We start from the raw sequence: 138,528 nt of genomic DNA, 5'->3' as shown, positions 1-138,528 counted from the left end.
TGCTATGAAAATACATTGTGTTGTTTAGAGAATAATAGTATGGAAGAAAAATATAGTATAAATGAAATTTAAAAAATCTTGTCTGAGCAAACTCCTTACAGCCTGCCACATACCTGACTCCAAACCATAAATTCTCCTTTTCTATCTGATTCCTTTGGATACTGGCTAGGTCTTGCATATACTTTTTCTGATACGTTGGACTTCCTTATTTTTTCTCTAAAGCGCCCCTCCTGGCCATGTGACTGTCTACCAAGTCCTTAATTTCCAACCTAGCTTAACTCAACTCTTTTTGTTTGTTTGTTTGTTTGTTTTTTCAAGGCAGAGTTTCTCTATGTAGCCCTAGCTGTCCTGGAACTCACTCTGTAGACCAGGCTGGCCTCGCACTCAGAAATCTGCCTGCCTCTGCCTCCCAGAGTGCTGGGATTACAGGCGTGCGCCACCACTGCCTGGCTCCCATTCTGTCTTACAAACTGAGAAAGTTATTGCAGTGTTCACCTATAACTATGGATTCATGTTTTGTTCTTCCTACTCTGCTAGATTTATGTTTCAGGTGTTTTGAAGCTCTCATTGAATACATTCTTTTTAAAAAAGATTTATTTTTATGTATATGAGTACACTGTTGCTGTCTTCAGACACACTAGAAGAGGGCATCAGATCTCATTACAGATTGTTGTGAGCCACCATGTGGTTGTTGGGAATTGAACTCAGGATCTCTGGAAGAATAGCCAGTGTTCTTAACCACTGAGCCATCTCTCCAGCCCCAGAATACATTTATTCTGAATTTACCTTTTTATTGTTATAAAGTACCCTTCTGTCCCTAGTAACATCTCTTCAGAAGTTGGCTTTATCTGGCATTAATATAACTATAGGATATTGTTTTTCTTTCCTTTGTGTGTATGCAAAGGGTGTTGACATAGAAGTAGGTTGTGTACCCCAGGCTGACCTTGAACTCCAAGAATTCCTCCTCTACTTCCTGGGCATGAGCTGTTTTGTAGCCAAGGATGACCTTGAACTCCTTCCTGATCCTTCGACTCTCAAGAGCTTGGATTAGTAGAGAATGTCACCAAACCTGGCCAGGATATTACCTCTTGGACTTCGGGCACTGGATAACAATATGAATAAGATGTAAGGTGTTTATTCCTCCAACAACAAAAGGAAGAGATAGAGATAGTATTTGCAGAGGCACTAGTTGAGAATTCCCCCCAAACATATCAAAACCACAGATTACAACAAGCAAAATAAGTATGAGAACCACACTTAGTCACATCACAGTTTTAACTACCTAAAGTCAAAAGGAACTATTTAAAGTACCTGGAAGGAAAGAATCTAATGTTTCAAGAGAAATAATGAAAGGTAATAGACTCTTTAAACGTGCTGGAAAACTGCCAACCTAGATTTCTAGACCCAGTAAAATACCCTTTAAAAATTAATTAAAGCAAACAGCCGGGCAGTGGTGGTGCACGCCTGTAATCCCAGCACTTGGGAGGCAGAGGCAGGCAGATTTCTGAGTTCGAGGCCAGCCTGGTCTACAGAGTGAGTTCCAGGACAGCCAGGACTACACAGAGAAACCCTGTCTTGAAAAAAGCAAATCCAAAAAAAAAAAAAATTAAAGCAAACATATAGTGGTGCATAATCATAATCTTGGCATTACAGAGGCTGAAGCAGAAAGATCAGGAGTTCAAGGTCAGCCTCCATTGTAGCTGGCCTTTGCTACTTTGTGGGTTCTTCTTTTTCCCCCACCCTTTATCTCCCCCTATTTCACCCTCTATCACTAGATAGGAGAGAAAGAAGAATAGAGATAGTGGGGGGAGAGAGATCTCTGAATCTAATTTCTTTCCTTTTGTTTCTCCTTTGAGCATGACTACTAATAAACTGCAACCAACTCCCACCAAATGACCCACAACCACCAACCCTGCCTATGGGCCCCTAGCATTTATATACCCTCTGCAAAATTCCCAGAATTCCAAATGTCACACAATTACAGAAACTATCTGCAGCTGACAAAACCATGCCCCTGCTAGAGCAGGAGACAAATCATAGTCACTGCAGACAGTCCAAAGCAGCCCCACATTCCACACCTGGGATTAAAGCAAACACACATTCCTATTTCTGTGTTTTTTAAAGAAACCAAAATTCCAGAATTATCACTACAAAGGATCATGTCCCCAAACTAATCTTTGTCCTGCCCATCTGAGATGTTAAACTCCATTTGGTTTACTCTCCTTCAAGACAAGTCTAACCCCAGTCAAAGCAGCACATCAAATCAAACCTGTGCCCCTTAGTTTTTCAGTTGAATTGTTTATCCCTAGGGTTTAGGTTTGGTTGTTTGTTTAAGACAGGGTTGGCCAAAGCTGGCCTCAAACACTCCTGATCCTGCTAGCTACCTGCCTCAGCTTCCTAAATGCAGGCACCACCTCACCTGGCTTTCTGAGTTTAACTCAGCAACAGGGCCAGTAATGTTTTAGTAATGTTTCATTTAATTTCTTTATTATTATTATTATTATTATTATTATTATTATTATTATTATTCCTCCTTTCTAAAAAATCTATAAGAGCCATGCTGTGGTTTATAGGACACCAGTTGCTGGAACTGTCTGGAGCAAACCTTTGTAAAAGAAAGCTTGCTTTACAGTCAGCAGGAGGGTCTAGAATAAAGCTGTAGTCACTAGAGGTTGCATATTAAGTAGAGATAAGGACAATCTGGACCTGGAAGGTGCTGTTAATCTATGGTGGGGGATGGGGGAGCTACTCTGCTCACTTAGAAACCAGAAGGGAAGGATTGCATCTTTCTACTACCTTTATTCATTTTTAAAAATCATATCGTCAAGACTGCAGCTGTCACACTAGAAATATGCCCTCACTGTTGTTTTTCTCAGAGAGAATTAAAATCAGGCAAAAGCAATGACTGGGAAGTCTCCCTCTTGGGTTGGGTTTTTCTGCTGAGTCACTGCTTTAATGGCTGCCAGAGATAAATGACTCCCCCTCTTCCCAGCTTGTTTCTAAGGCAACCATTGAGCAAGACAGCAAGACAGCAGCAGTGAAGCCAGCTTGGGTCAGAAGCAGCTCCCATGCTGCCACCATGTTGCCTGCTTTCTTTTACTGTCCAGAACAAGTATATGTTTAGGAAAAAGAATGCTGGCTCTTAGTAGATGTAGCCATAGTGGCCTCTAAAGCATTAAACATTAGCTAAAGGATCACCTTTGAAAATCTAGAAAGTTAAAAGGCATATTGTTGTTACTTATTTAAACGTCAAGGATTTGTTTGGGCGTTCCCTCTTCCTCCTCCCCTTCCCCTTTTTCCCTCCCTACTTCCCCTCTCTTCCTCCCTCACTCCCTCCATTTCCTTCTTTCATTCCTCTTTTAATCAGCTTACAAAATAGGAGGTGTAAGTGGGCATAGTAACATTCCTTTAATCCCAACACTCTGGGGGCAGAGGCAGGTGGATCCCTGCGAAACTGGTGGCCTACCGAGTGAGTTCCAGGACAGCCACGACTATACAGAGAAACCCTGTCTCAAAAATAAGTCATCAGGGTTCCTTGTGGCATTTTCATATATCCTTGCCTTTTTGGTTGTTGTTTTGAGAAACAGTTTCCTTGTTACTCAGGCTGGCCTCTAGCTTCAAATGAAGCTGAGGGTGACTTTGAAGTTCTGATTCTCCTGCATCCTTGAGAGTGCTTCATGCTGCCCCCCCCCCCAAAAAGAAGCACATTCTGAATTGAGCTACATTCCCAGGTGAAGTAGAAACTTAAGGGTTTCTCGGAAAGTCAGTTATGTTAGGTGGTATTTTGCTGGGGCAAACACGTGAAGTTTCCTTAAAGTAGACACAGGTGAAAGGCTAAGGCAGACTCATGAAGGAACATTTAGCTGAAGCAGACACAGGAGAGAGAATGTTCTGCTAAAGCAAACATGTGAAAGGACACGTAATGAAGGATTCTTTGCTAAGAACACACATGTATTGGTCTGCCTTACATTGTGTAGTTGAGCTGCATTTGTTGGGTCTCCATAGAGATAAACGCACCAAAAAACTTCTGGTGGTATGCTGCAGTCTCTTGCAGCCTCCAAGGACTCAGAATGATTGGCAGAGTGAGAGAGTCACAGCCTAGAACTACTCTTGGTGTTCTTCTGGGTCCCTTCCTCCTGCTGACTCATGCCTAGGCAGAGGCCTGGCTGTCTCTATTGGTAGTGCCACTGCAATTGATTCCTATCTGCTGCCCTGACTCTACCAAGCTGGACCTGGTATCTGTGAAGTGTTTGTGAGTGGATCAAGCTGCTGCTGCTGCTGACCTGTGAACTGAACTGCCGATTTCCAGACAACACAGATGGGAGTTGCTCCAAAGAACCTTTCTAAACAGGTCCACTTCCCCTGTGTCCTTTCTTTTCCACTACCTCTGGTGGGTAGTGGGCTAAAAGAAATGTTAAAACATTTAAGAATCATCATTTAAAAATAAGGTTTAAAATAATTAAAATTATACCCAGGTCGCTTTTCATTGTCTTCACTGACCTTTTATTACACATTTAACCCTTAGTCTGATTTTCTTTAGTATGCACTTTATTCTTCATGGTGGATCTAGTTCTTTCCATATTTTCAGGTCCATAATCCTGGTCTATGCATATATGTTGAAATTATTTTATGTGTACACTGTCACTATCTTCAGACACCACAGAGGAGGGCACCAGATCTCATTACAGATGGTTGTGAGTCACCATGTAGTAGCTGGGAATTGAACTCAGGACCTCTGGAAGAGCAGTCAGTGCTCTTAACCACTGAGTCATCTCTCCAGCCCCATGGTAACATGTCTTTGATACTTTCTACATAAAAACTAATGTCTAACAGCTCTGGCCTTCATATCTGGCTTTTAAAAGCTTTTCTGTACTTCATGATTTTTTTTGTTGTTTGTTTGTTTGTTTGTTTGTTTCTCCAGACACAGTTTCTCTGTGTAGCCCTGGCTGTCCTGGAACTCACTCTGTAGACCAGGCTGGCCTCGAACTCAGAAATCCGCCTGCCTCTGCCTCCCAAGTGCTGGGATTATAGGCTACCACTGCCCAGCATTTCATGATTGCTTTATTTCTTTATTTTGATTTATTTATTTTTATTTTATGTGTATGTCTATGTACCACATTCATGCCTAGTGCCTGCAGAGATTCATTTACAAGGGAGATTTTCCTACTTTCATTGGGAAATTTTTCCAGGGAGGGATTATTTATTATCTTTTCTTGGTTAATCTGTTTTCTTTGTATTTCAGTCAGGAATGCTATCAAATTTCCACTTCTTATAATTTATTGGTCTTTTCTTTATGGTCTACCACATAATATTTTCCTATTTCATGTATGTTTGAAAAGAATGTGTAGCCTCTGTTAGATATAGTTCTCTATGTATATCTGTCAGCCAGATGCTCTTCTGCAGAAAATATGTTTAAATTTTTGGTGCTGAAGATTGAACCTTGGATTCTATACATGTTAAGGATGTGCTCTGACACTAAGCAATGCTCCCGACCCTTAGAAAACATGAGTGGCACCTGGCGATGGTGGTGCATGCTTTTAATCCCAGCACTTGGGAGGCAGAGGCAGGCAGATTTCTGAGTTCAAGGCCAGCCTGGTCTACAGAGTGAGTTCCAGGACAGTCAGGGCTACACAGAGAAACCCTGTCTCGATAAAACCAAATCCAAAACAAACAAACAAAAAAGAAAACATGAGTGGCAATTTTAAACAATCATAAGAGCATTAACTGTTCTTACAGAGGATGGACAGAGGGGGAAGAGAGCTAGAGAGAGGAGGGGGCAAGCAGAATGCTACTTACTTCATGGTGCCAGGAAGCATAGAGAAGGAGAAAGGAAGGGTCCAGGGGATAAAGCTATCTCTTTCAAAGACACACTTCCAGTGATCCACTTTGTCTTAGTTAGGGGTTTTACTGCTGTGAACAGATATCATGACCAAGGCAACTCTTTTTTTAAAAGATTTATGTATTTATTTATTTAATGTAAGTACACTGTCACTGACTTCAGACACTCCAGAAGAAGGCACAGATCCCATTACAGATGGTTGTGAACCACCAAGTGGTTGCTGGGATTTGAACTCAGGACCTCTGGAAGAGCAGCCAGTGCTCTTAACCACTGAGCCATCTCTCCAGCCCCCAAGGCAGTGGTGATGCACGCCTTTTATCCCAGCACTTGGGAGTCAGAGGCAGGTAGATTTCTCTAAGTTCAAGGCCAATCTGGTCTACAGAATGATTTCCAGGACAGCCAAAGCTACACAGAGAAACCCTATCTCAAAGAAAAACAAAAACCAAAACAAATAAAAAAAAATTCCCATGTTAGCCCTTAACGCATGCCCTTAATCCCAGCACTTGGGAGGCAGAGACAAGTGGATCTCTGAGTGCAAGATCAGCCTTGTCTACAGGGTGAGTTCTAGAATAGTCAGGACTATACAGAGAAACCCTGTATAGCAGTGGTTTTTGTTTGTTTGTTTGTTTGTTTTGTTGGTTTTTTTTTTTTTTTGGCTGTCCGACTTTGTGCTCCCAGTTCATCGCTGATGAAGCTATCTCAGATCCACAGATGAAAGACACACATACATTAGCTCATTTTTAACCTGCCTTACTGGTTCAATGGCTGGGTTCTTCTAAGCCTCCTGCGGCTAGTGTGCCCCTACCTTTACTCCTTGCTCAACACCTCTAAATCTTCCCTCAGCTTATTTGCCCCATTATCTTCTGTGAAGCCCATTGGTTTTGCTGCCCAAGACACTTTTGACCTGCCCTTCCATGGGCCACTTTCCCTTTCTGCCTACATTTTGGAAGATCTCCCCTGTTGTTCTGAGTCTGTTCCAGCTCTCTTGCCCAAGTGTCTCAATCCCTATTAAATCAAAGCATCAGACCCACTTCTCTACAACCCTGTCTCAGAAACCAAACCAAACCAAATCAAACAAAAAAGTTCCTATTTACCTGGAATGCTGGACCATGCCACTTAAAAATCCTGGCCCTTGGGAGTCTTGAGGTAGGAAGACTGTGAGTTCCAGCCCAGCCCAGACTGCATAATGAAACCCTGTCTCAAAACACCAAAGAAAAACATTTACTATGCTATTTGCAATATTGTATAGTTCAGTAGTTCAGGAGCATTCTTTTCTGAGAAAGGGTCTCACTATGTAACCCTTACTGTCTTGGAACTCACAGAGATCTGCCTGTCTCTGCCCCACCCCCATCCAGAGGGCTGAGATTAAAGCCATGTGCCATCACCACCCACCGGGCTTTTTTTGTTTTGTTTTGTTTTGTTTTGTTTTGTTTCAAGACAGGGTTTCTCTGTGTAGCCCTGGCTGTCCTGGAACTCACTCTGTAGACCAGGCTGGCCTTGAACTCAGAAATCCGCCTGCCTCTGCCTCCCAGAGTGCGGGGATTACAGGTTTGCGCCACCACCACCCGGCCCAGGTTTTCTTCTTTAGTAAGCTTTTGCCTAGCATGTCTTTTTTTATTCAGACAGCATCTCATGTGTCCCAAGCTGCTCACAAACTCAAAAGCCAAGGATGATATTGTACTTCTGATCCTCCTGTCTTTACCTTTCAAGAATGGGGATTGTAGACATGAACCACCATGTCCAGATTCTTCTCTTAAATTATTTTCTGAGGCATTTCGTTGCAGTGATGAAGTTTTATCCATATTTTATTTTGAAAATGTATTTTCTAGGTCTAGAGGTATAGCAATTACCTAATATTCATGAGGCCCTAGGTTCAGCATCCAATGCTGTAGCTAAATACACATAAAATGAACTTGCCATCCTAACCCTTGGAAGTGTGCATATAGTTTGGTGGCATAAGTTATAAGTTATATTCACAGTGCCATGCAATCATCACTATCATCTAGAGAGCTTTTTCTTTTTTCTTTTTTTTGGGGGGGGGTTGTTTGTTTGTTTTGTTTTTTTCCCCCGAGACAGGGTTTTTCTGTGTAGCCCTGGCTGTCCTGGAACTCACTCTGTAGACCAGGCTGGCCTCAAACTCAGAAATCTGCCTGTCTCTGCCTCCCAGAGTGCGGGGATTACAGGCGTGCGCCACCACCGCCCAGCATTAGAGAGCTTTTTCATCTTTTCTTTTTTAGGTTGTTGAGACAAAGCCTTACTCTGTAGCCCAGTTTGATCTCAAACTTACTATGAAGTCCAGGTTGGCCTTAAACTAGTGACAATCCTCCTACCTCTACCTCCTGAACACTGAGTCTAGATGTGATTCAGAACTCCCAACTTGATCTCTTCCATCTTGCAAAATGGAAACTCTGCCCATTAACCACTAATTCTCTTCCTTACTCCTTCTATTCCCTGCTACCTACTACTCTCTCTCCGAGTATGAGTACTCTAGGGATCTCCAGAAGTATCCTCAAGACAGTATTTGTATTTTTTTTTTGCCTGGATTATTTCACTGAGCATGGTGTTCTTGGTTTTTTGGATTTTGTTTTTTTCAAGACAGGGTTTCTCTGTGTAGCCTGGCTATCCTGGAGCTCACTCTGTAGAGCAGGCTGGCCTCGAACTCAAAAATCTGCCCTCCTCTGCCTCCCAGAGTGTTGGGATTACAGGCATGCGCCACCACCGCCCAGCGAGCATGGTGTTCTTAAAGGTCATCCCTGTTATGAGAAACCCCAGCCTTAAAAGGATGGAAAAGAATTCTTTCAGGAAACTTCTCAAAAGTGGGATTGCTATATCACATGGCACACCTATCACATGAGACAACCCTGATTAAAAGCTGAAAAAGTCAAAGGAAATAAAAAGGTTGAAATCACCCCACAAGTTCAGTTACATGGTAAATCCTGTAGACACATCAAGGCCAGAAACTTGGGGGTAGTCGTTTCAGTAAGCCTTTTGGGAAGGAACTTGGTATCTTCTGCCCAAATCTAAGTGCTCTCACCTATAAGCACCACCAGGCAAGGGAATTCATGTCTTCCTTTTTATTGTTGTTTATTTTTTTCTATAAATTTATTTTGAGACAGAGTCATGGCTCCCAGCTGGCCTCAAATTAATTGAGTAGGTATCTGAGAATGACCTTCCTATCTCTATGTCTAGAATGCTAGAATTTCTTTTTTTTTTTTTTTGGTGGGGGGGGGGGATTTGGTTTTTTCGAGACAGGGTTTCTCTGTATAGCCCTGGCTGTCCTGGAACTCACTCTGTAGACCAGGCTGGCCTCGAACTCAGAAATTGGCCTGCCTCTGTCTCCCAGAGTGCTGGGATTACAGGCGTCCGCCGCCACCACCACCACCACCCGGCTCCTCTATTTTTATTATTTTAAATTATGTGTGGGGATATGTGTCTGTATAGTTATATGCATATGAGTGCAGGTGTCCTTGGAGTTCATAATCAGAGCTAAAGTTACAGATGGTTGTGAAATGCCAGATGGAGGTGCTAGGAACCAAACTCTTGTCCTCTGGAAGAGCAGCAAACAGTTTCCTGCTGTTTCCAGCAAACAGATGGCTGAGCCATTTCTCCAGCCCCAAGAACAACTTTATACTTAATATTTATGCTGAAAGGCAGCTGAGGTGTAGACAAGTTCCACCTATCCACCCAGGAAACTAAACAAGGCTAGAAACCTACAAATTATAATGAAAAGGGCAAACATGAAGCTGTAAAGTTTCAACCACTTTGCTTTAAGATAACCACAGCTGGTTATGATAATACACACCTCAGGAAGCTGAGCCAGAAAGATCAGTAGTTCAAGGCCTGTTAGTGCCTCACAATTAGATCCAAGCCAGCCTGGGTAACTTACCTTAGTGAGACCTTATCTCAAAAACAGAGAAATGATGTTTATAGAGTAAAATGACAATCAATAGATTAAAAAATGTTCTGGAAAGATGGCTCAGCAGTTAATACCACATACTGGGGCTCAGAACATATCCTAGTGATAGGAAAGGATTCTAGCATGAGAATCTCTTATATGATAACAAAAATGTTCCCAAAGGACCCAAGTTCAAATACCCAGCACTGTCAGTGGCTCACAACTACCTATAACTCCCCTCCTGGGAATCTTTTACATACTGGCCTCTGAGCACCAACACTCATATGCACATATCCACTAATATCATATATATAATTAAAATTAAAATGGATATTAAAAATGAAAGTACATATGTTATCATGTAAGAGACAAAAACTTAATATCTATAATAAATAGAGGCTCAAAACATAGCTCAGTTGGTAGGAAAGGGATCCAGCATGAGGGTTTGCCTAGCATTCCTGGAGTCCTGGGTTCCATTCCCAGCACCAAATTAAAGAGGTATGGTGGTGTACATGCATGATCTGGCATCATACAAAAGTGAAGGTAAGAAGACCACAAGTCACAGGTCATCCTCAGATATACAGTGAGTCCTGTGTCTGCCTGGGCTACATGAGACCCTGTCTCAAAAACAAATAAAAAGAATGCCTGTAGCCGGGCGGTGGTGGCACACGCCTGTAATCCCAGCACTCTGGGAGACAGAGGCAGGCAGATTTCTGAGTTCGAGGCCGGCCTGGTCTACAGAGTGAGATCCAGGACAGCCGGGGCTACACAGAGAAACCCTGTCTCAAAAAAACCACTCCAAAACAAAACAAAAGAATGCCTGTAAATAAATCGATAACAGAAAAAAAAAAAAAAAAGCAGAACTTCCCAAGAGGATGTTTTCAGAAAAACAAACTGGAAAAAAAGAAATGCACACATACCAGTGGATCTACCTTTGTGTATGGGTGGGTAGTATGGAGGCTGGGTCACAAATCAAACTTCCCCCTGAGATTGGCATGACATGAAAAGAGCCCCAACCTTTTGCTCACAGGTGAGAGCCGGGAACAATGCATGAAATTGCTGTTAGAAATGTGAATTGTGATATTCCTGGGAAAAGTGATACATGGATCAGAAACAGAAGTACTTTTCCACCTACCTGAAATCTGCCTCCTTCTACCCAAGGAAGTGGCACTACATACAGGATACAAAGGCAATATGCACAGCTTTAGCACCAGGTGTCTTTAAGGCAAATTGAGAATGGCAGCCCAGCTGTAAGGCAATGTGGAGCCTTTGAATCAGTCACAAAGACCCTGTATGCTCCTTAATATTGCATGCATGCCAGTAAACTTTGAATGCTCTGTGAATAGGTGGCCAAAATCCTGTAAGTAATTTCAAGTGGTTGTAGGTAATGTTTATATTCTCTGTATTTTCCTATGTTGTTTACTTCTTTGCCCTATGAGTATGTATCACCCACATAATCAGAGAAGAAACAATAAAACTTGGTTTTTCTTTTTGAAGACAGGGTCTTGCTATGTGTTCCTGGCTGGTCTCAAATTCTCAGTCTTCTAGCTTCCGACTCCTGAGGGCTGGAATTCTAAGTATGTGTGCCACCATGCCCAGCCAAAAAAACCATTTCTTTCCCTTGGGGAGAAAAATTCAGCAATAAAACCTAAAAGCACTTTTCTAGGCAAAGATTTTTGGCCCCCATGGCAGACACCTGCTCTTCTGATGTTCTGGGCTGTGACTTTTCAGCCAAGTGGAAGCACTCTAGTTTCAGTTTCTTATTTTGTAAAGTAAGGAATTGGTGCAGATGTCTTCTGAGATCTCCCCTGACTAGCTTAGAAACCTCTATACCATTGAGTCAAAGATGGGAGAGGCCCTATCTGGCAACCAACCATTGTCTCCCCAGCTGTATAGAGGGGAGCAAAGGAACAGCAGGACTGAGAGCAGTAGTCACAAGGAGTCAGCAGCAGCCCTTCCCTCTCATAAAGTTGAATCCTGTAGAGGCACTGTGGATGGAAGACTGAAGCTAGGCCAAGGGAGGCCTAGCCAGAAACTTTCTTTTGGGACCTACTAGTCCCAGGCTAGGGCTGATTGAGGCACTGTGAGGTCCAAGTTCCAGCAGCTGGGAAAGGCCTACTAGATTAGGAGATTTGAAGTAAGCTTTATGGCTAAAGCAGGTCACTTGAGAAACTCCAAAATGGTGGTGGGGAAATTCTAGGCCCTGATCTACCAAGAGCCCTCTCAGCTCTTCTGTTCAGTCTCCATAGGCTCTAGGACTGGCTGTTTTTTAATTTGGTTACTATTGGCTTGTTGGCTTTAACACAGGAAAATACGGGAAAGTTCAGGTGGAGATACTGAAGAATTTTTCAATATAATGTCTCGTGCAATCCTTGGCATACATAAGAAAATGTTACTCATCAAGTTTACATATAATTTGGAAAACTGAGAGAAGAGGGGGATGACTAGCCTAAGACCTCTGGCCTTCCCTCCTTTTGTGACCACACACCAACTCAGCATCTCAGAGTTGTTAGGGCCCTATGCAGTTCTCATGTGTATATGTATATGTGTGTCCACCCAGTAGTTCTCTGTGAAACTGCCTTGAATCACCCATATCTCAGCATGCCACCTGTTTCTGGTGAGGACTCTGCCTGACATAGGAGTTAAATAAAAACCAGAAGTTTCTAAGAATTATTGAATACATATTAGTAAAAATGAAAACTAGAACAAATTAGTGGTACTTGTGCTTTATCCTTTTAATGTCAGGGCCTCTTGTAATCCTAGGACTGGGGACTCTGAGACAGGAGGGTTCTGAGGTTTGTTGGATAACCAGCCTAGCCTAATTAGCATGTCTCAGGCCACTTTGAGGCCCTTTCTCAAAAAACAAGGTAAGGGCTTATTGGTGAATTAAATGAGAACATGGCTGATCCAAGGTATAGTAGCAAGGGTTTTTTTATTGTAAATATGAGGGAGAGACATTTGGAAGAGTTCGGAGCAGGGAGAGAAAGTAGTAGACTAACCATTACTAAACTACACCATTAGAGGAGGAGAGAGAGGGTGGGATGCAAGAGCACTAAAAAAGAGAGCAAAATGAATATGTGTGAACAAAATGGCAGATTTGTATAGGAGCTGGGGTAAGGGAAACAAAGCCACTGGACTGGAGAGGTTTAGAGGAGGAGGAGGGAGTGAGAAGAGCAGAGAGGAGCCCCAGGTACTGCCTGAGCCTAGCAGCCAATGTAAGCTTCAGTATGCAGGAAGGCACCACATTCATTTGTCCCAAGTTTCTGCTGAATCTGACAGTGGGAAGGATGGAAGGCACTCTGTGTAAATACAATTGTTACCATGCCTAACAGCCTGAGTTTGATTCCCCAGGATCATATGATGGATGGAGACAACCAACTCCTGCAAGTTGTCCTCTGACTTCCACACACATTCTGTAGTACATGTGAGTATACCCGCCCCCAGCATACACACAGACACACACACACACACACACACACACACACACGATCTCATGTAGTCTGGGGGGAAAAAGATTTCCTGTAGCCCAGGTTGACTTTAAATTTACTATTTAACTGAGACTGGTCTCAGCTTCATAGTTAAACTCCTTAACTTGCCTCTGTCTCCCAAGTGCTGGGGTTACAGGTATGCAGTACCATTCTGGATTTATATGCTCACTTTGTGCTGGACATGATATATCATGCCCTACAATGCCAACTCATGATGCCAAAAGCATCTCTAGTATGATTCAAAATTACTGAATTCATGAATTGCATTATTTTTACTCTATACACAAGTTTTCTGCTCTTATAGACACAATGATTTAATTACAAAAAAATAAAGACTGAATTTTTCTACCTTTATTATTCAGCATGTAAGTATCAAATTATGTCTATGAATTGCATTTCATTGGAATGTTTTGTTTTGTTATATTTGTTTTGAAATATTGTCACGCAATGTAGTCTTGGCTGGTTAGAAACTCAAATATAGGTCCAGTTGGCCTCAAACTCATACAGATCTCCCTGCCTCTGCCTCCAGTACACTGGGGTTAGACTGTTGGAATTAAAGACATGTGCCATCACTCCTGGACGAATGTTAGGTATTTTTTTTTATTTATTTTTTGAGACAAGGTCTTTTTATTATGTAGCTCTGGCTCTTCAGGGACTCAGTATGTAGACCAGACTAGCCTCAAACTTAGAGTCTGCCTGCCTCTGCCTCCTAAATGTCTTTAAGCTAGCACTCCTAATGGAACAATGTTATTTCTCAAGCAAGTGCTACTTCCAGCCTCCATCAATATCATCATTGGACCCATATCCTGAAAGGTGGACAGAGGTGGGCTAAGGCACTGCATCTGAGCCCTTTACTGACATTTCCAGAGGGTTCTTCACATGTAGGTTTGGTTATGACTCACCAGTGAGCTCCCACTTGAGATGTACCCATCCAGTCTAGGCACCCAGGGCTTAAAGCATCTCAGAAACCACAGCAATGGTTACAAAACAGGTCAGGAGGCTCTGGTAACCAGGCCTTGGGGAATTAAGATGTTCCTCTCAACACCCTGGCCTCACAGGCAGCTACGTAACAAAGATAAGGTATCTTTTTTTTCCTTTGCATCTCTCCTTTGAACCATTCAGTTATCTATTTGATTTATGCAGCATAGTCCTGCATTGTTGTCTGCCCAGTGTATAAGAAATGTGTAAACAGTGTTTGAGGCTACAAAGATAAGACTCCTGGGGTCTAGAATTGGAGAGATCCTGAGTTTGCTCCCTAGGAACCACATGATCACACAGCAAGACTGACTCCCAAAAGTTGTCCTCTGACTCCATGCATACCATGCCAAGCACATAAAAATATGTAATTTTAAAGAAAGTCTCCGTTATAGATTAGATGTGTTTTAGGTGAAATAAGTTGAATTGGGCAAAAAGAATTGATATGCTACCACCAGAAGCAATGTGCTTTCAGTTGGCAAACTGAAAAGAATTGACATGCTACCACCAGAAGCAATTTGCTTTCAGTTTTGTCTCAAGGGTATATTACCTCTCCTGCCCTGTGTCACAATATAGAAGGGATCTTGATCATCTGTCTTTTCCTCAAAATATTACATTGGTACACTATATTGATGACATTATGCTGACTGGACCAAGGAAGCAGGAGGTAGAAATCATTTTGAACTCATTGACAACATGTATGCATATCAGAGAATGGAAATAAATGCAACCAAAATTCAAGGACCTTCTACCACAGTGAAATTCTTAGAAGTCCAGTGGTGTGGGGCATGCAGAGATATTTCTTCTAAGGTGAAAGATAAGTTATTGTACCTGGCCCCTCCCATCACCAAGAAAGAAGCACAATGTTTAGCGGGTCTATTTGGATTCTAGAGACAACACATTCCTCTCTTGGGTATGTTACTCAGTCCCAGAAAGCTGCTAGCTTTGTAGGGGGCCTAGAACAGGAGAAGGCTCTTCAACAGGTCCAGGTTGCTGAGCAGGCCACTTGAACCACATGATCCAGCAGACCTGAGGCACTTGTGTATCAGTGGCAGATAGGGATAAAGTCTGGAGCCTTTGGTAGACCCCTATAGGTGAATCACAGAAGAGACCTTTGGGAATTCAGAGCAAGGTTCAACCATCATCTGCAGACATTCTCCCTCTGAAAGGCCGCTCTTGGACTGCTATGAACATTTGACAATGGGCCACCAAGTTTCCATTCAACCTAAACTGCCCATCATGGACCCACAAAGTCATAAAGTAGGACATGCACAGCACCAATCTATTACAGTCACTTTCTGGGACAACCCTAAAAGACACCAGTGAAGAGAAATCTTCACAGTGGGCAGAACTCGGGGCAGTATGGCAGAACACATGGCCATATATTTTGTTTGGAAGGAGAAATGTCCAGATGTGTGATTGTTAGTGGATTCATGGATTAAACTGATGGACTGACTTAATGGTCAGGAACTTGGAAAGAGCATGATTGGAAAATTGGTGAGAAAACCATCTGAGAAAGATGTGGCTAGATCTCTCCAAATGAAAGGATGTGAAATATTGTATCCCATGTAAATGCTCATCAAAAGGTGACTTCAGCAGAATAGGAGTTCAATAATCAGGCAAGTAGATATAGTATGCCCTGTTCTGTGGATAGTCAATCTCTTTCCCCAGCCATCCCTGTCCTTGCTCAATGGACACATGAACAAAGTGGCTATGGTGGCAGAGAAGGGAGTTATGCTTGGGCTCAACAACATGGACTTCATTCACCAAGGCTGACCTGGCTACAGCTGCTGCTGAATGCCAGATCTGCCAACAGCAGAAACCAACACTGAGCCACAGATAGGGCACCATTCCTCGAGGTGACCAGCCAGCAACCTGGTGGTAGGTTGACTACACTGGACCACTCCCTTCATGGAAAGGACAATATTTTGTTCTTACTGGAGTAGATACTTATTCTGGTTATGGATTTGCCTTTCCTGCATGCAATGCTTCTGCCAAATCCTCTATCTGTGTCCTTACAGAATGCCTTATCCATTGTCATGGTATTCTGCACAGTATTGCTTCTGACCAAGGAACTCATTTCACAGCCAGAGAAGTGCGACAGTGGGCCCATGATTATGGAATTCACTGGTCTTACCATGTTCCCCATCATCCTGAAGCAGCCGGTCTGATAGAAAGATGGAATGGCCTTTTGAAGACACAGTTACAGCACCAACTAGGTGGCAGCAGCATGGAGGGCCTGGGCAGAGTTCTTCAGAAGGCAGTATATGCTTTGAATCAATGTTCAATATATGGTATAGTTTCTCCCATAGCCAGGATCCAGGAATTAAGGGGTGGAAAAGGGAATAGTTCCACTCACTATCACTTCTAGTGACTCTCTAGGAAAATTTTTGCTCCCTGCTCCCACAACCCTAGGTTCTGCTGGCCTAGAAGTTTTGGTTCCAGAAGGGGGAGAGTGCTCCTACCAGGAGCCACAACAAACATTCCATTGAACTGGAAGCTCAGACACCCCCCTAGTTGTTTTTTGGCTTCTAATGCCCTTAAACCAACAGGCTAAGAAAGGAATAACAGTGTTAGGAGGGGTGATAGATCCAGATTACCATGGCGAATTGGATTGCCTCTCCACAATGGAGGTAAGCAGGATTATGTCTGGAGTGCAGGAGATCCCTTAGGGCGTCTCTTAGTACTACCATGTCCTGTGATTAAAGTCAATGGGAAACTGCAGCAGCCTAATCCAAGCAGGATGACAAAGGACACAGACCCATCAGGAATGAAGGTATGTGTCAATCCTCCAGGAAAAGAGCCAAGACCTGCAAAGGTGCTTGCAGAAGGTGAAGGAAATACAGAATGGGTAGTAGAGGAAGGTAGATATAAATACCAGCTAAGGCCATGTATCCAGTGCAAAAATGAGGACTATAATTGACATAAGTATAGTGACAATTTTGGCATTTTGGTTTATTTTCTAAAAACACAGAAATATTACAAGAATCTGTTTTTGTTTTAATCCCTGGTGTTGGATATGCGGATTGTCCACAGCAGGTGACTGATTTGCCTTGTGATCTAGCAGGGGTGTGATTTTGCCAGTTGGAGATAGTTTGTGCAATAGTATGATGTTTGGAACTCTGGGGACTTTTCAGAGAGTATATAAATGCTAGAACCCTGAGAGGGTTGTTGGGTTGTTGGTCACAGTTTATTAAGTAGTTGTGCATACAGAACAAACAACAAAAAAACATTAGCCTGATGTTGAAGATCAAACTTGCCTCAAGAAACTCAATATCCCTAATCAGTAGGAAGTAGTCTAACAGCTACTTTATTCAGGCATCTCTTTCCTTTCTATCCTTTTTTTCCTCTCTTATCTAGTGTTAGGGTGTTGAAATGGTGCGGAAAAATCTGGGTAGAGAAGGGTGGAAGATAGAAGAACACACAAAGTAGCCAAAGTCAGCTACACAGAGTTCTCCTGGTATGAGAAAGCCTGGTGTGCCCTTTTCCTCTGTGGTTTCAGAAAGAATATGGTTAAAAAAATTCAAAAATGAATCTTTATCTTGCCAATTCTCAGTCTCAAGTTCCACCAACAGTTTTTACCAGAAAAAATTAAATAAAAATAAGACAGTATCCATGGTGTGTTCACCTTGTAGTTCACAACCTCTAGAAGGCTCTGGAAGTTTCCATTTCCTGAGGACTTTGGATCTGTCTTTTCTGGTGCCTAGGCTGTCTTTTTTCATCTATATACTATAAAAATCCTGCTTATTGTACTGTGTGGAATGACATTTCCCAGGTCTGCATTACAAATTAGAAGTCTTCCCCCGTGGTGGCATTCCACATGTAGGAGTTTCCAGGCTAGTCCCAAGGCCTCTTAAAACAAATTACATTGCGTGAAGTCTGAGTTTGGGAATCTGGGCCAAATTAAGGGAGGACAGTGAATATTTCCCCTCCTACCCTACCAAAAGGGCTGAGCCACAAATAACCTACTTCCTGTAGTCACAGAGGCACAGAACCAGAGGCAACTGTGTGCAAGATTTTTTTAAAATGTCTCTCTCTCTCTCTCTCTCTCTCTCTCTCTCTCTCTCTCTCTCTCTGTGTGTGTGTGTGTGTGTGTGTGTGTGTGTGTGTGTGTGTTGTCCTGGAGCTGCTTTGTAGAACAGACTGGCTTTAACTGAGAATCTTTCAGTTTCTGCCTCCTGAGTGCTGGGATTAAAGGCATGTGCTACCACTGCTTGGCTAAGGCATATATTATTAATTTAAAAATTAATTAAATGTATATGTGTGTTTGTGTATGTGTTCTCATGTGTACATACACATGTAGAGACCAGAGGAACAACTTGCTGAAGTCAGTTCTCTCCTTCCATCAAGTGGGTCTCAGGAATGTACTTAATTCAGGTCATCAGGCTTAGTGGGAAGTAGTTTTCCTTGCGAAATTATAAATCATCTCATGGGTCATTAGGTTTTTTATTTTTTGAGACAGGATCTCACTGTGTATCCCTGATGAGCCTGAGACTAGATATGCAGACTAAACTCACCTCAAAGTCATATAAATCCACCTACCTTTGCTTCAGAGTGTTGAGATTAAAGAGGTGTGCCATCACACCCTGATGATAGGTCCTTGTTTTTTGTTTTTAATATTTTATTATTCGTTGACATTTTCATATATGTATACAGTATATCTCAATCAATTACAGAGGTCCTTGCTTTGTTTTTTGTTTTTGTTTGTTTTGGATGGGGGAGAGTTCTCACATTGTAGTTCAGGCTGGTTTTTTTTTTATTAGATATTTGCTTTATTTATTGCCACCACCCACCCCCCCACCCCCGTCTCTTTTCTTTTTTTCTTTTCTTCTTCTTCTTTTTTTCTTTCTTTTTTTTTTTTTTAAAGATTTATGCCGGGCGTTGGTGGCACACACCTGTAATCCCAGAACTTGGGAGGCAGAGGCAGGCGGATTTCTGAGTTTGAGGCTAACCTGGTCTACAGAGTGAGTTCTAGGACAGCCAGGGCTACACAGGGCTACACAGAGAAACCCTGTCTCGAAAAAACCCAAACCAAATCCAAAAAACCAAAAAAAAAAAAAAAAAAAAAAAAAAAAGGAAAAAAAAAAAAGAAAGAAAGAAAAAGAAAAAAGAAAAAGAAAAAGAAAAGAAAGAAAAGAAAATGATGCACAGCCAATAGCAGCTGAGAGGTGGCAGAGACACAAGGAAAGGCCTTAAGCTGTCTGTAATGTCAAGCTATGTGCCTTCCAGTCCTGGCTTTTTCTCAGCCACATGACCAGAACCAATTTGCTCACCTATAAAACTGACAGCTCTTTCTTGATGCAGACACCCATGTCTCCAGAGCATAGTATTCTCCACCTCCCCCCCTCCACACACAAGTTTTTCTTGAAACAAGGGTTCTTTCTGTAGTCTAAGCTATCCTAGAACTCAATTTATAATGCAGGCTAGCCTCATAGGGGTGATAATCTGCCTGTCTTGTTTTCTGGCCTTCATTGATTAATGGCATGAGCTACCACACCCAAGTTTTTAAATTTTGTTTTATTTTAATTTTATTTTCGGTATTTCTTTTTTTTTAAAGATTTATTATTTATATGAGTACACTGTCTTCAGAACTATCTTCAGTCGGATCTCATTACAGATGGTTGTGAGCCACCAGGTGGTTGCTGGGAGTTGAACTCAGGACCTTCAAAAGAGCGCTCAGTGCCCTTAACCTCTGAGCCATCTCTCCAGCCCCTATTTTCGGTATTTCAAGACAGGATTTCTCTGTGTAACAATCCTCACTGTCCTGGGGCTCGCTTTGTAGATCAGGCTGGCCTTGAACTCATAAGAGTTCCATCTGCCTTGGCCTCCCTAGTGCTGGAGTTAAAGGAGTGAGCCACCATGGCCAGCCATTTTTTTTTTTTTTTTTTTTTTTTGGCTTTTTGGCTTTTTGAGACAGGGTTTCTCTGTATAGCCCTGGCTGTCCTGGAACTTACTCTGCAGACCAGGCTGGCCTCGAACTCAGAAATCTGGCTGTCTCTGGCTCCCAGAGTGCTGGGATTACAGGTGTGCACCACCACTGCCTGGCTCAATTTTTTTTAATATATTTACTTTTAAAATATTTAATTTTTTGAGCCAGGCATGTTAGTGCACACCTTTAATCCCAGCACTAGGGAGGTAGGTGGATCTCTGAGTTTAAGGCCAGTCTGGTCTACAGTGAATTACAGGACAGCTGGGGGTTACATAGAGAAACCCTGTATCAAGACAAAACAAAACAAAAACCCTCAAAAGAAAAACAAACAAACAAACAAATGAAATGAAAATTCTCAACTTCAAGAAGAAAAATGGCTCATATCTATAATCTCAGCTGATAGGGACACTGAGGCCAGAGGATTGAAAGTTAAAGAGAAGTCTGCCTGAATGAAACCCCGACTCGAAAAGTTAAAAAAAGAAAAAGGTTGAAGATATAGCTCAGTGGTAGAACACTTGTCTAGAATATATAAGGGCTTGGAGTCCATCCCCAATAGTATATAAATAAAAAAATAATAAATCATGGAAGCTAGAGAATTATTATATAAACTGTGTTTTGTTTTTGTTTTGGGGGATTTTGTGGTGGACTAGTACTGCTGAGGATGAACATGTATTGAGCCTTTTATATGCCTGCTAGGTTAGTACCACCGGGACTAATATATATATTATAATTATATAATAATATTATATATTAGTCCCAGAATAGACTATTATATATTAGACTACTTAGTAATGTACAGTATTCTACTGTTTGTTTCTTAAGACAGAATCTCCTACTATAGTCCAGGCTAGTGCATGCCTTAGTTACAATTCCCATCCTCTTGTCTCAACCTTCCAAGTCCTGGAATTACAGGCAAGAGCAAGTATTGTTTAGTTTCAAGGCCAAATGTCTGACTTCCTTCCTGAAGTTTAGGGTTGGGCACAGTTGGCTTCTACTCTCCTCCCTTATATTCTCACCAAAACCAAGCTCTTTGGCTTCTCAGATATGTCCTGAAGTTCCCTTGATCCTGGGGACATGGCTGCTGGGCTTAATGTAAGGCTTGCTTGCCTTGAGTGTATATTGTTAAGAAAGAGTCTAATATATGTGGGTCCCATTGCTGAAACTCATTACCACCATCAGGGAACTGAAGCTTTCATACTGAGTTTGTCTCTGTGTCTGGAGAGGCCACATCTGCTCTTGAATTCTCACCTCCAAGCATGGTCTGTATTCTGAGGCCCTAAATCTTTCTTAAGTACACTGTACTCATCATATCCCTTCTAGCCAACCTTTGGCTAGAGTCAAAGTGCCACCCACATGTATCCTTGAAGAGGCTTCAGCTGGGACATAAGCTGAGGCTCCATCTGGTGTCTCTGCATCCTTCCCTGTACCCATACAGATCTCTATATTAAACTTCTCTGCACCCCTATGGGCACCCACATAAACCTGACTATCTTCTAGCATGCAGAATGGTGAAATGATGATAGGAGTCAGATCCTGTCAACTGAGGAGGACACCCAGGAAGGGTATAGACAAAGCAATACTTCCTGTAAATGGGATCAGAGTCTACCAGAGTACAAGATGAAAGTCACATACAATGAAACCAATTGCCCAAGTCTCCTAGGAAAATCAAGCTATCTACTTTGTAGTTTAATTCCTTGTACCCTTGAACTGCCATGACTCTTGTTCCAGGCCAAACAGGTCTTCAGAACTTCCCCCTAGCAACTGACAGGGAAAACTCACAGTGTTGGCTCTTAGGTCTTGGATCTTTTGGGAATATCCTGCCAAGTGTGACAATATATCTTGCCTTCACCCCACCTCTATTTCTACAGGAACTAGTTATTTAGCAGGCATTGGCTGCAAATTTCAATCACCGTGTCCAGCTAAGTGTAACAACTTCCCAGCTAAGGAGTTCCTTCATAAAATATATGTTCCTTACACATGCCTTTTTCTTGTGACTGTATAGATTTAAGCAGCAGCCACTGTCACCTCCAGGCAGTGGAACAGAGGTTGTGCCCATTCTAAGATTTGGATAACCATGGCTTTCTATAAGCCCACAAACCCCAGAGAGGTTAGAGTTAGTAGCTTCTGATTTTGAGAGCAAAACATGCTGAATTCAGTTAAGCTCCTGGAAGACCAGCAGCTCAGATCCTTTATTTTACAGGGAAGAATTTGGACTATAAGAGACTGGCCAAGGTCACCAGCTCTTAATGGTACAACCATATAAACAGGGGCTCATCTCTGGCCTTTGCCAAATGAGTACTTGAAATTAGATAAACTAAAGTCGAGAACACTAAATAAATTTAATACATGAAAAGATTATTACATATTGTTTACAGTATGATATGGTAATTTGTATGTCTTACTGATAACAAATGACAAGATCTACAGCAGGCTCAATACAGTAACATCGAAGTTAAAGTTACCCAGACTGCCAGTAGAGCTTGAAATTTAATTTCAAGAGCTGTACAAAACAGCTACAGGACCTATAGTAATCTGTACATGTCCTTTGATGACAAAGTCACAGGTGTTTCTGATACTCCATGTTCTGCTTCCTACATTTTCAATGACAGGAAATGCAAAAATTCCACTAGAAGTTAGTTAAAATAAGGATGGGATAAAAAAAGGTTGATGTGGAGAAATCGGCTGCTTTTAGTTTAGGCTCTGAGACATCCGTACAGGAACCCTGTGCTACAACCAGCCTTTGACAGGGATGATAATGCTGTGCCTACACGGCCTCCTGGGAGACTTGGAATGTAGAAATGAAGACCGTAAGGCTCTTTTTCAAGGTTGTTGTGTGAGCTTACAATATTGGCGCGAAAAGCCAAGCGTTCACCATCCGGGGATTTCTACTTCTCTGGCTTTGCAGGGGAAAATTCAAATCTCAAAAAAGGGCGGACCCATAAAGATGCAGTACGCCTGCGCAAAGGCGGGGCAAGAAGCCCTGGGAAGAAGGCGGGGCAGGTGACGCGAGTGGCGCAGACTGCTCCCGCGCTGGCTTTGCTCCGGCGCCTTTGACTCCCTGGTCCGCTGGATAGGGGTAGCCTGGCGGGCTGCGACTCGGAGAGTGTGTCCCGGTCTTTAGGGAGGCGCGGGCGGAGGTGGAGACATCTCCTGGTGTTGCTGGCGGGCCTGGGAGCGGGTGGCAGCTCCGCCCCTGTGAGCTCATGGCGTCATCTTCCGCCCTGGCCCCGCCTGCAGCTCCTCGGTGTAACTGGGTTCTGACTGTCGCAGTGTGTTCGGGGCGGGAAAGAAGCTGCTTCTTAGCAAAGGGTGCAATCGCAGTGTCCTTTCTTCGCCACCCCTAACTACCATTTGTCATGTCTCCACTGGTAGTTAAAGGCCATTTTTCTGGTTTGTGTCCCATCAGCGACCTGGGAGACAGTTCCCAGGGGGCGGGGCCAAGCGAGTGAGGGGCGTTAGATTTTCATCCGGGCATCCCCTGATGCCGCGGCCATCTTTGTTTTGTGCTGAAAGTCGCTATTGACGCCCGCAGACGACCGGGCGTGGGGAAGTGGCAAGATGGCGACTCCCAGAGTGGAGGCGTGGAGGAGCCCTGGGGGGGGTGCAGGGTGGGGCACTACTGCACCTGACCAGAACTCTACTATCTCTAGCTTATTGCACAGCAGCACCAACTCGCCCGCAAGTAGACAATGCACTGCTTTTAAAAGAAGCTTTTAATCTTGATGAGCCTTGGGTCCTTTAAGAGGCTTGCGACCAGAGGTGAAGACGTGCGAAGGTGGGGGAACGGTGACGTCTTCTGACTCCGCCCCCTCGCCCGATAGCCGCCATGTTTAGTTGTTACTTCTTCACACAAGATGGCGGCTCCCAGGGAGGAGGCATGATCGCCCTGCCGTTACCGCTTCTTCTGCCGTACAATTGTCACTTCGGGTCTTAACTCCTGCTCTTTCGAGCAGCTCCTGTGGAAAGGAGTCTTGAGGAGGGAAGCGAGGATTGGACGCTGCCTTGCGTTTGGTTTGCTGTGGAAGAACTGTCGTGGAAGAAGAGAATAGGGGGGGGGGAAGAGAAGCTAGTCTCAAGATGGCGGCTCCCAGAGCGGCCGGCGCAGCCTGAATAGCAGAGGCAGACTCAAGGGAGTGGTGCTAAACCTCACGAGCCATAAGGCTCGGGATCCGGAGCAGCCACCGGGAGCTTGAGCTCATTCCGCCAGCTTCTGACACGCTTTTATTATTTAGGAACGTTGAGGTTCTGCTATCGGTTGCTGAACTAAGTGCTGGGTGGGGAAGCAAGACGGTCTCAAGATGGCGGCTTCCACAATTGTGGTCTGACTGCCGGAGGAGCTGAGAAAACCGCGGCATTTGTGGCTCTTTTCCACCCGCCCCGGAAGCCAGCCTGTGCGGGGACAGGGGGTGTGGGAACCGGACCGGGGCTCCGCCATTTCCGGCGGGGGAGGGCTACGACTGAGGAAGGGAGGAGAGAGGCGGCTCAAGATGGCGGCTCCCAGAGCCTCCTGCTCGAGCTTCTAAGCGGGAACACCCGGGCAAATAGTTAGAGCGACGGCGCTCAGTGGCCTCCAGCTTCTCGGGAATAAGTGCTCTGCAGTTTTGATAAGCTTTTAAGGATACGAGCTGAGTGAGAAGGGTGGGAAGAGCCAAAGGAAGGAGGATAGTTAAGATGGCGGCCTCCATGGAGTCGTCCACCGCTGTGTAAGGAGCCGCTTCGAGAGAGAGCTGTCTTAGACGAAAGGGGGTGTGTGAAGAATTAAGGGTATCCTCCCGTTCAGTGACTTCTTCCCACTTCATCCTTAACCGGAACTATGGCTTCGGCTGTGTCCCCCGCTAACTTGCCAGCGGTGCTTCTGCAGCCCCGCTGGAAACGGGTGGTGGGCTGGTCGGGTCCCGTGCCCCGACCCCGCCACGGCCACCGTGCAGTGGCTATCAAGGAGCTTATAGTAGTGTTTGGCGGAGGCAACGAGGGGATAGTGGACGAACTACACGTGTACAACACTGGTGAGTGCTACCGCCCTGGGTTTCTCAAAGCCTTCCATCTCTCTCCTAGCCCTTCTCTTCCCTACTCCTATCTCTCACTCCCCTGAAGTGTTTTCCTTCTCCCTTTGCAGTTATTGCCATTTGCTTTTTCCCTGATTTTTCAACCCCCGTTCTTACACCCCCGTACTCGTCTGTGTTTAAAGGTTGCATTTCGGTACTTAGAGAAACCCTCTACTCCGACTGGTGAGGGGGAGGGGATGTCGCGGGCGACAGTGACTTCAGACGTACACCGTTACCCAGTGGGCTGGGGCTGGCGCAGCAGCGGATGTGTTCTCTTGGCGCAGGCGGAATCCTCCCCCCTCCTGCGATAGTCCTCATCCCCAGCGCCCATGCTTGTTCCCGAGAAAAGACAATATTTAGATTACTGATCCGTTCTTTACACCTAGAAAAAAAGAGGGAAGCACTCTTTAAGTTGCAGATTTCAACAGCCTAATTGCGACCCTCGTGGCAATTACGGATAGCATGATGACTATACTACCCCCCCCCAACACATACACATACGTGGGGGTATTGTACGAGTTGTGAATTTCTGTGGTTTTTTTTTTTTCCTTTCAAATTATTTCTTTCCTAATCTGGTGCCTTAACAATTGAGTTCCCCCACCCCGCCCCCATAGCAGACCGGAGGGCTTAATGGCTCTTTTTTGTGAGATTGAAGGGGTTAACCAGTCCCTTGTGTCTCCTATTCCCAAACCCAACCCCTTGCAAATTGGGAGGAGCCTGTCTGCAGGTATGGCTGATCTGCAGTCTGGCCTCTGCCCCCTCAGTTATGGGAGCCACATGTTGTTCCTTGCTTGGTTCCCTTGCTCTGTCTCTAGGGCAGAAAGCTTTGTCGCATCCTTCCCCTGTGGTAGCCTTTTGACACTTTGTGCACATCTAGTATAGGGGATTGGCCTAAGTTGTAGGTTGAGTGCCCAAGGGCTTTCAGGACCTTTTCCTTGCCCTAAGGGAGAAGTGCTGGGGCTTGCCAAGGCTGAAAGTTTGTGCCAGTTGTGTCCAGGTGAGAGCCTGGAAAGCCTGGAATACCAGTGTATCCAGACAGAGCCAGCCCCCTTGCCTCTGGTAGACTAGAAGCTTCCCTCTGCTGCAGTAGGTGCAGCCTGCAGTACTTCCTCCCTTGCCAGCTCCTTAGTCTCTTCCGCACACCCTCATCCTTTCTGGGCCCCTGCGGTCCCAGGCACCTCCTCTTCATTTGAGGGCAGGACCAAGTGTGAAGTAATTGACCCCACCCCCACCCTCCATCTCACACACTCCACACTGAGGCGGCAGAAAACAGGCAAGAGATCGTGGTCTGGGGTAGTTCATGGAACAAGGGTTGGAGTCAGACTCTCCTGGCAACTTCCCAGCACCTTCCCTGCCAGGCAGAGTGTACACGCCTGCCTCTGTACCTCTGAACTATTCCCCCTCCCAAGTTGACTTTGAAAGACTGGTGGTTTGTTCAACCCTCTGAGTTCCTTGTCTCTCCACACCTGTTGCCTCCAGGGAGCAGGGCTTTTCTAAGGGCCTCTGCAGAAAGGGGAGTGGGAGGGTTGGTGATGCTTATGTCAGCCCAGGCAGCTGTGGTGGCAAAAATTAGCCCAGTAAGGTAAGGCAACTTGTAGAGTAGTAGAGCTGTTTTTAGAGACGCCTTCCACAGGGGCACCAACACCTTCTCCATTTCCTGGACCGCCTTTCATCTACCAAGGCCTGGAGCAGACTTTCTGGCAGGGAAATACAATTTTAGAAAGTAGGGCAGGGGCCTAATTACAGTCAACTCCAAAGTCCATTGCAGGCCTATGTCTTAGCTTCCTCTACATATTCATTAGTTTGTTGAAAACAGTTGATGACTTTGATGGTAATTTGTTACCACGTTGCAGAGGTTGGGTGTTAGAAGGCCTGGAATCATCCAAGATTAACAGTTTTCAAATTGTTCTGATCAATTTTTAGGTGACTTGAAAGAACAGCTTAGCAGACCCTGCTATGCCCTCTTCTTCACCTTAATGGGTGTAGCCCTTGTTTTGATGGTCTCAGGGTGTGTCCTGTATTTGGCAGGCTTGGAGTTCTAGCAATCCTCATGCTATTCTGGCTGCCCATCCTTCCCTACAACTGCCTCTTCTGCTTACCTTGGTTTTATTTTCAAAGAGGCCTGAGTTCATAATCTGTTCATTCCTCCACCTACAGCCCTTTGCTTTTGTGGGATTAGTACTTAACTCTTTAAAGAGTATGCTCTTCTAGAAACTCCTCTTTTCCTCTTTGAAAGAGGAAAAAGAGCTGGGCGGTGGTGGCGCACGCCTGTAATCCCAGCACTCTGGGAAGCAGAGGCAGGCTGATTTCTGAGTTCGAGGCCAGCCTGGTCTACAGAGTGAGTTCCAGGACAGCCAGGGCTATACAGAGAAACCCTGTCTCCACAAAACCAAATTCAAAAAAAACAAGAAAGGGAGGAAAGAAGGAAGGAAGGAAGGAGGAAAAAGATCCAGGGTGTGTGTGCACACTTGGCTGTCTTTGTCAGCTCTTCAGTTTGCAGGGGGTGGAGTATAATTCACCCAGAGGTTACTCAGTGGAATTACTGGGTTTGTTTGTGCTAGAGAGTGCATGCATACATGACTTTGTCCCTTTAGAGGTAGTCAGTCACGATGGGGGCTGAGAAGACCCTTCACTGGCCTTTTGTAGGTCTTGGGGTTGCAACTGCTTGGGAAGGTATTTTATTTCCGTGAGGCAATTCAGACTACTCAAGAGGCCTCAAGCTCAAGGATCCATACAGGCTGCAGTGAAATGTGCTATGGTGAAGTTGGGTGTGTGTGATCCCTCTTCCAGACTTATTTTGCCTTGGTGGATATTGGAAGTCACCAACCCCCAATGGTTGGGTGTGGAACAGAGCTTGAGCAGGTTCTGTACTACTCAGCCACATCTCTAGTCCCTCCATAGACTTTTGGGGGGTGGGGGAATGTACAAAAATATCTAATGGGATTTCCTACATATAAGGAAATTGGAGTCTAAGAGGGGAAGTGACAGGTCCAAACTAGGGCACTGCACTGGCCACTGGTAGAAGTGGGCCAGAGTGTGAACCTTAATAGACTGAAAACCACCACCTTAGAAACACATCAATTTACCTTTGTCTGTATATCTAAATTTCATTAAGTCAAATGGGTATCACATCTGTTCTCCCATCTATTACAGGCCCTCCTTAACAGGCTCACTTCCTTATCGTCTCATTAGTTTTCCTGATTAGGAAATAGACTATTTACTCTTCAAAGCTCTGTCTTAAATGTTTTTTACTCAGAGAAACCTCTTTCAGTTATGCCCTTCATCAACCCTTGCTCTGCTCCCAAGGGTTGGGCATGGTTCCAGGCTCTTTCAGTTTTTCTTCCTATCATTGGAGAGGTTCACAGCCTACCCACCAGATAGGAAATAGGAGGCCTGGGCCTTCTCTGTGCCTTCCAACATTGGACCTGCCACATCAGAAATGAATTTGGTATAACCAATCACATTGAAAGGAAAATAATTTCTTGAACTCCACCGTGTTCTCTGCTGCATGGGTATCGTAAGTCTATATGGTGATGGGGAGATAAGCTATAAATGAAGTTGGGCTGAAGAAAGGGAAGGTAAAAATGTATCTCATGCTAGAGCCTGCAGACAGGTGGCCTCCTTTCCTCAAGTTCCCCTCTTCTAGTGAGGGTCAGGCATATCAACAATGAAGGACCCAGGGATTGGGTTACATGATACCCCACTGAGTGAGGGCAAGGGAGAACAGCTGTTAAGAGTTATAAGATGGAGAGAGGAATTCACATACTTGCACACTTGTAGGGGATTCGTAGGTGAGATGAGATGGTATGTTATCTCCATACCAAGAACTTTATTCCCTGACAGACTCCTGATGAGAGTTGGGAAGGGCTTCTGAAGAAAGATTTCTTCTGAAGAAGAAACATTCTAGAACCAGATTAGTACCTCTTAGGTCTCAATAGGAGAAGTTGGTAATCTAGGAGGCTCAAGAACATCATAGTTAACTTCTGGCCTGGTCATCTGGGTCAGTGGATTAGCATGATAGGAAAGCTGTGGGCCAATCCCATTTGCCATTTAACTTTTACTCAAGGCTCCCTACCTATTGCTTTAATAGAAGGGTTCTCAGCTGAGTGAGGGACTGCTCATAGATGAGACAGATAGTAAATCAGGTTCATGTCACTGCTGGATTTTACTCTGAATTCAGATGAGTTTCCCTTCCTATGCACCACTCCTCAACAGGGTCTTTTGTTTGTGCTGAGGTTTTGTTTTGAAACAAGGTCTTATTTTTTTTTTTTTAAGATTTATATATTTATTATGTGTAAGTATAATGTAGTTTTCTTCAGACACTCCAGAAGAGGGCATCAGATCTTGTTACGGATGGTTGTGAGCAACCATGTGGTTCCTGGGATTTGAATTCAGGACCTTCAGAAGAGCAGTCAGTGCTCTTAACCACTGAGCCATCTCTCCAGCCCCAAATATTAGTAATTTTTTTTCTGATACAGGGTCTCTCTGTGTAGCCCTGGCTGTCTTGGAACTCACTCTGTAGACCAGGCCAGCCTCGAACTCAGAAATCCACCTGCCTCTGCCTCCCAAGTGCTGGGATCACAGGCGTGCACTGCCGCCGCCACCACCACCACCACCCCTGGCGAAAAAAGGTCTTTTATAGCCCAGGCAAACCCTAAACTCCTGATCTTCCTGCTTCTACCTTTCAAGTGCTATGATTACAGGTAACTGAGGGCTGGGTTGAGGCTGCCACAGAGATTTCTCTTATCTCTCTTTTGTAATTTGTACGAAACTCCTTCCATGGGTTGTTTACTTGTGCAAAGTTGATTTACCTCAGTATTGGAAGCTCCTACATTTCTTGATTAATGTTTGTACTAGGAATAAGAAAATGGATCAAGAGCCAACATTTGGGTGTGTGGACAGGACACATGCATGCATGTGTACAAGCAGTACAAGCTGCGCCACTCCAGCAGAAAAATGAGAGGATGGGGACTATAATATTGTTTTTAGTGACTCAGCTAAACCACTGAAGAGTCATTTTTTTAAAGATTTATTTATTATATGTAAGTACACTGTAGCTGTCTTCATATATACCAGAAGAGGGTGTCAGATCTTGTTGTGGGTGGTTGTGAGCCACCATGTGGTTGATGGGATTTGAACTCAGGACCTCTGGAAGAGCAGTCGGTGCTCTTACCCGCTGAGCTGTCTCTCCAGCCCCACTGAGTAGTCTTAATAGCTAACTGTTCTAGGTGCACCTGGGAAGACCCTCCTCCCTAAAGCAAGGCAGGGCACAGTTGTTGGCCCTTGCCTTGGAGTTGGAAACACAGGATTTTACAAATGGTATAGGAGGAGAGAACTATGCTCTCAAATGCATCTAAATAAAGGGGGCAGAAAAAGCAAAACAAGCACTTTCCTTCTTTCTCAGTACATTGGTCTCCAAATCAAACATCTATTTATTGTAGAAACACACCTGCCTCCCTGCATGTACAGTATGGCTGAACAGCTTAGACTAGTCCACAGAAGCCTCCTGTGTCCTCTCTTCCAAAACAACCTGACTTCCCATCTATTTCTAGGAGGGGGTGACTGGTCTTGACTTTGAAGCCCTTCCCCACAGTAGCTGCAGCCCCCTTCCTCAGATCCAGGACTTGAAATCCTTCCTACAGCCTTCTCAGATCTCACCTGACTGACATACAGCAGGTCTGCCTCTGGGCCCCAGTCTTAGAAATTTTGGGAATGGACAGACTGACTGACAGACTAAGTGATTTATTCTTTAAATATGTGGCATGGTAGAACAATGTGTTTGCCTATAACATTATCAGAACCCTTGCCACTACAGGTGTGAAGGACATGGGTGCCTAGGTGAAAGAACAAACTGCCAGGCAAGCTAGGGAAGGGGGCTCCATTCCAGCTGAAGGCTTTACCACTGTCTTGTACTGTCTTAGGGAACCAGGAAGTACCTGAGGGATGATTTCCCTTTCTTGGTGACTTTGTCACTTTAGCCCCAGTTAGAAGTGTGAGGGGCTCCTGAAAGTTTCTGCCACGGAAGCTCTGCTTTGGTTGCCACTTCAGGCTTGAGAATATTATGTATGTGGGGGAGGGGTGCTGCCACAGAGCCTGTGGACCATCACCTAGGAGATGAGTGGGGAAGTCAAAGCAGAGGCAGCTAGGCTTTTGAGGTCAGCAGAGGCTGCCTCAGGCTCTTCTTAGCCAGCAATCTCTTCCCCATCTGTCAGCTGCCTGAATGAAGGGAAGGCCTCAGCCTGTAACAGTTAAAGTTTCCAGGACCACCTATAGGTGCAGCTGTAGGCTCTGGCTATCTTAACTCTGTGGTACAGAGAGAATCATGGGCTCTGAATAGGAATATGAACCTTATACCATTTGGGATGTAGAAGTTTAATGATCATGTAAACAGTAGGGGAAGGAAGTCATGATCTACTAGATTCTCAGAGGCTGATCAATTATCTTGGTTGATGACTTTACTGCTTTCTGAGATGACCTTAATGAGAAGTTGTACAATAGTTTGAAAGCCAGAGTTCTTCTGCAGATGGTTTGAATAAAATGGCTAGAGATTTGGGATAATGCTCTTAAAAGTGTAGTGTGCTGGCTCAGCCCCTTCTCTCTTGGCTACATGTGAAGACTAGGAGTTGGAAACTACAAGACTTATGGAATAAGAAGAATGGGGAAGGCAGGGGACACTTGGGTTCTAGAAGCTCCTGGATGTTTTAACTTTTATTTTCTTTTCTTCAGCGACCAACCAGTGGTTCATCCCAGCTGTGAGAGGGGATATCCCTCCAGGGTGTGCAGCCTATGGCTTTGTGTGTGATGGTACTCGCCTACTGGTGTTTGGTGGAATGGTAGAGTATGGAAAATACAGCAACGACCTCTATGAACTCCAGGTAATAACATAGAGCCTCTGTGGGCATGGGTTGTTTACACTTCCTCAGGCCCTGTGGAACTCTCCATAGCATTCCTTGTACTGGTTTTTGAGCTAAGGCAGGAGAGGCAGTAGAAAGGATTATTTAAGAGTCCACCAAGGCTGTTCTCTCCTTGAACAGTGTCAAAAGAGAGAACGGGACCAAATTCTTTAGAACTTATGTGTTTCAGCAGTGTGCTCTCTCATTCCAGACAATCTTTTCCTTATGCCACAAATAGCCCCTGGCCCCTAACCAGTGGCCTTCTCATGTCTTAAATATTATTGATTTTGTAGGCAAGTCGCTGGGAATGGAAGAGACTGAAGGCAAAGACACCCAAAAATGGGCCTCCTCCGTGTCCTCGGCTTGGACATAGCTTCTCTCTTGTGGGCAACAAATGTTACCTGTTTGGGGGTCTTGCCAATGATAGTGAGGACCCCAAGAACAACATTCCGAGGTAAGGCTTTGTCCTATTTTTTTTTTTCTCTGAAGGATCCCACCAGAGTGGGTCTACTTTCTCCAGGTATAAGACTCATCTGAAATTTTAAAGTTGGTTGTACCAGCTGACTACACCAAAGCCATGTTTCTCTCATATGCTGGCTTGTCAATGAGAGAATAGATTCAGTGCCTTTTTAAGAAGTTCTCAGCTTTGAGATCTGAGCCCCTGGGTAGGTCTTATAGGAGGAGAAAGCTAGGCTAGAGTTAGAATTGGCCTGGTCCCTATCCCTCAGGTCAAAATTAGACCTGATTGCTTCCTTTGCAGCTTCTGCTGCTTAAACATTTCCTGATGAGCATTTCTAAGGGCTGCTCCTAATATGTGGAGGTAGTTCCAAGCTGACACCCCCTTACTCTAGTGAGACCCACATATAATGCCTGGTATTTTGTACATGATTGCCTAAAAGGACTTGCCATTGAGTCTGAACTTATCCTGTAAGCTTCTAGCAGTCTCTTTTGGGGACAAGGATAGTAGAGGTTGTGGTTTCCATGGCCTTTGCTCTTTTGTGTTTTAATAAATCTACTGCTCACTGAGATAAACTGGTAAAGCCTGTGGTGCATGTGTTCAAGGTTTGCTATGACTGATCTTCCTCAGGTACCTGAATGACTTATATATTCTCGAACTACGGCCAGGCTCTGGAGTGGTAGCTTGGGACATCCCCATCACTTATGGTGTCCTCCCTCCACCCCGGGAGTCACATACTGCTGTGGTCTACACTGAAAAAGATAACAAGAAATCCAAGCTGGTGATCTATGGAGGGATGAGTGGCTGCAGGCTAGGGGACCTTTGGACCCTGGACATTGGTAAGAAATTGCTGCTATTCCAGTAGCTTCAGAGCAAAGCCAATCTCCTGGATAGCTAGCCTTGAGTGGCTGTCGTTGCCTAGTGAGGTGGGACTTATAGGAAACTAGTGTCCCCCTTAGTCTTATCAGTGGATAGGAAACAGAGTAAGGCTTGGCACACTACTTTATGGACTTTGAAGAGAATAGGGAGAGAGTACAGTCTTTTTGCAATGGAATTCCCTCAATCCAGGTAGAGTCCTGACTCACTTTTCAGTGGACAGTCTGTATGTGGAATGGTATATCCTGATATGACTAGTGTGATAAAATTTATTACCCTAGATCAGTTTTTTACTTGGGCTATAAAGTGGGTGATGGATTAGGTGGGGGTAGATACTGCTCCGTGGGTCACAGCACCCAAACATTTGAACATAAACAAAACTTGAGGTTTTTGTCTAGTGCTAAAGTGGCATGGAGGTTAAGTATGTTCTACAGGGAGTAGAAGTTCAAAGGAGAGGTTGGGGGTAAGCTTGAAACCCCTATGTCATCCCTGAGAGTGGTGATGCCTTATAGCAGGTGCCTAACCCTAACCCTGGTACTTTTGGGAAGAAACCTCCTTGTCCAAATCATCTGAACATCTTTAGAAATGCTGAAACATAGTTGTTAGGGCAATAAATTAGAGGGCTTGCTGAGGAATTTAGGAAGACAGAGATGTAGCTGTTATGTTGTTTAGGGGCGAATTGGCCAAAGTACTAGGACTATGGTGTCTGATCCAGCATAGGTAATCTCTCCATTTCTACAGAGACATTGACATGGAATAAGCCCAGCCTTAGTGGGGTGGCACCCCTTCCTCGCAGCCTCCACTCTGCAACCACCATAGGAAACAAGTGAGTGTCTGCTCTTTTTTTCTCTGACCTGAGCTGCCCATAAGTCCTGAAGGTTTCTCAAGTCAGTTTTGTCAACTGTCCTTCAATCCCAAGGAGGCCTTTTTCTGGCAGGTCTGGCATTAAACAGCTACATACTCTCCTTATTAAACATAAAAAAGATAGATTAAGGGTGGAGGGACTGCATGTAATGTAGCCTGAGACCCTTTCTTGATCTGTAAGGCTGCCCCATCAAGAGTATAGATGGTGTAGTTCCTCATTGAATCAGGATTCTTTATGAATGCCAAGGTAAGAGTGAACCATCGGGTAGAAAGTGGCATATTAAACAGTTTCATGCATCCTCCGGGACTCCTGGGGCCTTCTAGAGAACTGAACGTGTTCAAAACTGTAAAATTGGTACTTCTCTTCAATCCTCTCTTGCATTTTCTTCATCCTCCTAGAATGTATGTATTTGGCGGCTGGGTGCCCCTTGTCATGGATGATGTCAAAGTGGCCACACACGAGAAGGAGTGGAAGTGTACCAACACACTGGCTTGTCTCAACCTGGGTATGGCCTTTTCAGGCTTAGAGTGGCCAGGGATGGGGTGGCCCTGGGAAATTTTTAGGGTATGCAGGAAGCAAACTCAGGCTTGTAAATATTGCCAGAAATATCCAATGGGTAGAAAACTCTCAGGCAGAACTCCTTTTAGCTTGTATGGGCTCTTTACATGTGCCTGACATCCATAAGTGCAAAAGCACATATAGTGCAGAAGTGTCTCTTGTACTCTATTTATAGAGACTATTCTATATAGGCAATATCTCCAGGACCTTAGCCTGCCATACACAGGGCCAAGTAGCACTTTCCCCTTATAATCTTGGAGATCATTCCATACCCATACATAGTGAGTATATCATATTCTTTAATATGCTGTACAGCTTTAATTCTAGCATCTAGGAGGCAGAAGCAGACCAGCCAGGTCTTAGTGAAACCCCATCTCGAAAACAAAATATTTGAGTTACTTGTAATGTGACTGGATGCACACATTTTCTTTAGATCTTTACTTGATTTTTTCATGTGTTTCCCTTTGCCCATCTCTTAGGATTATATTATTTTTATGTGCAAGGATTTATCTTCCAAATACTTTCCCAGTGTATGGCTTAATTTTCTTTTTATGCTTTTGGCTCAGTTTTGTTGACTTTTAATTTGATACTCCAATAACTTGACCTTCCCTCACAATGAAAGATAGAGGGCAGCTTGGGAGTTCGTGGAACAGGTTCCTTTTGTCCTCTGTGTGACCTCCAGCACCTGTGCACCTCTAGATACCATGGCCTGGGAAACCATCCTGATGGATACATTGGAGGACAACATTCCTCGAGCTCGAGCAGGCCACTGTGCTGTAGCCATCAATACTCGTCTGTACATTTGGAGTGGCCGTGATGGCTACCGCAAAGCCTGGAACAACCAGGTCTGCTGCAAGGACCTGTGGTATCTGGAAACAGGTAAGGTACTAGGCCACTGTCATTCCCTGCTCCTGAAGCCTCTCTATTCCCTGTCTTAACAGTTGCTTTGTTGTATTATAGAAAAGCCACCACCTCCAGCCCGAGTACAACTAGTTCGAGCTAACACCAACTCACTGGAAGTTAGCTGGGGTGCAGTGGCAACAGCCGACAGTTACCTTCTACAACTCCAGAAATATGACATTCCTGCCACAGCTGCTACGGCTACCTCCCCCACTCCCAATCCAGTCCCGTCTGTGCCTGCCAACCCTCCCAAGAGCCCTGCACCAGCAGCAGCTGCACCTGCTGTACAGCCACTGACCCAAGTAGGCATCACACTTGTGCCCCAGGCTGCCACTGCACCCCCAAGCACAACCACCATCCAGGTCTTGCCGACAGTTCCAGGCAGCTCCATTTCTGTTCCCACTGCAGCCAGGACTCAAGGTAAGTGAGGGCCATAGGCATTTGTGTAGGGCTTAGTCACTGGAGATACTAAATTTGTTGCCTAAATAGTGGCTGCTGCTTTGTTCTTGGTTGATTTAGCTTTGGTTTTGTTCTTGAAATGGGGGATAAGAGTGCTCTCTCTGTCTTGCTGATGGGAAGGTCTTGGGGGCATAGAAAAGTCATACATAAAGAACACATATGTCAAGGAATAGCTCGAGTCTGCAAGTCTGCCTTAAATTTGGCAGAGTAGTGGGATATGCGTAGAAGAGTACCTCCTGATGATCAACCCTTTTTCTTATCAGGTGTCCCTGCTGTTCTCAAAGTGACTGGTCCTCAAGCTACAACAGGAACACCACTGGTTACCATGAGACCTGCAAGCCAGGCTGGAAAAGCTCCTGTCACTGTGACTTCCCTGCCTGCCAGTGTGCGAATGGTTGTACCCACACAGAGTGCCCAGGGGACGGTGAGGATCTGTTACTGAGTGGGGCTTTATGGTGGCCCAATAGTGTAAACAAGAGTTCTCATGTAGCCGGGCGATGGTGGCACACACCTTTAATCCCAGCACTTGGGAGGCAGAGGCAGGTGGATTTCTGAGTTCAAGGCCAGCCTGGTCTACAGAGTGAGTTCCAGGACAGCCAGGGCTACACAGAGAAACCCTGTCTCAAAAAACAGGAAACAAAACAAAACAAAACAAAAAAACTTCTCATGTGGCCTCTAAAAATACATGTGTGTGCGTGCATGTGTGTATCCCTGGGGCTTGGGGTGTGACTTACTTAATAGAATGTTTGCCTAGCATGCATGAAGCCCATCCGCTCCCATCATATGCTCTTGTTTTGTAAGATGTTACTGCATTAAAAACGCCATAGGCCTTTAAATCATAGCACTCAGGAGACAGTACAAGGACAGCCAGGGCTATACAGAGAAACCCATCTCAAAAAACTGGAGCAGGGCTGGGGAGGGGGTTGGGGAGGAGGCACACCTTGACATTTTCATTGTGGTTTTCCTGATTTGGAAGGTGGAGGGAAAAATCTAGTTAGTTGGGTTTGACCCAAGTCTGTGAGAATGAGCTGTATGTAACCCAAAGGTTGTATTTTGTTTTGGGTTTTGACAGTCTTACTCCGCAGCCCAGGCTATCTACTATTTAGAGATTCTCCTGCCTTAGCCTCCTGAGTCTAGAATTATATGCATGAATCGTACCCAGCAGTGATGTTGATAGTGTTATATGTGAAACCCTTCACTGCCTTGTGGTAATAAGCATGTGTTCTTGTACTGAGATATGTAGAATGATTTATTTTTATTATAAATGTATGTAGTAAATTAATCCAGTGGCTTTATTTCTTTACCTTAGCTAGTTCCTAATAATCACAAACAGAGGCTAAGATTTACAAAAATTGCCTTGAGTCAAATAGCAATTATTACTCCATTCTAAACCTCCGAGCTAATCAGGCTTCCTCCTAGACAATATCCACATATTGCTTGCATTTTTTCATCCTTTGTTCTAGCTCTCTTCTAATGCCTCCTCATAATGGGATAGAGAAATTAACATTTAAAATAATATACGGGTAATCTTTACACAGTATACAAAAACATTTTGCCAACAGAGCTACATCTCCAGTTCTGGCTATGGTCTTTTTATTTATCTCTGCAGTGCTAGGGATAGAACCCTGTTAGGAAAGAACTTCACAAACCAACTACACCCCTAGCTTTTACTTTTGAACCAGAGTTTCACTAAACTGTGATCTTTCTGCTTCAGCCTCCTGAGTAGCTATGATTACAAGCTATGCCCAGGCCTAGCTTGACCATGGTTCTTTGATTAAAAATCTACTCCAGGGTTAAGGGTGTAGCTCAGTTGGTTGAGTGTTTTCTTAGTGTGCATGAAGCCCAGGGCTCAGTTTCAAACATTGCATTAGCCATGCAGTTGCATGTCAGGAATCCCGACATTTGAGAGGTGGAATCAGAAAGATCAGAAATTGAGGGTCATCTTTAGTGTGAGTTTGAAGCTAGCCTGAGTTATGTGAAAACCTTTCTCAAAAGAAAGGAGAACTTGGTAAGCACCTGCCTACTTGTCCGTTTGCACTAGGAGAGAGGAGCCTGAAATAGGAAAAAACTGGATGCTGCTGAGCCTTCCTGGCAGGTTCTGAAAGTGTCATTGAACGTGGAAGTAGGTGGCAGGTGGAACCATTGCAGCTCACATGCTTTGTGTCTACCACAGGTGATTGGCAGCAACCCACAGATGAGTGGAATGGCTGCATTGGCTGCTGCTGCTGCCGCCACACAGAAAATCCCTCCTTCCTCAGCACCCACGGTGCTAAGTGTTCCAGCAGGCACCACCATTGTCAAGACAGTGGCTGTGACACCTGGCACAACCACTCTTCCCGCCACTGTGAAGGTGGCCTCCTCCCCTGTCATGGTGAGCATTTATCTTCTGGGCCTGTTGATCGAACAACCATTTGTTCTAGGTTTAGGCCAACCTTTGGGGCCATTGGTTTATAATCAGTACTGGCATGGACTATGGAATATGCAGTTACCTTGAGTTAAGGGTGTTGAGCCTTAGATTAGACTTATGGAGAGTTCAGGCTGTTCTCTTGCTGCTCGCCCAACCAAACTGGATGGACAGTTGGTCAGCAGAGCTACAGCCATTATGTTGCTGCTATGTTCATTACTCATTTCTGCTTCTCCAGGTGAGCAACCCAGCCACGCGAATGCTAAAGACTGCAGCTGCCCAAGTGGGGACATCTGTGTCCTCTGCTGCCAACACATCTACCCGCCCTATCATCACAGTACACAAATCAGGGACTGTAACAGTGGCCCAGCAAGCCCAGGTGGTGACCACAGTGGTAGGCGGAGTCACCAAGACCATCACCCTAGTGAAGAGCCCCATCTCTGTCCCAGGAGGCAGTGCTCTGGTGAGTGACAGGCACTACCTGGCTGTGTGTGCCAGTTGCCAGCATATGGTGAATGCCACTGGTGACTCGTAATCTTGGGCCAATTCCAGTATAGTTCTAGCCCAGGCCATGCCCTTGTTTGGTTCCAGATTATTGCCTGCTCTATCCTTTTCTTTTTAGATTTCCAATCTGGGAAAAGTGATGTCAGTGGTCCAGACCAAACCAGTTCAGACTTCAGCAGTGACAGGCCAAGCATCTACAGGTCCTGTAACTCAGATCATCCAGGTGAGCACTCACTCATTCACTCTCAGAAGTTGTCCCTAAACACCAGGCCCATGGGGATGAATGGACACTGGGAAACAAAGGACAGAAGATGCCATGAGCACAAGTGACTCAAAGGCCTTGCTAATATCACAGCACCCATAGTATTCAGAATGTTCTCTGAGTTAGAGTAGCTAAACTTAATAATGTTTCTTTCTGGCAGTAGTTCCTGTTAATTCATAACTTCTCCCTTTCAGACCAAAGGACCCTTGCCAGCAGGGACTATCTTGAAGCTGGTAACATCAGCAGATGGCAAGCCCACAACCATCATTACCACCACACAGGCTAGTGGGGCAGGGACCAAGCCCACTATCCTGGGCATCAGTAGTGTCTCTCCCAGCACCACCAAACCTGGCACAACTACCATCATTAAGACCATTCCGATGTCGGCCATTATCACCCAGGCAGGCGCCACAGGTAAACATGCAGCTTTCAAAAGGCCCTTGCTGGTGAATATAAATCAAAAAGATGAGAAGCCCTCACAGCTTATTTTCTCTGGACCTTTCCCCAATGCAGGTGTTACCAGCAGTCCTGGCATTAAGTCCCCCATCACAATTATCACCACAAAAGTGATGACTTCAGGAACAGGAGCACCTGCCAAAATCATCACTGCTGTCCCCAAGATTGCTACTGGCCATGGGCAACAAGGAGTGACCCAGGTGAGGCACACACGGCCCCTCTTCACTCAGACCACATGTGTCCTCCTAACAGGCCTGAGAGGGGCAGCACAGTCCAGTCAGCCTGAAAGTGACATTGGTGGCACTTTGCTCTGGTGTTCCAGGTGGTGCTAAAGGGGGCCCCTGGACAGCCAGGCACCATCCTCCGCACTGTGCCCATGGGCGGCGTTCGCCTGGTCACCCCTGTCACCGTCTCCGCTGTCAAGCCAGCTGTCACCACATTGGTTGTGAAGGGCACCACAGGTGTGTAGCCCACAGGCCAGGTCCTCGGCAATGGCTGGGGGAGGATAACAGGTGTTCTCTCCAGAGCCTTCTGTCCTTGGTGGCTACATGGCAGGGCTCCCATTCCCTAGCCCTCTCCAGAGAGACAGGCTACTAGATAGAAGAAATTAGTAGCAATAGGCCTCATTCTACCTCTGCCTTTCCCTCCATTTAGGTGTTACAACACTAGGCACAGTGACAGGCACTGTCTCCACCAGCCTTGCCGGAGCTGGGGCACATAGCACCAGTGCTTCCCTGGCTACACCTATCACTACATTGGGTACCATTGCTACGCTCTCAAGCCAGGTGATCAACCCTACTGCTATCACAGTGTCCGCTGCACAGACTACACTAACAGCTGCTGGTGGGCTCACCACACCCACAATCACAATGCAGGTAAGTGGGTCCTAAGGATGTATACCACCATACACAGCAGCACTCCCATATCAAAGTAGGGAGCATTTTATCCTTTCTCAGTTCTGTAGACCTATGTAATTATGACAGCTCTTCCACAAGCCATGGTGTGATCTCTGTCTCAGTCTTCCTGGTGACACATGTGAGCTATGTCCAGTTTGAAGACACTAGGATCTCATAATGTGCATATAGTAGTATTTGTTCTCTTGTCGTGTTTTTTTTTCTCTCTCAAATTGGACAAGAAGTGGTAAGGGATCTATTTTACTGGCCTTTGAATACTGTCTGGGAAAAGGATTGACTGTAGTACAATTCCTTTTCCTGCTGCAGCTCTGCCTCATTGTTCTTTCATCCTCATCTTTAATAAGTCATTGTTTTGAGATCATGGGCCAAGCTTATCTTAGATTTTCCTTGGATAGTTAGCAGAGTTGGTGGTCCCAGTTAACATGGGCAAGCATAGGATACTATGAGAAGCAAATGTGAAATCACATAGTCCAGGCACTAACTCCTCTGTTCTCTTTCACCAGCCCGTCTCCCAGCCTACCCAGGTGACTCTGATCACAGCACCCAGTGGGGTTGAGGCACAGCCTGTACATGACCTTCCTGTGTCAATTTTGGCCTCACCTACTACAGAGCAGCCCACAGCAACAGTTACCATTGCTGACTCAGGCCAGGGTGATGTACAGCCTGGCACTGTGACACTTGTGTGTTCCAACCCACCCTGTGAAACCCATGAAACAGGCACCACCAACACAGCTACCACCACTGTTGTGGCTAACCTTGGGGGACATCCTCAACCTACCCAGGTGCAATTTGTTTGTGACAGACAGGAGGCAGCTGCTTCACTTGTGACCTCAGCTATTGGACAACAGAATGGTAACGTCGTCCGTGTCTGTTCAAATCCCCCCTGTGAGACCCATGAGACAGGCACCACCAACACTGCCACAACAGCCACCTCCAACATGGCTGGGCAGCGTGGCTGCTCGAACCCCCCCTGCGAGACTCATGAGACAGGCACCACCAGCACTGCCACTACAGCAATGTCCAGCATGGGCACTGGGCAGCAGCGAGACACTCGTCGTGCCACTAACACCCCCACTGTAGTGCGGATCACTGTGGCTCCTGGGGCATTGGAGAGAGCCCAGGGTACTGTGAAGCCTCAGTGCCAAACCCAGCAGACCAACATGACCAACACCACCATGACTGTGCAGGCCACTGGAGCTCCATGCTCAGCTGGCCCACTGCTCAGGCCAAGTGTGGCACTGGAGGCTGGGAACCACAGCCCTGCCTTTGTGCAGCTAGCTCTTCCAAATGTCAGAGTTGGGCTAAGTGGCCCCAGCAGCAAGGACATGCCCACAGGGCGCCAACCAGAGACATATCATACTTACACAACCAATACCCCAACTACAGCCCGCTCTATCATGGTTGCTGGGGAGCTTGGTGCAGCTCGGGTAGTTCCCACATCTACGTATGAGAGCCTCCAGGCAAGCTCTCCTAGTAGCACCATGACTATGACAGCCCTAGAGGCACTGCTATTCCCTTCGGCTACTGTGACCCAAGTCTGCTCCAACCCGCCATGTGAGACCCATGAGACGGGTACCACCAACACCGCCACTACCTCCAATGCGGGCAGTGCTCAGCGAGTATGCGCCAACCCGCCTTGTGAGACTCATGAGACGGGCACCACACACACAGCTACCACTGCCACATCAAATGGAGGTACAGGCCAGCCTGAGGGTGGACAACAGCCTTCCAGTGGCCATCCCTGCGAGACACACCAGACCACTTCTACTGGCACCACTATGTCAGTCAGTGTGGGTGCCCTGATTCCTGATGCCACTCCCTCTCATGGAACCCTGGAGTCTGGCTTAGAGGTGGTAGCAGTGCCAACTGTTACCTCCCAGGCTGGTGCCACATTGCTGGCCTCTTTCCCAGCACAGAGGGTATGCTCCAACCCTCCTTGTGAGACCCACGAGACAGGTACAACGCACACGGCCACTACTGTCACCTCTAACATGAGCTCAAACCAAGGTGAGTAGAAGTGTCCAGTAGAGGAGGGTAAAGATATTCTGCCTTAACCATGGCGGACATGGGGTGGTCCTAAGGAAACCTGTGGTGGTAAAAGCAAGTGCAACTGATCTCCTCTTTGACACACCCACAGACCCTCCACCAGCTGCCAGTGACCAAGGAGAGGTGGCGAGCACCCAAGGTGACAGTGCAAATATCACCAGTGCCAGTGCTATTACTACAAGTGTGTCTTCTACACTGCCAAGAGCAGTGACCACTGTGACACAGTCTACACCAGTCCCAGGTCCCTCTGTGCCGGTAAGCCTCACCTCCAGAGGATCCCTTCTATGGCCTTTTGCCCACTATGCCTTTTGTCTGTGCTGTCCATAAATGGACACTAGATGTCACCCTTGTACCATCATGGTATTGCTCCTTAGTTCTTTCAGACCATAAAAGGGCAATCTTGGTTCCCTGGTTCCTGGGAGGCAGGAGGCAGACAGTCCCTTAGAGGCGCCTTGGCACTTTATTTCTGCTGTTGGTTTCCTTCTTGGCTGTTCCCCATCATTTGTCTCTACAGTGAAGTCTTCTGGGCATGAGTTGAGATTTGACACAGGCTTTCCTCTTGCCACACCTTTGCTGATGCTTCTTGACTCAACTTCACCATTTACATTTATCATAGGGTAAAAAGTGGCCAGCCTGTCATGGGTGATACCATAAACCTACAGGGAAAAAACAAAGGCTATCTTGTTTTTCAGCCTTGCTGCCTGGTTCTAGCCTTTGTCTCCTCCCCTCTCCCTCTGACGGGGGCTTCTCTCCCTTTCTAGAACATCTCATCATTGACTGAGACTACCCCAGGGGCTCTGAATTCCGAAGTCCCCATCCCAGCCACGATAACAGTGACCATAGCCAACACAGAAACTTCTGACATGCCCTTCTCTGCTGTTGACATCCTGCAGCCCCCAGAGGAACTCCAGGTCTCACCAGGGCCACGCCAGCAGCTGCCTCCACGGCAACTCCTGCAGTCTGCCTCCACACCCCTGATGGGGGAGTCCACCGAGGTCCTGTCAGCCTCCCAGACCCCTGAGCTCCAGGCCGCCGTGGATCTGAGCAGCACTGGGGACCCATCTTCAGGCCAGGAGCCTACCACCTCTGCTGTCGTGGCTACTGTGGTGGTCCAACCACCCCCACCCTCCCAGTCTGAAGTAGACCAGTTATCACTTCCCCAAGAGCTAATGGCTGAAGCCCAGGCAGGCACCACAACCCTTATGGTTACAGGGCTTACTCCAGAGGAGCTGGCAGTGACTGCTGCTGCTGAAGCAGCTGCTCAAGCTGCAGCCACTGAAGAAGCCCAAGCCTTAGCCATCCAGGCTGTGCTCCAGGCCGCACAGCAGGCTGTCATGGGTAGGTATCAGCTGGCAGATTTGAGGGATAGGTCCCTTAGGATGAGCAACAGACAGCCTTACAGAGAGGGCTAAGGCACCATTTGGGGGCAACTTGAGATGAGATCTGCTTCCTGTGAGGGTGTACAGTGTAACTCAAGAGAGGCCTGTGTAGGACAAGTAGTCCAGGAAGGAGACATGGGGCCTAGTGGTGAGGGGTGTAATAAGGTGTGGGCAGGATAAAAGATTAGGGAAACAAAATCTTGGGCACACCATTGCTGTCCATTGGGCCAGGCACACTTGTGTTCCTTTTGAATAGTAGTTTTCTTGGTCCTGGAGCAGGCACTGGGGAGCCCATGGATACATCTGAAGCAGCAGCAGCAGTGACACAAGCAGAACTGGGTCACCTTTCAGCTGAAGGCCAAGAGGGTCAGGCTACCACCATACCCATTGTGCTGACACAGCAGGAGCTTGCAGCCCTGGTGCAGCAGCAGCAGCAGCTCCAGGAGGCTCAAGCTCAAGCCCAGCAACAGCACCACCTTCCCACTGAGGCTCTGGCCCCAGCTGACAGTCTCAATGACCCATCCATCGAGAGCAACTGCCTCAACGAGTTAGCTAGTGCTGTCCCCAGCACTGTGGCCTTGCTACCCTCAACAGCTACCGAGAGTAAGCTGGGCTGCTTTTTGGCAGGGGCAAATAATTGATAGAGTTGAACTGATGGGAGGTGGACAGAGTGTAGCAAGGTGGCATGGAGGTTCTGCCTCAACACAGAACCTTCTCCTGGCTGATACTTTGTTTCTTTCCAGGCCTGGCCCCATCTAACACATTTGTGGCTCCCCAGCCTGTTGTTGTAGCCAGTCCAGCAAAGATGCAGGCTGCAGCTACCCTTACTGAAGTGGCCAATGGCATCGAGTCCTTGGGTGTGGTGAGTGCTTCAGTGGCTCCAGAGTATAGGGCAGCACTGCCTTTGGGCCCCAAGGGCTTGATGTCATCTCATTTCTATTCCCCAGAAACCGGACTTGCCACCTCCACCCAGCAAAGTCCCTGTGAAAAAGGAGAACCAGTGGTTTGATGTAGGGGTCATTAAGGGTACAAGTGTAATGGTGACACACTATTTTCTGCCACCAGATGATGCTGTTCAGTCAGATGTAAGTATGCCCAGTAATTGGTACTCTTGGATAGTGGGGTGGATCTTTGCCATGCCTGTGAGGGAACTGTCATTAAAACAAACTTAGTTTCCCTGCCTTGTGAGGGGAGCTCACAGAACTCCATCTTTGTACCATTTGAACAATTAGGAAGTAGCAAGGCCAGCCAGAGAGAGACCTTCCCCACCAGAGAGTAAGAAGTCAAACTTGATCCTTTTCTAATGGCATCAAGCCCCAGTTAACTTCACCATGTCCCTGGGGCCTCAATATAAAAGAAATAGCCATGCTCTTGGTCCTATGTTACTCTAGGACATTGGCTATCCTAGATCAGCACTCTAGCACTGAACTGCCCCCTAGTCCAGAGTATTCTTTTTGACTGCAAGCCTCAAGCCATTTTCTTCTTTACTAGTTTTCCACCTCTTGCCTTAGGATGACTCGGGCACAGTCCCAGACTATAACCAGCTAAAGAAGCAGGAGCTGCAGCCAGGCACGGCTTATAAATTTCGAGTTGCTGGAATCAATGCTTGTGGCCGGGGGCCCTTCAGTGAGATCTCAGCCTTTAAGACTTGTCTGCCTGGGTTCCCAGGGGCTCCTTGTGCTATTAAAATCAGCAAGGTGAGTCTTTCTATGAGCCACCTTTCTGTTCCCTGTTGGTCTGCTGTCTGCTCTAAGGTGGTATGTATGAACAGAACCAGGGGGGTAGCTGGACTAAGAGTATACCAGATAAGGGCAAAGTAGCTACATTCACCCTTAGTAAATAAGATACATGCCAGGTTCTCCATTCATAAGTCTTTTTGTCTAGTCCTGAAAGTCCTAAGGAGGCCTGGGTCTTGTTAGTCCATTTTCAGATGCAGAAACTGAGGCACCAAGAAGCCAAATGACAAGTTATGGGTTAGATGATGAGTTGGGGGGGGTTCTGTTATAAAGGCTCTTTAAAGTTTTTTAAAATTTAATGTGGAATAGCTGGGTTGTTTTGGATTTTTTAAAGCTTTTTGTTATGTTTGTATTTAGTTGGGGGGGGGGCACAGGTGTTCCACAGTGCTCGTGTGAAGGTCAGAGGAGATCATGTTGGTCTCGGAAATCAAACTCAGTCATCAGGCTTGGTAGCAGGCACCTTTACCATACTGCTGAGCCATCTCATCACCCCCCCCCCCAATATCTATTGTATCGGGGGAGGGTTTTTTATAGGGAATATTAGCAGGTCTATAAGCGTCTAGCCATCTTACTCTGAGCAAAGGCAGGGTGGGCTGAAGCCACAGTGGCTGAAGGAGACATGGCTTGACTTTATGTCCTGGGTTCTAGAGCCCAGATGGTGCTCACCTCACCTGGGAGCCACCATCTGTGACCTCCGGCAAGATCATCGAGTACTCTGTGTACCTGGCCATCCAGAGTTCACAGGCCAGTGGTGAGCCCAAGAGCTCCACCCCAGCCCAGCTGGCCTTCATGCGAGTATACTGTGGGCCTAGCCCTTCCTGCCTAGTGCAGTCCTCCAGCCTCTCCAATGCCCACATTGACTATACTACAAAGCCTGCCATCATCTTCCGCATTGCTGCCCGAAATGAAAAAGGCTATGGCCCCGCCACACAAGTGAGGTGGTTGCAAGGTAAGTGTTCACAATCCTTTTGGGGCAATTTTTAGGGAAGGTATGGGAGAGCACTGAGTGGAACAAAGAGTAGCTAGAGTAGGGGGGGCTTTAGACATTGTAGGAGAGGGTATAGGATATTATAGAAGAAGCTCTTCTGTTCTGGAGGTGCACAGAAGATAACTTGGGATATCTAAAAGTGAGAAGGGTTAGAAGAGGGGCTAGAAGAAAGCAAAAGCTTTTAGACTCAAGAACAGTATGTCCTAAGGCCCTTAAAATGGGTAGCTCAGGCTGAGGATACCTCCCAGGAGGTATCTGTCTCACGAGGGACATGGAGAGGCAGGAACTGAACCTGAAGGATGACATAGGCAATCAAGACTGTGACAAGTGAGGTATACCCAAGTGTTCCTGCTTTTTGCCTGGCTGCTCACCATCCATCCAATTCCTTTCAGAAACCAGTAAAGATAGCTCTGGCACCAAGCCAGCGAGCAAGCGGCCCATGTCGTCTCCAGAAATGTAAGTAGTCTCTTTCAGGAATCTTCTGTGGTGGGTACTTAGAGTAGAAGTAAGCTCCATTTCTCATCAGCTGCTTGGGATTATATCCACACAAGGATCTGAGTTAGTGTTTTTGTTATGCTCTTGGGACCCTCTATAACTATTCTTTCTCTTTCTCTTGTATAAGGAAATCTGCTCCAAAGAAGTCTAAGGCTGATGGTCAGTGAGGAAGCTGGCCAGCATCTGGATCCTCCAGACCCCTCTGCTTCAGGAATGCCCTATAGGGCCTACCTTCCCGCCCTGCCCACCTGGCCTTTGCACTTCACCCTCACCAGCTACTGGCCACCATTCAGTCTCCCCTTTCCCTCTGTTTTTACAATAAAGAAAGCACATTTTACCATTGCTGTTGGGAGGAAGCAGAAAGCAGATTGGAAAGAACAGCGAGTAAGTGCAAGTTGTGCTCCTTCCTTTTCCCTACCTGGTGCCCTCCCTGGGTCGAGTATGACTGGACAGTTCAGAGACTTTGGGAAGAAATATTAAAACTGAAAACAAAGAAGATAGCATCCATACTGAAGCCTGCACTTGTTTGTAGTTCATCACCCTTGGCCTGAGAGGCAGCCAAGGGCTAGAGGGGGAAGGGCATCCCCCAAGTTCCCTCAGAGGCTTTTCCCAGCAGGTACCCCATCCTGGGTGTCTGTCTGGTTCTATTTCATTTTGTTACTATCCTTTTATTTCCAGCCACCTCCCATCCCTTCTTCAAGCTTAGCCAGACCCTATCTCACCCAGCAAAGTCACAGGAAGTTTAATGTATCTCAGAGGCCTTTGAGTTCCCACTCAATACCTTTCCCTCTATACAAAAGAGAGGGGTGGGAGAGCCTTGGTTGGTCTGAGCAGTGGCTGTGAAATCCTCCCAATGGGCACAGAATGGCCCCCAGTAACCCCGGCTTTGACCTACCTTTTTGAGCCTGAGGGCTACATTACCAACTGCTGCATTTGTTGTATTTTTTAAGTTGAAATTAATGAAGTTAACATTTTTATTGTAATTTTAGCCTTAGCGTGTGGAGGTTTATCCCTTTTTGTTAGCTGTGTACAGAATGTGTATCCTATCTTTTTTCCCCTCTTGGCTAATCATTGGCAGGGGTCTTCCTGGGGAAAAGCTAGAAGAGCAGCTAGGGCAGGAGAGAAAGTGTCCTGGGTGAGACTAGGTAGATACTGCCCCACTATCCTGTTGCTAGCCCCTGCCTGTTTCTGGAACAGTGTGAGACAATTAAACATCATTCCTTATGGGTTAGCACTTAATATGTAGAGGCTTGGGCTTGAAGGTGGTGTCCACCTTAATCAGTATCACTTGCCAAGACTGACCCTAAACAATACAGCAGGGGCAGGGAACAGGTGGGACTTGACCCCCTTGAAGGCAGCCCAGGATAAGGGTTGGGTATGCCATATCCCACAGGCTATGAGTAGGTACCAGATACCAACTCAGTAATTAATTTTGTAGCATTGTCCCCAAGATCGGGATCTTTTTTTCTCTCTCCAGGACCCAAGTTTTAGGCAGTGAGTAATGTTTGCAAACTAGTTACTGAAGGATTTAAAAGTGGACAGCCAATGTGTTCAGCCACTCTGGCCCGTACATCCTGGGGCCTCTAGTGTATTGTATTATATTTCTCTGTGGAAAGTCATGTTTAGTCAAATTGGAACCCACTCACCTGTTCCCTTTGTTTTCCCTATCCCTTCTCCTGAGCACCCTTTGATTTCTGAGGACAGTACTACCCATTCATCTATTGTAGAGTAACCCTTGTGACTCAATATTACCATAGTGCGATGTTGTTTTGTGCTATTTTGAACAATTAAAAAGACTTTTTTTGAAATAACCATCTGGTATCTACTGGTGTGTCAAGAGTGTCTTGTGACCTTTGGAGATTGAGGCTGAGACCTGCCCAAGGTTCACTTGAGCTACTGGAGACCTTTTCTAACCAGAAATCATGGGTTTCAAAGCAGGCTCCAGAACACACCTGGGGCCTCTAGGGACATGGCACCTTATAGACCCATGGCTGAGAGGCCTCTTGCACAGTTGCTGATGTTGCATTTAGAAATCAGTTCACCTATTCTCCCACTAAGGCAAAGACCTAGCTGGCCATTGGCAATTAGTTTTTCTGGACATACAAGCCACACAGCCTCTATAAACTTCCCACCATAAGTTCAGGAAGCCCCAAGGTGTATATTGAGTATCCATCCCAGTGATGGATACTCAATGCTTCTGGTGTTGTGCACAAGCCAAGCATACAGAGAGACAGAATTACTGACCCTGGCAGTCCAGTAGCCAGTTAGGTAACACAGCTATGATTTGGTTGAATAGTGCTAACTGGGCAGAAAACTAAAAAAGTCTGGAGAGGGCTCAGTGATGGCAGGTCTAGGTGCCCAGAAGGTTGACAGGAGCAAGCATACCAGCCCCATGCCTCTTCAGGTTCTTGGTTGAGATTTTAGAGAAGGGGTGTGGAAACATTTCCTCAGCATCTCAATACTGACACCTCTGCTGTTCTTGAGTCAGAGACTGAACTGCAGTCCTGGCATTGTGTAGACCAGTCAAGCTTCAAACTGCCTCTGCTTCCAAGTGCTGGATTTAACCCAACGTTTTACAGTTCAGAAGACTGTGTAAGCTATCCAGCAGTTGCTGGGATTTGAACTGGGGACCTTTGAAACTGCAGTCAGTGCTCTTAACCGCTGAGCCACGGCTCCAGCACCTTTTTAATTATGTGTACATGTGTGGGTGGTTGGGTATGTGCAGGTTCTTTGAGATGCCCTGGAGCTCAAGTTACAGGCAGCTAATGGGTACCAGCTTAAGTCCTGGGAATGAAACTTGGGTCTTCTTGTAAGAGCAGTACATTATCTTATCTTATCTCTCCAGCCCCTTGTGTTGGTATTTTTCTCACCCATTTTGGTACCAAAAGTTGCCTCCTATGAGCCCAGTGCTGCTGTGTACCTGATGCAGGACCAGTGCAGTAGGCTTCCTCTGAAAGGAAGCTTTCCACTTTTTCTTGGTGCTCACATCACCACTAGGCTCCACAGCAGCACTTCTTAGCATGTGGTATCCATTATGTCCTTCCACCCAGACTCTTCCCTGCCCCAGATGGCACCCAGCCTGGGACAGCTAAGGAACAACTTGGCTGGGAGCATAACCTCACTAGGTTCATAACTTCCAAGGCTTCATGTTGGCATTTTACTGGGTTCTTGTAGCTCTACCTTCCTTCTAACCCCCAACACTAAATAGAGAGAAAGAAGGTTACAGAGGAGACAGGGTGTAGAACTCTTTCAGCCAACAAAATAGACTTCTTCTTAATTAGGGTCGTTGTGTTTCTTGGGGCAAGTCCAATCTTTGTCGAAATATCCAGCAGTCCAGCAATCCAGAAATAGCAAACACAACAGCAGTGGGAGCAGCAGGCCCTCTTGGCTTCTCCAGCTGACAAAAATCACACCCCTCTAGAGCACAAGGCAATCACAGTTAATGGCTGTGGACAAACTGAAGCAGCCCATATCCCACACATGGGGTTAAAACACAAATTCTACAGCTGGGTTTTTAAACCAAAACTCTTCACTACATTTTCCCCCTTTTAGTCCAAAATAAACCCTTTTCTCTATTAAGCTAGATATATTATGAACAATTATGAGGACTACCAAATAATTATATTTACAATGTCCAGTCTATATGTATTTGGCAACCTTGGAAAAAAGTACTCCACTATCTATCCTATGCTAGTGAGTCCGAAGTTCTGTACCTAAATCATTTTCTATCATAATTTGAATTTATCAACAGATAGTTTGTATTTCTGATTGCCTGTTACAGTGTATAACTGATAATTCTGAATTAACAGGAATAAATTCAGCAATTTCTATATGCAAAAGAACTTTCTGCATATTGAGAATCAGTACTTATATTAAGAGATTCATCTATAAGAATCACATACAACTCTGACTTTTGAGCTGAAGTATATGAGCTTTGGATCTCTTTGCTTATTTTGTCTGACTTACAGCCTGCCATTCCCAACGTATTTGCAATAAGTATAGAATGCAGGTGCTTCAGGAATTGGCATCCCCTTTGGAATACATGGGAGAATCCAATTTGTTCTTTTTATAAACTGCAAATGCTTGCTTTTAGGATATTTGTTATTAATTTCTCTCAAATAGTTACTACAAGCTCTTTTCTAATCTTCATTGATTACTCAATGATATAATCTCAGCATTAGTAAGAGGCATTAAGAGTTCAGCTGGGTCTGTAGAGACAATCTCTTGTGCACTGTATAAACACATCACCTCTCAAAAAGCCTATGGCCAATGAGCTAAGGTAGGAAATAGGTGGGAATTCTGGCAGAGAGGAATTCTGGGAAAGGGTAAAGTGCAGGAGTCTTCCTAAACTCTGGAGGAGATAGATACATAAAACTGAGAAGGTAACTTGCCATGTTGCACTCAGAATAGAATCAACAGAGATACACTGGAACACTGGAGGAGACAGTTTCATAAACCTGAGGAAAGGTAACCAAACAACCAAGTGGAAGAGCTAGACTAAAATAAATGGGTACTTAAGTTTTGAGCTAGTTGAGAAACAAGCAAAGCTTTTGGCCTAGGCATTTATTCATGACATATTGTCTCAGTTGTTATTTCTGGAAACAAAGAAGTAGGGTAGAAAATCTCACAGTTAACATGAGTCTGTTCCTGATAATTGATTTGGTATTACTCTACCTTTTATGATTAATTCAGAAAACTTTTCCATGTCTGTCTTTAATTTTTTATGTGCTAAAAAAATCCATTCTATAATACTATCTTTCCTTGTCTTTTTTTTTTTTTTTTCCGGTTTTATTTGAGACTGGGTTTCTCTGTGGAGTCCTGGCTGTTCTGGAGCTCACTCTAGACCAGGCTGGCCTCAAACTCAGAAATCCACCTGCCTCTGCCTCCCTAGTGCTGGGATTACAGGTGTGAGCCACCACCACCCCGCATGGAAGCACTTTCTTTCTTTTTTTTTTTTTTATTCGATACATTTTTATTTACATTTCAAATGATGTCCCCTTTTCTGGCTCCCAACTCCCCGAAAGTTCCATAAGCCTTCTTCCCTCCCCGTTTCCCCATCCAGATATGTCTTTAATGGTCCACTGTTGTTACAAGTAGGTACTGAGAAAGCAACCTTTCCCTATCATGCTCATGTAAAGGGATTGTGAAAAAGCAGTCTTTTAAATAAATTACTATTATAGACCATGACTTAGGTAATAAAGGAGGTAAAGGAATTCCAGGCTGTAAAGGACCCATTGGGTGAATTACTCTATTCACCATTCTTAAGTCTGTTAACAACCTCCATTATCCTGATTTTTCTTAGTTGTGGTTTCTCTGCCAGCTTGTTACCTCCTGACTAACCAAAGGGAAATAGCTCTTGTAGTTTTTGCTGCAGGGCCTTGAGCTGGCAGGCCCTTTAGTTTCTGGATGGCAAGGTTACCTTTTATATCCCTCTTGGATCTACACTTATTAGTCCAGTGTCACATCTTACCACATCATCTGTCTACAAACCCTGGGAAGCCTTGGCTTTCTTTCCAAGGAGAACCCATTGCCACCAGGAGGAGGATTCATTGCCACCAGAAATGGCCCCTTCTACACTTCTGTATTGGAAAGTACTGTAAATGCACCTGGCATTTTAAGCTCTGAGATGTTTAGCAGCTTAGTCACAATTTCTTTTCAAATGGCAGAATTTACCACAATTAAAGCGCTGGGTATTTTGATATCTGAGACCTCTAGCTTTGCCTATCCTTATAATATTGGCATGGTGCTCATGAGAGCCAGTATCAGTTGTGTCTCTTATCCAATCATCCATCCATGCTGGTCTTGCCTTTAATGGCCTAATAACTCTCTTATATTCAGTATTTATATTTTCAAATGCCAAGATCTCTATCAACACCTGTCTGGCACTGCTTTGTTTACAGATGAAACCAATCTCTGCAAGAAATCTGTGAAGGCTTCTCCAGAGCCTTGTATTATCTTAGTAAATGAGGTGGATCTTTTCCAGGGCTCCTCAACCTTATCCCAAGCTCTTAAAGCCTCCATGTGACATTGTTCTATAACAGAATCATAGCAGCATCAACTTGAATTTGTTCTTGTAGGTCAAAATACTGCCCTTTGCCAAGCAATTGATCTTTAACAGTATTTATTCTCTTTGCTCTATTTAATTGTTCTATATTCCTCCCCCCCCCCCCACCATGTTAACCATTGTTACTACTGACTGGCCTCTAGCACAGCTGTTAAACCAGTCTTACAGTCTTGGGGAATAATTCCATTTTGGGTAGCCCAGTTACTTATTATTTAACAAAAGGGAAATGTATTCTGTAGGAAAACAACCTCTTTAAAATGTCTCAGATCTATCATTTCTTTAAGATGGCATGTTATCTTATCATAATCATGATTATTACCAATTGTAGGCATGTGTTGTGCAATTCCTGGGAAAACCAATGGTGATTTTGTAATCTCAGACCACTCCTCTGATGGCTCACTTGGCTCCAGAGTAACCCTTTCTCTCGAAAAGGGCTGGTTCTCTTTAATCTGTCTCCCTGTACAGCATCTCTTCCTAACTGTCTACCTCCGCCCAGGGACTTCAGGAACTTGAAACTGAAACTACTCAGGGCACAGGGTGGGGTGATAATCTGCCTTTTAGTCCCTGTTTCCCTCTTTCATCCTGAGGGAAGCGCCTGCTTTCAGTCATCAGGTCTGAACCCTTTGCTACCCACCTCTCAACATTTCAACCTCTACCTGTTTCCTCTACCTCTCCAGTTTCATAGCCATCTCTGCAATTCTTTCAAAAAATGAGAGAATAGAGTGATGCTTCTGGTTTTCCTATTTCATACATTTTTGTTGTTGTTTCTCAGACCCCTCCATATCCATGCACAACTTGTCCAGTCATTCAGCCATTCTCCCAAACTGTTTTGAAACGGAAAACACGAAGACGACAACGGAATAGAAAATCCCCTCTGGGAACAAAGTGGGAGAGAACCCAGCAGCAGCAGCAGCAGCAGCAGCAGCTGTAATCAACCTTTTGCTGACATTCTGAAACAGTATATTCATTCCTTCATACCCTGATGTGTCCTCTACAGCATTAGAAACCGTGTTTTCCATAATCCTTACACTGGGTGCCACTTATTGGCATATATATTTTTTATTGGGTTCCAATATCTCTACCTCCCTTCCAACCCAACACTAGGTAGGAGAGAAAGGTTAGAGGAGAAAGGGAACAACCTCTTTCAGCCAACAAAATAGACTACTTCCTGCTGATTAGGGTCATCCTGTTTCTTGGGGTAAGTCCAATCTTTGTCATCAGAATATCCAGCAGTTCAGCAAAACAGCAATCCAGCAATAGCAAACTCAACCACAGGGAGGGGGCAGGGCAGCAGCCTCAGCAGGGAGAAGGAACAGTAGCTGCAGCAGGCCTTCTTGGGGCTCTTGAATTTATACTCTCTCCCAAGTTCCCCAAATTAAACTATCTGTAACTGACAAAAATCATCCCCCATCCTATCAAGGGCACAAGACAATCATAGTTAATGATGTGGATAAAATGAAGCAGCCCTATATCCCACACCTGGGATAAAACACGAACATATTCATATAACATAATTGGATTTTTAAATAAGCCAAAACTCACTACAGTTTGTTTAGTGAAGGTACCCTGTCAATAAAGAGGCAAAGGGAAGTTCCACTAGCCTGTGTAGCTGGTCTTTGCTACTTTGTGGGTTCATTTTTTTCCTACCCTTTATCCCCCAGTTTATCTCCCTAACACCAAATAGGAGAGGAACAAGGATATGGGTGAGAGGAATTAGGAAAATCCCTGAGTGTAATTTCTTTTTGTTTCTTCTTTGACCAGTGCTATTAAACTGCAACCAACCTCCCTAAATGACCAACTTTCACCAACCTTACTGCTCAGGGTCCTTGTATTTATATACTTTCTGAAAAGTTCCTAGAATCCCAAACATCCACAATCAGAGAAATTATCTGCAGCTGGCAAGACCATGCCTCTGTTACAGCATGAGGCAAATCATGGTCAACAGATTGACCATGTGGACAAGTCCACAGCAGCCCTATATCCCTACACCTGGGTTTAAAACAAAAGCACATTCTTATTCACATGTTTTTAAAGAAACCAAAATTCCAGAATCCTCACTATAAGCTTGCCACAGGTACAGAAAGAGGAACACTGTCCTTCAGATAGGAGCTTTGAGAACAATGTCCAAGGATAGGAGGACATGGATCAGCAGAAGTATTTGTTAAGACATGTGGACACTTAGCCTGGCAGAAGTGCAAGGGTTCTTCCCACCATACTCCTGCAGCCATTACCTATGGAGCTACCATTCTTTCCTGTGCTCAGCTTCTTATCCCACTCTGGAAGGCAAGGAATAGAGAGAGGGCTGGAAGGATGGCTAAGTAAAGAGTGCATTGCTCTTGCAAAGGGCCAGAGTTCAGTTCCAAGCTTCTTCACTGAGCAGCTCCAGGAAGAGTCAATGCCTCTGGCCTCCATGGACACCTCATCCACACAGACACATGCACACATGCATATAATTAAAAATAGTTTAAAGGCCAGGCGGTGGTGGCGCACGCCTGTAATCCCAGTACTCTGGAAGGCAGAGTTTGAGGCCAGCCTGGTCTACAGAGTGAGTTCCAGGACAGCCAGGACTACACAGAGAAACCCTGTCTCGAAAAAACCAAATCCAAAAAACCAAAAAATAGAAAAAAATATTTTAAAGGAATATATCAAAAGTGCTTTGGTGCAGGTCTCAAAATACTGAGCTTGAAGCTGGATGTGATGCAACAAACTTGTAGTCCCAGCCCTGAGAGGTAGAGACAAAAGGATCAGAAGTTCAAAAATCATCCTTGGCTATTAAAGTTCAAGGTACCCTGGGATACATGAGACCCTGTTGCAAAGAAACTAGGAAACTGAGCTCCAGGGGAGAAAAGAGGCATCATAGCTTTGCATCACTCTACTCTCAGGATTTTGCTGAGCAATGAGGGTGCCCAGTGGATAGCAAGAATGGAGAACAGATTAACCAGCCTGTCACAGGGCCAACCTATATTGTGTATCTAGGACGCAGGGCCAGAGAGTTGGAGGATGCCCACGCTACTCTGCATGGTTACCACCTGTTTTCCCAGAAGTATCCTTGGCGGTGAAGTATCCAGCAACTGGCAACCAGGGCCAATGGCTGTAAATTACTGGATTCAGACAGCTGAAGCTAAAGGACCAAATTGGCAGAAAGGGCTTGCAGATAATATGGGGGTCACAGGGTCTCAGGATTCAGGCATTCCAGGGGCACCCTAACTCCACAATCTATTGGCATCACCAGCCTCAGCTGCCAGGCCCGGATTCAGTCTCCTCCTTCCTATAAGCCCAGACTTCCTCACCCTGTTCCCACCAGGAGGATCTAGAGCTAGAATGCTCAGTCCTAGAAGAGCAGGAGGCGGGGTTTGAAACCCCGCCCTCTGTCCCGCCCCCAACTCGGGGCCCTTCGGAACTCTGAGGAAGATCAGGTGGTTGGGACACTGCTCTGTCAGCTGAGTGACAGTCACGGGATCGCGACCAAGTCCCATTTCCTGGAGGAAAGCAAATGATGGACCTAGGACTCCCAGCATTACAGGTCAGTGGTAGTGGATGATTCATCCAATGCTAGGGTCAGAAGTCTATCGAAGAGGTGGGAGTACTGTATTCTTGGCTCGAGGCCCTATGGTGGTGGGGTGGAATCAAGTAACTCTGGGGCCTACTCGAGTTGGTTAAGGAAATCCTGTGAAGGAAGAGCTGTGCCTCCCTGACCTGAATCACTTCACAGGATATGGAGAAGGAACGAGAGACACTGCAGGTCTGGAAAAAACGTGTGGGAAAAGAGCTTGATAGTGTGATCGCTTTCTGGATGGAGCATTCCCATGACCAGGAACACGGGTTAGCCATGATCCTCCTAGGCCCTCCTCCCCCATCTCACTTGGAGATGACTTACAGATCTACTGACTTGAGGAGAGAGTCAAAGCTCATTTTCTGACAATACATTTCTCACAGGGGCTTCTTTACATGCCTTGGCCGTGATGGGAAGGTATATGATCACCTCAAATATGTCTGGCTGCAGGGGAGGCAGGTCAGTTTGCATGCTTAAGGTGTTCACACAATAGGGTATACCCAGGGATACCTAGGATTCCCTCCACGCCAGCTACTCCTCTCTAAACTGTGTTCCCTTACAGGTATGGATGTATTGTCGCTTATACCGCAGTTTTGAGCGCTTCCACCGTGTTGAGCTTCTGGATGCAGCAAAAGCCGGTAGGAGCTTCAGTGGGTTATTTATTCAGTGTATCTAAAGGGGTCTAGAAAAGGAAAGGGACTGAGCAGGTTCCAAGAGGAAATATATTTGGAGTCCTCACCTAGCATGCATACTCCCCAACCACCAGGTGGTGAATTTTTGCTGCGTTATGCCCGGGTGGCACCACCTGGCAAGAAATGTGCTTTTGTGCTGACTCTGGATGGCCGTCCAGTGAAGGTGCAGCGGACCATTTTCAGCGAGTGCTTCTACACCATGGCCATGAATGAACTGTGGAAAGTAACAGGGGAAATGCATTATCAGGTGTGTGGGAGCCTGTGGGAGCCACAGGCTGTTGGGCATGAGTGTACCCTGACAACAGGCCTGGGAACTTGCCACAAGACCCATTTACTCTTTTCCTACCATTTTGTGACCACATGCTTCCTTAGCTCTCTCCCACCTCCTATACTACCAAAGGGACCCTGGGCAAACAGTGCCCTGTGCCCAGGTAGAAAAGATTTTCTGTTTCTTCACTGGGCCCTTCTGCCTGAGAGTGACCTAAATCCCAGAGGCCCCAAAATAGTATTGGGAGGATATGCTTGGCTTCTGGTGCCTAGCTATAGGGCTAGCCCTGGAGAACTGCAGGAAGAGCAGGTATCTTTGGAGAAGAAGCTGAGTCCTGAGTCTTCGGGGGAAGAAGTATGTGCTAGGACAGGGCAGCATCTCTGGTTTCCCCACAGAATGAAGCTGTGGAGATGATGGATCAGATCATCCACTGGGTACGGGAGGACCCAGCTGGATTGGGCCGGCCTCAGCTCTCAGGGACATTGGCCACAGAGCCCATGGCAGTGCCCATGATGCTGCTCAGTCTGGTGGAGCAGCTTGGAGAAGACAACGAGGAGCTGACCAACAAGTATGCGGAACTAGGGGACTGGTGTGCACACAGGATTCTTCAGCATGTCCAGGTAGGCACGGAGACAGGGGCAAAATGAACTCCATTCTCTCACTCAGCATAGGCCCCTCTACCTGAAGTCCTCTGTTCTTTAGCTTTCTAGACAGGTGGATCCAAGGAAGCTCATTCATTTGAAATACAGCCCAGGGTCCTCAGGAAGGTGGAGCCCAGCTTGCTGTGGGCAGAAATGGGTGTGTTCTAAGACAGAAGAGGCCAGAGCAGCAGGCACATTCTGAGATCCTGAAAGGAGGTCTTGATCTATGTTCTTCCCTAGTCTCTGTGGGCATCAAAAGTTGGTCTTGCCTGTCTCCTCATTCAGTGTTTTACCCCCCTCACTTGGGAGACTCAGACCTAAAGCAAGGATCAGAACCTACTGGGTCCATTGGAAACAATTAGCCATTCCAAAACTGTTCTGGAGCAGGGCATGGTGTACATATCTGTAATTCCAGAACTCTGGAGGTGGAAGCAGGAGAATTTAGAGTTCAAGGTCAGCCTTGCTTGTATAGTTTGAGACCAGCCTGGGCTACCAAGACTATCTCAAAACACACAACCAAAAAATGCCCCCTTTAGACCTATTGAATAGGTGTATGGCTGGTACCAAGGGCAGCAGAAGGGATTTTTGAAGTTAGATTTTTCTGATTGGGTGACCTGAACTGTAAACATCTGTTTCTTGTCTTACCTGGCAGAGGGATGGACAAGTTGTATTGGAGAATGTATCAGAGGATGGCCAAGAGCTCCCTGGTTGCCTTGGAAGACATCAGAACCCAGGTGAAGCATGTGCTAGGCCTGTTAGGAAAAAAACTCATCTTTGAGTTTGGGGTATCAGATGGGAGGGGTAGCCCTCCTCCCTCCACCAAGGAACATGCAATGGGAGGGGATAGACTGCCCAGGAGTGAGCATGGTGTCCAGGCAGGGCATCTTGTGGCATAGTTCAAGTCTCTCACCCTTGAGAAGGAAGGTAGGTACCAGGAGCTCAAGCCCTCAGATGCCTAAAAGCAGTGTGTGTGTGTGTATGTATGTGTGCTGATTCTTGCCTTACTTTTCTTTTAACTCTCATTAGGCCACACACTGGAAGCTGGCTGGTTTATGCTCCAGTATGCCCGCAGGAAAGGTGACCACAAACTTCGAATGCACATTATTGACAAGTTTCTCTTGTTGCCTTTCCACTCTGGATGGGACCCTGAGCATGGAGGCCTCTTCTACTTCCAGGATGCTGATGATCTCTGCCCTACCCAGGTGGGAGCACCCAGAATAGCTTCCAAGAAGCCTATCGTGTAGTTAAGAGCTGGGTGTGATTGTGCATTCCTTTAATCCTAGTTACTTGGAAGGCAGAGGGAGGTGGATCTCTATGAATTTGAGGCCAGCTTGTTCTACAGAATGAATTCTAGGACAGTCAGAACTACAGAGTGAGATCCTGTCTCAAAAAATAGCAGCAGCAACAACAAAAAATTGAACCTAGAACCGGAGTCTCTCTATCGTATATCCTGTGAAATCCATTAGAGAAGAGAGTTTGTGCAAATGCTGATGCCAAGACACATGTCCCCTTTGTCTGGTGCCAGTGGCTCAAAGGGCTCTTGGGTGATTCTCACTTGGTGGCAGGCAGGAGTGGAATTGTTCCTCTGATCAATTGTTTTCTGATCCTTTTAGAGATCTGCAGAGGGCACTGTACCATGCATGGGTAGCAGCAGTGTCCAAAAGGCTGAAAGACAATGTGACAAGGCAGACAGCATTCTAATCCAAAGACTAAAGGGAGCCTTCCTCAGTACTTGTCTCCTTTTGTTTTGTTTTTTTTGTTGTTGTTTTTTTTTGTTTTGTTTTTGAGACAGGGTTTCTCTGTGTAGCCCTGGCTGTCCTGGTCTCACTCTGTAGACCAGGCTGGCCTCGAACTCAGAAATCTGCCATCCTCTGCCTCCCAAGTGCTGGGATTACAGGCGTGCACCACCACCGCCCGGCTACTTGTCTCCTTTTATGGAGCTGCTTAGGGTGCATACAGGTCAGAAGGCTAGCCCTATTCTTAAGGACTATTCAGACTCTATTCCCCATGTCTCCCCCATAATTAAACACCAAGTCCTAAGCTAGACAGACTGAACCAGAGCAGAGGATGCTAAGTGTCCTCCAAAGGCCTACAGGGACCTCAACTGCCCATCTCTGCTTTGTTCTCAGCTGGAATGGAACATGAAACTGTGGTGGCCACACAGTGAAGCTATGATTGCCTTCCTCATGGGTTACAGTGACAGTGGGGATCCAACCTTGCTGGACCTCTTCTACCAGGTGGCTGAGTACACCTTCCGCCAGGTAAGTGCTGCCCAGGTCCCCTGGAAGCCCAGGCAGCAGGAGAGGGAAAAACAGAGGCTGTGTGTAAGGGGAGTCCAGGAGGCTTTCCCTCAGCTTCTCCTAGCCCATTCACTAGATGTTGCCCTCAGCTGCACTGAGAGTCCCAAGACTGCCTTTTGTTTGGTGAGCCAAGAAGCTCTGCCTCAAGGAATACACCTTTCTGGCTGATCAGACTCTAATCGAGTAAACAAGCAAACATAGAGACTAATGAGCTATTGAAAACAAAGCCCAGGAAGACCTTGTGAGCAAGGATCCAAAGCAAAGGAGGGTAGGGTATGTCTGTATCTATTCTACAGAATGGAAGCTGTGAGGGTACAGTCAAGTTGTAGCAGGAACATCCTTGATCTTCCAGGGTCAGTAAGCCTGATTCTTGACAGGGAGTCCCAACAGCTAGGGTGTCAGGCTGATAAATCACCAGTTAGATTTTCCTCCCTGTCCCCTGCAAGTGTGTGTGTGTGTGTGTGTGTGTGTGTGTGCGTGCGCGCACTTATGTGAGACAGAGAAAGACACACACACATACATACACACACACACACACACACAGAGAGAGAGAGAGAGAGAGAGAGAGAGAATAGGTAGGTCAGAGAACAATCTCGGGTGGTGTTCCTCAAGTCCTACATACCTTTTTGTTGAGAAGATAGTATTGCAAAGTAGCTATAGAATAATCATATCTTTGCCTCCTCAGTGGTGGAATTATAAGTATGCTTTTCCTTGAATTGTTTTCATACTGGTTCTGGGACCAAACTTCGATCTTCCTGTTTGCAAGGCACTTTTTATTTTTTTTTGTTGTTGTTGTTGGTTTTTTTGTTTTTTGTTTTTTCTTGTTTTTGTTTTTTCAAGACAGGGTTTCTCTGTGTAGCCCTGGCCGTCCTAAAATTCATTCTGTAGACCAGGCTGGCCTCAAACTCAGAAATCTGCCTGCCTCTGCCCCCCAATGCTGGGATTAAAGGTGTGCGCCACCACTGCCCAGATAGTTTGTAAGGTACTTTACTAACTGAAGTGTATCTCTTGGCCCAGCAGGTGAGTTTAAGAGGCTGTAGTTCTGAGAGAGACAAAGCCTAGTTGTCATAAAAAAATGTAGGTGATCTGGGCATGGTGGTACATACCTGTAATCCTAGCCCTTGGGTGGCTGGAACCAATAGAGACCAGCCTGGTCTACAATAGTAAGTCTGAGACTAACCAGCTACATAGGGAGATCTTGAGGGAAATATTAAAAAATGAACCCACCAACTCTCTGAGGGGCTGGACTATGCTCTTGAATTCTTGCTGACACTGGTGTGTTCTCACCCAGCTACTCTCCCAAGCTAGCCCCTTCCCCGTGCCTCCTGCACCCGATCACTGCATTGCCAACTCTATTTCCCTTGTCCCTGAAGCCGCTAGCTCTTTTTAAATTTAATTTTATTATTATTATTATTATTTTGGTTTCCCAAGACAGGGTTTTTCTGTACAGCCCTGACTGTCCTAGAATTCACTCTGTAGATTGGCCTCGAACTCAGAAATCTGCCTGCCTCTGCCTCCCAAGTGCTGGTATTAAAGGTGTGCACCACCACTGCCTGGCTCCAAGCCATGTTTCTATTACACTGTATCTAAAGAAGCAACTGGAGGTGTATCAGATATTCACCCCTACTTTCAAACGACCTCACCCATTAGATTGCATCACTGCCTGAATACTGAATACATTCATTAAGGGTATGGATTAGAAGTCACCAATCTTAACCATAAAATGAAATAAGAATGCACTTGAACAAGATGGAGATGGCATTAAACAATTCCAAGAGCCCACTGTAATCGCAACACTTGAAAGGTGTTAAATGAGAACAAGAAAAATGAATTGCAAAAGTTATAATCAACAGGCAGATAGTAACTAAGTCAAAATTCAGATGGTCAAGGAACAATCCACAGAAAAACAACTTGAGAATGTGTTAGTTTTCCTTCTTCCTGCCCCCTCCCCATTATTTTGTGTAAGATCAAGTAGTTAAAAATAAAGACAAGGAGCCAGTTATGGTGCATGCCTTTAGTGCCAGTAATGGGGAGACAGAGGTAAAAAGATCTCTATTGAGTTCCAGGGCAGCCTGAGCCACATAGCAAATTCCAGGACAGCCAGGGATTTAGAGTGAGACTTTTCTCAAAAATAAATACACAATAAGGACAAGGACACTCAAATGTTATAAAGAATAGATACAGAGCTGGTTATACCTCACTTGAAGAATGTACCACCACCACTCCTTGAGACAATCTGGACTGGCCTTGAGCTTATTCTCCTGCCTCAGCCTCCTTAGTGCTGAGATTATAGACATGAACCATCACACAGCTTAAAATGTACAACTCGTGTCACAATTTAAAGGAAACATTTTGGTAGTAAACTTTAATGCAATTGGTTTGCTCTATAAGTCTTCTAAGAAGTCTACTTAACTATTTTATCAGTGAGAGCAAAATTGGAAGGAATGGATAAGGATCTGGGCTACATTTTGGGGAACTGAAAAGTCTCAGTGAAAGAAGAATGGGGTATACGATGAATGGGGTCTGGCCAGCCACCTGAGCTGCTGTTCTCCACCTCTGAAGCATGAGACCCACTGGACAGGGTCAAAAGAAGTGACAGATATGTTCAGAGCCTATGGTCAAGACAGGTAGAAGATGCCAGGCGGTGGTGGCGCACGCGTGTAATCCCAGCACTCTGGGAGGCAGAGGCAGGCGGATTTCTGAGTTTGAGGTCAGCCTGGTCTACAGAGTGAGTTCCAGGACAGCCAGGGCTACACAGAGAAACCCTGTCTGGAAAAAAAAAAATCCAAAAAACCAAAAAAACAAAACAAAAAAAAAAAAAAAAAAAAAAAAGACAGGCAGAAGACCAGGTTGGACCAGGTTGGCCTGAACCTTACATAAATGTGTCAAGCCTTTGCTTCCTGTGGACTGGGACTAAGGGCATGCCCCATTACACAGGGCTAAAGGAAAGTCTTTGCATCATAATAAAAACCTTCATCTGCAAGGACTGGAGCTGTGTGTCTCTGCTTGTAATCCAAAGATCTTTTAGATTGAAGGTCTGTCTTCATCTTTTAGATGAAATCCAGGGAAGTCATTAGTTGCAAAGTTTGCTGGCAGGTCAATCTAGGATACTTAAAACAACAACAAACAAACAAACCTCAGATAAGGTAAAATGTATCCATATTTTTAGTATTCAATTTTAAGTGTTAGATAACACACCACAATTGACTATAGAGCACCTGTTCCCTCATTGTAGCAGCACACAGCCTGCAATCCCTCCTCCATCAGGTTACATGCATGCTAAGAAGGCCTACTGCCTACTACCCCCAGCTTTCATCTTTTTCCAGGATATGTATGGTCTACTAAAAGTACTGATTTGTGAAACTGTGCTCTTTTTACTCTAACCTTGGTACCGATGCAAAAGGGACAGCGAGGGCCCTTTCCTCAATCGGTGACATTCGAATGGGTCCTACCAGACACGAGCTGTCATTGTCTCTTTATTCTAGTTTCGTGATCCTGAGTATGGGGAATGGTTTGGCTACCTGAACCAAGAAGGAAAGGTGACCCTCACCATCAAGGGAGGTCCTTTTAAAGGTGAGCGAGGGACAGGGCGAGACTGTAGGGGTTTGTGGCACCCGGCTCACCGGGTCATCCCAACCCCGGAGTTCATTCTCCCCACAGGCTGCTTCCATGTGCCGCGGTGCCTGGCCATGTGCGAGCAGATTCTGGGAGCCCTACTCCAACGCCTTGGACCCGCCCCCCTCAGCTCCTCGCCCGCTGTCCCCACCCACGAAGGCTCGAAATAAAGCTGACCTTGTTCCACATGCTTGTGTGCGCACCTCTGTGGGCCCCACGGGAGGGTACAACTATTACCCACGCTGCCCGCCTTCACCGATCTTCAAGGCGGCTTCAAACGCACCACCTTGGGCGCTGCTCCACCGCGCCCAATTGGCTCTAAGTGCCACGCTCATTGGTTGTGCAGTTCGGAGGCGGATCCTATAGCTGGGTACTTCCACTGCAGACCGGTCTGAGAGGCCCGCCTCTTCCGCTGCCGCCCAGATCCCCAGTCTCGGTTCCTTTCGTCCTTACCCTGCTTCTGAGTGGCCGCCGAGCGCACGCCTTCACGACCCACAAGGACTCGCGAGCTCCGCCGCCGCCGTGATGAACATCCGCAATGCTAGGGTGAGGTGACGGGGAGCCAGCCTGTCCGCACCGAGTGGACGCCTTATGGGGTGACCGTGTGAGCATGCAGGCTATTGAGGGATCTAGTGCTGTGGCCCTGTAGTTTGCGGACATCGTACCTTAAGGCTGCTGCAGCCTGCTTTAGACATCTCGCGATTATCTCGCGTTTCCCTAATTCAGGTCTCATTGAGTGAGCTCCACAACCTCAGGGTACTATTGATCAGTTCTGGAATTGTCGCGTTTTGTATGCTGCATAGAAACCGGGCTTGTGCAAAGTCGTATAGTGCAAACTCTGCCCTGCCTGGGGGAAGGGGAGGCCCAGAGATTAACAGAGAACAGGGGGTCACACGTGTGTGTGGCCCTCTTAGTCTCAGCAGCCCTGGACTAACCATGTCCCACTCTCATGCAGCCCGAAGACCTGATGAATATGCAGCACTGCAACCTTCTCTGCCTGCCCGAGAACTACCAGATGAAGTACTATTTTTATCATGGCCTCTCTTGGCCCCAGGTTTGCAGCTTTTGCGTTTTGTAGGGGTGTAGGGTGCAACAGGAGGGAAACATGGATCTGATGGAGCAAACGACGTGGACAAGGGCATAAGAACCTGAGGCCCTGGTTGATGAGGAAGCCTGGCAAATAAAAGAGTGTATATAGAAACTAGGCTTCACGTAGTGGAGATAGGATTCTCACCTGTGCCTACCCTTTTCCAGATAAAGAGAAGGCACAAGTGTAGAGCAGGCCCTTGCATTCCAGGTCACCAGATGTCAAAACAACATTTTTTTTTTGTGGCTTCCCACTGTCCCACACAGTAGGAGGCTGACAGTGAGCTCTATCCTATTGCCTGCTGTACATGACTTCCTTTTCCTTTCTGTCACCAGCTTTCTTACATTGCTGAGGATGAGAATGGGAAGATTGTGGGGTACGTCTTGGCTAAAATGTGAGTCACCAAGGAGGAAGAAAAGACCCTAATGCTAAGTTGGGGTGTTGAGGGACAAAAGCTTTGGAGAAGGGAATGGGAAGCTGTGAATCAGTTTGAGAGGCATTCCCTGTTGTCCAGATTGGCGCTCACTGTGTAACTCAGGCTGACCTCAAACTTATAGCAGTCTATGTGCTGAGTCTTCTCAATGCTGGGATTTAACTATGCCCAGTTTACTATGGATTTTGTTGTTTGTAGGGTAACTCAAAGCTAACAGAAAAATTGAGCAGAAGGTACAGAGTTTTTCCATACACCCCTCCTCCACATTTGTTTTCTTACTACCACGTATGATACACTTGTTAGAAGTGAGAAAACAATACAGATTTTGTTAAGCAGGTTCCTATTTTCATTGTTGTGTTTCTGTATGTGTTACACACCCTCTGAATTGGATAATTTAAAGAGTATCCATCCCTCCTTCAACCTCCTACAACAAGGTCATCTTTTCATAATGATGCAGAGTTGAAATAATAGCTTATAGCTCTTTGAAACTGGCTCCCCTCACTTAATGTGCTGTAATCAGCATTACTCTTTGTGGCTTCACAGCTGACTTTTGGGGGCATCAATTTCAGGGTGATCTGTTGACACTGCACATATCCTATAGGTGTAGCATAGGGCGTTGAGGGGGTCATAATTGTTTATTCTGATTCAGAAGTTCCTAGTTCTCTTTCTGGATCTGGGGTGCTGTTGGATCAGCCACAAAGCGTCTGAGCACAGGTGTCCCAGATAGACAGCACCCATACCAGAGTCCTTTCTAGCTTTCTCTTCTAGGGAAGAGGACCCAGACGATGTGCCCCATGGACATATTACCTCACTGGTGAGTAGAGCTACTGAGGGTTTGTTAGAGGTGGATTGGAGATAATTGAAGTATTGAGGGTTTGTTAGAGGTAGATTGGAGATAATTGAAGTATTGAGGGTTTGTTAGAGGTGGATTGGAGATAATTGAAGTATTGAGGGTTTGTTAGAGGTAGATTGGAGATAATTGAAGTATTGAGGGTTTGTTAGAGGTGGATTGGAGATAATTGAAGTGATTGCACTTCTTTCTAATATTCTTCTCTCAGGCTGTGAAACGTTCCCACCGGCGCCTTGGCCTGGCTCAGAAGCTGATGGACCAGGCCTCTCGAGCCATGATAGAGAACTTCAATGCCAAATATGTCTCCCTGCATGTCAGGAAGAGGTGGAAGCCAAGTTGGGGGAAAGGGCAATGCTGGGAAGTGGGGAGGAAGGGGTATCCGATAGATCGTGGTTCTGTGGTTTATTGCCTTCATAATATGGGAAATTGTATTAGTGGGAAAGGGGAGGGAGACCAGGAAGAAGGGCAGGATATGGTCTGCCAACCTACCTGGCCAAGTCTGTGAAGCTCAGCAGTGCCTTATTCCCCTACAGTAACCGGGCCGCCCTGCATCTCTATTCCAACACCCTCAACTTTCAGTAAGTAGATCACGGCATTTTTTTTAAGTGGCATGATCCATCCAGTTGGCTGGGCTGAGAAAGGGGTGGAGGGATTCTAGACATTGTTGGGAGCTTTCTGTATACTCATTGGATATTCATTGACAAGCTAACCTGAAGAAAGCACCTGTTTTCTATGAGTGTGTGGTAGAGGAGGGTCCAACATATGCTGGGTAGAGGAGTGACTTGGTGCTAGTGAGACTGGTGAAGGGCAGTGTGGTAAAGGGCACACAGTGCTTCTTAGTGCTGGTCTGGGAGTAAAGAGAGGTAGGCTAGAGCATGGGCAAAGGTTGAGAAGTATCTGGCTCCAGGAAGCATCATGTAAGAGCTTATAAAAGGGGGGACATCAGGAAAAAGGGGCCATGAGCAAAAGCAGTGAGGGACCTATTGCTCTGAGTGTTCTGGTGGCTGAGGGCAGGTCTACTTTGGACATGGGCATCTCCATGAAGAGAGGACTTGGTAGTACCTAGTGCCACTTGAAAGTGGAGCTGGAGTAGAGTAACTTGAGGAATCACTGAGCCACACTAGACTTTGAGAGGGTCCAGTGAAGATGATACCACTGGGACAGGTTAGTAGTCTTCAGCTTTTCTGGGTTCAACATCCAGATTCATGGAGGGATCTTTGATGCCTCTGCAGCAGGTACTGCTTTACCTGCTTAGTTGGCAGTTTCCAGCTGGGTATGATAGTACATGCCTCTTAATCTCTGAACTCAAAGTAGAGGACTGTGGATTGGAGTCCCAGCATAGGAAGTTTCAGGTTAGTCTCAACCACATAGCAAGACCCTGTCTCAAAAGAGGGGTGCTAAGGACATAGCTTAATTGTGAGGATATGTGTTTGATCCCTAGCACCCATGTATAAAAGCCATGTATAGTGTCCTGCACCTGTTATCCTAGTGCTGAAGAGGTTAAGACAAGAGAATCCATAGGGTTCACTAATCAACCTGCCTAGTTGAATGGACAAGTTCCAGATTCAGTGAGAGACCCTATTTTGAAAAAAAAATAAGGTGGAAAATAACTGAGGAAGATACCCAGTATGTATCTCTAAAGACTGGCAAGGAACCTTCGTAGGTCATCAAAGGGGTTCCCTTCCAATGTCATGCTACCCAAGTGGGCACACACACCTCCCTCCTATCAGCCATCAGTAACCAGGTTGTCTTGGATGACCATCTACATGCAGGTAGAATCCCGTTTTCCTAGTAGAGTAATTAGCTATGTGTTCAATAAATGACAGGGAGGGAGGTCAGGGAGAGAAAGAAGCAGAATTAAAGGCTTCAACTCAAAACACACAAGTCCTTGCTGGTCAGGCTAGGGACAAAGTGGTAGCAAGTCTAGGAATGGGAAGTACCCTGGATGCTACATATGCTGCTCGGCTTCACTGGAAGAGCAGAGAAAACTATCAACAGCTGTTAGACAAGAGTTCATTCAAATGAAAACAAAAAGGAGAAGCCCATTCACACTGGCTTTTTGCCTCTACAAAGGTCCTCCAGGGGGAGATGACATTTACTTACCCCAGTAGCCTAAGACCGAGGAGAATTTGCCCCTAGGCATGTGTCTTGATCCTACCCCCAGGATCAGTGAAGTGGAGCCCAAATACTATGCAGATGGTGAAGATGCATATGCAATGAAGCGGGACCTCACACAGATGGCTGATGAGGTAAGAGTTCAGTCAGGCCAGGGCAGCAATTCCAGCAGTAGAGGAGATTCTGTACTTGGGAGCTGTGAGACAGTGAGCAATGGTGGCTAGAGGCAAGACCAAGATAGAGTGTCAGCTTTTGTGGTTTTAGAGCCCCTCTTTCCTCACTTCCTAAGCTGTCAAGTCGGGACAAAGCCTTTGTTGACTCTAGAGGAGGCCATGGGATGCTTTCTGGGGAAGAAGTCTGGAGGTGGGTAGAATGGGAGAGACAGTAGGAAGATATTTTTCTACAGAGGGAGTGGGACTACCAGGGTCAGGGGCAGCCTGCTCAGATTTAGGACTAAACTGGGCTAGGGAGAATGTGTCTCTGACCAAGCCTCCTGGAGAGGCACTGCTCTGTCATGGAGGCTCCCCAGCCACATTTGAGGGCAATAGGACCCTTGTCATATTACAGATGAGGAAAGCAGGCTTAGGGCAGAGCTAGGATTGAACTACATTTCTACCCAGTCCTATTTCCTGCCTTGGCCCTACCACTTCTCACTGTGTCCCTTCCCCCAGCCAGCCCCAGGGCCTGGTTCCTCTTGTCTCCTGTCTGGAGACTTAGGCCCTGTCTCTTTCCACCCGCTTCCCTCTGGGCTCCTGGCGGCAGCTGAGGCGGCACCTGGAGCTGAAGGAAAAGGGCAAGCACATGGTGCTGACGGCCATGGAGAACAAAGCGGAGAACAAAAGCAACGTGCTTCTGAGCTCAGGAGAGGCCTGTCGTGAGGAGAAGGGCCTGGCTGCTGAGGATAGTGGTGGGGACAGCAAGGACCTCAGTGAGGTCAGTGAAACCACAGAGAGCACAGATGTCAAAGACAGCTCAGAGGCCTCTGACTCTGCCTCTTAGAACCTGCCCGCATCTGGTCCCAACCTCACCATGTGCTTTTACAATAAATGTCACCCAGTGGCCTTGGGAAATTTGTGAATGTGCATAGTGGGGTATGCTTTTTTTTTCCAGGTCCTATATGACAGAGATGCTATCTTCACACCCTAGAGAATATTGAGCTCACAAGTCAAAACATTTGAGGATGGGACCCCAGATCTGGCTATCTTCAACAACTGAGTTGGAATTGGCAGATAAACTGTCTTGGGTGCCAAATTCTGATGTCACTTTTCTGGCCTAAAGCTTCATTAACGTCCTTAGTAATTTTCTAGGGCTGAACAAAATGATTTCCTAGGCTTTCTAGGCAGCCTCACATTTCAGAGGCAGCTCTCCTACCTTGATGTTCTTTTATGCATTACTTTGCCTCCTCTTGTCCCTCTCAGCCCTTTACCATAGTCATACTTGCTCTCATCTGTAGGACTTCCAGTTAATACCTCTTAGACTCCAGATGCCCAACTGCTCATTGCACTTATCTGGAGAGGTCTAGCTGGATCATGACCTATTCTGTTAGCCTGTTGCTCAGGCTCTTCCTATCTGTAACCTTTTTTTTTTTAAAGACAGGATCTCACCCAAGCTTGCCTGGAATTCATTATGTAGCCCAGGCTGGCCTCAAACTTGTGCCAATCCTGCCACAGTCACTAAAGTGCTGGGATTACAGGCATGAGCCACTCCCCCATTAATATTTTGTATTTGCTGTGGAGTAGTACTGGCACACTTAATCCCAGCACTTGGGAGGCAGAGGCAGGCCATCTGTCTTTTTAAGTTCCAGACCAGCCTGGTCTACAAAGTGAATTCCAGGATAAGCATATGCAGAGAAACAAGACAACACAGTTATATACATTGTTGTGTAGTTCTTGACTGTCATCAGGATACCCTCAATGTCTTCTGATATTTCTGCGACTTCTGGTAGGTACATAAGTCAAATATAATTCAACTAAAAACACAAAAAGAGAGTCCACCACACTTCTGAACAGTTTGTCACACGCTCACCCTTGCCTTAATGTTTGTTCCTCTAAACATGCGGCTTTTAAGACCAGCACTAGTGGCTCCTAGGTCGTAGGTGGGCTCTCCTTGGAGCACTCACCTAACTGCAGTGCTTATATCAGAGCTGTTACTATACTAATAATGTCCTTGCTCCTGCCACTGACACAGTGGCTCGCCACTATGTAGAATAATTTATCCTGGCGTTTAGTACTTTGGTTATACAAATCATCTATTAGAAACTGAGAAAGAAGCGACTAAAAGGCAGAGCCTGGGAAGAAAAATCGCAGCCACATCCCTTTCTCTAGTTAAAACTGCTTTCTGGTTGGTTAAAATTACAGTACTTCCCTTTGTACGAGTCAAGTAAGCGGCTCGTTCCAGCGTGCTGGCGTCAGTTCCTTCTGGTTTGCGAGCCAGTGGCATTCTTCGTTCTCAGGCTCTGATTGGTTCTGCAGCGCTAGTCCTGCGCCCTGCCGCAGAACAGTGGACATGCGCAGTGGCTTCGGCCGTCTTAGATGTGGGTGGGGGAGTTTGTGGATCCTCTTAAGATGCTTACAGAATCCTATCCAGGCCTGCCTTCTGTATTGGTTGCTCAGGTGTCATTGGCGGCCGGCTGAAGCTCTGCTGTTTGCCCCGCCTCCTAGTCGGTTAGGTTTCCTGGGCGGAAGTCAGAGCTGTGAAGGGGAAAACCACAGACCAGCTAGTCCTTGGGGGCCCAGCACTTCCCCTGCTTCGGTGGCATCTGCCTCTTACATTGTAAGCGGAAGCTGAGGGTGACTCTAGGGACACTTCTCCAGACCTTACCGTTACTGCCTAACCTTTTCTTTCTTTCTTAAGAATTATTTATTTTATTTATGTGTACACTGTAGCTCTGTTCAAACACACCAGAAGAGGGTATCAGATCTCATTACAGATGGTTGTGAGCCACCATGTGGTTGCTGGGAATTGAACTCAGGACCTCTGGAAGAGCAGCCAGTGCTCTTAACCACTGAGCCATCTCTCTAGCCTCTCACCCCAATCCTTTTTTTCTCTTCCGAGCCCCACTATCCTTAGGGTTCTTCTCATCTCCCTCTGTCAGGCTAGCCAGCCAGTCTGAGCACAGTTGGCCCTGTGGTCATCATCCCTTAGGACCAACTGTACAACCTTCCACATGTTTTTTTTAAAGATTTATTTATTGTATATGAGCATCCTGTCACACCAGAAAAGGGCATCAGACTCCATTACAGATGGTTGTGAGCCACCATGTGGTTGCTGGGATTTGAACTCAGGACCTCTGGAACAGCAGCCAGTGCACTTACCCATTGAGTCATCTCTCCAGCCCCATCCTTCCACATATTAAAAAATGTTTTTCAGAGCTCCAGAGATAGGCAGGTAGCTCTGATAAGTATGTGAAGTCAAATATATTGGCCATTATACTTTCATGCTGAATATACACTGTTCTATGCCTGATTGGCCTGTAGTGATGCCCTGTCATAAATAACCTTGCATATCTAACCCTCGATTTCTTTTGAAGATTTAGTGTGGGGTATGGAGAGGGAGAGTGTGGGTACCTGTAGAGAGGGCATTAGCTCCCCTAGAAGTGAAGGATTAAGTGGTTGTGAGCAGCCTTTGAATTTTAAGAACTGAACTCTGTCCTCTGGAAGAGCTCTTTAACCACCATAACTACCTCCATTGCCTATCTTGTTGGGTTTTGTTTTTGTTTGTTTTGACAGTCTTCACAAGCCCTGATCTCTGCCTCTAGGTGAGCATTTCCTCATACAGCTTATTATCAATGATTTTTTTGTTGTTGTTTTTTTTGAGAAAGGGTTTCTCTGTGTAGCCCTGGCTGTCCTGGAATCTGCTCAGCAGACCAGGCTGGCCTCCAACTCAGAAATTCACCTGCCTCTGCCTCCCAAGTTCTGGGATTAAAGGAGTGTTCCACCTCTGCCTGGCTAGTTTATTTGATTTTTGAGACAGGATCTCTATAGCTTAGTTTATACTTTGCAATTCTGGCTTGCCTGTAAGCCACCACCTACCTGCTCCTACCCTGCCCTGCAGACTTTTAGATTCTCAAAACTGGAGCTAGCTAGGTAGGGTAGTATTTCTTGCATTTAGTCTCAGCATTGAGAGGCAGAAGTTCAAGGCTAGCCTAGTCTACGAAGGAAGCTCTAGTTTAACCAGAGCTACTAAAGATATCCTATCTCAAAAAGCCAAGAAGGGTGCTAAGGAAATGGTTCAGTGGTTAAGAGCACTTGTTGCTCTTGTAGAAAATCCCAGTTTGATTCCTAGCACTCATGTGGCACCCATTTGGAGGTTCACAATCATCTGTAATTCCAGGATCTAGAGATTCTGGTGCCTCTTTTGGTATCCATGGGCACACACACAAGTTACACATACATATACACATAAAATTAAATGAATAAATCTAATTTTTAAAAAAAAAATTAAAAAAGTCAAAAAGGAACAGGCCATGTGTGCTGGCACATGCCTTCAATCCCAGCACTTGAGAGACAGAGACAGACTGATCTCTGTGAGTTTGAGGCCAGCCTGGTCTCCACAGCAAGTTCCAGGACAGCCAGGGCTACATAGTGAGACCCTGTTTCCAAACAAAAGGAACAGGAGCTAAATAAAGGCACAGAAAGGAGTTTCACTCATGGTTTCAGATACCAAGTAAATGTCTTGAAAACAGCCAGTCACTCAAGTTTTCTGTTTTGCTTTTCACTCAGTTTCATTGCAAAGGGCTAAATGGGGCACCACTCAGATTTCTGGAGTAAGGACTAAGAACATTTGAAGGCCAGTTCAGTAGCTCGCTCTTTCTTTCTTTCTTTCTTTCTTTCTTTCTTTCTTTCTTTCTTTCTTTCTTTCTTTCTTTCTTTCTTTCTTCCTTACTTCCTTCCCTCCTCCTCCTTCTTCTTCTTCCTCCTCTTCTTCTTCTTCTTCTTCCTCCTCCTCCTCCTCCTCTTCTTCTTCTTCCTCTTCTTCCTCTTCCTCCTCCTCCTCCTTCTTTTTGTTTTTTTTCGAGACAGGGTTTCTTTGTGTAGCCCTGGCTGTCCTGGAACTCACTCTGTAGACCAGGTTGGCCTCAAACTCAGAAATCCACCTGCCTCTGCCTCCCAAGTATTGGGATTAAAGGTGTGCACCACCACTGCCTGGCAGTAGCCATTTCTTGTGTGCCTAAATCCTGGTCTGGCTCTGCTGGTTGGATGAGGGACTTCTAAGGATTACTTAAGTATCAGATAGAAGGGAAGACAGGTAGATGGGTTGCTTTAACTAATAAAGGCATTGGTGCATGGTTTACCTTAGTCTGAGGCACTGTTAAAATAAATCTTCTGACAAAGCAAGTTCACTGGATGGATGTCCATTCATGTGTTATGTGAAGGATACAGGCTTACTTACCTTAATGGAAGATTCCAACATTGCTACTTTTGAGACCAGCTTCTGGAAGTCCAGAACTTGGGCTTGTCAACATCTAACTAGCTTCTAGACCATTTCCTTAAGGCTCCTTGAGGAGCACCCACAGCATCTTAGAGAAGGGCTTTGGTATTGAGAGCAAATGGAGATCAAGAACAAGACTGAACACAGTTGAAAGTCCAGAACAGTCTCCCTTCCTGCCAAATCTCCATGTCAGGTTCACATGTGCTCACATGCACTTTGATATCCATGCATGCAAGTACAGATCTGGACTCCCTTGTATTAGTACCATCAGGCATGTTTCATAAGTGTCTTGCCTATTGCCTACCATCTGTATACCCCAGGGCTTTCTCTCCAATGAACTGATGACAGATGGCTTGTTGCCTGCCTCCTGCCTTCCTAATTGACTAGAAGAGCTTGGTGTGGTTGTGCACACATGTAATCCTAGCACTTGGGACAGAGGCAGAAACATTGCCTCAAGTTTGAGGCCAGCCTGGATTGTGTAAAGCCAGCCAGGGCTACAAAGTGAAGCCTTGTGAATGAGACAAAACAAAACATGACAAATTAATGAGCAGATCTTGCCCTATTGTGTAGAGTTGATGGGGGTGAATGAAATCACCATCATCCTTGGATAAAGGAGGCAATAGGAGTTGTTCCCAGGCTTGTTCAAAGCCCCCCACTGGTATAGATCCTTACAGGTGCAAGATGGAAGGAAGAAGAGACAAAAAGAGTCTCTTCCGGCAGCAGGAAGTGGTAGCTACCTATGGGGAAATGAGGCTAGTTCTTTCCTTTGGGGCTGAATAAAAGGGGAACTGTGGCTGAACCCCGCTCCTTCCCCCTCAGGGGGCCCAGAAGGTACGCAGGCCTACAGTCCTCTGAGGTACTTCCCATCCAGCTGTCTGGACTCCCTTAGGCCTCACTCTGGGCTATGACTCCGGAAGGAGCGTGGCATCTGATATCCAGGAAGGCTGGGGAGGCAGACCACCTAGGAGCAGTCTTGAGCCTGGAGCAGCTATGGTGCCACTGTCCATTAGTATTGAGGGCCAGTGGCCATAATAGTGTTGTCTGACACTGATAGGTTTCTGTAGATAATGAGAAACAGCAGCAGGTGGTCCCAGACGTGTCGAGGTTCTCTTGCATTGCTGCTTTATGTTGAGGCTTTGGGATCAAGGTGATCTAGATAGAGGAGCAGCTTGCCGCAAGAGAGATGAACCTGAGAAGCGGTGCCTTGTCTTTCTGAGGCCCACCAGGGCAGTGCCAGGTCCAAGTCGCCCCGCCCCTCCGGGGGACTGTGCTGGGGGCGGGGCTGGCGGGGCGGAGCCTGCGGAGGGTGCTGGCCCGGGTGATCCTGGTCCTGCACTCGGTGGTCTCGCCTCGCTTCCGCGTGGGAACGTTGGAACTCAAAGGCTCAATCAGCCTTCGTCCATGGCGGCGCACGGGAAGTTGCGGCGGGAGCGGGGGCTGCAACCAGAGTACGATGCGCAGGTCAAAGGTGAGAGGGCACTTTAGTCCTGGTTTACCGCAGAGACTCTTGAGTGTCCACTGCTGATCTCTGACACCCCTGGAGAAGGGTGGAGGAGGGGAGCCCAAGCCCTGCTTCTTGGAGCCTCTTTGGCCTCAACTGCCCGCCCATGCCCTCCCTCCCACCTCTTTAGCCAACTTGGGTCGCCTGCTGCTCACTCAGGCAGCAATGACTGTGGTAGCCGGAGGGAAGGGCAGACTGAGAGGTTGGCTTTCTAGCTGGAGTGTAATGGGCCACCTTGACTTTGTTGGTAGCCTGACACTTCACTCTTAACACCACTAGAATCCATGAATTCTTAGCACCTTCACCTCCCTTTGGCACTGTGTTAACTTGCAGGTTTAGGGTGGTTGGCCTTGGGTCAGGCGAGGAGACTGAATATAGGTTAGAGAAATTCAACAGGGATGGCTTTACAGCCTTAGGCATTAGACCTCAGGATTCCGACAAACACTTCTATGCAAATCACATGCAAATGAACTTTGTCAGCTCTTAGCTGACAGCTTCATTTCTTCAGGGTGTGGTAGGTAACTCTTGCACAGGAAAGGAGGCAGCTTCTAACCTCCCCCACCCCTACTCCCAGTTTCTTGTTGCCTCCAGATATTTTGACTCCCTTCCTATTTTCAAAAACTCTGTTTTACCTATTGTGGATACAAGCACAGTGACTTACCTGTCACACAGCTCAGTGGCTCATAGAGGAGGAATGATATGACCCTTGGAGTTTTCCAACCTGATAATTTCCAAAATGAAATTCCAATGTACTTATTTGGTGCAAGCAATTTATAACAAAGTGTATCTTCGTGATGTGTTGCTGTTACTGTGGAGAGCATAAGTGCTCTCCTCCTCATCTTGTTGTCCAGAGCCAGCTTGGAGGTGTTTGCAGAAGGCAAGCCAGCAGATGGAGACAATGATTCCATCCTACTTCCTCAAAATGTCCTAAAGCCTAAGACCTTGAAATGTCTTTAGTCCGCAAACACAGGCCAGTTAGTTCCCACAAGAGAAACCTCAGTTTGGCCCTAGGTTATCTTTTAAATGGCTGTTGCTTACTCAGGGTGTTCAGCCTTTGTGGCTATTATTTCCCACCAGCTTCCCTCAAAAAAAGTCTTCCAATTATGCTGGAACAGGGGCACTATTTTGACATTCCAATTTCGAAAAGGTCAGCATAGTTGTGGTTTGGAGAAGTGAGAGTGAATGCCTGGTGCTAAGGGGGCCTGGGTCCCAGCTTTGCAATGCAAATATGCAGGATTTCTCACTCTTTTTTGTCAACTGTTCTTTTGTTTGTTTGTGTGAGTGAGTAGGATTGGAACTTGGTATGTAGAAATAATGAGGATAGTCTTGAACTCATTATTTTGTTCAGGCTGGCCTGGAACTTGTAACATCCTCTGCCTCAAACTTCCAGGGCTAAGATGACAAGCATGTGCCACCACACCCAGCTGCCAATTTTTTTTTATTAGATATTTGCTTTATTTACATTTCAAATGTTATCCCCTTTCCTCATTTCCCCCTCCAAAACCCCCTATCCCACCCCTTCCCCCTGCTTATCTCCCTCCAATTCAGATTTTTTAAATACTTCTGTTTTGCTGTAGACTCTAGGAATACCTTATTGTATAGGAGAGAAACAGTCCTTGCCCTTCTGTGGTTCATAGGTATGAGGAGAGAAAAATAGTAAACAACCCAGTGCACAGCTGATTTCATGTACGATGATAGCCACTGTAAAGGACAGCCAAGGTGCCAAGAGCACACTGGGGTAGACAAGGACCAGAGCTTGGTTGGAGACCAGGCTTCTTTGAGCTGAAAGCTCTGCCCTGCCACAACCTGGAGTCTTAGAACAGCACTTTCCTGCCTTCTGTGGACCTCAGATGCAATTGGCTTCTAATCTATAGCTCTTTGACACCAGCTGGTGTGCATGTTCAAAACCAGAAGTGCTATTGTCGTTACTGGAGAATCCACACATTAGTGTGGTCTGCTGGTGCACTTAGCATTGTGCAGCTGTAATAGGTCCCTCCCTGAGTAGCATATTCCTTCTGGAGGACAGGACAGGCACTGCAAAGAAGGGCCTCTTGGGACCCTACTTGAGCTTAAATTGCCATTCTTTAAAACCTGTTATTCTCATTTAGTGGAGATTCCCCTGATAGAAGTCAGCACCATTAGCACTCATCCTAGTGAGTGGCTGGCAATAGCACTTGGTATTGTGGGTTAGGGTTAGGAGTTTCCATACACACCAGCTTCCATGTGCCTAACTTGTCCCCTTGGTGGAAATTTAGCAATTTCAGTTACCTGGTTAAAGGTGAGCCCCAAAACCCACCCCAAGGGAGTCCAGTGGGTGGTATAAAAGGCTGATGAGTGGACCATGCATTCAGCTGGATCTGGAGCATTTGAACTTGAGAAAAGAGGTCCTTATCACCATAGAGTGGAGTCTGAGAGCAAGAAGGGGACATACTGAGAAAGGAAATCTAGACAGAAGGTGGGAGTTCTGGATAGGAAATACCTAACAAGGCTTTTCATCTCATAGCCCCAGAAAAGTTACTGTCAGGATAAAAGTCCATCCATTCTGATCTCTTTACAGTGGATTTATTTGAACAGTTACTCCTGGGACTTGCCCACCATCTTTTCCTTAGACAAGTGAAATGTAGTAGCTGCCCCTTGGGCTCTATACAGTAGCTAGAGGGACCCTGAAAATGAAATGAGTCCACTGTTTGGCTTATATCTCCTTGGGCATCCCGATGAGAATACTAGACCACAAGCTTTAGGTCATCTGCTCCCCTCCCAGATTCCTCCCCCTTGCTTTTTGTATACTTTTTTTAAAAAAATATTTATTTATTTTATGTATGAGTGTTCTATCTGTGTGAACACCTGTATGCCAGTAGAGGACATCAGAACTTATCATGGATGGTTGTGAGCCACCAAGTAGTTACTAGGAATTGAACTCAGGACTGCTGGAAGAGGTGCTCTTAACTTCTGAGCCATCTTTCCAACTCCTTGTATACTTTTTAAAAATGGCAGTGTCTTGTATAGCCCTAGGATAACTTCAAACTCACAGCGTAACCAAAGATGATCTTGAATTTTGATATTCTTGGTTCTACTTCTTGAGTATTGGGATTATAGTGCACCACTACACTTGGCCTGTTTGTCCATCTTATAAGTACCCATTGCTCCTGGCCATTCTACCATGGCTCTTTTCTCATGCTATCTGTCCCCCCACTATAGTCCCTGCTCCAAAGGAACAGAGATTGTGTCTAGGATATGTCTGGAATGAAATAGATACAAAATCACATTCCACTAAATGAAGAAATCAAGTAATGTCCTGTTATGAGGACATAGCTGAAGACCTGTCTGTTCATATCCTGTTTACCAGAAGCCAAGACAGTGTGCCTTATATATTCTATATAATGGGGTGTGGGTTGTGGTGCTCATCGGGGCCCTTGGTCTAGGAGATGAGAACACAGTAGTGCTAGAGCTTGCAGGTTAGGCAGCTTTTGCTTTAGATATGGGTGAGGTAAGAAGTATTGCCAAATCAGATCATAGATAAGTTGTCAAAATCCCTATGGTAGTGTGGGGCCACCAGCTATGATTCCCCTGTAGGACAGAGGGAAAAGTCTTGGGGTGGGTAACTGTCAGTGGAAACAACAGGCAGAAAACTTAGCCTAGCCCCTTTCTACCTTCACTTATTAACCTTGACTTGAACACTTGGCCATGGCTTTTACTATGGGACAGGTTTGACCTGGCCTGAAGTCTCTCCAGGCTTGGTGGAGGGCCACAGCAATCCTGCCCCTGAACATCTTCTTGTGTCTGTACAGAAGCCACAGTACAGAGTTTTCTGCCTTAGGGCCCTTCTCAAGTACACAGGGGCTCTGAACCTGAGTACTTTGCTTCAGGGCTTACTTCTGTTCTTAGCTCTAGTTTTTAGCTCAGTCAGGGGCCAGGGAGCCTTTGGTGTAGATAGGATGTCTGTCTGTCTCTGCTTCTCCTACCTCTTTCTTTCTTTTTTCTTCTTTTCTTTTTCTTTCTTTTCTTTTTCTTTCTTTTCTTTTCTTTTCTTTTCTTTTCTTTTCTTTTCTTTTCTTTTCTTTCTTTCTTTCTTTCTTTCTTTCTTTCTTTCTTTCTTTCTTTCTTTCTTTCTTTCTTTCTTTCTTTCTTTCTTTCTTTCTTTCTTTCTTTTTGTTTTTTCGAGACAGGGTTTCTCTGTGTAGCCCTGGCTATCCTGGAACTTACTCTGTAGACCAGGAGGCTGGCCTCGAACTCAGAAATCCGCCTGCCTCTGCCTCCCAAGTGCTGGGATTCTCCTACCTCATTCTGGACTGGTTGGTTCACATCTTGCATGTCTGCCCGCCCTGAACCGAGGTCCCCTTGCAGCGATGCGCTTGCAGTTGAGTGAGCAGCTTCATTGCCTGGAGCTTCAGGGAGAGCTGCGGCGAGATTTGCTGCAGGAGCTAGCTGAGTTCATGCGGCGCCGGGCGGAGGTAGAGCTGGAATATTCTCGGGGCCTGGACAAGTTGGCTGAACGCTTTACTAGCCGAAGTGGTCGTCTTGGGGGCAGCAGCCGGGAGCAGCAAAGCTTCTGGTAGGTATCACACACTGGTACCTTGCAGGGCCTGAGACGTAGGCTCCTTGGTCTGAGTACTCCTCTGCTACAGGAAGGAACCAACTCTCCTATCACCCTTGCACTGCTGGGCTGTGCTGCTGGAACACACTCGGCAGCAGAGTCGGGAAAGTGCTGCCCTCAGTGAGGTGCTGGCTGGGTCCCTGGCACAGCGCTTGAGTCACATCAGCGAGGATGTGGGACGCATTGTCAAAAAGGTAGGGTCTGTGGAAGGCCTTAAAATCTAACAACAACAACAAAGCACATGGGGATCTATCTGGAGGCATTGTGGTTGAAAGACATGGGAGGCCAGGTGGAAATTGTAGTTCAAGGTTGGCTCATACCAATCTGAGGTGGGATGAGTTGTCACAGGATGGTGGGACGCATTAAGTAGGGGGAATGCTATGGTCACACATTCCCCTTCATCTCTAGAGCAAGGACCTGGTGCAACAGCTGCAGGATGAGCTCCTGGAGGTGGTCTCAGAACTCCAGACAGTAAGCAGGACCTACTGTCTGCTGACAACGGGAAGCAGGAACAGTCCCAAGCCATTGCATCTCCCAGTCAGGCTCAAAAAAATGGATGCTCATGGGAGACCTGAGTCTTGAGTCTGGGGGGCAAAAGGCATGGGCTCCTCTATGCTCTGGGAACAAAGTGGTTAAATAACAACATACTTAGGTGAAATGGCCCAAGTCTCAGATCTGAATCTTGGGGGTGCTAACAGGGGCTGAGGGATTCTTCTTAGTCATGACCTTCAGCAAGGCTACCTTGCCTGGGCCTCCCTGCAGACCAAGAAGATGTACCATGTGTACCACTTGGAGAGCATGAATGCTGAGACTAAACTTCGGGAAGCCGAACGACAAGAGGAGAAGCGGTCAGGCAAGAGTGCCTTACCCACCACCACTGCTACCTTTGCCACCACTACCACTACTACCACCGCCATTGAGACAGGGCCCCACCGAAAGAGTTCTCTCAAGAAAGGAGGGCGGCTAGTGGAGAAGGTGGGCCTGGAAGATCATGGGCCTCCCTTCTCTGTCCATCTCTGATAGCTCTGGCCCCTGGCCTTTTGTCCTTACAAGTGCTTAGCTATTCCTGGGGCAAAAAAAGAGTAGGGGAAGAGCCATAGGCCTCCAGCAAGATTCTTCCTTCCTGGTCAGACCAAAGGCTCTGGGATATAGATGTTTCAACAGGCCTAAAAGATGGGGAAAGACAACCACAGGGCCATGACAGATGATTCTTTCATATCATGTTCCAAGCTTCTTGTTTCTGCTGAAGCAGAGAGCTATAGTACTCTAATCCCAGAGAACTTTTTCCTGCTAGCTTCTAAGGTTTTAGGGGCACAAGAACTCAGTGCCATGAGTGACTAGGGTGCCATTCCTCAAGAAAAAACATTCAAGGGGACTGCTTGGAAAGAGTGGGGAGGCCCCATGCAAAGTAGGGTTGAGGACAATGACTTTTGTTCTGTGCCATTGCCATGTGGAGCCTAAGTGGCTTTCTCATACATCCTCCTAGCTCTTATCTTCATCATGGGGTCTGCATATGAATGCCTTTTACTTAAACATCTGTTTCCATGTGACCTGATTCCACTTTGGAGAATAATAATGAGGCATGTTGGGGACTCAAACCAAGACAAGGGCAGTGGGTGGCAGGGAGGGGGATCAGCCCTTGCCAAGAGATCAAAAGTAGCCAGCAAAGAGCTAACGAGTCAAGATAGGTTATGGGATTGAGTGGGAGACTGTGCACAGTAAGGCTGAGCACTGAGAGCACTAAGGGTTATTGTATGGCAGAGTAAAGTTTGTGTATTAAGCATGAGCTTAATACCTGTGGCACGTTGGGTATGCTTGTCTGCAGAGGGAATGGGAAAATGTGGGGATTAGAGTGGTCTCTAAGTGGGTGACCCTGGTATGCCTTGGTGTCTTGAGCAGCGTCAGGCCAAGTACTTGGAGCATAAAATTAAGTGCACCAAAGCCCGAAATGAGTACCTACTCAGCCTGGCCAGTGCCAATGCCGCCATCAGCAACTACTACTTACACGATATCTTGGACCTCATGGATGTGAGTTTTGTGTGGGCAAGCACGTGGGGCCATGGTAACTGGAGCTTAAATGCTTGGAGTCCTTGACTCTGGCTCCAGAGCCACAACAGTGTCTGCTTGCTTCTTCCCAGTGCTGTGACACAGGTTTCCATTTGGCCCTGGAACAGGCCCTCCGGAGCTACACAGCTGCTGAGAGCCGCACCCAAACCTCACAGATGCAGGGCTTAGGCAGCCTGGAAGAGGCTCTGGAGGCCTTGGATCCTCCAGGGGACAAGGCCAAGGTGCTTGAGATTCATGCCATGGCCTTCTGTCCCCCTCAACGTTTTGACTACCAGCCCCATGAAGATGATGAGGTGAGGGTTAGTTTATTCCACCCACCACTGCTACTACCCTTAAGGACCAAGCATGATTTCAAAGGGTTTCATGGTCTCTGGACTTCATGCTACTGTGGGTCAGTCACATGATTTACATTTCTCTAAAACAAAACAAATAAGAAATTCCAGGATGCTGAAAGTTCTTATTTCTCAGTCCTCCATTCCATCACCTCTGGTCCATTAGAACAGTTTGCTATGGCAGCTCACTCACGGGGCTGCCCTCAAACAGTGCAGACACCACAACAGTCCAAATGTTCACCATGACTGTCCATATACTATACATTGAAAACTGTTAGCCATGTATGACAGTCCATGCCCGTTATCCTAACACTGGGAAAACTAAGGCTGGAGGATTATCCTAAGTTTAAGGCTAGCCTGGGCTACATAGTGAAGTCCCCAATTTAGACTTCTGTGTAAAAACCTATCTACAGCCGGGCGGTAGTGGCGCACGCCTGTAATCCCAGCATTCTAGGAGGCAGAGGCAGGCGGATTTCTGAGTTCCAGGCCAGCCTGGTCTACAGAGTGAGTTCCAGGACAGCCAGGGCTACCCTGTCTCCAAAAAACCAAATCCAAAAAGCAAAAAAAAAAAAAAAACACCTGTCTACAAACAGACAAACAACAGCAAAAAATGTCATAACAAACACTTACGAAGAAATGCAGTGTGTAGCGTCATTTCTTGTTTTTTTGTTTGTTTGTTTGTTTTTGTTTCGAGACAGGGTTTCTCTGTATACCCCTGGCTGTCCTGAAACTCACTCTGTAGACCAGGCTGGCCTCGAACTCAGAAATCTGCCTGCCTCTGCCTCCCAGAGTGCTGGGATTAAAGACATGTGCCACTGCCACCCGGCTGTAGCATCATTTCATTTCTTTCTTTTTTTTTTTTTTTTAAAGATTTATTTATTTATTATATGTGAGTACACTGTAGCTTTCTTCAGACACTCTAGAAGAGGGAGTCAGATCTTGTTACAGATGTCTATGAGCCACCATGTCGTTGCTGGGATTTGAACTCAGGACCTTCAGAAGAGCAACCAGTGCTCTTTAACCGTTTAGGTCATTTCTAATTAGATGTCTGTACTCATCCCAGGAGCTTTTAGGATAGTCTTTCCCTTCTGATGTAAAATTCCGTGATGCTTTGCCTTGGGGATCCATTTTCCCTCGGTGCTAAGCAATGAGTGTACCTGTCTGCTTGAGGCTCTTGGGTTCCTTTGATATCCTCCTCTTCCTTCTCCTCTTCACCCCTGCCCCCAACCTGCCTAGTACTTAGATTTCATAGGTTGGTTGATTCTCTAACTTCCTTCTGTTTTGCCTGTTCTGTTTCCCAACTCTATTAAAGATTTCTTTTTGGAATCTCTTCCAACTCTTCACTGAATTAAAAATAAATTCACTGATGGGCAGTGGTGGTGCACACCTTTAGTCCCTGCACTGGGAGGTAGAGGCAGGCAGATCTCTGAGTGTGAGACCAGTCTCCTGGACTACAGAACAAGTTCCAGGACAGCCACAGAGAAATACAGAAATACTGTCCTGAAAAATGTGTGGTGTATGTGTGTGTGTGTGAATCTGTATACAAGTGCCTATAAAGTCAGAAGAGGGCATTGGATCTCTTGGAGCTGGATTACAAGTGGTTATGAGCTGCCTGGGAACCAAACTCTCTGTGTTATTTTACAAAAGGAGTAATCACTTTTAACCACTGGGCTATCTTTTTAGCCTCCACTATGTCTTCTTTTAAATAGAACATTATTTTTAAAAGTTTTAAATTATGTGTGTGTAAATATATATAATGCCACATGTGTATGGGTGCCTGTGAAGATCAGATGAAAGTAGTAGATCCCCTGGAACTAGAGTTACAGGTGGTTGTGAGCTACCTAACATGGGTGCTGGAAACTGAACTCAGGTCCTTAGGGTGAACAGCAAGTACTTTTTTTTGTTTGTTTGTTTGTTTTTGTTTTTGTTTTTTCCCAGACAGTGTTTCTCTGTATAGCCCAGGTTGTCCTGGAACTCACTCTGTAGACCAGGCTGGCCTCAAACTCAGAAATCTGCCTGCCTCTGCCTCCCAAATGCTGGAATTAAACATATGCACCACCACTGCCCATATTATTTTCTTACACCTAATTTGTCTCTAATAAATACTTTGAATCACATTCCTGTTCTTCCAGCTTTTGGAACCCACTATTCTGCTATCTCTGCGAACTTGGCCATAGCATTGACGTATAAAGGTCTTTCCTAGAAGTGGCCTTATACAGCATTTGTCTTGTAGGGACTGGCTCATTTTTTCCTTCCTTTTTTGGGGGGGTTGGGGTGGGGGAAGCATGGAGGACAATGGGGTTTCTCTGTGTAGATTTGGCTGTCCTAGGAACTAGCTCTGTAGAACAGGATGGCTTCAAACTTAGAAATTCTTCTACCTCTGCCTCTCTGCACCTCTGCCTCTTTGCCCCTCTGCCCCTCTGCCCCTCTGTCTCTCTGCCCCTCTGTCCCTCTGTCTCTCTGCCTCTCTGCCTCTACCTCTCTGCCCCTCTGCCTTGCTGCCTCTGCCTCTAACTCTCTGCCTCTCTGCCCCTCTGCCCCTCTATCTCTCTGTCTCTCTGTTTCTCTGCCTCTGCCCCTCTGCCTCTCTGCCTCTGCCTCTAACTCTCTGCCTCTCTGCCTCCCTGTCCTTCTGCCCGTCTTCCCCTCTGTCTCTCTGCCCCTCTGTCTCTCTGTGTCTCTGCCTCTGCCCCTCTGCCCCTCTGCCTCCAGAGTTCTGAGATTAAAGGCATAAATTAGCCACTACTGCCTGGTTTCCTTTTTCACATGACATATATTTTTATGTGTTCCTTTGTATTGGCATTTGAGGCTTACTGAAGATACAAATTATACTCTTAGCTGAAACTATAGTTCAGTTGGTAGGGTGCATGCTCTAATCCTTTAGTTCTATCCCTAGCATTCCATAAACCTAGCGTGGTGGTGAATGCCTATCATCCTAGCACTCAGGAGTTAGAGGCAAGCAACAGAGATTGTCCTGTTTCCTCAGACCTAAGCTGTGTGCTATGATCTAGTCCTCAGTCCTTGGTACTATCCACTACAGGTGGCTGAGATCCAGGTTGAGATGGAGCTTCGGGATGAGATTTTGCCCAGAGCCCAAAACATCCAGAGTTACCTGGACCAAAAGACCATCGAGACAGAAGAGGCATGGACGGTTCAGCCTGGGATGGTGACAGGGCCTAGAGTTTTTTTCTCAGCTTCAGCTGCCCTAACAGTTCCTTCCTAGCTGGGAACAGGTTTCCTCTTTCTGTAGATTTAGACTTTGTTCCCCCATACTATGCTGACTTACTGCCCTGGTACTGTCCTCTCAGGTGAATAAGACACTGAAGGCAACACTTCAGGCTCTGCTAGAGGTGGTGGCATCGGAGGATGGGGATATACTGGAGTCTTTGCAGGCCAGCCCCTCCACTGAGTCCCTCAAGTCTACAAGCTCGGACCCAGGCACCCGACAGGCAGGCCGCAGACGGAACCAGCAGCAGGAGACAGAAACCTTCTATATTACGGTGGGTCTGGACAGGTGGGACAGAGCCACAAAGGGCAGCATAAAGAAAGGGGGCTGAGTTGATGTTGAAATTAGGGGCTTTGTGGGTTTCCCAGAAGCTGCAGGAGTATCTGAGTGGCCGGAGCATCCTTGCCAAGCTGCAGGCCAAGCATGAAAAGCTCCAGGAGGCCATAGAACAAGGTGGGTCCTATTCCAGGCATACCCTCTGGGGCCCAAAAGCTCCCCACTTCCTCATCCCTGTGATCTAGCCTATGCTCCTCCCTGACCAGAGAGGTTGTTTGGCATGTAGGAACTAACCCAGTGTAGGTCATTGGATTATCCTGAGCTTCCAGTCTAAGCCTCTTCTCTCTGAGGTTTACTGAAGCTCTCCAACCTTAGAGACAAGCCAATGTTTTCTCCTCTCCAGGTAACAAGGAAGAGCAAGAGACATCTTGGTGAGTCCTTTATGGGGTGCTGGCCTATTCACAGGTCCCCAACTCCCCTGTTCTTGCTGCACAACTCTAGTTCTACTGCCAGCATACTGTGGCCCTAACACCCCAATTTGTCCAGGAAGTTCAGGGCCTGTGGCATGGGATAGAGATGGGGAGACTTCTCCATGGCTTGTTCCCCTAAGAGGCAGTTTCAAATCTTCTCAGGACCCAGTGCACAGAGAGAAAATTCCACAAGAGCCACCATCCTCATCCTAGATCCCAGTATAACCAGAGACTTTTTGGAGGTGATTTGGAGAAGTTTATCCAGGTACTTGCTTTGTCCTACACTCCAGCTCATTTAGACCATTCCTGTCTCTTTTAGTCTTTCTCCAGGTTTGGTGGCCCAAGCAGCTGTCTAATCTTAGTGTTCTCTAGTCCCAACCTTCCTGGGTGGAGCTCAGGTGTTCCTTCCTGTGCTGGCTTTCGCCAGCCTTGCTGAGGGCTCCCTGTGCTTCCTAGTTGCCTCTACCAATTAAAGGAAACTCTGTTCTTTTTTTTTTTTTTTTACAAATGTGTTTTTTTTTTAGATTTATTTATTTATTATATGTGAGTACACTGTAACTGTCTTCAGACACCAGAAGAAAGCATCAAATGTCTTTTCTCTTTTCGGATGGTTGCGAGCCACCATGTGGGTGCTAGGATTTGAACTCATGACCTTTTGGAAGAACAGTCGGTGTTCTTACCCACTGAGCCATCTCTCCAGCCCCTGTTCATTTTTTTCTTTCTTTTTTCTTTCTTTCTTTCTTTGCTTTTTTTTTTGTTTTTTTGTTTTGTTTTGTTTTGTTTGTTTTTTGGATTTTGTTTTTTTCGAGACAGGGTTTCTCTGTGAAGCCCTGGCTGTTCCGGAACTCACTCTGTAGACCAGGCTGACCTCGAACTCAGAAATCTGCCTGCCTCTGCCTCCCAGAGTGCTGGGATTACAGGCGTGTGCCACTGTCACCTAGCTTGTTCATTTTTTTTTCTTATTGTTATTTGTCTTTGCTTCTTGTTTTTCTTACTCTGTAGACCAGTCTGCCCTCAAACTCCCAGAGATTAGCCTGCCTCTGCCTCCCAAATGTCGGGATTAAAGAGTATGCTACCATATCCAGTTTTAAAGGAAATACTTAAGAAACTCAGAAAACCTGGGGGATCTAACATTTTTAGAGATGAGATGTTGAGAGTTCTCCCCTGTGGTTAGGATCAGCACAAGATGCTTACTAGGCCATACTTTTGGCAATTTTAAACAGAAAAAAAAAAGAATTCAGTAGAGATCTGAAAGAGCTAGGTTATGGTGGTGCAGCCTGTAATCCTGGTACTTCGTGAGTGGATGATCAGGAAATCAAGGCAAGCCTAAGCTACATAGCAAGTTTTAGGCCAACCTGGGATTAATGAGGGGCTGTCTCAGAGGGGAGGAAGGAAAAAACACAGTGTCATTTGCAAATGTGTCACGTACCTAGAGCATTCATAAGATTCAGACATTTAAATGAACAAATATAAGTTTTACAGTGCTCTTTGAAGGTCAACATCTGGATTTTGATTACCTTATTATACTTGTAACAATTTGCAACAACAAAAAAAAAGTAAAATGCCATGTCAATTGCACCAGCAAATCAGTTTCTTCAAAGAGATTCCAATAAACTCCACTTATTATTAGGAGAAAAGTGATAGAATGATCAGGGAGGGGTCTTGCTATATCCTAGTGAAATAAATGTGTTTTCTGTACCCAGAACTCAGGCCGACCTGTGCCCCTTGTGGTGGAGAGCTGTATTCGCTTCATTAACCTCAATGGTAAGTGTAGCTTATCTTCTGCCATGCTGGCACTAGGTATTTGTGAAGAAAGGGATTCTATTTGTCAGCTCCTTGTCCTCCACAGGCCTGCAACATGAAGGCATCTTTCGGGTATCAGGTGCCCAGGCTCGGATTTCAGAGATCCGAGATGCCTTTGAAAGAGGTGAGGACTGATGGACAAATGTGGCAGTGGCTTCAGTAGGCACAAGTAACCTCCTCATTTTAGCATGTTACTCTCCACAGGGGAGGACCCTCTGGTGGAGGGCTGTACTGCCCATGACCTAGACTCAGTGGCTGGGGTACTAAAGCTATACTTTCGGAGCCTGGAGCCCCCACTCTTCCCCTTGGATGTGTTTAATGAGCTTCTGGCTTCAGCAGGTGAGCCCTGAGGTCAGCTAGGTAGGAGAGCCACCCCTTAGTGCTATTGACTACAGCTTTACTCAGTCTGCTCTCTTGGGCTGCCTTGGCCACAGAACTCGAAGCTGTGGGTGAGCAGGTGGAGCCTGTGAGCCATCTGCTATCCAGACTACCCAGACCTGTGCTAGTGGTCCTACGATATCTCTTCACCTTCCTCAACCAGTGAGTACTTCTGGGGAGCCAGTTGGCTGTTGGGATTAGAGGGGTCACTAGTGCTGAGATTCCCTGCCTGTGATCTGCATGTTTCCCTAGCCTGGCCCAGTACAGCAATGAGAACATGATGGACTCCTACAACCTGGCTGTATGCTTTGGGCCCACGCTGTTGCCTGTGCCTGCTGGACAGGACCCTGTAGCCTTGCAGGGCCGAGTGAACCAGCTGGTCCAAACCCTTATCCTGCAACCAGCACGTGTTTTCCCACCCCCAGCCATGCTGCCAGGCCCCATCTATGAGAAGTGCATGGCACCACCTTCTGCCAGTTGCCAGGGGTATGCTTGGGGGCTTCTTGGGGGAGAGGGAGTCTTGTGGAGGCAAGTCTGCCTTACTCTGCTTGAAACATCAGGGATGGCCAGTTGGAGATCCTCGCTGGGGAGCCAGAGCTGGAGTTGAAAGCTGGGACCACAGTTCAGGAGGATGGTGAGAAAGGAGCAAGGAGACTCGGTAAAGTCTCCCCATCTTCTTGTGTACCCACTCTACCCTCAGCCAGACCCTCTCTTCCCCATAGACCCAGAGGGAGTTGTGGAGGCTGTGGCCTGCTTTGCCTACACTGGCCGCACGGCCCAGGAGCTGACATTCCAGCGAGGGGATGTGCTGCGATTGTATGCTCGGGCATCAAATGACTGGTGGCGAGGGGAGCATGCTGGTGTGCGGGGGCTCATTCCCCATAAGTACATCACACTTTCTGAGGGGTGAGTGAGCTGTAGCCCTAGGGAGGGTCCCTTATATCTGCCTTGGATCTCCTGGGCTGTGGTGTTCATGGTTGCTTTTAGCTCCTACTGAGCATAGATTGCCAGGCTTTCTTCCTCTTTCTGGAAGTAGCGACATTCAGACAACTCAAACAGGACTTGTTATAACCCAGGTTGCTGCCCTCTCCAACCCCAAGCCAGAGTTTATGGGTTTTGATTGGGCCCAAGAACAATCATTGTCAACATCTTTGCGGCAGGGGCCATTGGCCTCCAAGCTCCAGCCAGTAAAGAGTCCAAAGTAAGCCAGTCTTTTTCTTGCCCAGGGATGAGAAGCAGATGGCTGGTTCAGGACTACAGGCCATGGGGGAATCTGTGAGCCATCCAGAGAGCTTCCTGACCTTGGAGTTTAAGGACCGGTAAGCCAGGAGAAGGCATGCCTTTGGGAAGACTCCTCAGAGGGTTCTACTTGCCTTGTGTGCCATTAGAAGCAGCAGGCATGGTGGGCCAGAGGCTATCTACACTGTGAAACTTGATGACGTGGGCTCAGGCTTTAGCCACATGGGATTGGGGGAGTTGTTGCATAAAGGTCACTAAGTGCAGATAGACCAGAGTCAGCCTTTTTGTGACTGGGAGAAGTTCTAGAAGAGTTTGGGGACTATGGGGACTATGAAGGCTCGTCGTTTTCCTTGGCTATACCTAAGATAGGCATTGCCAGCTTAGGTGAAGGATTTCCCAGGGCCATTTCCAATCTTCCTATCTCTGCCTTGTAGGCTGGAACTAGGCACCCCATCTGAGGCTTTGGGACCCTCTGGGCAGAGACGACAGTGTTTAGTCCCTACTTCCCCTGAGCGACTTGTGGAAATGGATAAGGTAAAAGCCAGGACTGGCTATGGGGCCAGCAGGGGGCGCCTCTTCTACAAGTTCTCTGCCCTCCCCAAGGTGAGGCTCATTGCTACCAGTCCAGGAACACCTTGGTCCCAGTCCAGGAGCACCTGTTACCAGACATTGAGGTCAAGTCACAATTTAGGGAGGAACGTGGAGACAAGAGGAAAGAGACAGGGTGCCAGGGACAGGGGTAGGAGCACAGAGGCAGAGATGAGAAGGCAGATCATCAGTCTAGCTGTGGTATGGGACTCACAACATTCTTGAGCTAGAGAGAAGACAGTTTAGGCTGATGTGGGCAAGGAGCTCCAGGATAAATTTCAAGACTGGCACCTAGAGCTAGGTAAGGTACTTAGCAAGCCAGAGAGAGTGAGGTGACATATGTTGGGGAAGGAGGGACAGCTGGCTGAGGAAACAAAATAGTCTCAAAACAAGGCTCCGAAGAGTGGTACAACTTAAGGAGTCCCCTTTATATAGTGGGTTCTTTGAGCTCCTATGGACTGAGCAGGAAAACCCCGAAGCCAGTTACTAAGTCTTAGGAAGAGTGGTTCCACTCTTAGGCCTAAGGATTCTAGGGCAGGCTGGTAAACATACAGGAACTAAAGCCTAACAGCAGGGAGACCCAAGGGAAGACACTAACCCAGGAGTCCCCTATATATTTACAGCATCAGAGGCCATGGATGGAAGCTGTGATATCAGCCAAAGAAAAAGTAGGAGTGGAAAGAGGGGGGGACTCAGGGCTCAAAGCCGTCCCTACCCTCCAGAACAAGACCAAGTAACAAGTAACACTGAAAGTGACTAGAGGAAGGAAGGTGGAATGGAGTGGGAAGGTGGTCTGGACGCTCAATGAGTCCCTCCCATGACTCCTGGAGAGGGAGCCTGGCCTGGCCTAGCTACAGTATGGTAGCCAAGGCCTTAGTTTGGAGATTGGCAGAAACTGACTGGGCACTCTATGTTTTTTCTTTCTGCTAGGCTGTGGCGCAGAACATGGATTCTGTGTTTAAGGAGCTCTTGGGAAAGGCTGCTGTCCGCCAGGGCCATGGGCTATCACCTACAGCCTCCTCCAGTCTAGGAACTCAAAACCTGAAGCCCCTGGCCTACAGCAGCTTCAGCAAAAACAAAGTCTTCTCCCTGGGACATGGGGCTCCAATTTCCCCCTCAGCCTCCCATCCTCAGGGTCCAGATTCAACTCACAGGCCAGTCTGAGGCAGCTTGCCTCCAGCAGCCACCAGCAAGCCCACCATTCCACCTAGGCCTATAGCCTCACCTTAGCTCTGTTCTAGGTCTCTTGGAAGATAGCAAAGGAAGGAGGCTGGAGACGAGCTCCTCTTGTGCCTTTGCTTGGAAGCCTTGGGCTGTGGCTGTGGAAGATGGAAGTGGCAGTAAATCATAAAGACCCATGTTCTGGTTGCTGTTGTAATAGCCTGTGCTGTTTTGAGGGACTGAATAGGTAGGGTGCAGGGCAACTCCCAGAGCCTGCACTGCTAGAGGCCAGATGCCAAGACAAGATTGACATGGAGCTGTTTATTTTCACCTGGGGACCTGCTCCAAAAATGCAGTCTTGGTTTCTTATATCACAGGGTCCTACCATAGGTATATCTATGGGTGTGGGGATCTTTGTATTTCAGCTTCTGTTCCCACCATATACCTGGTCCAAGGAAACTTTTTCCATGTGGAAAATGAACTGCAACTTTTATTAGAGAGATAGATAGAAGGGAGGAATGACAGGAAGGTCTACTAGTCCTATCCTGGTCCTTCTTCCAGCTCCCTGGGAGTCTTCCTCACCTGCAGGGTACTTGCCAGGGTAGGAAGCACAAGCACCTCTGTTGCCTGTTCTCCTAGACCTTGAGGCATCTGTCCCAGTTGCTTTCCATGTCTGGCAACAAAGGAGCCAACTTAGGGTTTCTTTATAGCCCTGGAACATTTCCTTCTTGTATACCTGGGGACAATGACACCTAGGGAGAACTAAGGATAACCAAGGTACCCTTTCTTGTTACTCCCAGGGCCAGCCCTAGATAGTCAGCTGAGCTACAGGGGGTTTTGAATAGAAAGAGCCCAGTAGCTACTCAGGAGGGTGTATCCTTCATCAGAGAGGAGCTGGCTGTGGCACAGGACTCATCTTGAGGACCCAGGCTGTGTGTGGTGTGCCTCTGAGCACAGCAAAGCAGGCTACGCAACTCCGAGGAGACACTGCTACTGAAGAAAGCATAGATCCAGGGATTGGTACAGCTGTTAAGGCTAGCCAGCAGCATGAGCAACACAAAGGGGGGTCCTATGAAGAAGAGAGTCGAGGCTGGAGCTAGGGTGTCCCTTGCTCATATTAGCAAGCCACAGGGACACCACATGCATAAAGGCAGCAAGTAGAGTACTTAAATGTGTTGGGCCAGCCCCTTACCTCCCCCACCCCCAGCCTTAGTCACACCCACACCCACTTTCCAGAGGAGCTTCTGGATCCCACGCTGCCCACAGCTGCACAAGGAAGAAGGGTGCCCAGCACAGCACGTAGACAATCACAATCACCAGTGTCATCCTCACGGTCTTGGCCATGGCTGCTGATACATGGGCTCCCTCGCTGGGACTTCCTGTTCGGTGCCCTCTGCGGCGCCTCCCTGCCCTCTCAGATGGCCCTGGCACCAGACTGGCATGTATCTCCCGGAAGATAAGAACCTGGCAGGCAGCAATGCCTAGGGCAGGTACCACAAACACCATCAAGGCAATCCAGGTGACATAGGCACGAAGGCCCCATGGCTCTGCAAATCGGGCCCAGCAATCAAACACCCCACTGCCATTGCCCACATCACGTTGAGCAAAGATGAAGAGTTGAGGCAGGCTGAGAAGGAGTGAGAAGGCCCAGGCCACCAGCACTGGCCTGTTCCAGCGAGCCCCACCTCCATGGCGGTATGCCAGCATAGGGCGGCAGATGGCACGGTGGCGGTCTAGTGTCATGGCCAGGATCATGTAGGAGGAGGCATACATGCCCACCATCTGCAGGTACTTGACAGCCCGACACAGGGCATCAGGGCCATGGAAGCGGTCAGTGGCGTCCCAAGCCAGCTGGGGTAGCACTTGAAACAGAGCCACAGCCAGGTCAGCTAGGCACAAGTGACTGATGAAGACGTGCATGGGTGCCCAGCGTCCACGCCGGCCCCGTCGAATTAGGGCCCCCAGCACTAGGCCATTGCTCAAGGCCACAGCCACAAAAACTGTAGATAGCAGGGCCAGTTCAGCCCGGACTAACAGCGGGTCTCGGTCATCCAGTAGCTCCTCCTGGCTGCTGTTGCTGGGAGAGCTAGGGGGCGAAAGGGGCCCAGGCACAGCTGGGCAAGGGTGAGGGACAAGGGACAAATTAGTGGGATGCTGTTTAGGCTCCCCAGAATGAGGAAGTTCCAACGCCAGGGATAGTATGACCTATGCAGCTGACACCTTGAACCCCTTGTCAGTCTTACTGCCTATTTCTGGGTTCCCAACAGAGGGGTCCCCTAAGGAAGTGTTTGGTTTAGAAGGCAGGTAGTACCTGATCTTCAACCAACCCCTCCTGACAGCCCACCAGTTCACAAGAAAGGGAAATAGGTCTTTAGAAAAAGGACCTTCTCAGCTTCATCGAATCCATGTAGCCCACCTGACTCATCCATGTGAGGGGTATCAGAACCGAGTGGCTGGAACTTACTTACCAGACATGGTAGACACTAGGATCATGGTGGGGTGGCTGATGATGACCTGTACACCTGTCACAGGGGACCAACGCAGTCTCCACTCAAGGGGCCGGCCCCACCGCCGAGGGTCACTGCACCAGATAGAGGTACCAGGAGGCAGGTGCCTTTCCGTACCTGTGTTCACAGGATGGAGGTCCAGCCTGCATTTAGGCCTGGGCAGAGAATGTAAAGGACAGTCAGAACAAACACAGAGCCCAGTTCCGTTTAGGCAGCTCACAAGAACCAGACTGGTGATTAGGGAGCAGAAGTAAACATTATGGTCCTGTCCAGGCAGCATCTTGAACAGACCACCATTGGAGGGATAAAGACTGGGTAAGAGACCAAGTGTGTGTGTGTGTCTCAGAGCTTTTTTGTAGCCCCTTACCTGCTTTGGCTCCTGGGCTTCTGGGCACCTGGGCAGCAGCGTGAAGGTGGCCCAGCACTCAGATCTGCTCTCCATTGTCGGCCCCGCCCCAAGTAGCCTCAGGGAATGACCTGCACAGGAGACTTCCCCCTCCTTTCCCTCCCTCACATGCCCCCCCCCCTCATACCTACCCTGCCCTCCTTCCTCCATCTACCAGGAAGTAAGTTTCTAGCCTCCAAATTCCTTTCCTGCCTCAAGCTTCCTTGGTCAGTCCACAGGACCATCCCCCTCAAGCCCAGTCCCAAGCTTAACTTCTGTCCTGCTTCTTCCTGTTCCACAGGCCCACCTTTCTAGAACTTATGGTATGGCAGTGCTGTGGGAAACTCGTGCAGCATGTCATCTCCTAAGTGGGAAACTGAGGCTGGAAATGGCTGGACCTGACCCAGAATTCCTACTTTTTCATGGGAAATCTTTAACTCCCTTATCCAAGCTATGCTCCTTCCTTTGTCTTTATCCCCTGCTTGGAGATGGTAGAACCTCTCAGGTCCTTTTCAAGCCCCTTCTCAATTAAGATTGGCTACCTGGAGATGAGGGACAGGAAGGGAAGGGGTGGAGAAGGGGCTAAGCCAGGGCTAAACGTGTGTTCCAGCTTCTCAGCCAGGGACCTGTAGTAGCCAGGAGCACCCCCCCCACTTCCTTATGCCCCACCTACAATCACTTGCCTCAGAAGGAAAGCTTTCAGACTGATCTCAAGTATGCTTAGCTGCTTTACTTACCCCCTTCATACACACATACAAATTTCACACGACATAGCCGGGCAGTGGTGGCGCACACCTTTAAACCCAGCACTCTGGGAGGCAGAGACAGGTGGATTTCTAAGTTTGAGGCCAGCCTGGTCTACAGAGTGAGTTCCAGGACAGCCAGGGCTACACAGAGAAACCCTGTCTCAAAAACCAAACCAAAACAAAAACAAAAAACAAAAAAAGTTTCACACAACATGAAGACTCATACATTTGTGCACCAAGCTTAGGGGTCCAAGTTTCCATGTGAAAGAACCTGAAAGCTTAAGGTCCTTCTCTCCCACATACTCCTGACTCCTGCCACCTGTAACTCACCAGCTTCTTTTCCTTTTATGGTTCCCTTTCTGTTCAAGTCAGTTTGGTCCAGTCCCACGCTGTACCCTGCTCACCCATCCAAGGCCAAGCTCCTTTTCTCCCTGTCTGTCTTCTCCTCTTGACCTGCAAGGCTAGCAACTAAAACAACACTACCATGGACCAGGACCAGGGATTGCCAATAGTCAAGGTCTCTTTCTGCCCAGAGAGTCTGATGGGCTCCAGCCCCTCCGAGCCCCTTGGGATAAAAGAAACATGGGGTGGATGCTGTCCTAAGAGGCAGAGATACATGCCTCACTCCAACCTTGTGCACAAACACTATATAGCTCAGACCTCCACATCCCACATATGTTACACGGAGGTACACATCACCCAACATATACTGCACATAATATACACCATCACACACATACACACACATACACACACACACACACACATTGCTTTGGGGGCGTCCTTTGATTTTTTTTTTTTTAAGATAAGGTCTCCTGGTAAGCCTGGAACTCCCAAAATAAATTAAGCTGGCCTCAAATTTGCATGGACTCTGTTTCCCAAGTGCTAGGATTACAGACATGTAGCAGCATGCTTTACTTTGTTGTTTTGTTTTGTTTTTGAGACAGGGTCTCTTTACATAGCCCTGGTTTTCCTAACACTCATTATGTAGACCAGGTTGGTCTTCACCTCATAGAGATCCATCTGCTTATACCTCCTAAGTGTTATAAACATTACTTATATTTGTCTGTTTCTTTTTCAAAGGAAGGGTTTGAGACAGGGTTTCTCTGTATAGCCCTTGCTGTCCTGGAACTCACTCTGTAGACCAGGCTGGCCCTGAACTCAGAAATCCGCCTGCCTCTGCCTCCCCACCCACCCACAAGTGCTGGGATTACAGGCGTGCACCACTACTGCTTGGCTATCCATCTGTTTCTACCTCCCAGGCAATTACAGGCATATACCACCATGCCTTGTTTTTGTTTGTTGAGACAGAGAGACTCAAATCCTGAAATCATAGAGATCAATCTGGTTCTGCCTTCTGGATGCTGGGATTAAAAACATGCACCACCATGCCTGGCTTTATTGTTGATTTTTTTTAAATGGTTTTTTGGATTTTTTTTTTTTTTTGAGACAGGGTTTCTCTGTATAGCCCTGGCTGGCTGTCCTGGAACTCTCTGTAGACCAGGCTGGCCTCGAACTCAGAAATCCGCCTGCCTCTGCCTCCCAAGTGCTGGGATCACAGGTGTGCGCAACCACCACCCGGCCTGAATTTTTAAAAAACTGTATTTATTATTATATATGAGCACACTGTAGCTGTCTCCAGACACACCAGAAGAGGGCATCAGATCCCATTACAGATGGTTGTGAGCCACCATGTGGTTACTGGGAATTGAACTCAGGACCTTAGGAAGAGCAGTCAGTGCACTTAACTGCTGAGCCATCTCTCCAGCCCCCTTTATTGTTGATTTTAAAATTTATTTATTTTATTACATTTATTTATGTGGGTGTGTACAGCATAGTGTGTGTGTGTACCCACTAAGCCATTCCACTAGCCCATTGTTGTTGCTTTAATTCAACTTCTCAGTGGAGCAATAGCCAAGTCCTTTGTCTTTTATTGGTGTTCATTGATATTCCTGAATTTTATATCTACCCTACCCTAAAGAAGAGTATTTGGGGATGTGGTGCTCTCTAAGTATCGATTACATTAATTTGCTTAATAAAATTATTCAAATGTATATTATGGCTCATTTTTTCTTTCCTATTTGATCAACTCCTGAAAAACATATATTATAGTGTCAATGTTGGGAGATTTGTTTATTTCTAGAGCCCTTTAGAGGGAACAACTTTTGATTCATGTATTTGAGGGATTTGGTCATGTTATTGTCGCCTTTCAGTGTTCCTCTTAGTTTTGGTAACACTCTATGCTGAATTCTACTCTATTTTGTATTCGTACAGCCATACCTGCTTTCCTTGATATATCTTTTTACATACTTTTACTTTCTATGTGTATTTATGTTTAAAAGTGCTTCTTGGAAATACTGTATAGATACTTTGTTTAAGGCTGGTACTCTCTGCCTTTTAACCTGTGTGTGGCAGATTGTAGCCTTTCAAGGTAGCTCCAACAATATCTTCATCCCATATGTTCTCTAGGAGCCTTGCCACATTCCATCAAGAGGTGAAATTTAACCTTCCCTCTACAACCCGAGTAGGTTTCTGCACTGCTTTTGATTAAGATAATCTGTTAAAAGTGCCGCTTGCTTTCCAAGACTGGGTCAGAAAAGTCAATGCATGAAGCTTCTGCCTTATTAGCTGGTGTACTCACCCATCACAACCGTGTCCACTGCCTAACTTCCCTATCATCCCATGAGAAGACATAGTCATACTTGTCAGAAACAGATGACCTAGAACTTCCAAGGTCCCTGCCTCTACCCGGGATTATAGGAGTGCACCATCACAAGGGGTCTGTGCAGTACTGAGAATGACTTTGTAGGTTATAAGCAAGTACTTCACCACCTGAGCTCTATCCCCAGCCAGTATTTTTATGGCTTAGTACCATTTTTTTTTTTTTTTTATATCCACTTGTCTGCTGATAGTGGTTTAGTTGCTTTTGGCTATTGCCATTTGTTCTCAAGTGAGCTCTATCACAGAACCTGATGCTGGCCTTGTGTAGCAAGTTCATTTGAATTAAATAATTTCTTCTGAAGGAGGGATGCTCATAAAACAAGCTAAGTAAACTTAAAAGGAAACTCCTGAAATGTGGGAAGTTCAAGAGGCTCAGTGACAAGATTCACTTAAGCAAGCTGAGCAAGCTATGAGCTGAACAAGCCAGTAAGCAGTGTTTTCTCTGGTCTCTGCATCAGCTTCCAGGCTCTCTCAGGATTGAGTTCTTCCTGTCCTGGCTTCCCACGATGAACTGTGGACTCCAGATATGTAAGCCAAAGAAACCCTTTCCTTTCCAAGTTGCTTTTGGTCATGGTGTTTCATCACAGTAATAGTAACCCGAACTAATACAGAAATCAGAGTTTGTTTTCCTTTTAGTTTGTTTGCTTTCAAGAAGGGTTTTTTGTTTTTTGTTTTTTCGAGACAGGGTTTCTCTGTGTAGCCCTGGCTGTCCTGGAACTCACTCTGTAGACCAGGCTGGCCTCGAACTCAGAAATCCTCCTGTCTCTGCCTCTCAGAGTGCTGGGATTAAAGGCCTGTGACACCGCTGCCCAGCTTGCTTCCAAGGGATCTTGCTTTGTAACCATAGTTAGCCTGGTAGTCAATATATAATTCTGTTATACAATATATAAAATATGTCACCTCAAATTTATAATTATGCACTTGTCTGAGCCTCCTTGGAGTTAGGATTAGAGATGTGAGCTGTCATGCTTGACTCAGAAAAAAGTATGTATTTTTACAATTGTATTTTCTTTTTCATGCTGTCAGGATAGAGGCTTTCCTCAGAAGTCAGGTAATCTCTGGCTATCTTGTCATGTTGACCATGATAGCCCAGGCTTATAATCCTAGCTCTTCAAGAAGCTAAGACAAGGGGCTGGAGAGATGGCTCAGTGGTTAAGAGCACTGACTTAACCACTCTGAAGGTCTTGAGTTCAAATCCCAGCAACCACATGGTGGCTCACAACCATCCCTAATGAAATCTGACTCCCTCTTCTGGAGTGTCTGAAGACAGCTACAGTGTACTTACATATAATAAATAAATAAATCTTTAAAAAAAAGTTTAAAAAAAAAAAGAAGCTAAGACAAGATAAAAAATTCAAGGCCTGCCTGGCAACTTAGTGAGAGAGCCCCTGTCTCAAATAAGAAACAGTAAAAAGAGGCTGGGTGTAGTGGCACATGTCTTTAATACCAGAACTTAGGAGGCAGAGGCAGGTGAATCTCTGTTAGTTTGAAGCCAGCCTGATCTACAGAGTGAGTTCACATGCTCCTGTCCTGGGGTATTACACAGAGAAACCCTGTCTTGAAAAAATAAAAATAAAGAATGAAGTATAGAAACTCTAGATGTACCAGGTCGTGGTGGTGCTCACCTTTAATCCCAGCATTTGGGAGGCAGAGGCAGGCAGATTTCTGTGAGTTCAAAACCAGTCTGGTCTACAGAGTGAGTACCAGGACAGCCAGGGCTGTTACATAAAGAAACCCTGTCTCGAAACACCAAGACAGCCTAGCAAGGCAGGATAGTGGTAGTACAAAACCACCAACCTTATAGTTGGTTGTAAAACAAAGGAAAGGTCTGGGACTTCTCTCTCTCTCCCTTTTAAAAATGTAATTTTTGATTTAAATTTTTGATTTAAATATTTATTGTTTTAAATTTTGATTTAAATATTTATTGTTTTTTCATTTATTTATATTCATGTGTATGGGTGTTTTGCCTGCATGCATATTTGTGTGCCATGTGTATACAATACCCATAAAGACAAGAAGGCTTAAGGTCCTGAGAATGGAATTACAAATGGTTGTGGCCCACCATGTGGGCACTTGGAATCAAATCTGTATCCTCTGGAGAAACAGATTAGGAGTCTAGCTACTGAGCCTCTCTCTCCAGGCCCTCTCTTCCTTTTGAGGATGTACTTTCAATGTATGGAACATTTCCCACTGACACTTACCACTTCCCAACATGCTATGTTGGAAATAAAGTTTTTTAATACAAGGACCTTTGGGGGACTAGTCAATAGTAAGCTTCTTCAGTTCTGTGACTTCAGGTCCTGTGTCCTGGGATTAGTCCCGAGGAAGATCTTTAGGCTGATGCCTGAAGCTGGCTGCCAACATTCAATAGAGAATCATCCATGTAGCCCTTAGACTGTGCTTGAGGGACTGGTAAAGACTCAGGAGTGGAAGGATGCTGCAGAGAATGGAAAGGAAAAGTATGAGGCTAAGAACAGAGGGTAAGCATTTGTGATGAACAGGTTAAAGCAATTGAGACAGAGGAGGAGGATAGGTGAGGTTAGCATGATTTGGGAATGCTGGGCATGGTATTGCACATCTGTAATTTCTGTATTTGGGAGGCTGAGGCAGAAGGATGAAGACTTCAAGGCCAACTTGGGCTACATGTGATTCTGCTTCCAACAAAACAACAAACAAGAGATAAAAGAAAACAAAACAAAGACTGTGCCAGACAGACAGATATGCACATAGGAGGGAGGGGGATGCAGACAGGAGGCAGAGGTGGGCAAATCTCTTTGAGGTTGAGGCAAGCCTAATTAATGTAAAAACTGAGTTCCAAGGTAGCTGGGGCTATGTATTGAGACCCTGTCTCAAGAAAAACAAAAGCCAGAGAAAGGGGCTAAAGAGATAGCTCTGAGATTAAGAGCATTGACAGCTCTTGCTAGATGACCCAGGTTCAATTCCCACCACCCACAACCATCCTTAACTTCAGTTCTAGGGACTCTGATATCCTTTTCTGACTTCTGCATGTACTGCACACACATAGTACTGATATATACATGCAGGCAAACACTTATACGTGTAAGATAAGTAAATTTAAAATGTCTTTTATCTTATTTGGGGGGTGTTTTGTTTTTGAGACAGGTTTTCTCTGTGTAGTCTTGGCTGTCCTGAAATTCACTCTGTAGAGTTTCAAACTCAGAGATCCCACTACTTTTGTGTCTAGAGTGCTGGGATTAAAGGTGTATGCCACCATGCTGGACCCTGAAATGTTTTGTTTTTTTTTTTTTAAAGAAAGAGAATAAAGTTTTGGAAGAACAAAAATACTGAAGAACCCAAAAGGTTGGGATGTTGTTTGGGACATGAATCACTGACACAGGACTGGTGGTATGTGGCAATGAAAGACAAACTGAGGAAGATGAAGAAGGTACTAATTTCTGTCCTGACCCCTCCTGACCCAGAATAGAACATCCCAGGCCTTGGAGAAGTGTTCAGGATAGTGGTTTCAGGCTTCTCTTGACATTCCAAGAAGAGGATGAATTTGTCTAATGTGAGCCAGAGGCTAGAGAATTGCTTTATGCAAAATTTTGCAATGAACTACTACAAGAGTAGTAGTTGTGTGAAGGCAGGACAGAGGCTAGGTGGAAGGCAATTACCAGAAATTTCTGAGGAGAGGTAGGGGCCTTTCACCTCTGAGGTGCAAAGGGAGATTCCAGGATAGGAGAGGGGTTGACCAGCACTTCAGAATCCTCCTAGATTTCTGACTGTGTAACAAATTAGAAACCTAGAAACCCTCCTCACATCTATAGAAAACGAGTCTCCAAAGATATATACTATACACATACAGAGGCAAAAAGTTCCATTTCTTTTCTTGGTTTGTCTTTTGAAACAGGGTCTTCTGTATCCAATAGTTGACCTTGAACCTAATATGTAACCAAGGATGCCCTAGAACTTCTGATCCTCTTGCCTTCGTAGCCTGAGTGCTATGATTATAGATAGGCATGCCCTACAATATTAGGTTCAAAAAGTAGTGGGGATTGAACCTGGTGCTGTCTGCAAAACAGACAAGAACTTTAATAACTAAGCCACATCACTGAAGGGATACTAGCCTCTGCTTCCCAAGTGCTGTGATAAAGGTGAGTGCCACCATGTCCAGCAAGTAAAAATTTTTTTAAGTACTTTTTTTTTGAGACACAGTCTCACTATATAGCCTTGGCTGTCCTAGAATTTTGTAAACTAGACTGACCTCAAACGTATAAGATACATGCTTGACTTTGTCTCCCAAGTGCTGATACTTAAAAGACAAAGGTGTTTGAGAGATGAAATAAAACTTGTGTCTAAGCTGGGCGGTGGTGGCGCACACCAGAGGCAGAGTGGATTTCTGAGTTCCCGAGGCCAGCCTGGTCTACAAAGTGAGTTCCAGGAGAGCCAAGGCTACACAGAGAAACCCTGTCTCGAAAAAAATCAAAACCCACCCCCCCCCAAAAAACAACAAAAAACAAAAACAAAAACAAAACCCAAAAAACAAAAACAAAAACTTGTGTCTAGGCCTTGTAAACAGAGCTAGGTAGAGTAAACACTTATAATGCCAGCACTAAGAGGCTGAGACAGGGGCATGTAGGTTTAAAATGAAATTCAGCCATTGTGTGAGTTCCAGAACAGCATCAACCCTAGACTAAGTCCAGTTGGTATGCAGTCTGGGAGCAAGGCAGTGGAGAGAGCAGCTGGAGAGGAGAGGCCAATTTTGTGGCCTATCACTCTTACATCAGTGCAGTCAAGAAGCTGATCTCAGTTCAGTGCCTCATGGAAAATACCATTCTCTGCCCAGCTAAAGGCCGCTGGCTTCATTCTGAATCCATCTGAGCCAAGTGGCAGGCCTGTAGGAGTCATTTCCTCTGAGCTTTCCACTTAGGCCTCCACCTTCATTCAGATGACTCTTCCTAAAGATTCCATCGAACAAGACATCCAGACCTTCACAGAGTGCTAGCAGGTGCCCCCAAGTCTGTTTTTTTTTTTTTTTTCATGAGAACGGAAGCTGTCAGGAGGTGATCATATGAGGAGGGAGACCAAGCTAGAGTGCCAAAAGTGTTTTCATGGGATCAGGATATTGCACCACTGGGGGAGTGTTGGCAGGCTGAGCAGAGGACCTACAGAATGCTTCACTGAGTAACAGGCATGCTCATAAAAATACCGTACCTACCAGGGCTGCAATCTGCCATCTAGGCCCTAGGCCTTCCTTGCCCTGCAGCTTCAGATAGCTGGACTCACTTTGGAATTCCAGCCCCCTCCGCTTCTCCTCGCTTGGGAGGTCACAGCCATGAGCCTGGGAGGGGGCGCCACTGGGAAGAGCTCCTTTCCAGAAACTTTCCCCATAGGGCTGTAAGCAAGAGTAGGGCGGGCAGGAAAGGTCAGAAAGAGGCCAATCCCGAGGACAAAGAAATAAAGCACTGAGCAGGAGGGAAGTGGGAGGAAGATCAGGAGTAGGGGGGTTTCAGGTCGAAGGGCGCCCTCTCTGAGAACTTTCCCTTCTAGCCTAGTTTGGGACCTAGTGTTTAGTAGGGACTGTGTGGTATGCACAAGCCTATGTCTTGCCACACCCCCTTCGCAGGCTGAGGACTCAGGTTCAGGCGCACATTCCTGAAGGACCCTGGCCTAGCATCCTGGCTGAGCAGGGGTTCCAAGAGGAGCTTGAGGTTACCGGAGTTCTGCCCTGAGAGCACGGAGACATTCGAACACATGACCAGGGCTCGGCCTGGACCTAATGGTGTATGAATGCCCATTACTAGCCAGAGCCCTCGAAGACCAAGTGGAGGCAAGATAATCTGGCCCAGTCTGGATCCTCTCCCCACTGTCCAGCCCTGGGATCCAGAGAATACTTTAGCAATGATTTCCAATACAAGCCTCAAGGGCGGCGGGGATCCCTGTTGGTAAGGTTGGGGTTATTCTCGTCTGGGGGATTCCTCTGGAGCTCCTAAAGAGGACCCCCCACGAGGTTCCTATCACGCAAGGGGCTCTGTAGCCAGGTTCAGATAAAACAAGGAGCGAGGGTGTGGCGAGGCGGGGCCTGCTGCGGGGGAGGTGATCTCACTCACTCCCCCTCCTTCTTCCTCCCCCCACCTCCAGGCGCACGTTGCCCCGCCCGCTGCTGCTGCCGCCGCCGACGCTGCAGCAGCAACATCCTCGTCGGCAGCGGCTTAGCTGGGTGGCGGGTCCGAGGTCGGTGTGCACAGAGGCTGGACTGGCAACCCGGCAACCCGAACGGTGCAGGTAAGGCGGGCTAGTTTGTCCCCTTGGCCGCAGCAGCGACCATCTGCGTTCCAGACCCAGCCCGCCTCGGGCGCAAAGGGAGCTGGTTTCATGCCTCCTCGGTAGGAAGGCTGGAGCCCCACCCATGCATGCTAGGCTTCGGGCTCTGAGCACTGTGGTCTCGAATGCGATTGGAGAAAGTGGCTAGGTGCCAGAGCCCGACAGGTGAGGGGTAACTGGGCGGCTCCCCAAATGCATGCTTAGGGAGGGGCACAGGAGTGGTCAGGCAGGTTCTGTATGGGCAAGTGGGGCTGAAGTTGGCATATCCTTGTGGGTATATGTCTGTGTGAGGAAGGAAATATGAACCCAGCTGAACGTCCATCTAATCCAGTCGACCTCTGTGGGGTGTGGCTCTGGGCGTGACTGTTCCTCATCTCCATTCTAAAGTCCTGATTGCGGGTGGGGTGGGGGAGAAGCCAGTGTCTAGCATGGTGTGGGGGAGATTGAGCGAAGCTCCTCCGGTAGTGGGAGGGGAAGAAGGAACAGGGATGGGCGCTGCCTGCCCCTCCACCCCAAACTGGGGAGGGGGCTTTGTTCTTCACCTCCTCCTTTCCAAATTCCCTATGGGGATCCCCTCAAATGCACTGCAAAACAGTCTCCTCTCAGGCACATAACCTCCCTTAGGTTCTTTGGCCAATAAAGGCTACAGTAAGAGAGATGGATTTGGGCATCCACTGATGTGCCTGTGGGTGCACATGGGTGTGGACCATGGGTCCATCAGGTAAAAATAAGGGAAGAAAGGCCTCATTGGCTTAGGACCAGGGACTTCTGGAAGCAAGGTTTCTGGGACTCTTTCTGTAGAGAGTGGAGTAATTTTAGACATTGTTTTACACTCTGTTTAATTATGGGAGGAAGGAACCTTTCCATACCCTATTCTCTTCTATCTGGTTCAGAATTTTAGGGTGTCGGTTGACAGGGATTAAAAAGAACAACAGAAATAACCCACTGCTCCTGATGTCTAGAACCCCTATCCATCTGTCTCAGGGAAGCAGGACCACCATCTGTCTGGGGGCCTGGCACCCCTTTCAGGTAGATGTCTTAATCCTGATTAATGCAATTCCAGTGGTAGTGGCTACTAGCAGCCCAGTGTTATCTTTGCTGACTCATATGGCCCTTGTGATGAATAGATCCAGCAGCCTTTCTTCCCACCTTTATGGTCCTTTAGCAGGGTGGGGCTTGCCCAGAGCCTCAGCTCTGATGGGCTCCTTGCTGCAGATGGTGGAATTTGACAACCCTGGCTTCTCACCTAGCCCAACATCTATGCAGCACTGTATATACTTGTGGCCACATGACGAATTAGTGATAGGGCTGGGACTGGGAACTCCCCACTTCTCTGACTCCTTGCTGTATTCCAATGTCTGTCATTATTATTTTTTGTGTGTACAATACCCAAAGCAATACATCTTGTTACAGTACATTTAAAAAATACAGGAGCAACTTATTGAAATACATTTGAAATAGAGAACAAAAGAAATTAGGAATTGCCTGTGATCTGATTACCGAGGAGGAGGAAAACACATTCGACATTCATCACAGCACAGCACTCCTGGATTGCTACTACCTACTCCCAAGAGACTCCTCCCCCAGTGCCCAGCCTCTACCCTTTTGCAGAGCATCATGCTCAGGCATGGGGGCTATTCACAGAATGACTGCCCAGGGACTGAGAAACCATGGGTGGGTAGCCATTTGCTAGATAGATTTTCACTGCTGCATGCCTGTTTGGGCCAGAGTGCACACATAAGTAACCAGTTACCAGTACCATCCTTATCCTTTTGAAATACGGATTTCCCTTTTATTTCCTTCATGATAATTTGAAGGGAAAAAGGAAGACAGTGAAGGAAGACAGGGGAGTCCTGCTATGCTCCCCAGTTGGTTTCTTCCAAGATTGTACTTTTCTGTCACTGAGGGATAGCTATTTTCCATGAGAAATACTTTCCATGATTGGCTAGGCAGGGTAAAGGGGACATATTGGCTGTTGCCCAGTTCAATGACTCAAGACAGTCAGGCCCTCGCCTATTTTGAGCTTCAACCCCCACTCCTTTCCTTTCCTTTCCTTTCCTCTTCCTTTCCTTTTCCTTTCCTTTCCTTTCCTTTCCTTTCCTTTCCTTTCCTTTCCCTTTCCCTTTCCCTTTCCCTTTCCCTTTCCTTCTTTCTTTCCTTCCTTCCTTCCTTCCTTTCCTTCCTTCCTTCCTTCCTTCCTTCCTTCCTTCCTTTCTTTCTTTCTTTCTTTCTTTCTTTCTTTCTTTCTTTCTTTCTTCTTCTTTCTTTCTTTCTTTCTTTCTTCTTCTTTCTCTTTCTTTCTTTCTTCCTTCCTTCCTTCCTTTATTTTTTCTTTCTGATTTTTAATTTTTTTTGAGACAGTTTCTCTGTATACCTCTGACTGTCCTGGGGTGCTCTCTTTAGGCCAGGACAGCCTCAAACTCAGAAATTACCTGTCTCTGCCTCACAATTTCTTTCCAGTTTTTGAGACAGGGTTTCACTCTGTAACTCTGGCTGATCTAGTACTCACTATGTAGCTGAGGCTGATCTCAACCTCAAAGCAACCCTCATGCCTCAACCTTTCCAAATGCTGGGATGATGGGCCTATGCCACCACACACCAGACTTGAGCTTCAGCTTTGCTGGCTATCATATGAGGAGTGGTGATTCATTGATGCATGCAATATCTCTTTCATAGCAAATTGTACCAACCAAAATGACAACTAGGTACTCCTCTGGACTGTGAGGGTGACATGACCTTGCAAGAATGACCTAGCCCAATGATCCTATCACCACATGTGTCCAGGGTAGGGAGTAGAATTGAGGTCCCATGTGGAGATCTTCCAGGCCTCCCTTTATGGACAAGGTGTGAGGTGTGGAGATCTTCCAGGCCTCCCTTTATGGACAAGGTGTGAGGTGTGGAGATCTTCCAGGCCTCCCTTTATGGACAAGGTGTGAGGGGGTACCATGTAGTTCTGGCTCTGAGAGTGGGTCTGAATTCCAGGACTAGTGACCCAAGTTGGCAGTGTCTTTGTCCTGTCACCTGTTCCCATGATGGGGAAGGCTTAGGTCCCTATATGGGACCCTCATTAGCCCCATCCCTCATGTCCTATAACCTTTCCATCTGTCACTTGCTCTAATCTGGTCATCATTTTCTGCTTTCCCAGGCTTCTTGCATCCCTCTGACATTGTTATCCTCTCACTGGGCCATTCCTCATTTGCCCGTAGAAGGTGGAGATGCAGCCTTCCCCTCCTGTCCTCTCCTCTGCCTGCCCTCTTCCCTGCTCTTCCAGTTGGTATCCTTTACTCTGTCTGATTGCCTTTTTGTTTATCTTGTATTTCTTTGCTCCACCCTGTACTTCCCCTAAGGTGTTCCCCTCTCTTAGTAACTTCTGATGGCTATGAACTTAGTGCAGAGTTGCTAGTCTCCATAATAGGGGTGAATCTCAGTTGTCCCCTTGTCCCTGAATTGGGCTTAGACATTCCCATATGGCCTTGCCTGATTTGGAGGGTAGAGAGGAGCATTCTATGACCACCCTGACTGCTCTCCAAATATCAACGGGGTCTTTGTGGCTTCCTAAACGCTGTGGTTAGAGAGAGAGAGGGAGGAGTCAGAGGAGTGTAGGAGTTCTTTTGCCAGGGGGAGGATCTGCTCTGCTGGCCTTTCTGGGAGCTTTTCTTTGTCCGCTCCCCCCAACCCAAAACCCCAGGAGCTTGCCACAGCTTTTCCAGGTTAAAAAGCTGCAAGGCCACTCCATTTCCACTCAGCAACTTGTGCCAGTAGTCTCTGGCACCTAAACTCAGTAGTGGCAGCTTCATAAACTAGCCGATGGGTGGGGCAGGAAGGTAGTAGAATATGCACTTTGTCCATGGGGGACTTTGGAGCCTGCCTGACTCAATTTTGGTCTGAAGATAGAATTTGAGGACTGTCTCTTTATGAGCCCCCTCCCTTCTCAACTCAAGTATAAAGCATTCAGTACCAGACACAAATGGGAGAGGTAGCCCTAGTTTGGAGGACTGCATGGGAAAGTTGAGTTGCTGGGAAGCTTTGAGCCTGTGTGTGCACATTCTAGTATTTTTATTTGCATGTGTGAGGCTCATGTATCTGGTCACATGTGTGTATTTGTGTAACTTCCATTAGTCTTGTTTGCTTACATTAGGCTCCTGTTTGATTGTCTGTGGATATTAGTATATCTGTGTGTATGTTCTTGAGAGACGGCATGCACACATGCACATCTTCCTGTGTCTACATGGGTCTCTTCAGTGGCTCTAACAGAGTCTGTGTTGGGAAGGGGTGGGACTGGGGTGGTGGCTCACTAATGCAGCACTGGTTCTTGGGGGGACAGAGCCTCCGACCAGACCAGGGTTTGGCTATTCCCTTGGGTCCCCTCCCCAGATGGCTTCGTTCATGCCTTAGGAATGCTTAGGCCATAGGGAAGACAGAAGCACCATTGTCCACTCCCAGGCTTCCTGTGCCTCTTCTGCCCTTTAACCCTTTGGGAATAGAAGCCCCAAGGGTCTTGTCTGCTGGGGGCCTGGAAGTGGCTCAGACACTTCCAGGATTCATTTTGGAATTGGAGACAAGTCAGCTCTGTTCTGTTCATCACATTTACCTCCTCTAGTTCACATGGATTACCTATTTGTTTGTGGCCCCTCAAGCCCCTCAGTGTGAGGCTCATCCTACCTGACCTATGAAATCCAGGGCCAGGAGAGTCCTGATATCTGCTACTGCTTTGTGGCTGTGTCTTCAATACTCTGGAAAGCTGAATCCTGGTCTTTGCTTGGTTGGGGTGAATTCTGGCTCCTGCTTGGTCTCTATCACCCCTCAGTACAGAAACAGAGCCATTTCTGTCCCTCTGGAGAGGGAGAACTTTGTGTGCCTTTGGTTAAGATTTGGGCTACTAATTAGGGGACAAAGAAACCCAGCCTGTACCTGTGTCCAACAAGAAAAGCAGTTAGACTTCTCTTAAGTTGAGAAGTTGGATAAAGTAATGTTATATGAGTCTTACAGGGAGGGCTTCAGGCTGAGGGGAACCCAAGTAGAAGGGCAGATAGGTTGTTTGGGTCAGGCCTGCTCCATAAAGATATGCTGTTGCTTACATGGGACTTCCTCATGCCTGTCTTTCCAATACTCCACTACCTACCTCCTACATTTGTTTAGCAAATAAGCCCTTCCCCAGGGGACAGAATAGCTTGGATGCCATCCTTGACCAGGTCTCTGGTTCTATAAGATTCAAATAGAAACAAATTAGGATGTTAGAGGAGCTTTTGGCAGCTTCTGGGGCCTCTACACCATTTAAAGTTCTACCACTACTGAGTGCCCATGGCAGTTCTGCATACAGTTCAGCTCTGGGCCTCAATTTTGTCACTTGTCAAATGGAGCTAATAAGGATGAAATGAGTCTGTGGAAAAGTGCTTAGAAGAGTCCCTGGTAGGTGGTAAGTGCTGAGTTCACTTAAGAAAATTGAGCTGACAGAGATCATAGTTTAGGGAGTGTCAGATAGAACCAGCCAAAGATGAAGATCCTCCCTCCCTTCCTCACAAAGGGTTAATCTCCATCTGCTCCCTTTCCATCATTTAAGAATAGACCTTAACAGGTGAACCCTAGTTGCCTTGGAGACAGAAGCCTCAGGCGGGATGAAGGGGCTGGGATAAAGAAGGCTGAGACTGAATGGGGTATGCTCACCTCAGTCTTCCTTTAGGGAGGAGTTAGAGAGTAGTCTAAGACTTCTGGGCTTCCAGATACCTGTAGGGGCTTTCTCAAGCAGTCTTCTTTATGTATTATCTAAATAACCCAAAAGGCTCCAACAAGGCTTCCCCCACTTTTGCTGTCAGGCTCCATCACCATAGAAACCCATCAGCCATAACCTATTTGATTAGGAGAAAGACTTAAAGGGACATAGTAAATAAGGTTTAGGTGACACTGATACCTTCATGTCACTATCAACAGAATACCAAATGTCTTCTACTTCCTCCCAGGCCTGAGGGATAGGTACCTGTCACACATTCTGTCCCTGATATTATACCCAGAGCACTGAGCCCCCAGTCTACCCCCATTGTGGCCTGATGCCATTTCCCTAGACACTGAGTAGGAAGCTTGGAGATTATTTGATCCACCTTTGAAGGGCCCTCTTCCTGCTTCTTTGAAAAGACCAGCAGTGGCAGTCCTGGAGCTGTTTAGGCACGTGTTCCAAGTTGCAGGACATCCTTGGAGTGTGTGTGTGTGTGTGTGCGTGCGCGCGCGCACGTGCACTTAAAGGTTAAAGCAATGATCCTAAGTCTTCGCCATATACCATGACCTCTCAGACCCTTCCCTGGCAATTGGCTTTACCAGAAATGTAGCGCTGATGACACTGACATGGTGTCATGTAGACAAGAGACTCCCTATGCAACTCAGGCAGGACACAGAATGGCTAAGACAAGGCTCCTTAAGAGCTCTTACTGAGCCCTGTCCTGTGTTCTTGACTCTCATCTCCTGGACTTGCTTCTCCCAATGCTTGCTATACTTGCTTTTCTCCCAGGTCATATAAGATTTGCCACAATGTGGGCAGGATGACTGGAGGCTGACTTCACTTGGGAGCATTCTCACCTTTGTCTTATACTCTACAACTGTGTGATAGGTGTACACAATGAGAGGTGTACATGATTGGTATACACACACACACACACACTGTCATGCCTGTGATTTTCTGTGCACCTATTTTGTGCTGGTGTACACTCAGCATCAATCTTGGAAGGATCTCCTAAGCTTCTCTAGGAGCTTCTCCCTGTCATAACGCTCCTTTCTGTGGGAGCCTCCACCTGTTTTCTGGTACATGTGCATTAGCCAACAGTGAATCATTTATTTTATCTTACAACTATCTTCCTGCTCCAATGCCGTAAGTGAGCAGGGGCTTACCACTGTCATTGTGCTGCTTTATCTCTCTGGCCTCAGTGCTCAGCATCTCTACTCTCCCAGCCCTGCTTCTGGACCCAGAATCATTGTCTCTTTTTTCCCCCAACCCTTGCCTGGCATCTCTCCCTCCCCAACTCACCCAAGGAACTGGGACTACGGCAGAGGGAGGTAACAGTGGCCCGCATGCAGGTGCACACACCTACCCCTCACCCTTCTCTCTCTGCACTACTTTTTGCACCTCTCTCTCATCCTTTGTATTCCTTTTTATTCCCCCTCCTCCCGTTTCCATTGCTCAGATCTCTGTTTCTATATTTCTTCATCTTATTTATCTCTTGGCTATGTAGTCTTCTAACAGCTATCTTTGCCATCCATCTCTTTCCAGCCTCCTAATCCTGCTTCTCAGACTCCTCTGTTTCCTCCTGCCCTTTTCTCACTCTGTCTGTCACCCTTGGCAGACTGGGCCTTGGCTCCATCTGTAGAACACTACCCCCCCTTTTGCCCTCCATAATGCTAATGGGGGTGGGTCAGGGCCTGCTGAGCTAACAGCCTTAGCTCTCTCTATAATTGCCTGAAGAATGGTGAGAGATCAGAGACCCAGCAGCAGTGGGAAGACAGACAGAAGAGAGCCCCTCCCAAAAAAATCTGTCAAAAGCTTCTTAGTCTTCTGGCTCCTTCATGCCTGTCTCTGAGTGTCCAGACCAGTGGCAAGACAGATAACAAATAATACTAGAAGACATGAAAATAAATTGAATGTGCAGTTATTTAGATTCAGGATGGGACATATGTAGGATAACACAATATTCCCACCCCCCTGCTCCTCACTTTGCATGTATACCAAACCTCATTCTGGGATCATATGTTTGGAGAAAAATGAGGAAGTGGCTTGATAGAAATCACCAGTTCAACACATAGAGAATCAAAGCACCATCCCAGACAGGACAGTCCTTCTTTGAGCTTTCCGTGCTCCAGTCTCCACCCCACCCCCACCTCAGACCAGGGCTCAGAGCTCCCAAGGCTGTTGTTTGATCCCTTGCTCTCTGATCTAAGTCTCCCACTGCTTCCTACAGGCCTTGAAGTCAAGACTAAAGCTGCCTGGGGCTACCTGGCCCTGCTATCCCTGGCTTTGTTGGGGGAGGTGTTGGTAAAACAAAACCCCTGTTCTATTCTGGGCCCTAGTTCAGCTCTTGAAGGTTTGGACTGATCATTCATTTTCCACTTCCTACTGTTTAAATCATTCCCTTGGCCTCCAGGCCAGCTATGTTGACCCATTCTGGTGCTCTGCCACCCTCACCAGCTTTAGAGGACAAAGCTACAAGTTGACTGCTACTTTCAGACCACCCCTTTAGGTGAAATTGATTTGTGACTCCTGGCTGCCTCCTCATGGACTTCAAATGCCTTGACATGACATTCTATGACTTTTCACCTTCCTTTTTTTGTTTTTTGTTTTTTGTTTTTTGGATTTTTTTTCCCCGGGACAGGGTTTCTCTGTGTAGCCCTGGCTGTCCTGGAACTCACTCTGTAGACCAGGCTGGCCTCGAACTCAAATCTGTCTGCCTCTGCCTCCCAGACTGCTGGGATTAACGGTGTGTGCCACCACCGCCCAACTGGGGTTTCAACTTCCTTTTTGGGTGTTTTAATCTTTCTTTTATATTTATTCCAGGATGCTTGCTTGGAGATCAAAGAATAATTTGTTCAAATCAGTTCTCTCCTTACGTTATCTGGGCTCCAGGGAGTAAACTCATGCTATCTGGCTTGGTGGCAAGCATCTTTACCCATGGAACCATCTTATTGGCCCCACTTACTTGCTTTTGAAACTTAGGTGTTCTAGATGAGGTACTCTACTTTGATAAGATCCTGATTGGTTGAATTTATTGAGGGCATCCAGATTGGGGTTCACAGCATCTAACTCAGTTACCCAACAACACTAGCTCTTCTTTTGTCTGAATGTTCATTGGATCATCGCCTTTTCCTCTTTCATGTCTTTTATTGTGTCAAAGTATCCTGTTTTCCCTGTTTTCTTGGTAGTCTATTTCTTTTCCTAATCCTTGTCTGGACCCCAGGTCTCTGGGCCTCACTGTGTCCAGGGGAGCAGACTTGGAATGACTTGGGATTGAAGTGGGTGCATCTAGCAGTTGAACTCTGAAGACTCAACAAAAGAACCAGGTACTGAGACTGCCAGACATGAGAGATGCTTTGGGAAATGTCCTAGAACTTTCCATGACCCTGGCCTGGAACATGTAGCAATAGGAAGGATATAGCTCCCACTGTTGCTCTCTGGGAGCTGAGAAGTAGCAAGGAAATGCTTTTTTTTTCTTCTTTCTCCCAATTCTTAAGAGCAGGCTTTACTGTTCATCCTCTCTTCCTTTTCTTAAGCCTATTTAATGAAATGCAGCTATCTTGGGCCCATTTTCTCCTTTTCTACCCTGTTCCCCAAGCCTCCAGCTTATAGTTGTAGATAGGTCCCAGGGATCAGTCAGCTCTTGGAAAGAAAACAACGAAACTACAAGGAATGTTCTTTACATTCATGTGTGCAAGCTAGAGTCACAGGGATTCATCCATCTTCCACAGGCACTTTCAGACACAAAAAAAACTAGTAGCAACACACTGATTGTTCTACACATACATCAATGTATGCATGCATATCCACATAAATGCTCCCCACATGCAGAACAGATCTGCATCCATGCAGAGGCCCTTGGACATCTGCTTACAGGTATATCAACACACACGTGCTCTGGTGGTACCCACAGGGGAGTTAATTGTAGTAACAAGTTGGTGCTGGAGAGGCAGCTGGAAGAAAGGCACAAACCAAAAGAAGGGAATAAAAGGGAATCTGGAGTCCTAACCAAGATGGTCTCTTAAAGATTTCTCCTTCTGTAGCCGGGCGTGGTGGTGCACACCTGTAATCCCAGCACTCTGGGAGGCAGAGGCAGGTGGGTTTCTGAGTTTGAGGCCAGCCTGGTCTACAGAGTGAGTTCCAGGACAGCTAGGGCTATACAGAGAAGCTGTGTTTTGGGGAAAATAAAAAGATTTCTCCTTCCAAGTTAGAATTGCTTGTAGAGGGGAAGGAAAATGGGGGGAGGGCTAGCCATCTGTGGGTGGGGACAAGATCTGGGCCTAGATGTTAGTCACTAATGGCTGCCCCATCCACTCTCTTCCTCTCCTCACCCACCTACCCTCCTCCCTTCTCTTCTTTCAGTGCCTCCCACACACGTCAGCAGCTACCACAGGAAACCAACCACCAGCAGGAGGGTGAGTGGAATCTGGCCAGCTGTGCTGCACTGAGCTGCTGAGCTGACAGGAAGATGGTCGTGGCTCTGCGGTACCTGTGGCCTCTCCTCCTCTGCAGCCCCTGCCTACTAATACAGATTCCTGACGAATGTGAGTAACTGGAGGGAGCTTCAGCAGCTCCTACCACTGCTGTGCTGAGAGCTTTTATTTATCCTTTACCTCTTCATTTTCTCCAATTTTTAGCCCTCACTTCTTCTGTAGCATGGGGTGGGCAAGAGTTACCCAGGACTGTCTTTACCTTTAGAAGGGTCTGGAAGAAAGCATGGGGAGTGTCAGTACCATGGACAGGAACACATGCCTCCAGCACCACGGACAGCAGACCGTGAAAAAGACATCCTTTTGAACCTTTTCCTCTGCTCTCCTTTAGCATGAACACCCTTTCCAAGTCCCTGTCTTCTCTGCTTCCATTACCTCTGAACATACCCCATGGATATGGAAACCAGGAGAATGGGCAGTCCTAAGATACCAGCTTTTTCCCATTTTAGGCCCTCAGTAGTCTTGTCTCTTAACTGAGTCAGGAAAAGACACCTTGAAAACACCAGGTCTTGACTCAACAACTTTCTGTTGGGATGTAATTATTTGGAGGCATTGGATAAAGGGCTGGAACATGTGCCTGTGATGCTTGGAAGCCTATCACAGGTAAGTGTGTGGCTATGGTGGAGTGTAGCTAGAGTGGGACTAGGCTTTTGAGTTGGCTTATTCATTTGTGTATGTGTATGATGTGTGTATTTTAATTGAGTAGATTACTGTTGCTAGATATGGTTTTAATTTCCTATTTTGGTAAATTTGTGAGTCAGTCTAACTTATGTAGAAGTCAAGTTTGTAAAGATATTTGCCTATAATGTTTCTTTGTATTACGATGGGTGTACAGGCGTATGGGTGAGTAGAGCATGTTTGCATATGAAGGATATGTTACTGTGATAAAGTTTCCACCAAAGTTTCAGCAAGAGTTGTAGACACACTGCACTAAGTGATAGTCATCCTGTAGGAAAGCATTTCAGAGAGTACCATATATAATGGTGTTTATGCATATTGAGTTACTAGGCTTTACTTTTTTGGGTGGGGGGTTCAAGACAGGGTTTCTCTGTGTAGCCCTGGCTGTCCTGGAATTTACTCTGTAGACCAGGCTGGCCTCGAACTCAGAAATTCACCTGCCTCTGCCTCCCAGAGTGCTGGGATTAAAGGTGTGCATCACCACTGCCTGGCACTAGGCTTTAATTCTTGTCCACTTTGCTATCTTTATTCTGAACCCTGACATAGAGAGGCAAGCTCCAGAACAGGGGTGGGGAAGACTGCCAAGAATGGGATAGGAGCCAAGAGAGGTGAACTTGAGAGGCACTTGACATCAGGGTATAGCAAACTTTGGAGGAGAAGAGAGATTGATGGCACAGAGGTTAAGGATGCTACCTTAGTCACATAGAGATCCCTATACCCATTCCTTATCCTCCAGAGATACTTAGGGACATACATACAAGTGTGCTGGGAATATGAAACAGACACTTGTTCTAACTAGGCACAGAGATATGAATGGAATGGCACACACCAACAGAAATACACACTGGTGATTTACACTTAAAGGAGCAGTTATCTACACAGAAATCAAGGAATAATTGTCTATACAGACATGGGGGCTGTATAGCACAGCACTGTGTGCTGAGATGCAAACACACGCAGACAAGTCCTCATGTGTGTTCTGTTAAGGCTAAGGTATACACATATACATCAACAGATACTTAATATGCACATTCCAGGACATCCACACATGTACCTGACCTTAACTTTTGCACATTCATAGACATATAGTGGTCCTTCTTCCTTCTGTCGTTCACTTGCTTTTCAAGGACTGCTTCCTAATCTAAAATGCCAAGGCCTTATGCTGGGTATCAGCCTGCCTTGATGCCAGATGGGCTGGTCCATCTTGCCTGGGTATGTCTCTTCTGTGGTGGGGGCAGGGTGAATTTAGAAAAAAAAAGTGGCAGTGAAGACAAATAACTAGGCCAGAGACCAGAGCAGCTCTGAGACTGCCCTGGGCAGTGGCCAGTCCTTGGTCCTGATTCTGAAATGATGTAGCAGGCAGCTATGCTGTCTACCTACTGAGACCTGCCCTCCATTTCTCCTTTGCCAGCCTCTCCTGGTTCCTTTGTCTCTCTTCTTGTTTCTTCCACTGAGTTGATTCATCTTATTCTGTCACTGCTGTCACTCTCTTGCTCTCAGATTGACTTCTCCCCAGATCCGTAGACCTCTGTGTTGTTCCTGTGTAGTCCCTTTTTCTCTTCTGGGAGCCTTGTGTGAAGCTGAAGTCTGCAGAGACAAAGCTTTCAGAGCCAACCCATTGTTCTTGTTCCCTTCTCTCCCCTTTCTCCATCCCTTTGCTGCTCAGTTGAGTCCTGGGGTTGGGGCAGCTCCTCTGCCCCAGGGAGCATGGTGATCTCCTGGGAGGAAGGAAGGAGAGGATGACTGTTGCACTGGTGCAGGTCCAGAGGGCTATGGAGACTCAGATGCTGGCAGGGCCTTTGGGAGAGCTTGAGGAGGAGGGGCACCAGGCTGGGCCTTCCTAATTGAAAACAGTGAGCTGCACTAATTGGATTAGGAAGGAAGTGGGCTGGAACAGGGGAGGGGGCCAGTTGCCAGACTGTCTGCCTCCAAATCTTCCAAGACATCTTGGGAGAAGAGTTTAGTTCTGTGGGACTTATCCAACCTGGTCAGGGGCTATAACAACACCCTTTACTAAAAACAAAAGTTCCTTATTTCTGGGCCTACAAATCCTGGGGCTGTATCTGGTGAAGCCTTTCTTGTTGGACATTGTGCCATCCAGGGATTCTGTCCAGTGCTCCTGAATTTCCATACCCTCCAGCATGTTTCTCCTCCTGCCATCAGGCCCTATTGGGACTGCTCTCAGCATTTCTCTCTCTTCTCTCCCTTGCTGTCTGGATTCTCAGATAAAGGACACCATGGTAAGTTGGAGGAATGGGAGACCTACAAACAGGGACAGGACGGGGAGGGGTCTTGGGCTGAGCCAGAACACCTTTGTTCTGTATATTGGAGAACACTTACTTTTCCAGTAGTGCTGAAAGTGGGTGTGGTTGGGGGCTTTTTTGTTTCAGGTTCCTTGTCTCTTGTCCCTTTAACTCAATCCAGAGGCTTCTCTTGGCTTCTTCTCTGACCTGAGTTTAGCATCTTTGCTCTGTCTCTGCTTCTGTTGGAATTTCTGTCATTCCCACACTGTTTCTGTCTGTTGCTGTCACTCTGGTGCTATCTCTTCCCACTAGGAATTGTTTTTCTTTTTTGGGGGGAGTATTAAAGATAGAATTTCTCCATGTAGCCCTGGCTGTCCTCGAACTCTCTAGATCAGGCTGGCCTAGAACCCTGAGATCTGTCTGCTTTTGCCCCTTGAGTACTGCGGTTAAAGGTATGTGCCACCACAGTCTGGCTGGAGTTGCCTTTCTTGCTTTCTCTGGTTTTTTGTTTTTGTCTTTATTGAGTTTTTGTTCTTTCTATCTCTCTTATCCAAGTACTAGCCAGGCCTACTTAGCTTCCGAGTTCAGATTCATTTGGGGTAATATGGCCAAAGACTATTCTCTCTGTTCCTTTGTCTGTCTTTTTCTGTCTTTGTTTCTGTCTGTCCCTGACTGTCTATTTCTCCTTTCTCTAACTTCTATTGGTATCTTTTCTCTGTTCCTCATGTGTCTATTTCTGATTCCCTGCGTCTCTTAGCTTCTCTTTTTCCATATGTGCTCACTGGCCATGGGCTTCCTAAGTGTTGAGACAGAGATTGAGGCCATGGTATCAACCAAACATAAATTTCCCCCTTTTTCTTATTTTCTCTCCAGTGCTAGAGCCACCTGTCATCACAGAACAGTCTCCACGGCGCCTGGTTGTCTTCCCAACAGATGACATAAGCCTCAAATGTGAAGCCAGAGGCAGACCCCAAGTGGAGTAAGTGGCCCCCACCTTCTGTCCCTCTGTTGGTGACAGTTGACCTCAGCCTCTAACCCTCAGGCCTCCCTGGGTCTCCTAACTTCTTAGTCTAGAAGCCTCATATCTGGGTTATGACCCTGAGTCCCTGTCCATTCTGGGCCCACCAGCTGGGGTTCCCTGCCTTCAAGAACACTCACCCCTATCATGTTGCAGCATGTTTTGAGTGCTAGAACCTCTTATCCATGCTCTGCCCACAGGTTCCGCTGGACGAAAGATGGCATCCACTTCAAACCCAAGGAAGAATTGGGTGTAGTGGTGCATGAGGCACCCTATTCTGGCTCCTTCACCATCGAAGGCAACAACAGCTTTGCCCAGAGGTTTCAGGGCATCTATCGCTGCTATGCCAGCAATAAGCTAGGAACTGCGATGTCGCATGAGATCCAGCTCGTGGCCGAGGGTGCGAAGTACTGCAGGGCCAGGAAGGGCTTGGGGAACCTGAAAGGAAGGTCCTTAGGTCCTGGGAGTTGAGTGGGAGCCTGACTGGTAACCACTGTCCCCTTAGCCAATTGTGTTGTGATTGAGGTGCCTAGGTGCCCTCACGTCACCTTAGCTGTCCCCATTGTCCTTTCCTATTTTCTCCAGTAATCTATCCACCCTTCCACCCTCTTTTTCCACTGAACTTATTACCTCATTGCCCTTTCTTTCTTTCTTTCTTTCTTTCTTTCTTTCTTTCTTTCTTTCTTTCTTTCTTTCTTTCTTTCTCTCTCTCTCTCTCTCTCTCTCTCTCTCTCTCTCTCTCTCTCTCTCTCTCTCTCTCTCTCTCCCTCCCTCCCTCCCTCCCTCCCTCCCTCCCTCCCTCCCTCCCTCCCTCCCTTCCTTTCTTTCTTTCTTTTTGATTTTTTGGATTTGGTTTTTTCGAGACAGGGTTTCTCTGTGTAGCCCTGGCTGTCCTGGAACTCACTCTGTAGACCAGGCTGGCCTCGAACTCAGAAATCTGCCTGCCTCTGCCTCCCAAGTGCTGGGATTACAGGTGTGCTCCATCACTGCCCGGCTCCCCCCCCCCCCCTTCTTTCTATTAGTCTTTCTTGGTGCCTATCTTGTGATTGCTGCTGGTGGGCTGGGGGCATGGACTGGCTTGAATGGGTTGGTGACTGCCTCTACTTTGCCTTCCTCTCTGCCCACCTGTCTCTGTCTGAGTCATTCCCTGGCTTGGCCTTTGTAGCTGCTGTTTCTGCCTGGGTTTTCCCCTTCCACTTTTTAGCTTATCTCTGTCATCTCTGCCACTTATCTTTTCTCGGTTTCCCACTTTGGTCTGTGTTGCTTTACACTCCTTCTGCATCTCTAACTTGGCTCTCCATCCCTCTCATTCCTGGTTCCTATTTCTAGAGCTGTATCTTTATATGTGTCGCCCTTTCCCTGGGGTTTTCCCTCTGCATTCCATCCTCACTGAGTTTTCTGCCTCCTGAAGCACTCTCTTCTTCAGTTACCTTGGGAACCGTTGCCATGGTTTCCCGTGTCAAGATGATGGAAGGGTCTGTGGCTCCTGCATCCCTACATAGCTCCCCTCCCCCACGGCTGCACCTCAGCCTCCCCCCATCATTTTTGTCCTTTCCTCAGGGTGGGTGGAAGAGCTGAGAATTGTGGATTAACCCTTCTTGGTCAGTTGGTCTCCTGCTTATCATCTCTTTGCTGTGGGGCCCCCATCCCCACTATGAGCCTCAGAAACATCCAGAATTTTTGCCTCCCTTTATGTGACCTTCCACCTGCCCCCTTCACACCCTTGTGAATCACCATGACCTCTCCAGTCTCTCCTCCTTCCTGTCTTCAACTGTTTTGATCAAGATGAGAATGCCAGTCTCTGTCCTTTCTAGGTGCCCCCAAGTGGCCGAAGGAGACTGTCAAACCTGTGGAAGTGGAGGAAGGAGAATCAGTAGTTCTGCCTTGCAACCCTCCACCCAGTGCAGCCCCACTTAGGATCTACTGGATGAACAGCAGTGGGTGCCAGAAGGAGCTGCTTCCTGGAACATGGGGGCTGGGGGGCTCTGACAGATTCCTACCTCCATTTCCTTATCTCGTCTTCTGCAGAGATTTTGCACATCAAACAAGATGAGCGGGTGTCCATGGGCCAGAATGGAGACCTATATTTTGCCAATGTGCTTACCTCGGACAATCATTCAGACTACATCTGCAATGCCCACTTCCCTGGCACCAGGACCATCATTCAAAAGGAACCTATTGACCTCCGGGTCAAGCCCAGTGAGTCCTAGCCTGGTCCCCAAGAAAAGAGGCACACAACCACAAATACTCTCAAAGGCAGCATGGCTCTCAACTGTACCCACTAAGACCCCTTTTGATATGGTGAAGGCAGAGATGGGTGGATATGTTTTGTTTGCTTGTTTTGGTTGGTTGGTTGGTTGGTTGGTTTGAGACAGTCTCACTATGTAGCTCTGGCTGGCCTAAAACTTGCTATGCAGATCAGAATGGTCTCAAACTCACAGAAATCTGCCTACTTCTATTTCCCAGGTGCTGAGATTGGAGTCATATGTTACCACATGTTGCTAGAACACATTTTAAAAAATAGTTTCATCCTGTAGATCAAGTGGGGCTCGAACTCATGATTCTTCTGCCTTAAATTCATGAATGCATGCTAATGTGGCTACCACACTCGTCGGGCTTCTTTTTATTTTTCTGGAACCCAGGGTTTCTGGAATGTCAGGAAAACTTTCTACCACTGAGCCATACTGCAGCCATTTTTTTAATGTAGGAGCAAGCAGAGCCTAGGACATCACTGGGATGTCCAATTTCTCCAAGTCTGATGGCTCACTCCTTTTCTCCTGGTAGCCAACAGCATGATTGACCGGAAGCCACGTCTGCTCTTTCCTACAAACTCCAGCAGCCACCTGGTGGCCTTGCAGGGCCAGTCATTGATCCTGGAGTGCATTGCTGAGGGATTGTGAGTGTGGGCTTCTAGGGTGAAGGGCTGGTGCTCCGTGGCCCCCAACAGGCTTATGCCTCAAGACTGAGTGGTTTTGTTGTCTCTCCCTTCTCCTCTCCCTTGGCACTGTGACCCTGGGCAGCCCTACACCCACCATCAAGTGGCTGCACCCCAGTGACCCTATGCCAACAGACCGTGTTATCTACCAAAACCACAACAAGACCCTGCAGCTACTCAATGTGGGTGAGGAGGATGATGGCGAGTATACCTGCCTTGCTGAGAATTCACTGGGCAGTGCCCGGCATGTCTACTATGTCACTGTGGAAGGTATGGGCATGGTACATCCTTTCCCAGCTACCACAGTCTCCTCAGAATGGCTTTCTGGGTTGATGGCCTGCAATGTACACTGTCATGGGAAAAGGCAGGGCCTGCACTTAGGGCCAGAGAAAGCTTCAGGCTCAGTCTGCTTTTTCCTCCTTTTCAGCTGCCCCATACTGGCTGCAGAAGCCCCAGAGCCATTTGTATGGTCCAGGAGAGACTGCCCGTCTAGACTGCCAAGCCCAGGGCAGGCCTCAGCCAGAGGTCACCTGGAGAATCAATGGAATGTCTATGGAGAGTAAGTATGGCCTCAGCAGTGGTTGGGTGTGTAGGGAGTACAGAAAAACATCAAGGGGAGGAAGAGAAGGGTGAGGAGGGCTTTGAGCAAAGCTCAATGTTTTTACCTGAGCCTTTGGGCCCTGCCTGTTGCCTATAGAGGTGAACAAGGACCAGAAGTACCGGATTGAGCAGGGGTCTCTGATCCTGAGTAACGTGCAGCCAAGTGACACAATGGTGACCCAATGTGAAGCCCGAAACCAGCATGGGCTCCTGCTAGCCAATGCTTACATCTATGTTGTCCGTGAGTGCAGTGACTTTATCTCCTGCCTGCCTTCCTTTCCTGTCTCTTCTTTCCTCCTACCTACCTATTTACCCTTGCCTCATAGCTCCCAGTCTGTCCTTCCAGTCCACCAAAACCACTCAGCCAGCAGCTGGTTGGGGCATAGCTTTGTGGGGCTGCCTTGCTCCTTTCTAAGGCCTTCATCCCATTTTTCTTCTATTCTTACAATAGTTGGGAGTGGGAGTCATAGAATGGGCATGATCTTTCATCATGTCTGAGCAGAGGTGTACTCTGGACAAGATGTAACACAGGATAGTCTGATGATTTCTGTCACTGATACTCAGAGAGATTTGTGGCTGGGCAGGGAAGGCTTTGGGGAAGACACTAACCACTCTTCGAGCCTTCAATACTCAGTAGAATCCTGGTGGCTGAAATACATACAAGGCTAAGGAGACCATTTAACCAAGGCTGAGAGGGACAGCCTAGAATGGGGAAGCCAATAAATATGGCTCCTAAGGGTCTGTGTGTGCCATCTGGGGAGTTACTGGATTCTCCTACACTTGGAACCTCTAGACCTACCCTGTCTCCTGAGATTATTCTTCCCCTAGAGCTGCCAGCCAGGATCCTAACAAAAGACAATCAGACCTACATGGCAGTTGAGGGCAGTACTGCTTACTTGCTGTGCAAAGCCTTTGGAGCTCCTGTTCCCAGTGTCCAGTGGTGAGTGCCCATCCTATGGAGGCTTCTCAACTATCTTCTCATCTAAAGATCCCAGAAGGGCAGGGAGTCCAATCTAGCTAGTCCAAGCCAGGCCCTCTTGTTGCTCTAGGCTGGATGAAGAAGGAACCACAGTGCTTCAGGATGAACGATTTTTCCCCTATGCCAATGGAACGCTGGGCATCAGAGACCTCCAGGCCAATGACACTGGACGCTATTTCTGCCAGGCTGCCAATGACCAGAACAATGTGACCATTTTGGCTAACCTACAGGTTAAAGGTTAGATGATGAGTACACATGGCTGTCAGAGTTCCTGAGAGGTATGGTCAAAGTCTGTAGAGAAGATCAAAGTGACTTCCCTTCTTCCTTTTTCCCCTCAGGAGCAACCCAGATCACACAGGGGCCCCGGAGCGCAATTGAGAAGAAAGGTGCAAGGGTGACATTCACATGCCAGGCCTCCTTTGACCCCTCTTTGCAGGCCAGCATCACTTGGCGTGGAGATGGGAGAGACCTCCAGGAACGTGGGGACAGTGACAAGTGAGGGCCCTAAGCCCTAAACTGGGCTAAGTAGAAGGGAACAGAGTGAGAAAAACTGGGAGTCAGACCTCCTGGCAGGAGGCACTCCTCCTTAGAGGAAGAATTCCATGGTGGGGCAAGGGAAAGGGTCAGGAATGGCAGAAAGTGCTTCATCTGCCACTAGCTAAGGGGCATGTATGCCCTTACCTCTAGGTATTTCATAGAAGATGGGCAACTGGTCATCCAGAGCCTGGACTACAGTGACCAGGGCAACTACAGTTGTGTGGCCAGCACTGAACTGGATGAGGTGGAGAGCAGGGCGCAGCTCTTAGTGGTGGGTAAGTCCTAATATAGAGTTAGGTACAAAGGGTACCTATCTTCTGACTCACCATGTCCATGCTCCCTCCTATTGCTGGACGATCTGACTTGGAGGTAGGGGCATGTGGATGGCTCTTGAGGAGGCTAAACAATCCACCTTCCATGAGAATCCATCTTCTGTGACCCTCAGGGAGCCCTGGGCCGGTGCCTCACCTGGAGCTGTCCGACCACCACCTGCTGAAGCAGAGCCAGGTGCACTTGTCTTGGAGCCCTGCTGAAGATCACAACTCTCCCATTGAGAGTAAGAGACCTGAGTGTGACATCCCCTGCACTGCCCCTGCCAGCTTAACTCTTCCTCAGGTTCTCCTCTCTCCCAGAGCCATAGCCACATTAAAGCACATACTTGTTTTTGGGGGGGGGGGCTTGTGTTCCTTTATAGCACCTACCCCCCATTGACCTCCCCACTTGGCTACACTATATGTTCATTACTCCACTGTGGATTTGCTTCTTGGCAGAGTATGACATTGAATTTGAGGACAAGGAAATGGCTCCTGAGAAATGGTTTAGTCTGGGCAAGGTGCCAGGAAATCAGACCTCTACTACCCTCAAGCTGTCCCCCTATATCCACTATACCTTTCGGGTCACTGCCATTAACAAATATGGTTCTGGAGAACCCAGCCCTGACTCTGAGACTGTGGTCACACCTGAGGCAGGTAAGCCAACGCAGCACCCTCTCCCAGATCATCTGAAAGGGGTGGCAATCACTGGGCCCCAGGTTTTGTGGGTGGGTGTAGAGAGGGCATCCTGTGCCCATGCCCCCTGATTCCAGAGTTCCAGGGGCAACAAGGAAGTCTTTGTTGTACCCTTGGGGCTGCTGGCTTATTGCTTCAGGAGCCAGAATGGGCCATTTGTTCCTTGTCCTTGCTACAGCACTGATAGGTTGACACATTACTTTCCAGCCCCAGAGAAGAACCCTGTGGATGTGAAAGGGGAAGGGAATGAGACCAACAATATGGTTATCACATGGAAGGTGAGGGTCCCTACCCTGATTAGCATTGTGGACATAAAGCCAGGACCCAGCTCTTTGCTGTCCCTTGGTTATACTAAAGAGGAAGCCAATGCCTGGGATATATCTGGTCTGGGGGGCAAGGCAAAGAAGATAGGAGCTTTGCCAATGGTCTTCTTATCTACTGGCCTCCTCCAGCCCCTTCAGTGGATGGATTGGAATGCCCCCCAGATTCAGTACCGTGTACAGTGGCGTCCACAGGGCAAGCAGGAGACCTGGAAGGAACAGATCGTGAGCGACCCCTTCCTGGTGGTTTCTAACACTTCCACATTTGTGCCTTATGAGATCAAAGTCCAGGCAGTGAACAACCAGGGCAAGGGCCCTGAGCCCCAGGTCACCATTGGCTATTCAGGGGAAGACTGTGAGTATTGGAGTGAGCCTGGCCCACATCCTATCCTATGTACATGTGTATTTCACTTCATTTGCCATTGCCAGCCCCCACCCCTCAGTGATTCAGTGTATAATTCTTACAAGCAAGGACATGCTTTCCCATAGATACTGTGATGTTATGAAATTCTGAACAACTCAAATTGCTGCACTTTTGCCATTAGCAGAAATAGCAGTTGAGTGAACCAGCAGTATGTTTGGCAGCATTTCCTCTCTCTGGTCCAGGGAATGTCCGGTATAGGCTGAGTATCTCTCATCAGAAAATCCCAACTCTGAGATGTTCCAGGAGATGAAATAGGGCACCCAAAGTAGGAAATTCCACACTTGACTTTTTGTGTTGAATCAATGAAAACACAAGCTTGCTAAAAATAGTGTAGTATATATAAGGCAAGGATGTAGCTCATTTGGTAGAGTGCTTGCCTGACATACACAAAGGCGAGATTGGATTCCCAACGCCAGATAAAGCAAGCATAATGGTGTATAGTTGTAATCCCAACACACAGGAAGTGGTAGCAGAAGGACTGGAAGTTCAAGGCCATCCTCAGCTACATACATATAGAGTTTGAGGCCAGCCTGAATTCCAGGAGACTATCTCTAAATTATATATATATATATATATATATATATTAGTATAAAGTTAAGTGTGGCATTCCAGAAGCTGAGGCAGAAATTATAGGATGCCCCAGGATACACAGAAAGTTCTAGGATATCCTAGACAACGGAGAAAACTGTACATTTAGACTTGAACTTATCCTCAAGACATTATGTATATACAAATATTTCAAAATGTAAAAAGAATTCAACTCACTTCAGTCCCAGCAGGTCAGCTAAGAGCTAGTTACCAAAGCAAGTTTCCATGCCTCATGGGTTTCCTTGAGTCTGGAGCATCATCAAATGGTAATTTTGATCACTTAGTCAAGATTTTTTTTGGTGGTTTCTCTGTGTAAGTTACTACTTTCTTCCTGGAGAGCCCCATTCATCACTGAATAGCCCCTCATGTGGCATGCAGCCTACTTTCCTGTGGGAAGGAGTCTGGCTTTTTGGCTCAGGTGAAGGCCTGTGTCTTCTCCAAATAACTGGATGTTTTCAGACCCCCAGGTGAGCCCTGAGCTTGAAGACATCACAATCTTCAACTCAAGCACTGTGCTGGTCAGGTGGAGGCCTGTGGACTTGGCCCAGGTTAAGGGCCACCTCAGAGGATACAATGTAAGGATTCAGGATATGGAGAGAACTAAAGAAGAATGCAATAGTATTGAGGGTGGGGACTCTGTTGTCTGTGAGCAGCATTTCTGGAAGTTCTTGGGTTGGGGGGAAAGGGTCTATGACAAGGGTGATGAGGAACATGTATTGGAGGTCCCATTCAATCAATGACTTCTATCCTTATGAGGTTTGTTGGCCCTCTGGACAGGTAACATACTGGTGGAAGGGCAGCCAGAGAAAGCATAGCAAAAGGCATGTCCACAAAAGCCACATGGTGGTACCTGCGAACACCACCAGTGCCATCCTCAGTGGTTTGCGTCCTTACAGCTCTTATCATGTGGAGGTACAGGCCTTTAATGGGCGGGGCTTGGGGCCTGCAAGTGAATGGACCTTCAGCACCCCAGAGGGAGGTAAGTCTGCCTGCCACCCTACTCTATACCTGCACCCCCTGCCCCTTCTCCTTGGACTCAGGTGAGGACCTTCTACCCTTTTATACTTCCACAGTGCCTGGCCACCCTGAGGCATTACACCTGGAGTGCCAGTCGAATACTAGCCTGCTACTGCACTGGCAGCCACCACTCAGCCACAATGGAGTGATCACTGGATACCTGCTCTCTTACCATCCCTGTGCGTGTACTGTACGGGTGTGGAGGCTGGGAGACCTAGAAAAGGCCTGAGCTGGTAACTGAAGTTAGCCTCTTACTTCTTTCCACAGTGGATGGGGAAAGCAAAGAACAGTTGTTCTTCAACCTTTCGGACCCAGAGCTCCGGACTCATAATCTCACCAACCTCAACCCTGATCTACAGTACCGCTTCCAGCTTCAGGCCACCACCCAGCAGGGTCCTGGTGAGGCCATCGTGCGTGAAGGAGGCACCATGGCCCTGTTTGGTGAGCTGAAACAAGGGTTTTGGTGGTGTTAGTCTTGATTGTTATCCTGTCCTTGAGCAAGGGAGGAGGTTGACTGGGAGGCTAAGCTCATGAGAGTGGGCCTTTGAAGAGCCTTGTGGTCCTTCTTTGCTCCTACATTCTCCAGGCAAGCCAGATTTTGGCAACATCTCAGCCACAGCAGGTGAAAACTACAGTGTGGTCTCCTGGGTCCCTCGGGAGGGCCAGTGCAATTTCAGGTTCCATATCTTGTTCAAAGCCTTGCCAGGTGAGTGCAGAGATATCCTTGGGGTAGAGAGCTAAGGCTCTGTCCCTACCCCTAAGGTGTCCCCAGTCACCTGCTGAGTCCCTCTGCCACCGTGCCTCATCTGTACAGAAGGGAAAGTGAGCCCTGATCACCAGCCTCAGCCTCAGTATGTCAGCTACAATCAGAGCTCCTACACACAGTGGAATCTACAGCCTGACACCAAATATGAGATCCGCCTGATGAAGGAGAAGGTTGTCCTGCATCATCTGGCTGTGAAGACTAATGGCACTGGTGAGGCACCAGGGCAACCATCCTCTTCCAGGAAGCCTTGGGTGCCACTGCCGGGTTTGTTGCATGCAGATCCCAGCAGCTATGAACCACTCTTTTGCCTCCCAGAAATCTGGGTATGCTTTGGCCAGGGTACCAATTCCTACACCATCAACAGAGGGCTCTCTTCCCCCTCTCCTTCTCATCTGCTGCTGTGGTACCCCCTGTCCCCAAAAGTCCCCTATATCTTCAAATGGGTCCTGAGCACTATGCCTTGACTCAGAGGCTGCTGCTCAGACTTAGGAATGTAGCATGCCTGTTGGCGGCATAGCTCATCCCAGGGCTTGGGCTTTGTCTTCTTCCTGCTCTGTGCTTTCAGGCCCCGTGCAAGTTTCTACTACAGGTAGCTTTGCCTCCGAGGGCTGGTTCATTGCCTTTGTCAGCGCTATCATTCTCTTGCTCCTCATCCTGCTCATCCTCTGCTTCATCAAACGCAGCAAGGGCGGCAAATACTCAGGTAACATGGAAAATGTGCAGGCTCGGGTAAGACAGCTGAAAGTAGAGAAAAAAACACCTTATCCCAAGAACCCAAACTTGGGAGTTGCATGACAAGCTTAGTCATAGAGGTGGGGTGCAGGTCAGAGCCCAAAGATGACTTCTTCCCAAGCTGGGGCCACAGAGGCCTACACCAGTGGCAGCTGGATCCACATGGGTTGGGTGGGCCACTCTGCAGGTTTCTAAGTGCTGTCAAGACAGTGCTAGGGGCTCTTAGTACAAAGCAACCCAGAATCTCAGGGTGGGCAGGAGAAGTTGACTCCTATGGTATGTCTGTAGTGAAGGACAAGGAGGACACTCAGGTAGATTCCGAAGCCCGGCCCATGAAAGATGAGACCTTCGGCGAGTACAGGTAAGCAGGAGCAGAGATGTAGGGGTTGGCCCAGTTCTGTTTGACCTTTGCTTCTTACTCAACTCCTCTCTCTTTTCTGTGCTTCGGGTGACTTCAGGTCCCTGGAGAGGTAAGATATGACAGTAGGGACATCCAGTTAGAGTTCAGGGACTAGGGAGGGAGGGACCCTCACTTTTCCTTTGGTGGTCCATCAGTTACCCTTTTAGGGAGAAGCAAATACTACCCAGCTATTCTTGTGTTAAGACCCTAGTTTCTGGGTTGCCTGAAACTCTTCTGGCTGGCTTTAACCCCAAGAGAAGCTCCAGCAGTAGGTACGGGCCCTGTGGCATCATGCATATAGCCTGATCTCCTAGAAGTGTGTCAAGATGAGTCCCAAAACTTCCTGTATGGACAGGAAAAAAAGAGGGCAAGAACCTACTAGGGTGACCTGCCAGGGCCCTGCAATACATTTACTCACACCCCACCTTCTCTCCATACAGTGACAATGAAGAGAAGGCCTTTGGCAGCAGCCAGCCATCTCTCAATGGCGACATCAAACCCCTAGGCAGTGATGACAGCCTGGCTGATTATGGGGGCAGTGTGGACGTCCAGTTCAATGAAGATGGCTCTTTCATCGGCCAGTACAGTGGCAAGAAAGAGAAGGAGGCAGCAGGAGGCAATGACAGCTCAGGGGCTACCTCTCCTATCAATCCTGCAGTAGCCCTAGAATAGCAAGGTCCAGCCATGTGAGGCAGGTCCAAGCTGGGCCCAGAGCCAGAAGTGCAGGAAAGCCAGAGGCCAAGAAACCTGGCCAATGCAATGCACCATGTCACTGGCCTGCTGACTTTGGGATCGAGGTCCTTACTTCTCTCCACAGCGCATGGAAGACTTGACTGGAGTAGAGGAGAGGAACTGTGGCTTCGAGTCTCTTTCTTACCACCCCTACCCTCTTTATTGCCAAAACCCAGCTGCACCCTTTCCTGGGCATACGCTGCTTTGCTCCAGCTTGGGGCAGTTCACTCCCATATCAGGGATCTTCAGGTGCTGCCTTGCTGACCCATTTAGATAGAGAGGCCACAGTTTAGGGGAGAAGACAAAGGAGAGTCCGCTGAGCTGTCTCTGGGAAGCTGTCCTCACTTTCTGACTGGAAACAGGCATGGTGGGGTCTCCTCAGGACTAGGTTGGCACCTCTTCTTTCTCCCTGGCTAGCCTGACTGGAGACAAAACTCTGTCCCCACCATCTGCTCCCTTTTCTTTGCCATTTTTGATCCAATCAGGATGGGGACCTGAGCAAGCTGGCCACCTATGTAGCAGAGGCCATCTGGAAAGCCCAGAGTCGTCTCCCACCCTGTTAACACACTAGGTTCACACCCTCCTCCCATTGCTATTCCACCTTTCAGGACACATGGACACACACACACACTCATATCTTCTCTTACCGCTGGAGATAGGCACACCTCTTCCTACTGGTACTGGCTAGGCTTCTCCCTGATGCCAGCATACCCCAGGACCCCTTAGCAGCCCTGCCTGTCCCCAGGTTTCATCCTCAACCCCTTCCCCTGTTCCTCACGTTGGGAATGTAAATACACCGTGACTTTGAAAGTTTGTGCCGTTGCCCTTTCCCCACATGCCACTAGTGTGTAGGCAGATGTCTGAATCTCTAGGTGGTTTCTCCACTTTTATAGCAGTTAGCTTTGATGACCCCACTCCATGAAAAATAAAAGCAGACAAAAAAAAAAAAGCAAAGATTGGCTTTCCCAACACTGCTGTGTTCCTACCCAGCAGCTGTGGCTTCCCTGTATGCTTTTGCTTGGTCTGTTGATGAGCCCTCTACAAAAAGACAAAACAACAACAAAAATATATATATGTACATAATATCAGAATTATAACAGGCAAATAAAACCCTAAAAATGAAGAGACCCTTTCATCATTTTGCTGATGAGCTCTTTCTCTCCTACACATGTTCCATGCTGTGGAAGCTCCACCCCTGGGCAGGGGATGCCCTGAGGTCTGTGATCAGCCCTGTCCCACAGTCCCAGCTCTGCTTCCCTGCTTCTTCCCACAGTTTGGGCATCCCACCCCACTGCTAGGCCTTGTCATCTGCTCCCCTTGGATGTTATTATCACACTGTGGGCCTTAGGGTTCCTTTGCACTGATGGCCTTTAGATATCAAGCTTTAGCCCTCATTGTTAGTACTCTCCATTCCTAAAGGAGGTAAACACAGCCTAAAGGGGCAGAATATGGCTGAGGACCCTGAAGTTTTGGAGCCCTCATTCTGCAGTACACTGGCCTATACCTGGGATCCTCTTTTTTCCAGTAGGACACAGCAACTAAAGCCCCTTATAAGTGTCCACTTGGCACTCAGGGTTCAGGTAAACCCTGATGTCATCCCATCCATGGAGTGTCCAGTACTGGGGATTAGAACCTTGCTCAGCAAACAGTACTCTGCCTGAGTTACCTCCCCAGCCCTCTTTGCACCTTGTATTTGATATAAGGTCTCACTAAATTTCCTAGACTGGCCCTGAGGTCACTCTGTAACCTAGACTGGCCTTGAACTTATGATTCTTCTACTTTGGCCTTCCAAGTAGCCAGGATTTGAGGCCTATATGCAGGCTTCAAGCTATTATGCAGTCTTCCCATCTCCGTCTTGAGAGTGCTGAAATTACAGATATCAGCTACTTCTTTACTAATGACAGAATTGGTGAAAAGCTTCAAAAGAAGAAAATGGCTGGGCAGTGGTGGTGTACACCTATAATTTCAGCACTTGGAAAGCAGAGGCAGGTGGATCTCCGTGAGTTTGAGGCCAACCTGATCTACACAGTGAGTTCTAGTACAGCCAGGACTATACAGTAAAACCCTGTCTCTAAAACAACAAAATGTTTTCCCTCTTGTTCTCACCACCAGCCCTCCCAAAGACTTTTCCACTGAGGCATCCACTCCCCTCCATACCGTGATTCACTGCAGTTTTGCCTTTGCTTTTCTGTAGCTATTGTTTTGCTATAATAGCATCTACCATAAAAAACTTCAATAGTCCTAATGCTGTGTTCTTCCAAGCTCTTGACCAGTTTTCTGTTCCTATTCAATGAGAACCCCTTCAGAGTCAGCTGTTTTCCTTATTCCCACTATCTCTATTTAAAACAACATCAGCCTGCCATCCCCAATGTGTTTACTGACTCTGCCATAATAATAATCTTTTGAGTCAGGTGTGGTAGCACACACCTTTAATCCCAGCACTAGGGAGGCAGAGGCAAGTGGATTTCTGAGTTCAAGGCCAGCCTGGTCTACAGAGTGAGTTCCAGGACAGCCAGGACCACACAGAGAAACCCTGTCTCAGAAAAAAAAACAAAAAACAAAAAAAAAACAAAAACAAAAACAACAACAACAAAAAAAGTCTTTTGACTTAGGCACATGGCAGCTCAACTAACATTCTTCCACTTCTGTTCTTGCCAAATAGGTGGGAGAAGGGCAGAGGTGAAGTGTGGCATGGGAGTATAGGAGCAACCAATGGCTGCTTTCAGAAATATGACAGTCAGGTCAGAAAGAGCTGCAGGGAGTTCCATGTGGAAGGTACATGTTCAGGATAACAAACACATACCTCTATTCAGAGAGCCTTTAGACCTGCCTGGGTTACCTCCCAGGTTACTGGTTTTTTGTTTGTTTGTTTGTTTGTTTTGTTTTGTTTTTTTAATGACACAATTAGCCAGGGGTGGTAGCAGAAGCTTTTAATCTCAGTACTTGGGAGACAGACATAGACAGATCTTTGTGTACTTGAGGCCAACCTGATCTATAAAGTGAGTTCCAGGACAGTCACAGCGGTTATATAGAGAAAACCTGTTTCCAAAAACCAAAGAAAACCAAAACCAACCAAACAATCCCCCCCCCCCAGGCATACTTTTTTATATGCGCATGTATGGAGGCCAGACTTTCTCAATCAGTGTCCATCTTAATTATTTTTTAATATAAGTGTGTCTGCACAAGTTGAGGCTAGAGAAAGAGATCTGCTAGCAGTCCTTCTCTGTCACTTTCCCACTATTCCCTTGAGACAGTGTCTCTCGCTGAATCTAGACTGACAACCATCAAGCACACTGTTAAGGTTCCTTTTTTTTTTTTTTTTTTTTTTTTTTTTTGGTATAGAGTAGAGGAGTAGAGTTTATTCAGGGCAGAGGATTGAAGTTAATGGGGTAGTGGAGGCAGAGAAAGGCAGAGAGAGGGAGAGTAGAGAAGTGGAGGCTGGCCATGACCACGTGGGGGGGTGGAGGAGAGCCCAAGAGGAGCAGAGAGGTGAGAGTGCCAAGAGGCAAGAGAGGTAAGAGCCTGTTGAGGTTCTTAGGGTGCATGGCCTTGATTGGATTTTGTGTAGGTGGACTCAGCAAGTACTCTTACTCATTCAGTCATCACGCTCCATCTACTGTTTAAGATAAGAGTCTCTCACTGGACCCACAAGCCCCAGGGATCCTCAACACTGACACTCCAGTTGCTACAGTGTCTATCTGACCCTTATTTCATCTCCAAAATTTTCCCTATCTTCTTGCATCTGTCATAGTTGATTAGCCCTAATTAATATTAAGTACGAACTTAATTAGCCTGTCCGTTAAACACATTCTTGTTGAGGGTTAGTGCATATAAAATACATACCTGAGGTTTTTACCTGTTTATATTGATTCATGCAACTATCATTTGATCATCAAACTATTGAACACTTGAAAACTTCTTGCTCCTTCCCCAGGCTACCCTCACTACACGACCTTGACCCCCTTTCCTACCACCTCAGGCTGTAGGTGGATCTCACTAATGGTTAGCATGTTCACCAATGAAATTGTGCACCTTTCATTTTTGTCATGTCTGTGAGATTCACACATTACCCACTTACCATTGGACCACAATTAGAGTCTGATCTGATCTCAACATACTCCAAGTAGGCAGGTACACACTAAGGCACGAAAGGAAATAGCTTAGACAACAAAACAGGAAAAATATTTTGTTGTTTGGTATCACAATGTATCCATGACTGACCTTGAACTTGACTTCCTTGCCTCAGCCTCCCAAGAGCTGGGTATATTAGTCAGGGTTCTCTAAAGGAACAGAACTCATAGCATGAATAAATACTAAAAGGGAATTTATTATACTGGCTTTAAAAACGTGTTCATGTAGTCCATCAATAGCTGTCTCGCAACAGAAAGGACAAGAACCTGCTAGCTGTTTAGTCCACAAGGATGAATATTTCTGTGGTCCCAATCTGGAGATGGAGTCCTAGGGGGTTCCAAGAGATCTGTTGGCTTTTAGATATGCTGCAGTGGTTTGAATAGGAATGGCACCCGTAGACTCATGTGTTTGAATGCTTGGTCCTTTGGGAGTAACACTATTAGGAAGTGTAGCCTTTTGGGATTAGGTATGGCCTTGGAGAAATGTATCACTGTGAGAGAGGGATTTAAGGTCTCCTATGCTCAAGTCTGGCCAGTGTGGCACACAGTCTCCTTCTGCTCCCTATGGATCAGGATGAAGAACATTCAGTTAGTTCCTTCTCTAGTACCATGTCTGCCTGCATACTGCCACGCTTCTCCCCAAGACAATAATGAACTAAGCCTCTGAAACTGTAAGTCAACTCTAATGTAAATATTTTTTCATTATAAAAGTTACCATGGTCATGGTATCTACAGCAATAGAAACCTTAACAGTTGGAATCTTTTTTTTTTTTTTTTTTTTTTTTTTTTTTTTTTTTTTGGTTTTTGAGACATGGTTTCTCTGTGTAGCCCTGGCTGTCCTGGAACTCACTCTGTAGACCAGGTTAGCCTCGAACTCAGAAATCTGCCTGCCTCTGCCTCCCAAGTGCTGGGATTATAGGCGTGCGCCACTACCATATGGCTAACATTGGAATCTTAAAGAAGTTAAATTTAGTAATAGCCTCAGCAACAAGACAGATAACTTGCCAGCGAGCATTACAGCAAGCAAGCAAAAAGAAAAGTTTCCTTCTTCCACTTCTTTTATGTCCTTTTTGGGTATGGACTAGATTCAGGGTAGGTCTTCCTACTTCAAATAATATGATTTTTAAAAAAAACCTCACAAGGGCCGGGTGGTGGTGGCGCACGCCTGTAATCCCAGCACTCTCGGAGGCAGAGGCAGGCGGATTTCTGAGTTGGAGGCCAGCCTGGTCTACAGAGTGAGTTCCAGGACAGCCAGAGCTGAACAGAGAAACCCTGTCTCGAAAAAACAAAAACAAACAAACAAACAAAAGCCTCACAGGAGTGCCCATCAGCTTAGTTTTAGTTGTTTCCAAATGCAGTCAACTTGACACCAATATTAAGCATCACACTGGGATTACAGGTGTGAGCTACCAGAGCCAGGGAAGGGATTTGCTCATAAATATGGGGAACAATCTGAGGGAATAAATATATACATGAATCCTAATGATGCCATGCCAAAGAGGATGTAATATGACATTGTGTTAGGTACACCTTATTGAGATGAGTATGTGGGTCTCATTACATAGTCTTAGCTGGCCTGGAACTCACTATATAGACCAGGCTAGCCTGAAACTCACAGAGATCCATCTGCCTCTGCCTCTCCAAAGCTAGGAGCTAGGTATGCTCCACTACACTCAAGAGCACAAAGCACTCGAGAAGCCTCAAATGAGGTGGATATTAACTATATCAAAGGAGACACATCCCTTGGAAACATAGCAGCCTTGAAGTTTAGCACAGTTTCTGGAAGTTCTGTACTCTGAATGGAAGCAAGAAAGCCTATTCAAGACAAAGACACTGGAGAAATCTGTCTTTCCAGTTGGGCCTTACTGGGCTAGGAATATAGTTAAGAGGTGCACTGTAGCATATGCTTAGCCCTGGATTTAAGCCTCAGTAAACAAGACAAAACTAAGCCTACCCATTTGGTTCTTATGGTCAGGTAGGTCTAATACTATGTAAAGGACTTATGGGGTGGAACTTGTGACAAGCACCCATAAAGGAATCACTGTTCAGAGTTCAAAGTAACAGATTTGACTTAATACAGAGAACAAAGCAGGATGGTGGTGGTGCATGTCTCTAATCCCAGCACTCTAGAGGCAGAGGCAAGTGAATCTCTGTAAGTTTGAGGCCAGCTTGTTCTACAGAGGGAATTCCAGAACAGCCAGAGCTACACGGAAAAATCCTGTCTCAAAAAAAGAAACAAAACAACAACAAACAAAAATATTAAGCCCGGCAGTGGTGGCACACACCTGTAATCCCAGCACTCTGGGAGGCAGAGGCAGGTAGATTTCTGAGTTCGAGGCCAGCCTGGTCTACAGAATGAGTTCCAAGACAGCCAGGGCTACACAGAGAAACCCTGTCTCAGAAAAAAAAAAACCAATTCAAAAAACAAAACAAAACAAAAAAATCTCAGTACATGAGAGTTGAGGTAGTTTCTCCAATGACAGAAGCAAGTGGCTTTAGATTCTGTAATCCAACCTTGTAGCAGGACATGCTCTCTCTCAGTCCATTCCTATGGATTCCTGAAATGGTCTACATGACCAGTTGGGAGGGAATCACCTAAGCCAGGCTTAGAGATGTTGACTCTTTCTTCTTCTTTCTTTCTTTCTTTCTTTCTTTCTTTCTTTCTTTCTTTCTTTCTTTCTTTCTTTCTTTCTTTCTTTCTTTCTTTCTTTCTTTCTTTCTCTCTCTCTCTCTCTCTCTCTCTCTCTCTCTCTCTCTCTCTCTCTCTCTCTCTTTCTTTCTTTCGGTTTTTCAAGACAGGGTTTCTCTGTGTAGCTCTGGCTGTCCTGGAACTCACTCTGTAGACCAGGCTGGCCTTGAACTCAGAAATCCGCCTGCCTCTGCCTCCCAAGTGCTGAGATTAAAGGCGTGTGCCACCACCACCTGGCTTAAAATTCATTTTCAATTCCTATTATATAAATAAGATCATTAATGTATAATTACTTCCTCAATTTCATTAGTTAACATATGATATGATATGATATGATATAATTATATTAGATATATTATTAACTAATTGGTTTTCTTTTTTTGGTTTTTTGGATTTGGTTTTTTTCTTTTTCTTTTCTTTTCTTTTTTTTTTCTTTTTCTTTTTCTTTTTTTTGGATTTTTGGATTTGGTTTTTTTCGAGACAGGGTCTCTCTGTATAGCCCTGGCTGTCTTGGAACTCACTCTGTAGACCAGGCTGGCCTCGAACTCAGAAATCTGCCTGCCTCTGCTTCTGAGAGTGCTGGGATCAGAGGCATGCGCCACCACTGCCTGGGCCTAATTGGTTTTCTGAATCCCTTACTTGGGTTTCTTATATTAAGCAGCAATTGTTTTGATGGTTACCCTTATAATTAAGTCTCCAGGCCATGACTTATTTAGAGGAAAAACTAACATCATCTTCATTGTGAGTGTCATTTAAGATAGTAACCAAGACTTTGGGGACCATATTCTCCCCTCTTGGGACAAGGGCACAAACACATCAGTATAAAAGCTATCGGCATTTTGTTAGGCAAAACCACAAACTTATTGTTGCTGATGATGGAAATTCATGTGTACAAAGAAAGCTTTGAATTGATGTCACAAAGCCAGGCATGTGGAAGAGGGACAATAACAATACCACACTCTGTTCTATAAGATGCTGATGGTGATACATAGACACCCCACTCACACTTTTTGTCATCTGGCTGTCTGTTAGGCATTGCCAGTGGGGTGTTTGAAGGAGACTAGAAGGCTGGAATAGGAGTGAAAGATCTTGAGCCCTTCTACTGGCATTATGTTTATGTTGCCATGGCACCAGCCCCAGCCTGTGACTTAGCAGCATCTCTTGGGTTCAGTCTCCAGCAACTTTAAAGATGGTAGAAAGCTGCCAGGAAAATACTCCTTCATGTGCCTGCCCCAGCAAAACACCATCCAACACAACTGAATTTCCAAGGAAACCAAAGTTTCCACTTTACAGACTAGCAAGCTGCCTAGGTGTGTAAAGCTTTTGCCCACAAATCTGACAATTTGTGTTTGATAATTGGAATCCTTATGATAGAAAGAAGAGAATCAACTCCTGCAGGTTGTCCTATGATCTCCTTACATGTGTCATGCCATTCAAAAGCACATGCATACACATACATTAAATATTTATTTCAAGTATGGAAGTAGACGTTGAATGTATTAAGTTTCACCCAGGTGTGGTGGAACACTCTAATTCCATCACTCAGGAGGCAGGTAGGCAGATCTCTGTGAGTTCCAGGACAGGAAGAATTACATTGAGACCAGGTCTCAAAATCAAACAAACAAAAAACCAAACGAATAAAATGTGAAGAGTCATCTGGTAAGGTGGCACATACCTGTAATACCAACACCTGGGAGGAATTGGTCCATCTAACTAGTTATCAGGACAGTTAGGGCTATATGTCATGACCCTCTCTCAAAAATAACTAGATAGATGGTAAAAATTTAATTTATAACTCTCCATATTATATGCATACACACACAAATTTATATTGCTCCAGCTT

General features: G+C 46.6%; 6 protein-coding genes and 1 long non-coding RNA gene across 24 annotated transcripts; 5 read left to right on the top strand and 2 right to left on the bottom strand.

The window, feature by feature from the left end:
* The first annotated feature begins 23,164 nt into the window (after positions 1–23,164).
* On the top strand, positions 23,165–49,174 carry Hcfc1 (host cell factor C1). Of its 4 annotated transcripts, none has more exons than XM_052171923.1 (26): positions 23,165–25,132; positions 31,898–32,046; positions 32,358–32,518; positions 33,152–33,360; positions 34,139–34,223; positions 34,661–34,767; positions 35,520–35,699; positions 35,781–36,140; positions 36,443–36,603; positions 38,353–38,550; positions 38,822–39,046; positions 39,206–39,310; positions 39,544–39,763; positions 39,863–40,005; positions 40,128–40,266; positions 40,460–40,680; positions 41,223–42,726; positions 42,857–43,020; positions 43,527–44,103; positions 44,421–44,747; positions 44,888–45,006; positions 45,092–45,229; positions 45,656–45,841; positions 46,529–46,829; positions 47,261–47,324; positions 47,491–49,174. In XM_052171923.1, exons 1-26 carry the CDS (start codon positions 24,940–24,942, stop codon positions 47,528–47,530), a joined length of 6,276 nt encoding a protein of 2,091 aa, XP_052027883.1. In that variant the 5' UTR covers positions 23,165–24,939; the 3' UTR covers positions 47,531–49,174. The 4 variants fall into 4 exon arrangements, with proteins under 4 accessions (XP_052027883.1, XP_052027884.1, XP_052027886.1 ...); XM_052171924.1 differs by having other exon boundaries at positions 23,166–25,132; positions 44,424–44,747; XM_052171926.1 differs by having other exon boundaries at positions 23,167–25,132; positions 43,659–44,103; positions 44,424–44,747.
* Positions 49,175–56,814: 7,640 nt separating this feature from the next.
* Positions 56,815–64,684, top strand: Renbp (renin binding protein). 3 transcript variants are annotated; one of them, XM_052170634.1, is made up of 11 exons: positions 56,815–56,950; positions 57,140–57,249; positions 57,364–57,439; positions 57,543–57,618; positions 57,747–57,919; positions 58,336–58,560; positions 59,234–59,315; positions 59,608–59,783; positions 60,711–60,842; positions 64,367–64,454; positions 64,542–64,684. In XM_052170634.1, the coding sequence occupies exons 1-11, from the start codon at positions 56,921–56,923 to the stop codon at positions 64,664–64,666; spliced, it is 1,293 nt and encodes a 430-aa protein (XP_052026594.1). In that variant the 5' UTR covers positions 56,815–56,920; the 3' UTR covers positions 64,667–64,684. The 3 variants fall into 3 exon arrangements, with proteins under 3 accessions (XP_052026594.1, XP_052026595.1, XP_052026596.1); XM_052170636.1 differs by lacking the exon at positions 57,140–57,249 and having other exon boundaries at positions 56,817–56,950; XM_052170635.1 differs by lacking the exons at positions 57,140–57,249; positions 57,364–57,439.
* On the bottom strand, positions 59,235–64,766 carry LOC127674858 (uncharacterized). 2 transcript variants are annotated; one of them, XR_007975380.1, is made up of 3 exons: positions 64,674–64,766; positions 63,853–63,991; positions 59,235–59,333 (listed from the first exon to the last, which is right to left on the bottom strand). It is a non-coding gene; the product is annotated as an uncharacterized LOC127674858 (long non-coding RNA). The 2 variants fall into 2 exon arrangements; XR_007975379.1 differs by lacking the exon at positions 59,235–59,333 and having other exon boundaries at positions 62,881–63,991.
* A 159-nt stretch (positions 64,767–64,925) lies between these two features.
* On the top strand, positions 64,926–70,063 carry Naa10 (N-alpha-acetyltransferase 10, NatA catalytic subunit). 4 transcript variants are annotated; one of them, XM_052170640.1, is made up of 8 exons: positions 64,926–65,042; positions 65,452–65,550; positions 65,919–65,977; positions 66,785–66,830; positions 67,075–67,190; positions 67,400–67,444; positions 69,031–69,115; positions 69,744–70,063. In XM_052170640.1, exons 1-8 carry the CDS (start codon positions 65,022–65,024, stop codon positions 69,978–69,980), a joined length of 708 nt encoding a protein of 235 aa, XP_052026600.1. In that variant the 5' UTR covers positions 64,926–65,021; the 3' UTR covers positions 69,981–70,063. The 4 variants fall into 4 exon arrangements, with proteins under 4 accessions (XP_052026600.1, XP_052026597.1, XP_052026599.1 ...); XM_052170637.1 differs by having other exon boundaries at positions 64,927–65,042; positions 69,653–69,949; XM_052170639.1 differs by having other exon boundaries at positions 64,927–65,042; positions 69,657–69,787.
* Positions 70,064–75,235: 5,172 nt separating this feature from the next.
* Arhgap4 (Rho GTPase activating protein 4) lies at positions 75,236–92,252 on the top strand. 6 transcript variants are annotated; one of them, XM_052170115.1, is made up of 22 exons: positions 75,236–75,879; positions 80,245–80,464; positions 80,538–80,700; positions 80,915–80,977; positions 81,239–81,481; positions 82,406–82,534; positions 82,645–82,866; positions 85,946–86,047; positions 86,214–86,405; positions 86,500–86,584; positions 86,811–86,838; positions 87,040–87,142; positions 88,581–88,641; positions 88,727–88,804; positions 88,885–89,019; positions 89,115–89,220; positions 89,311–89,544; positions 89,619–89,692; positions 89,781–89,964; positions 90,285–90,377; positions 90,732–90,831; positions 91,816–92,252. In XM_052170115.1, the coding sequence occupies exons 1-22, from the start codon at positions 75,537–75,539 to the stop codon at positions 92,047–92,049; spliced, it is 3,192 nt and encodes a 1,063-aa protein (XP_052026075.1). In that variant the 5' UTR covers positions 75,236–75,536; the 3' UTR covers positions 92,050–92,252. The 6 variants fall into 6 exon arrangements, with proteins under 6 accessions (XP_052026075.1, XP_052026076.1, XP_052026077.1 ...); XM_052170116.1 differs by having other exon boundaries at positions 75,237–75,879; positions 80,257–80,464; XM_052170117.1 differs by having other exon boundaries at positions 75,237–75,879; positions 81,269–81,481.
* Positions 92,253–92,909: 657 nt separating this feature from the next.
* On the bottom strand, positions 92,910–94,995 carry Avpr2 (arginine vasopressin receptor 2). Its single transcript, XM_052170371.1, has 4 exons — positions 94,949–94,995; positions 94,515–94,708; positions 93,276–94,160; positions 92,910–93,115 (listed from the first exon to the last, which is right to left on the bottom strand). The coding sequence occupies exons 1-4, from the start codon at positions 94,993–94,995 to the stop codon at positions 92,910–92,912; spliced, it is 1,332 nt and encodes a 443-aa protein (XP_052026331.1).
* Positions 94,996–102,302: 7,307 nt separating this feature from the next.
* On the top strand, positions 102,303–130,989 carry L1cam (L1 cell adhesion molecule). 4 transcript variants are annotated; one of them, XM_052171351.1, is made up of 27 exons: positions 102,303–104,651; positions 114,763–114,944; positions 118,685–118,790; positions 119,030–119,229; positions 120,644–120,766; positions 120,858–121,028; positions 121,614–121,725; positions 121,850–122,034; positions 122,192–122,323; positions 122,462–122,605; positions 123,193–123,304; positions 123,414–123,580; positions 123,682–123,838; positions 124,031–124,155; positions 124,326–124,436; positions 124,651–124,848; positions 125,095–125,165; positions 125,340–125,562; positions 126,679–126,794; positions 126,997–127,198; positions 127,293–127,415; positions 127,504–127,677; positions 127,823–127,942; positions 128,051–128,212; positions 128,568–128,705; positions 129,023–129,095; positions 129,575–130,989. In XM_052171351.1, the coding sequence occupies exons 2-27, from the start codon at positions 114,869–114,871 to the stop codon at positions 129,804–129,806; spliced, it is 3,753 nt and encodes a 1,250-aa protein (XP_052027311.1). In that variant the 5' UTR covers positions 102,303–104,651; positions 114,763–114,868; the 3' UTR covers positions 129,807–130,989. The 4 variants fall into 4 exon arrangements, with proteins under 4 accessions (XP_052027311.1, XP_052027312.1, XP_052027313.1 ...); XM_052171352.1 differs by lacking the exon at positions 128,568–128,705; XM_052171353.1 differs by lacking the exon at positions 129,023–129,095 and having other exon boundaries at positions 129,575–129,730.
* The last annotated feature ends 7,539 nt before the right edge of the window (positions 130,990–138,528 follow it).

Source organism: Apodemus sylvaticus, chromosome X (genome assembly GCF_947179515.1).
Source record: "Apodemus sylvaticus chromosome X, mApoSyl1.1, whole genome shotgun sequence".
NCBI classification, from domain to species: domain Eukaryota; kingdom Metazoa; phylum Chordata; class Mammalia; order Rodentia; family Muridae; genus Apodemus; species Apodemus sylvaticus.
This window is presented reverse-complemented; position numbering and strand designations above follow the sequence as displayed.

What these genes read in the sequence shown, in the direction of transcription:
- Avpr2 (XM_052170371.1), bottom strand. Translation starts at nt 94,995, where the DNA reads ATGGAGAGCAGATCTGAGTGCTGGGCCACCTTCACGCTGCTGCCCAG. An exon ending in ACCTTCACGCTGCTGCCCAG is followed by an intron (nt 94,709 to 94,948) that starts GTGCCCAGAAGC and finishes TTCTCTGCCCAG; the next exon opens with GCCTAAATGCAGGCTGGACC. An exon ending in TCCAGAAGCTCCTCTGGAAA is followed by an intron (nt 93,116 to 93,275) that starts GTGGGTGTGGGT and finishes TCTTCTTCATAG; the next exon opens with GACCCCCCTTTGTGTTGCTC.
- Arhgap4 (XM_052170115.1), top strand. Translation starts at nt 75,537, where the DNA reads ATGTTGAGGCTTTGGGATCAAGGTGATCTAGATAGAGGAGCAGCTTGC. An exon ending in TGGTCTCAGAACTCCAGACA is followed by an intron (nt 80,978 to 81,238) that starts GTAAGCAGGACC and finishes CATGACCTTCAG; the next exon opens with CAAGGCTACCTTGCCTGGGC. An exon ending in CCAGGAGGCCATAGAACAAG is followed by an intron (nt 86,585 to 86,810) that starts GTGGGTCCTATT and finishes TCTCCTCTCCAG; the next exon opens with GTAACAAGGAAGAGCAAGAG.
- L1cam (XM_052171351.1), top strand. Translation starts at nt 114,869, where the DNA reads ATGGTCGTGGCTCTGCGGTACCTGTGGCCTCTCCTCCTCTGCAGCCCC. An exon ending in GATCTACTGGATGAACAGCA is followed by an intron (nt 120,767 to 120,857) that starts GTGGGTGCCAGA and finishes CGTCTTCTGCAG; the next exon opens with AGATTTTGCACATCAAACAA. An exon ending in TGCTTACATCTATGTTGTCC is followed by an intron (nt 122,606 to 123,192) that starts GTGAGTGCAGTG and finishes TTCTTCCCCTAG; the next exon opens with AGCTGCCAGCCAGGATCCTA.
- Hcfc1 (XM_052171923.1), top strand. Translation starts at nt 24,940, where the DNA reads ATGGCTTCGGCTGTGTCCCCCGCTAACTTGCCAGCGGTGCTTCTGCAG. An exon ending in CACAGAGTGCCCAGGGGACG is followed by an intron (nt 36,604 to 38,352) that starts GTGAGGATCTGT and finishes TGTCTACCACAG; the next exon opens with GTGATTGGCAGCAACCCACA. An exon ending in CGCACAGCAGGCTGTCATGG is followed by an intron (nt 44,104 to 44,420) that starts GTAGGTATCAGC and finishes TTGGTCCTGGAG; the next exon opens with CAGGCACTGGGGAGCCCATG.
- Naa10 (XM_052170640.1), top strand. Translation starts at nt 65,022, where the DNA reads ATGAACATCCGCAATGCTAGG. An exon ending in GGGTACGTCTTGGCTAAAAT is followed by an intron (nt 65,978 to 66,784) that starts GTGAGTCACCAA and finishes TTTCTCTTCTAG; the next exon opens with GGAAGAGGACCCAGACGATG. An exon ending in TCCCTGCATGTCAGGAAGAG is followed by an intron (nt 67,191 to 67,399) that starts GTGGAAGCCAAG and finishes ATTCCCCTACAG; the next exon opens with TAACCGGGCCGCCCTGCATC.
- Renbp (XM_052170634.1), top strand. Translation starts at nt 56,921, where the DNA reads ATGATGGACCTAGGACTCCCAGCATTACAG. An exon ending in TCCCATGACCAGGAACACGG is followed by an intron (nt 57,250 to 57,363) that starts GTTAGCCATGAT and finishes CATTTCTCACAG; the next exon opens with GGGCTTCTTTACATGCCTTG. An exon ending in CTGAGTACACCTTCCGCCAG is followed by an intron (nt 60,843 to 64,366) that starts GTAAGTGCTGCC and finishes TCTTTATTCTAG; the next exon opens with TTTCGTGATCCTGAGTATGG.